We start from the raw sequence: 144179 nt of genomic DNA on the forward strand, positions 1-144179 counted from the left end.
CACTTAAAGGGAAGGGAGAATGTGAAGGCAGACTTTCTGAGCAGGCATTGTGTTCGGCAGGGGGAATGGTCCCTAGATCAACAGGTCTTCAGCGACATCGTGGCTCTCTGGGGTCTCCCGGTGGTGGATCTCTTTGCCACAAGGGGAAACAGAAAAGTGAAAAGGTTCTTCTCTCTATCCCCACTAGAACGGCCCACGGCAGTGGACGCTTTGGCCCAGTCATGGAGAGTAGGCCTCCTGTACGCCTTCCCTCCTATAAAGCTACTCCCAAGAGTCCTGAAGAAGATTCGGGAGGAGAAGGCCCTAGTAATTACTATAGCCCCCTTTTGGCCCAGGAGGGTCTGGTTTTCCTGGCTAAGGAGGATGTCGGTAGCAGACTCCTGGGTACTTCCCGTCTTCCCGGGGCTACTAGTTCAGGGGCCATTACTTCATCCACAGTTGGAGAGCCTGCACTTGACAGCCTGGCTGTTGAGAGGCAGATCCTAGAGATGAAGGGTCTTTCCGGGGAGGTGATAGACACCCTTTTATCCAGCAGAAAACCTGTTACCTCTAAAATCTATTTGAGGGTTTGGAGGGCCTTCCTTCGATTTGCAAACAAGCCAGTTAATGTCTTGGAACCCCCGGAGTTGCCTCTAGTCCTGAGCTTCCTCCAGGAAGGCTGGAATAAAAAGCTGAGGCCCAGTACTTTAAAGGTCCATATCTCTGCCTTAAGTGCTCTCTTTGAGTATAAGTTAGCAGACCACCCCTGGATTAAGAGATTTGTAGTTGCAATTTCTAGACTCGCTCCCGTCCAGAAATCCAAAGTTCCCCCCTGGGATTTGAACCTAGTCCTGTCTGCCTTAACCGGAGATCCCTTTGAGCCCATTGAGGACATCTCTATTAAAATCTTGACCTTTAAATTAGTTTTCTTGCTAGCCATTACTTCCGCTAGAAGAGTGAGTGAGATTTCGGCCCTCTCTATCGAAAAACCGTATCTCAATATCTTAGAAGATAGGGTTATTTTATCTCCTGACCCTGCCTTCCTTCCAAAGGTTTCATCATCCTTTCATCGGTCTCAGGATATAGTTTTACCTTCCTTCTGTTCCTCACCCAAGAATCAGAAGGAAAGGGAATTTCATTGCCTCGATGTTAGAAGGTTTCTAATCCAATACCTTTTGGCCATTCAGGACTGGAGGTTGTCCTCTAAGCTGGTGGTTTCCTTTCAGGGACAGAAGAAGGGCTCCCCTGCTTCCTCTCAGTCCATAGCCAGGTATATAAAACAAGCCATCTATCTGGCATATTCCTCTAAGGGGGTTCCTCCTCCTGCCGGGTTTGGAGCACACTCAACAAGAGCAGTGTCTACATCCTGGGCAGAAAGAGCTTCCGCTTCTATTGACCAGATTTGCAGAGCAGCTACTTGGAGTTCTGCTCATACCTTCATTAAGCACTATAGGCTGCAGCTTCCTTCACAGGAGGGTTTGGGATTTGGGCGTAAAGTCCTCCAAGCAGTTGTCCCACCCTAGGTTGATCTCGCCTAGATATCCATGGGTGCTGTCATAGGCGAGGGGGGAAATATGGGATTACACTTACCGGTAATCGTTTTCCTTGAGCCTATGACAGCACCCGCCTAATTCCCTCCCCTACAATAAAAGAAAAAAAAAGAAAAAAAAGATATAATATAAAAAAAAAAGAAAAAAATGAGAATTTTAGAATATATAGAGAGATATATACGTGTGTTTGCACACAGAGATGAGCATTTGTTCTGTTGTGGATTTGTGGTGTAGTGTTTTTGTCTCCTTAGTTCTTGGAATAGGACTGGCATGATGGGGGTTGTACCTCCCTTTTGAAGAGGCTGTGCTTCCTGTTTCCTGTCCTGAGGAAGGGGGCGGATGCTATCCATGGGTGCTGTCATAGGCTCAAGGAAAAACGATTACCGGTAAGTGTAATCCCATATTTTTCGATACTTCACTATAGGGTGCTATACTGCATACTGTAGGGTGCTGGGGTGAGCCGAGCCCCAGTCTCCTTCCTGAACTGCAGAGCGGTGCCCACTTCTAGCCTGAGCCCAGCTGCCCAGAGCACTGATCCTGAGCCGCTGGAGTCTTCGGAACTGGAAGTATTTACAGTCATTTACTGTACTCTACCAGGTGTGTGGATTTTTTGTGTGTGTGTGTGTTGTGGTGGAGGGCGTGATTGCATGCTAGGGTGTGGGAAGGCGGGATCCAGGGGGCCCAAGTAAATTTTTGCCCAGGGTCCAATCAATGAGATTGTTTTTTCGTCACATATTGTACTTCATGACACTGGTAAAATTAAGTCAAAAAAATTAATTTACCAAAAATTTAGAAAAATTTTCAAATTTCAAAGTTTCAGTTTCTCTACTTCTGTAATACATAGTAATACCCCCAAAAATTGTGATGACTTTACATTCCCCATATGTCTACTTCATGTTTGAATTATTTTGGGAATTATATTTTATTTTTTGGGGATGTTACAAGGCTTAGAAGTTTAGAAGCAAATCTACAAAAACCCAATTTTTAGGGACCACTACAGGTCTGAAGTCACTTTGTGAGGCTTACATAATAGAAACCGCCCAAAAATGACCCCATTCTATAAACTACACCCCTCAAGGTATTCAAAACTGATTTTACAAACTTTGTTAACCCTTTAGGTGTTGCACAAGAGTTATTGGCAAATGGGGATGAAATTAGCGAATTTCATTTTTTTGCCTAATTTTCCATTTGAACCCATTTTTTCCACTAACAAGGCAAGGGTTAACAGCCAAACAAGACTGTATATTTATTGCCCTGACTCTGCCGTTTACAGAAACACCCCGTAAACTACTGTACGGGCACATAGTAGGGCGTAGAGGGAAAGGTGCGCCGTATGGTTTTTGGAAGCCGAATTTTGCTGGACTGGTTTTTTGACACAATGTCCCACTTGAAGCCTCCCTGATGCACCCCTAGAGTAGAAACTCCCAAAAAGTGACCCCATCTAAGAAACTACACCCCTCAAGGTATTCAAAACAGATTTTACAAACTTTGTTAACCCTTTAGGTGTTGCACAAGATTTAATGGAAAATAGAGATACAATTTCAAAATTTCACTTTTTTGGCAGATTTTAATATTTTTTTTCCCAGTTACAAAGCAAGGGTTAACAGCCAAACAAAACTCATTATTTATGGCCCTAATTCTGAAGTTTACAGAAACACCCCATGTGTGGTCATAAACTGCTGTACGGGCACACGGCAGGGCGTAGAAGGAAAGGAATGCCATACGGTTTTTGGAAGGCAGATTTTGCTGGACTGTTTTTTTTTACACCATGTCCCATTTGAAGCCCCCCTGATGCACCCCTAGAGTAGAAAGTCCAAAAAAGCGACCCCATTTTAGAAAATACTGGATAGGGTGGCAGTTTTGTTGGTACTAGTTTAGGGTACATATGATTTTCGGTTGCTCTATATTACACTTTTTGTGCTGCAAGGTAACAAGAAATAGCTTTTTTGGCACTTTTTTTTGTTATTTACAACATTCATCTGACAGGTTAGATCATGTGGTAATTTTATAGAGCAGGTTGTCACGGACGCGGTGATACCTAATATGTATACAATTTTTATTTATTTATGTAAGTTTTATACAATGACTTCATTTTTAAAACCAAAAAAATGTTTTAGTGTCTCCAGCGATTATCTTAAGTAGGGTCTCATTTTTTGCGGGATGAGATGACAGTTTGATTGGCACTATTTTGGGGTGCATATGACTTTTTAATTGCTTGCTATTACACTTTTTTTTACGTAAGATGATAAAAAATAGCTTTTTTTACACCGTTTTTATTTTAATTTTTTTACGGTAGTCACCTGAGGGGTTAGGTCATGTGATATTTTTATAGAGCCAGTCGATACGGATGCGGCGATACCTAATATGTATACTTTATTTCTATTTATGTAAGTTTTACACAATGATTTCATTTTTGAAACAAAAAAAATCATGTTTTAGTGTTTCCATAGTCTAAGAGCCATAGTTTTTTCAGTTTTTTGGTGATTATCTTGGGTAGGGTATGATTTTTGCGGGATGAGATGACGGTTTGATTGGTACTATTTTGGCGTACATGCGACTTTTTTGATAACTTTTATTACCTTTTTTGGGAAGTAAGGTGGGCAAAATTTCAATTTTCTCATAGTTTTTATTTTTTTATTTTTATTGCGTTCACCGTGCGGGGAAAGTAACATGACCATTTTATAAATCAGGTCGTTACGGACGCGGCGATAACCAATATGTGTAGTGTATTTTTTTATTTATTTTTATTCAGTGATAGATGTGTTTTTTTATCTTAACTTTTTTCACTTTTTTTTTCATTTTTCTGACCCAGACCAACTTGGTTCTTGAATATCCAGTGGGTCTGATGTCTGTATAATACAGAACAGTACTCTATATAGGGTACTGTACTGTATTTTACGTTACACTTTGTCTGAACAGATCTATGCCTTTAGCATAGATCTGTTCAGCACCATGGACAGCAGGACGCCTGAGAAGGCATCCTGTTGCCATGGGAACCTTCTCCGTCTGCCACAACTTCGCAGACGGGGAAGGGTGAGGACGGGGCTGGTGAGGGACTGTCGGGGGGCTCTCTCCCTCTCCATCGGGGGGCTGCAAAGGCACAGCAGCCCCCCGATGGGAGAGGGAGGGAGCTCCCTGACCCTGACAGTTAACATTTTCAATGTGCTGACACCCTGGTATAACCACTAGACGCCAACGAATTAGACGCCTGGAATAACCACTAGACACCACCTCCACCGCCCACAACCCCCCCCCCTGCACCACCCGCCAGCATTAAATTATGCAGGGGTGCAGGGGGGGCTGCAAAATCAACATTTTGGTCATTTTAAAGTTTCTGATCCCCGCGGTCAGGGACTGCGGGGATCAGAAACTGCAGAAAGTGCAGCAAACCGCAGGTCTGAATTGACATATGGGGGGTCATATGACCCCCCCTGGCGTTGTGACAGGATGCCGGCTGAATGATTTCAGCCGGCATCCCGTTGCGATTAACCCGCGTGGCGCCGGAATCTTTATTTAAAGTTAGGATGTACCGGTACGCCCTGAGTCCTTAAGGACTCGGGAAATAGGGCGTACCGGTACGCCCTACGTCCTTAAGGGGTTAAAGATGGCCCTGGTTAAAGCAGTTCTACTTTCCAGAGTGTGAGAAGACGCGGTATTGTCTGGTGCAGTATCTGTAAAAGTTTGAGGAATATTTAAGATGGTTGAACGTTCTGTGGTGGGCTGATTCACTTTCCCCTGCCTTAACAGAGAAACATTCCTGAGATAAGAGAAGCAGGCAAAGAAAAAAAGGGGGAGGGAATCATGCAGAGTAAGTAATGTTATATCTGTAATAACATTATACAAGACAAAAAAGGGGAGGGGTCAGCACATCCCAATGTGCAGGTGCACGTTGCTTGTGGCTGCAGATATCTGACAAACATGGTGCAACAGCACTCTGCAAACCAAAAGCAAAATACAAAGGTATATTACATTGCAAGTGCTATGCTAATAACTTAGAGATGCTTGGCAAATACATTTTGTACAAAATCATTTGAGCCCTTCTGCCGGCGTCAAGGCGACCTCTATAAGAAGGGTCCTAACACTAAAACTCACCTGTTGGGTGCCATAACAGCGACCATGGATCCAGAAAGTGCAGGTCCCACATGCATGCTGGGCCACCTTGATTTTTGTCTATGTGGAGCCAAAATGGCCTTCATTGAATCCAGGGGCTACAAATACCAGCATGCATGCTGAGCAGACTATGTACTCAGTCTAATTAAAATCAGCCTGTGAGGCAGGGGAGGGGCAGGAGGGAGTGCATGACCATAGGAGTCAGCCACAACTCCTATACATAATACTAGAAACAAAAAAGGGGAGGGGTCAGCACATCCCAATGTGCAGGTGCACGTTGCTTGTGGCTGCAGATATCTGACAAACATGGTGCAACAGCACTCTGCAAACCAAAAGCAAAGTACAAAGGTATATTACATTGCAAGTGCTATGCTAAAAACTTAGAGATGCTTGGCAAATACATTTTGTACATGTTGCACCATGTTTGTCAGATATCTGCAGCCACAAGCAACGTGCACCTGCACATTGGGATGTGCTGACCCCTCCCCTTTTTTGTTTCTAGTATTATTATGTGATCAGTTTTGTACAAGCATTTGACTAAAGTACATTTTCGAGTTTTTGCTTCACTTCCAGGTTTTGATAAAGTACCAGGAACCCACCCACTTGTGTCTGGAGATTGGGTGGTAGTAAAAGACACGTTAGAAAAGTCCTGAAACTCTGGTTTTATGGTCCATTCCGAGTGTTGTTGACCACAAGCACAGTGAAGCTCAAAGAAGCTCAAAGAAAAGCATAATTGGATTCAATTCAAGGAAGTGTTGAGACTGGTTTTCCCTTGTGTGACTGTTGATCATGACTCAAAAGAATATGGAAAGATTGTATGAAAACTTTGATCCAGACAAATCAGAAGCACTGATGACCTCCAGTCTCCCCCATATAATGTCAACGCAAATTAGGGAAAGATCATCTGACTTCCCAGTGCTCAAATCTAGTGTCATGGGAGGCTGTTCACTAGGAATGGCTTGTCGTGGAAGCTGGTGAAGAGGGAGGCGGAGCATTGGGACAGATGTTTATGTTTAGGGAGAGAATTAAAATTCAAGGGGGGACTGTTAGAGATGTGAGAATTTTATTCTATATTTTTTGTATCTCTAGGAATGTAACTGGTTAATCTTAAGTTGTTAAAAACTTCTTCTTATCTGAGGAGCCTCCGCCCTCCCCTTTCTGCTGTTAGTCGAGCTCTGTCTATGCAACACTATGAGGAGAAGAAGGGGGGGGGGGGGGGCAGAGAACTGTGCTGTGGGCAGTGTTTGTCTTCTATCTCCCCACAGATGCTTTCAAGAAGATGTGTGCACTGTGAAAGGATGCTAAGCCAATCCCTTGGCTGGATGAATATGATACACACATATTACTCACTGCCTATAGAAGAACACCTCTTTGAAGTGTCATATATGACGTGTGCAGTATTTTTGTTAGAATAGACGCCATTACAACATGGCGGCTATAACCAGATGTTTACATTAGTTCACATTCCAAAGTAGTGCACAGTGAGCAGATGCTAGATCACTTCTTCTCTTATCTCTTCTTCCTTTTGAGCCAATGAAATAATGCCTGGGCCTCAGAAAGTACTACCCTTTTCTGAAGATGTATATACCGCTTACTTTCTGTAATAAAGTAGAGATTGCATTGACCATCTATGTGTCAGCGTCTAGTCTCTCAGCCACGCGTGGATAGTAACCCCTGGGGGGTACCTTGATTCGGAGCACCAGAGTGTATCTTAAAGGCTTTAATTAAAAGCCGCTTTGTCAATGATGACATCATCTAGGTATAACAAGACAGTTTCAAAGTTCTTGTGGCCTAAACAGCGTTCCACTAGTCTTTGGAAAGTTCCATGTGCATTGCAAAGTCCAAATGGCATATAGTTAAATTCAAATAGGCCCATAGGGTTAGTAAATGCTGTTTTTTCACGATCTTCAGGAGCCATGGGTACCTGCCAGTTCCCAACTGGTTAAATCCAGAGTAGAAAAGTAAGCTGATCCTAATGCTGTCAAGGACTCCTCTATTCTTGGTAAAGGATAGGCATCCTTGTGGGTAATTTGATTAATCTTCCTGTAGCCCACACAAAAACAAATGTTACCATCTTTCTTTCAGACAAGGACTAGAGGTGCAGCCCATGGACTATGGCTGTCTTTGATCATTTTTGAATCTTTTTCATCTCCTGGATAATTTTTTTCACAGATTGGTACATAGTTGGTGGTATAGGCCTGTACCTTTCTTTAATTGGAGGGTGTGAACCGGTAGGGATGGTGTGCTTGATTACACTCACCTCTCTATAATCCGAAGGATGTTTACTGAAGGCCATTTTAGGTTTAATGCAAAAGTCCATTCACTAACAGCAAGCAGTGATAGTAACACAGAAACATGCGAAACATGCCTATCTCCATGTTTCTGGGTTAGCACTGCTGTGCTGTGTCCCTGGAGTTCTGAACAAAACAGATTAAACGGTTGATCATAGTTAGTTTGGGATTCATAATGCCGGTGCAGACAATATTGCCAATTTCAGAGTGAAAAAGGACTCGATTGCATTTTCCGTCAGACAAAAAGGTTCTGATGACAGGCAATCATACAAAGGCTGCATAAGCATGGATGCATGCCTTATCCAAGGTCTGCAGTACAAGACCAGACCTAAAAACATCCTAAGGGGTTTTGGCTCCTGAGGGAGTTTTATATCCTTCACCGCTTGTTTTCTCTCCTCAGTAAGATGCCTTGCACCCTCTGAGAGACAATGTCACAGAAATGTGACCCTTGATTGGCAATATTGCAGCTTGTCTCGGGAAACTTTGCAACCACTTTCTGCAAGAAATATCAACAATGACAGCGTGGCTTCCCTACAGCTTTTCCAGTGTTCTGCACACAGGAGTAGATCATCAACATATTGAAGTAACACCATCATCAGGAATTGACCAACCAGATTAAACTGACTGAGGGGCCTGCGTATACATAGTAGGCGAATTCTGTGTTCCCTGGGGTAAAACTGTCCAAACATATTGATTACCTTTTAAATTTGAACGCAAACAGGTATTGACAATGTAGGGGAACACTGAAAAATGCATTTGCTAGGTCTATCACAGTGAAACAGTTGGTGGCACCTGGAACAACAAAGTGTGCGGGTTTGGCACAATGGGAGTCTGCAGCACCATGACCTTATTGACCTCCCTAAGATCATGAACCATCCTGTATGTTACTGGTTGTCCAGGGGTGTGTTTGCTGGTGAACCGGTCCTTACTAAGACCCCCATTCTCTCATACTGCTTCACCTGTAAGGCCACTGCTTGTTCTTGGGAATGACTCAAGGGGTGCTGTTTATCAGGGTGATTGGCAACCTGGTTTGAGATGAACCATGTAAAGGGTAACATTAAGTTTCCCAATGTCCAACTTTGTGGATGCCCACAACTTGTTCGGGACCACTTGTAACTCCTCACAATCCTTGTAAAGAGCATACTCTTGGCTATACGCCTATAATGTCTCCTTATTCTTAACCATGGGTGCTAGCCACATACTAGTACTCCTAGTGCTTGTTAAGATTCCTTTCTAACAAGGGTTGGTGGGGGCTAGGAGTGACCTTGTAGTTATAGTAACTTTCCACAAGAAACTCACAGCACAAACATGGAGGCTGAGGACACAACATGGAGTCTTAACCCTCACATTATCCATGCACTGTGACATCACTGTGTGTAAAAATATGACATCAGTGTTAGAAAAGCAAAGACTCCAGCACATTAATGTAGTGAGATGGTTATGTTATTGTTTTTAGGTTACTGCGGCTTTCAGTAACGTTTTGGCCTTGTGGCCTTTTTCAGACTAATGCCGCTAGTGAAAAGGAGTAGAATCAAGCGCAGTATGGAATGCGGGTATACCCCTGTAGAGATGAGCGCGGACTTCATGAAAGGAGCCCGGGAGTTTAAATGGTAGCGCGCGTCACTGGAGTGGAGTGACACACGCTACCATTTAAACTCCCAAGCTCCTTTCCGTTCTGCACTTAATTCTACTCCTTTTCACTAGCGGCATTATTCTGAAGAAGGCCACAAGGTCAAAATGTTACTGAAAGCCGCAGTAACCTAAAAACAATAAAATAATCATCTTACTACATTATATGCTGGAGTCTTTGCTTCACTGATAATTGGGGAGGGAATCCTACTCCAAGCAAGAACAACAGAGTGCGACAAGGTTCAAACAGGATTAGTCAGTTTTAGGTCTCATGCACACAACAGTTGTTTTTCTCGGCCTCCGTTCCGTTTTTTTTTTGCGGATAGGATGGGGACCCATTTATTTCAATGGGTCAGAAAAAAATGTTGATAGTTCATCCGTTTGTGTTCTGCGTCCGTGCATGTCCTACTTTTTTCACATTTGCGTACAAGGATAGGCATTTATTACAAGGGATCTGTGGAAAAAAACGGATCCTCCCAAAAAAACTGATACCGCATCAGTTTTTTGGGGCGGACACAAAAATCAACTGTCGTGTGTATGTAGCCTTATTCATATACTGTGACATCACTGTTTGTAATAATATGACATCACTGTTTATTATCTATGCACTGTAACATCACTGTGTGTAAAAATATGACATCAGTCAGTGTTATTTATGTACTATGACATCACAGTGTGTTATAATATGACATCACTGTTTATTATCCATGTACTGTGACATCACTGTGTGTAATAATATGACATCACCGTTTATTATCCATGCACTGTGACATCACTGTGTGTAAAAATATGACATCAGTCAGTGTTATTCATTGACTGTGACATCACTGTGTGTAAAAAAAATATGACATCAGTCAGTTATTCATGTACTATGACATCACTATGGGTAAAAATATGACCCCAGCGTTTATTATTCCTGTATTGTTACATCAGTGTATAAAAATATGACATCAGTGTTTATTATCCATGTACTGTGACATCACTGTGTGTAAAAATATGACATCAGTCAGTGTTATTCATATACTATGACATCACTGTGTTTAACAATGAGATAATAAGACATCAGTGTGTATTATTCGTGTACAGTGACATCACTATGGGTAATAATATGACATCAGCGTTCATTCCCTTACGTCCTAACCAGCAGCACAGATGGGGTATTCCACCCCCCTTGAACTGGTAGGACCGATGGAATTTTATTGAATAATAAATTGAATAAATGTGAAAACCACACCCACATAACCCCTATAAAGGAGGGGTTCACTCTCAGCCCCTTGTGTGTGACAGTAGGACTGATGGAGAGTCCCTTCTGGGAATCCCTGCAGATGCGGTTCCTGCGCCCTCACGCTGTGCTGAGTCGCTGAGTTCAGTTCGGGGCGCGGGTCTCTACTTCTCTGAGCTTCAGCGTCCCTTAACTCTATCGGCTCTGCGGTGCTGGTATTGCTGGCGGAAGTGGCGTCGCCAGTGTGACGTTAATTCAGCCGGTGTCCTCCGGTCTGAGAATTCTGTTAGCAGCTGTACCAAGAGGGGATTAGGTCTCTTAACTTGCTTTGTAGGGAAATTTTAAGATCTTGGGAGGCTGCTTTTTGGCCCCTCCCCTTTTGGGCAGAGCTTATTTCTGGCGCCAAGGCAGTCTATTTTAAACTCCCTTGGCTGTTTCTGGGCCATTGCGTGCAGCAGGTGAATTTTTCCTCCCTTGCTGTTTCTTGAAATTCCTAGCTTTCTAGTACTTGCTATTTTTGCTAGATTATTATTATTATTATGGCTTTAGCCTCCAGTGTTTCCCGTTAGAGTGTACTTTCGTCTATCTCAGGTATAATTGGATCTGGATTAATCTCAATTTTATATTAGAAATTTCTTTTTTCTAATTTCTTTTTTCTCCCCCTAGTATGTCTACTGGCAATGGGTCTGCCGAACGTGAAGTGGCCTCTAGAAAGACCTCGGCCAAAAGAAAGCACTTAACGTGCTATGATTGTGGCCCTCCCTTGGAAGATTCATATGAGTTTTCAAGATGCCTAAGCTGTAGGGCAAAACTGCAGCCTCCAAACCAGGAGCCTACTGCACAGGATATGTACATTTGGGTGAGGGATTATGTAGCCTAAAGTATGTCAGCTATGAATGCTACTGTGGAGGATCTCAAGCTGTCCCTTACCCACAAGAGAGCTAGACCCGCGTCCCCTCCAAGGGCTATGGACACGTCAAGGGATCCTGACGTCATCAGAGAGGAATCTACATCCTCTTCATCAGAAGAAGAAGACGCGTTTTCCTACTTTTTTCCGCTGGAAAAAAACTCAGGGGACCAGGATCTGGACAGGGGGGAAACCTCAACTTCTGCCTCTAGGGGGCCTAGGGCCTTCAAAGCAGATGATACCCTTCTCTCCATGATGAAAACTGAATGGAAGAAGCCTGAGAAGGGTCTGATTTTAACCAAAAGGTTCAAGACAATGTTTCCTATCTGTGAGGACCAATTATCCTTGTGGGGGCCTGTCCCGAAGGTCGACATGGCTATAGCCAAGATGTCTAAAAGAACCGTAGTTCCTTGCAGGACGTTGCTATTCAGCAGCTTTGGCCGCGGCTTCCATGGGGATATTCTCCTTGGAAGTGGCTAGTTTCCTTAAATCCCATCTAAGCCAAATCCAGACGGACATAGACCGGGGGTCTCTAGGTCTGATATATTGGCCTCTTTTAAGACTGCCAATTTGGCTATGGATTTTTTTGTCTGATGCTGCCCCCCAGCAGCTCAGACTGGCCTCCAAATCCATGGCATTAGCCTCTGCTGGCCGCCGACCTCAAATAGCCTGTGCGCGCTTCCGTTTGAACCCAGCAAAATATTTGGCACAGAGCTTGACCGTATTATGGAGGGACAGTCGGACAAGAAAGGCAAGTCCCTTCCCCAGCAGTCCTTTCGTGGTCGGGGCAGGCGCTTTGGGAGCAGTTTCGCTCCCCAGTCGATACCTCAAAGAGTTTGGGGTAATCAGTGCCGTGGCGCAAAACGCTCCAGAGGCTCCAAGGACAAAATGTCACTCTGACTTTGGGCCTCTATGAGGCTCTGGGATTCCAGCCGATGTGACCCTGCCTTTTGCTCATCCTGCCCCCCTCTTGCCCATAGGCAGCAGCCTACACCACTTTCTAGACGCCTGGTCTCAACATATCCAGGATCCCTGGGTTTTGAGAATAATCCAGTGATGTCACCTTTGTTGTAGACGTTCTCTTTCCTCATCTTCTCCATTCAGACCAGACCACCATGATGATTTTTCAGCCATCTCCCGTCTCTGAAGAGATTGACAAACAGACATTAGTTTCCCACATTTCCATCATCTTTACATCTTCTGAACACCCTTTCCTGCCACCCCAATACTATACTGCAGAGACAGTCCCATTGGAAATACTACTACCACACAGATATTGCCCTCTTCAACACAATTATTGGCACACAGTGCTCTAAAAAATAACTGCGCCCAGACACTAATAGTATAAAGATAATGTCCCCCAAAAATAATTGTGCTAAGCTGATACTGTGCCAGGGTGCCCCCCAAAGTAACAGTCCTCCCCAAAATCCTACTAATAGAAAAAATTATCTGCCAGAGCACATCTAGTAGTAATAATGCCCCTATAGTGCCCATACTAGTAATCATGTTCCTCATAGCCCCCCAGTAGTAGTAAAGCTCCCCATAATACCCCCTATTATTAGTTCTCCTTATAATATGACAGTACATGACCTGTGTGAAGTTGACACCCCCTGTTCTTAAATTTCAAAAAGAAATACACCATTCGTTTGTGCTGCGTTTGTGCCGCAAAAATGAACGTTTGTGCCAGTTCGGTTCCTGAGATAATGCGCGTTAGATTTTTATGAAGCCCCGCCCACTTTCAACCCCATGTTCATAAATGTCAAAAAGAAATACACCATTCGTTTGTGCTGCGTTTGTGCCACAAAAATAAACGTTTGCCTGCTTTGGTTTCCGAGATATTGCACGCTTGATTTGCTGAAACCCCGTCCACGTTCCACCCCATGTTTTTAACCCTGACCCTAGACTCCCCAGGTGTGCTGCAGCTTGCCCCCTCCCCCCCCCCCCAACTTTTTTTGGGGCACAAGCATTTTATTTTATTTTTTTCTGTATACACTGACTGTGGCCAGCACTCTTAGCATCTGGCCAGTGTTAGCGCATCGCACACCCCACCGCTGATCAACTTCGGACGGTTGATCAGCAAGTTTGAATAAAAAAAAAGGTTTTCACATTTTTGGGTCTTTTTTTATTTAGTTATTATTATATTTTTTTTGTCTGTTAGGTTTATGGTAAGTTCGCGAACACCCATGCCCCCACACACACGCACACCAAATAAAGTTTATCACGCACAAGCACACTCCCCTATGGCCCGCCCGATATTCTCGGCTGAGGAGGCATACGCCCAGCTTGCCTCAGTCCGAGAGTCCCAGTGAGGACGAGGATGACCCCACTTTCCTTTTGTCATCCACGTCCTCCTCATCATCTAACGATGATGATGAGCCCCCAAGGCAGAGCAAGGGGACCGCCATGCTAGGGACCCTGTGGCCCACACTAGTACGAGCAGCTCTGGGGCACCGGGTGGTCTAAATGAACGACTCACTTATACAGGTCCTTCTTAAAAAATTAGCATATTGTGATAAAGTTCATTATTTTCTGTAATGTACTGATAAACATTATACTTTCATATATTTTAGATTCATTACACACAACTGAAGTAGTTCAAGCCTTTTATTGTTTTAATATTGATGATTTTGGCATACACCTCATGAAAACCCCAAATTCCTATCTAAAAAAATTAGCATATTTCATCCGACCAATAAAAGAAAAGTGTGTTTAATACAAAAAAGTCAACCTTCAAATAATTATGTTCAGTTATGCACTCAATACTTGGTCGGGAATCCTTTTGCAGAAATGACTGCTTCAATGCGGCGTGGCATGGAGGCAATCAGCCTGTGGCACTGCTAAGGTGTTATGGAGATCCAGGATGCTTCGATAGCGGCCTTAAGCTCATCCAGAGTGTTGGGTCTTGCGTCTCTCAACTTTCTCTTCCCAATATCCCACAGATTCTCTATGGGGTTCAGGTCAGGAGAGTTGGCAGGCCAATTGAGCACAGAAATACCATGGTCAGTAAACCATTTACCAGTGGTTTTGGCAGGTCGTGCTGAAAAATGAAATCTTCATCTCCATAAAGCTTTTCAGCAGATGGAAGCATGAAGTGCTCCAAAATCTCCTGATAGCTAGCTGCATTGACCCTGCCCTTGATAAAACACAGTGGACCAACACCAGCAGCTGACATGGCACCCCAGACCATCACTGACTGTGGGTACTTGACACTGGACTTCAGGCATTTTGACATTTCCCTCTCCCCAGTCTTCCTCCAGACTCTGGCACCTTGATTTCCGAATGACATGCAAAATTTGCTTTCATCCGAAAAAAGTACTTTGGACCACTGAGCAACAGTTCAGTGCTGCTTCTCTGTAGCCCAGGTCAGGCGCTTCTGCTGCTGTTTCTGGTTCAAAAGTGGCTTGACCTGGGGAATGCGGCACCTGTAGCCCATTTCCTGCACACGCCTGTACACGGTGGCTCTGGATGTTTCTACTCCAGACTCAGTCCACTGCTTCCGCAGGTCCCCCAAGGTCTGGAATCGGTCCTTCTCCACAATCTTCCTCAGGGTCCGGTCACCTCTTCTCGTTGTGCAGCGTTTTCTGCCACACTTTTTCCTTCCCACAGACTTCCCACTGAGGTGCCTTGATACAGCACTCTGGGAACAGCCTATTCATTCAGAAATTTCTTTCTGTGTCTTACCCTCTTGCTTGAGGGTGTCAATGATGGCCTTCTGGACAGCAGTCAGGTCGGCAGTCTTACCCATGATTGCGGTTTTGATTAATGAACCAGGCTGGGAGTTTTTAAAAGCCTCAGGAATCTTTTGCAGGTGTTTAGAGTTAATTAGTTGATTCAGATGATTAGGTTAATGGCTCGTTTAGAGAACCTTTTCATGATATGCAATTTTTTTTAGATAGGAATTTGGGGTTTTCATGAGCTGTATGCCAAAATCATCAATATTAAAACAATAAAAGGCTTGAACTACTTCAGTTGTGTGTAATGAATCTAAAATATATGAAAGTCTAATGTTTATCAGTACATTACATAAAACAATGAACTTTATCACAATATGCAAATTTTTTTAGAAGGACCTGTAACAATAACTTTTATAGGGGATGCTTGCTATCCCCTAGGTATTTAGTGGGGGCCAAGACTTTGTTATCCGCTTTTTAACACCTTTATCTATACCTATGTTTAGCTAATGTTGTCCAGACTACCTCTCAGCGCTTCTGGCTGCACTTCCTGGATCATGCGTTCCAATATGCGGTCCAAATACCGGAAGTGACGTATCGCATCTTCCCGATGCGTTCCACCGGAAGCTCACTAGTTCGGCATCCAGAAGTATTATCAGACACCGGCGCTTTAAATACTGGACACTGGTAGACCCATTTGAGCCCTCCAGCCTCCTATATACCTGCAGCATATGCCAAAAGGGCCCCCTCTGATCGGTGAGTGCTCCTTACACCTTGAGACAGACTGACTCATCTTGTAGTAAGTAACTTACACCTGCCTTGTCTTGTCTTTATTCTCAGGTCTGAAGTATCTGTTTGACAGAGGTTTTTCCTTCATCATTGTTTATCATGAAATCCAACCCAGCAGGTCATTCATATAGGAGCTAAGTTTCATCATTATTTATATATATTTTATTCCCTATGTCTATGTAATTAACATCACCTCCTGATGAGCTGCTACATGCAGCCGAAACGCGTTGGGGTTACTTTTTTTGTTTATACATATTTTCCATCTGTAAGTTTTTTTCTGTTTGTTTTCCCTGGATTTATTTATTACCAATCCAGGTTCATGAGTAGGGCTTTTTTAGGGCAATAGTGAGACTTAGGTACGGGGGCAGGGTGTCTCCACCATTAGGGGACATCCCTGTGCACAGGTTCGTAGATCTTGAGGGTTATCTAGGGAAAGACTCTTTCCCACCCGTTTCTACTTATTAACCCTATAGTTCCTAATCAGTATACTATTGACCACATTTTTTAAAATCACATCCTATCTATAGTAAGAGATTTTGTTTAATATATCCATCATACTCAGGATATCACTTGAGCAAACCTCTATAAACCTCTCTTTTTTTGCTCTATAAACCCAATTTATTAATAAAGGTATCGTTTTTATTAAGCACGTTAAGTTCTATTTTTCTTCTCAAATTAATTTCGGAACGTGTAGTTTATCTAAAATAATTTTCTCTAGTCTGTATGCAGATTTTGCTGGACTGGTTTATTTATACCATGTCCCATTTGAAGCCCCCTTGATGCACCTCTAGAGTAGAAACTCCATAAAAGTGATCCCATTTTGGAAACTACGGGATAAGGAGGCAGTTTTGTTGGGACTATTTTTAGGGTACATATGATTTTTGGTTGCTCTATATTACATTTTTGTGAGGCAAGGTTACCAAAAATAGAAATTCTGACATTTCATCTCCATTTGCCATAAACTGTTGAGGAACACCTAAAGGGTTAATAAAGTTAGTAAAATCAGTTTTAAATACCATGAGGGGTGTAGTTTCTTAGATGGGGTCGCTTTTATGGCGTTTCTACTCTACGGGTGCATCAGGGGGGCTTCAAATGGGACATGGTGCCAAAAAAAAAGAAACCTTCCAGAAACCATACGGCGCACCTTTTCTTCTGCGCCCTGCCATTTGGTCATACAGCAGTTTACAACCACATATGGGGTGTTTCTGTAAACTGCAGAATCAGGGTAATGAATATTAAGTTTTGTTTGGCTGTTAACCCTTGCTTTGTTACTGGAAAAAAATGGATTAAAATGGAAAATTTGCCAAAATATTGCTGTTATTTTATTTTTTTGACCGTGTTCATCTGAGGGGTTAGTTCATAGGGTATTTTTATAGAGCAGATTCTTACGGACGCGGCGATACCTAATGTCTACTTTTTATTTATTTATTTATGTTTTACATTATATTATCTTTTTATAAACAAAAAAAAAAAACATTTTAGTATCTCCATAGTCTAAGAGTCATTTTTTTTTAGTTCTTAGCCAATTATCTTAGGTAGGGGCTCATTTTTTGCGGGATGAGAGGACAGTTTTATTGGCACTATTTTGGGGGGCATATGACTTTTTGATCACTTGCTATTATACTTTTTGTGATGTTAGGTGACAAAAAAAACTATTGTTTGCACCGTTTTTATTTTATTTTTTGACCGCGTTCATCTAAAGGGGTTAGTTCATGGGGTATTTTTATAGGGCAGATTCTTACGGATGCAGCGATACCTAATATGTCTACTTTTTTCATTTACTTTAGTTTTACTAAATATTTTTGAATTCTTTTTTTGTTTTAGTGTCTCAAGTCTGAGAACCATAGTTTTTTATCCAATTGTCAGTGGCTAAATTGGGGAAGGGGAACATAAATGTAGTACTACGTTGAAGTGTGGTACTCCCTGAAGCAACCAATAATGCAGAGGCCCGGATGATCGGGGAACGTGTCACACTGAGTAGTGGTGTTTTTCCGTATCCCACTCCTGTGACACACTCTGCACCTTTTTGGGGTATGTCCCTTCTTTCCAGTATGGGGGACCACACCTGGAAAGTGTTGGCCAAGGACGATCCGGTCGCCCCCAGTTCCCGAGGTACTCCGGCCTTCTCTTTCCCGGTCAGAAAAGATCAGGGTCTTGAGGACTGCCACATAGAACTTAAGGAATGTCCCTGTGTCTGCACGGTCCCACAAGCGGACGTGGATCTGTCGGGGAGAGGGACCAGAAAAAGGGGATACTAGTATAAAAGTTATCCACGTACAGGTGGTAACCCTTATCTAGCAGTGGTTGCATAAGGTCCCACACAAGTTTCCCGCTAACACCCAGAGAAGGGGGACATTCTGGCGGTTGAATACAGGAATCTCGCCCCTCGTACACACGAAACTTGTAAGTGTACCCTGAGGTACTCTCACAAAGTTTGTACAGCTTCACGCCATACCTCTCCCGCTTAGAGGGAACATACTGGCGGAAAATGAGTCTCCCCTTGAAAGCAATGAGAGCCTTATCAACCGCGACCTCCCTTACATAGGCCTGCACAAATTTGGCCCCAAAGTGATCGATGACTGGCCAGATTTTGTACAGGCGGTCATAGGCAGGATCAACTTGGGGGGGGGGGGGGGACATGCTGCATTATCTGAATAATGCAGGCATTTTCGTATGGCCTCAAACCGGGAGCGTGTCATTGACAGTAGAGTGGGGTCTGGTAGAGGATGTCCCCACTCCAGTAATGCCTGACACTAGGTTTCTTGACTAGGCCCATGTGTAGCACAAGGCCCCAAAATGTCCTCATCTCGGCTGCACTGACCGGAGTCCAGCCACCGGCCCTAGCCAAAAAGGAGCCCGGGTGTTAAGCAATGAACTGTTGGGCAAACACGTTAGAATTACAAAGTGGTAACTGAATAAAGACTAAAATAGTTGTATTCAGTGAAGCCCACTGTGGAAATCTGGATTCCTGGTTGGCCTACAAAAATCAGGAATCACGAGCTCAAAACGCTCTGGGGTACACCATGCAAGTTCACCAATAGGGGGCTCAGGTGGACTTATCTGGTGGGCCGAAAAACTAGTATGAGCCCCAGAGCTGCTCGTACTAGTGTGGGCCACAGGGTCCCTAGCATGGCGGTCCCCTTGCTCCGCCTGGCGGCGTCTCCGCCACCTTGGGGGCTCATCATCATTGCTAGATGATGAGGACGCGGATGACAAAAGGAAAGTGAGGTCACCCTCGTCCTCACTGGGGCTCTCGGACTCTGAGGCAAGCTGGGCGTATAGGGGAGTGTGTGTCTGCATGCATGTAAATCTTAATTTGGTGTGCGTGGGGGAACGGGTGTTCACAAACTTACCCTAAAACTAACAGAAAAAAAACCCATTTTTTTTTAAAAAAGGCCCAAAAATTTTAAAATTTTGGCTGGGGTGGTGCAATGCACTAACAGTGGCCGGACGCTAAGAGTGTCGGCCACAGTCAGCGTACGCAGAAAATAATAATAATAATATGCTTGCGCCCCAAAAAAAGTTCTGGGGGGGAGGGGGGGCAAGCTGCAGCACACCTGGGAGGTCTAGGGTCAGGGTTAAAAACATGGGGTGGAAAGTGGGCGAAGTTTTGCGCAAACGTTCATTTTTGCAGCACAAACGAATGGTGTATTTCTTTTTGAAATTTAAGAACATGGGGTGGAAAGTGGGCGGGGTTTCATCAAATCAAGCACACAATATCTCGGAAACCAAAGCGGAGCAAACGTTCATTTTTGCGGCACAAACCAGCACAAACGAACGGTGTATTTATTTTTGAAATGTAAGAACATGGGGTGGAAAGTGGGCGGGGTTTCATCAATTCAAGCGCGCAATATCTCAAAAACCAAAGCGCCGCAAACGTTCATTTTTGCGGCACAAACCAGCACAAACGCAGCACAAACGAATGGTGTATTTATTTTTGAAATGTAAGAACATGGGGTGGAAAGTGGGTGGGGTTTCATAAAATCAAGCGCGCAATATCTCGGAAACCAAAGCGGCACAAACATAAATTTTTGCAGCGCGAACGCAGCACAAACAAATGGTGTATTTATTTTTGAAATTTAAGAACATGGGGCGCAAAGTGGGCGTGGCTTCATAAAAATCTAACGAGCAATAGCTCAGGAACCGAACCTGCACAAACGTTCATTTTTGCGACACAAACCAGCACAAACTAATGGTGTATTTTTTTTGAAATTTAAGAACATGGGGTGGAAAGTGGGCAGGGTTACAGCAAATCAAGCGCGCAATATCTCGGAAACCAAAGTGGCGCAAATGTTCATTTTTGCGGCACAAACCAGCACAAACGAATGGTGTATTTATTTTTGACATTTTAGAACATGGGGTGGAAAGTGGGCGGGGCTTCATAAAAATCTAACGCACAATATCTCTTGAACTGAACCGGCACAAACGTTCATTTTTGCGGCACAAAACAGCACAAACGCAGCTCAAACTAATGGTGTATTTCTTTTTCAAATTTAAGAACATGGGGTGCCAACTTCACACAGGTCAGTACATGAAATATCCCTGCTTAGTGATTCGCAGTTGAGCTAATGTCCCCATAATGTATGCCTGTATAAAATACCCCTATATAGTGCCCCAGTAAATGCCCTCATAGTGCTTCTCTCCCCCTTCCCCATAGTGTCCCCCATAATAACAGTAAAAAATTGCCCCTTCTTAGTGCCCCCAGCAGATGCCCCTATAGTGCTCCTCTCCCCCATAATGTGCCGGTAAAAAATGCCCCTTCTTAGTGCCACCAGATGCCCTAATAGTGCTCCACTCACCCATAGTGCCCCCAAATAATGCCCTATAGTGCCGCTCTCCCATATAGTGCCTCCCATAATGTGCCAGTAAAAAATGCCCCTAGTGCCACTAGATAGTGCCATAGTGCCCCCCATTTAGTGCCAATAAGAAAAAAGGCCCCTTTAAAGCCCCCACTTCCCCATAGTGCCCTCAAATAATGCCCCTATAGTGCCACCAGATGCCCCATAGTGCCACTCTTCCCTATAGTGCCCCCCATAATGTGCCAATAAAAAAGCCCCTTTAGAGCCCCCAGATGATCCCATAGTGCTCCTCTCCCCTATAGTGAACCCCCCCAAAAAAATGAGCAAGAAATTAATGCTCCAGAGTGCCACCCCCCAAAAAATGGGGCTGTAAGAAATACCAGATGCCCCCACAGTGCCAGCTCCCCCCCAAAACCCCCCCACTAATGCTTGCCTTCATCAGCAGTGATGCGATGCAGGCCTCTTCTGGCCTGTGTCCCTGCTGTGTGCTGCCCGGCTCAGGCGGCACAATGATAATGACGTCCCGCTGGAACCCCCCTTTAGGTGCGCCACTGTGTTCACACAGTGGCGTAGTGTGGGGGGGGGCTGTTGCCCCGGGCGCCAGGCAGCTGAAATTTCAATGAGGCCCATGGGAGCCTATGGCTCCTGTCCCGTCAGTTATGCCTCAAAGGCAGTAGAGCGGCGCAGGACTCGGTCACGATTACCTCACTATGACCTCATGCGTCGGATCTCGCTAGATGACGCGGCGCGGGAAGGCACAGTGAGGCGTTCGTGACCGCCTGTGCAGGGACGCCACAAGCTGTGATGGAGAGAGGTAAGTATTAATATTTTTTTTTTATGTACCTACCCTAATTGTAGGGGCACTGGGGGCACTATGGGGGTGGGGTAGCAGCAGAAAGAGGAGGACCACTGACTGGACATCATAGTAATAAGAGTGGAGAGGGGACCATTATATTAATAATAAAGAGAAGAGGGGGCTATTATATTAATAATAATAATAAAGAGGGGGCCATTATAATATACAGGGTAAATAATATTATGGGGAACTATCTGTCTGACGCCAGGAAGGAGAGGATGATAGTAGTGAGGAACCCACATTTTTTTCTGTGAAACTCTGCAGAGACGAGAAGCGGCTGAAAGAAGGTATCATAGTAACATATACCACCTAAAAATGCTCAGAAAAGCTACCACACAAAAAATTATTATAATCAATAAATTCCTTTATTAGACATCCAAAGGTATATCATTAAAAACATACAAGAAAGCAGTAGTCATAGAGAGACTAATAGTGTTACAGACATTTGTTCAAAAACAGAGAGAGCTCCAGACCCACCAACAGGGACTAGTATCCCCCCCCCCCCCCCCACCCACAGTTATAGCAGTTTCAGTTGAGTGGGGCTCATATAATAAGGTGCACCCAGGGCATATATAGCAAAACACAATAGCCAGTACGGCTGTGTGAACCTGCATGTCACCCCACACAACAGAGACTGCAGGAGGAGAGAAAAAAATATTAAAGTGCATATAATTCAACAAAACACATTCCTTACTGACCCTGGTCTGGAGCAGCCACCTGCTGCCCTACCTACAGTGCTGCCCATAATTATTCATACCCCATTTCATACTTTGTCTTAAAGTTACTTTTATTTAACTAGCAAGTAATCTTTTGATGGGAAATGACATAGGTGTCTCCCAAAAGATAATAAGACGATGTACAAGAGGCATTATTGTGGGGGACAAAAAAAAAACATTTCTCAGCTTTTATTTACATTTGAGCAAAAAGTGTCCAAAATTATTCATACCCTTCACAAACGGTCACAGTCTGTGAGAAAATCAAAAGTTCTATACCATTCCAAATAGTCCAAGCTGTTCTAAAGCATCCCAATTACCATGATTAATTGGGAACAGCTGTTTAATCAACTCAACAGGTGAAAAACAGCAGCTCTCTGCAGTTGGTTTGTGGACAGTCAAAGGAGCTCAGTAAGGACCTGCGGCTGCGCATTGTGGCTGCTCACAAGTCAGGAAAGGTCTACAAGGCCATTTCTAAATGTTTTCAAGTTCCAGTGGCTACAGTGCAAAGTATTATTAAAAAATACAATATGTTCCGCACTGTGGAAAATCTCCGACGTGGTCGGAAGCCAAAAGTGACACCTGTGCTGGCCATGAGGATAGTTGGAGAGGTGAAAAAGAATCCAAGGATCTCCACCAAGGCCATCCTGGTGAATATGGGCTCTACTGGTGGCAATGTCTCACGGCAGACAATCCAACAGACACTGCACACTGCTGGGTTCCACGGATGCAGACCAAGGAGGATGCCACTTCTCCAGATAAGACACACAAAAGCTTGCTTAGCCTTTGCAAAAGCTCATCTGGACAAAGAAGAAGACTTCTGGTCTACTGTGTTATGGTCAGATGAAACAAAAATGTTATTGTTTGGTCACAATGATGTTTCCTTTATTTGGCGTAAAAAAGGAGATGCCTTCAACCCAAAAAACACCATGCCCACTGTCAAACGTGGTGGTGGGAACCTAATGCTTTGGAGGTGTTTTTCAGCCAATGGACCAGGGAACCTAATCACAGTAAGCTGCACCTTGGGTACCAGTGGACATTTCAACATGACAACGACCCAAAGCACACAGCAAAAGTGGTGAAGAAATAGTTAGCAGACAACCACATTTATGGTTTGGAGTGGCCCAGCCAGAGTCCAGACTTGAATGCAATTGAGAATCTGTGTAGGGAGCTAAAGATCAGGGTGATGACAAGAAGACCCTCCAACCTGAAAGATTTGGAGCTCATTGCTAAAGATAAATAGGCAAAAATACCTGTGGAGACATGCAAAAATCTGGTCTGCAATTATAGGAAGCGTTTGATTGCTGTTATAGCCAATTAAGGCTTTTCTATTGATTTATTGAGACGGGTATGAATAATTTTGGACTGGACACTTTTTGCTCAAATGTAAATAAAAGCTGAGAAATGTTTGTTTTTTTCCCACAATAATGCCTCTTGTACATCGTCTTATTATCTTTTGGGAGACACCTATGTAATTTCCCGTAAAAAATTTGTTGCTGGTTGAATAAAAGTAACTTTAAGTCAGAATTTGCCAGGGGTATGAATAATTATGGGCAGCACTGTATGCCCCGTGTGTCCAATCCGGGCACAGGTAGTTGCACTGAATACTGGTAGTCTTACTGAGTAGGGCGGCTAACGGTATTCAAACTGCAATTCTTATTTTGGCCACCAGATGGCAGGCCAGGATAAGAAATGAGAATAAGTGAGCAAAATAGGTTAATAATTCCTGATAAACCAAAATTAAAACAAAAATGTAATAAGCTCATATATGAGGCACATAATGATCACAAAAAAAATGTTAAAAAAAATATAAAAGTTTAAATCACCCCCTTTCCGTATAATTAAAAAATAAATAACTAAATAACAATAAATCTAAACATCATGGGTATCACAAAAAATAAGCCCTCATGTGACCAGAAAAATAAAAAAAAGTTATGGCTCACGGAAAATAGGGAGGAAAAATGAAACGCAAAAATGAAAAAACCTCCGGAAAGAGTTAAAGTCATGGATGGATTGTAACGGATTGCTTTGTAGGTGATCCGCTATGCAATCCGTTTTTCTGTTCCGTTTTTTTTCTGAGCATGCTCAAATTAAATTTGAAAAAAAAAATAATAATAATAAAACATAACGGAAAGTGAACTGTGTCAAAAAGACTGAAAATATGCTTTCCGTTAGTGTCTGTTGGCTTTCCGTTATTTATTTACTTTCCGTTATTTCGAATGGATTACAAATATAACGGAAAGCCTAGCGGTGACGTGAACGAAGCCTTACTGTCCGTTGTGCTTCCCTTTTTGCTCCTGCATATGTTCTGCATGGCAAGATTCAGTCATGTTGTTTCTGTTTGTCATCTCAAGGACAAGATTGTGTCCGATAATTAGGGAACCTGAACTTTACAGTAAGGTTGTCACGATACCAGAATTTTCATTTGATTTCTATACCATAAAAAAGTATTGTGATACTCGATACCATGTGAAAAAAATAAAACACCAAAAAAGCTGCGCGCATTCTGCATTTTAGGGAACGTCCGGCCCATAATGGAACAGTCCTATCCTATTTTTTGGGGGGACAAGGTGACAAAAAAATGGCCTATTGTGTGTTTTTTTTTTCAATTTATTTTTTTGCTATGGAGTTCACCCCATAGGAGATATTTTTAGATATTTTAATAGTTCTGACTTTTTCAGACGTGGGGATACCGAATATGTTTATTTTTTTGTCCCATATCCTATTCACCATAATAGAGCTCTATTAGGGTGAATAGGACTTCACACTCTCCCTGCTGCCCTGTGCATAGTGCACACAGCAGCAGGGAGCTTACTATGGCAGCCAGGGCTTCAGTAGCGGCCTGGTTGCCATGGTAACCGATCAAAGCCCCACAATTTCACTGCTGGGGCTCCGATCGGAAGCTGCCACTGCCACCATCGAATAGACTGAGGAGGGGGGCTGTTGGCCACTGCGCTACCAATTACGATAATACTGGGGGAGCCACTGCGCCACCAATGAAAATAATTAACTCCTAAATATAAATGTAGCTGTGTGATATAGCAGGCACCCGCCGCCTACATTTGTATTTAGGGGTTAAATGTTTTCATTGGTGGTGCAGTGCCCCCCCTCCCCAGTATTATCCTTCACAGCCCCCTCCTTCTCCTCTTTGCCTGCTGTGGGGATTCATTCTGGTAGGCAGTCTCTAACTTAAATAGTTCAGTGTTTATTCACACAGAAGGCAAAACAATATAACAGTTCGCAGTATTGGTGTATGTTCACACCATGGAAAGTCCACAGAACACAAACGTTCACATGGTTAGCAGTTTTTCATCAGCAATCCACAGCAGGCTTTAAGGGGCCTGTTTTCCAGCAATGTGTCTCTCAGTCCTTTAGCACTGCACACCTCATGCAGGTCCCACAGCTTCACTGTGAAATGGAGGTTAATCCGAATGGCGTAGTCGAGGACGACTAAGATGTGTTGGTGCCCTCTAGTGGACTTCGGTACTGGGCCTATGAGATCCATAGTGATCCGCTCAAATGGAACCTCAATAATCGGGAGAGGGACCAGGGGACTACGGAAATGTGGCTGGGGGCTGGTTATCTGGCAGGTTGGGCAAGACTTGCAATACTCTTTCACCTCTCTGAACACACTGGGCCAGTAGAACCACTGTAGAATCCGATCCTGCGTTTTCTGCTGGCCCAGGTGTCCCCCAAGAACATGTTGGTGGGCTAACTCCAACACGAGCTTGCGATACGCCTTGGGCACCAGCTGTTCAATATACTCACCCCGTAGTTGATTTACCCGGTACAGCATCTCCAGTTGAACCACAAAACAGGGGAACATAGACTTGGCCCCTGGTTGTTGCGGGTCACCCTCAACTACATTTTCCCAGGCTCGAGATAGTCGGGTCCTGGTGCTGTGCTGTACCAAAGTAATCTTTGCTGTACCAAAGTCGCCTACTTTTTTTTCGGCCAGTATACTCGGCGGGCCGCACCAGGGCAGCTCTTACCAGGGACACCAGGCTCCCTGAGTCCAGCAGCGCCACTGCTAGGGTATCTCTCACTTGTACCTGGCACAAGTGGCTATTGTCTCAGTGTTACCGGTTGCACACAGCCTCCTGGCATACATTGAGGGGCGGTAGCCAAAGTTAGTGTCCATGGGTTCACCCCGATGGGGACAGTCGGCCCTTATGTGTCCAGGCTCGTGACACCGCCAGCAGACCACCGGGCCTGGGTCCGCAGGGGGTACGTCCTGGGTGGGTTTGGCTGGCACCAGCCACCGGGCCTGTGGTGGAGATTTCCGGGGTTTGACTGGCCCCCTCCCAAAAGAACCCCCCTGCAGATTTCTGGTGGCCTCATAGCGCTCCACCAGGTCGACCATCTCTAGGGCATTACCAAGAGACACCTGGCCGATCCAGTGCTGGAGAGGGTACGGCAAAGCCCTCCAGAACGCTTTGCCGTCCAGAACAGGCGGTTAACCTCCATGAGGGCTTTCACAACCGCCTCCATTTTGTCAGGGAATACGGGTCGTAACCTTGCCGGCTTGATAAAGGACATACACCCGTGCCCGGGGAAAAAACTAAAACTTTTCGGCCTTCAGGCCAGCCTGCGTTTGCCCGCATCCTTCACCAAATGTGGGGATTCGCCCAGGTAGGCAGCTTAGTGGACGCAGTATAGAGGCAATCACAAAGTTTTTAAATTACATAGTTCAGTGTTTATTCACACAGAAGACAAAACAAAATAACAGTTTGCAGTGTTGGTGTATGTTCACACAATGGAAAGTCCACAGAACACAAACGTTTACCTTGTTAGCAGTTTTTCATCAGCCATCCACAGCAGGCTTTAGGGGGTCTGTTTTCCAGCAATGTGGCTCTCAGCCCTTTAGCACAGACACTTAATGCAGATCCCAAAACCACAGAGTCTCCACAGCTTCACTGTGAAATGGAGAATAATCAACACAGCTGAGACTGCTGGCTGGGTTTTTATATCCCTAACAAAAACCCGGCCTGGAGCGTGGGGAGCAGCCACCCACCCTGCACTTTGGCTGCTCCCAGTCAGAGCCGGCCCGGATCAGCTCTACAGCCATACTAAATAACAAATAGTGTCAGTCAGCACTAACTGCCGCTGACACTTAAAATTACCGGCTCTTACCTCACCGAGGCCAGGAATCTCGGTGACACATATCTTCCGTCAATGATGGACCCTTACGCCTTCCTACATTGCTCAGGAGAACGTGGTGCATGCTGAGGGCGACATGTGCAATGCTCTTTAAAAGAAAATAGCACATCCCGGGTATAAAAGTATCGATTGCATATTGTAAGTTCGATACCTGGTGCAATCTATGTTTCAGGTTCGATGTTCGGGCGGTTTAGAAAATCTGTTATGGATTCCATTATAGTGGAATATAACGGAATTCGTAGACGGAATGCAAAACGGAAGCCTTTAAGAGGCATTCCGTTTAATCTATCATAATACAAGTCTATAGCCAAGCATAATGGATCCATCTGGTTTCTGCTATGCAGGATTGAAAACAAAGTAAAACACATGCGTTTTGCATTCCTTCTATGAATTCCGTTGTCTGTGAAGGTTCTCATTTATCCAGGTCATGGTATATATCTGTAAAGAATAAATCAAGGCAACTGGGCTTACTGTAGATTTCTTGAAAACGTTTCACTCGTTCTTCCAACGAGCTTTCTCAATTCTGAGTGATTGTACAAAAATTCAGAATTCCGTTGTATTCCAATATAATGGAATCCATAACGGATTTCCTACACTCACCAAACCCGAACCTGTTAAGTTCGGGTTCGCTCTTCCCTACCAATAATATGACATGTTCTATAATAATCTGCAGAACAGACATACGGATAAGGATAGCACACAGATGACATCTGTACTTCGCTCGGCTTAAAAGTGGACACAGGTTGGCAGTGACTTATAATCATGTCTATAAGGCCTCATGCACACGACAGTATTTTTTTGCGGTCCGCAAAAAGGGGTTCCATTGTTCCGTGATCCGTGTCCGTTTTTGTTTCCGTGTGTCTTCCTTTATTTTTGGAGGATCTCCAGACATAAAGGAAAGTAATAAAAATCTAAGTCAAGTTTGCCATGCAAATGATAGGAAAAAAACGGACGCGGACGCGGATGACAATCTTGTGTGCCTCCATGTTTTTTCACGGACCCATTGACTTGAATGGATCCGCAAACTGTTGTCCGTGAAAAAAATAGGACAGGTCATATGGGTCCGCAGAAAATCACGGAAAACGGAACAACGGACACGGGACACAACAACGGTCGTGTGCATGAGGCCTAACTTTTCAACTGAGCATTTGCCTGGAGTTTAAACCTTAAAATGAACTTTCTAGTATTAAAATAAAGCAACCCAAATTTTGCTCTTATTGAAATGTTCAAGGGTTTTGACTCTACTGGTCTAAACAAATGCTGCAGAATTTGACTGAACTAACAAAAGCACATTGGAGGAGATTTTTTAAAACTGGTGTAAAGATAAACTGGCTTAGTTGCCCATAGCAACCAGATCAGAGTCCAACTTTCATTTTTCAGAGATCCTTTTGAAAATGAAAGGTGGAATCTGATTGATTGGTTGCTATGAGCAACTAAGCCAGTTTTGATAAATCTCCTCCAATGTATTCGACAACAAGCTACGAGATGGCAGTAATATGTTGGTTGGCTACCAGAGGCACAGGATTTCGCACATCATTTTCTATGGAGAGGACCAGTTGCTGTGACAGCCAAGTGAGACACAAACTCAGAGAACAGAAAAGTCCTTTTGACAAAAAAAAAAAAGCGCAATTTGGGATTTTAACTATGGCCTAAAGCGTATTTCACCCTTGAAAAAGTACCATTGTGAAGACAGTGCCTTCTCTAAAAACAGACCCCTGATGATCAGCTGACCATCTCCTGGAAATCTTTCACTGATATTTAATAGTATAGAAACTGGGTAAGTATTGAAAAGGTGTCACTAAATAATGTAATTACCCCTAAAACTTAACATTTATTAGTGATATCTTAAAATATATATAAATATATCCCCACAACAAAAATAAAAAATCTATTAAACAAAACATAGATAAATGGAGATCGTTATCAGCATATGGGACATGTGCATAAATTCAATAATATTCAACTGGTGCCAGAAGTGTGGTTACTCCCGATACTGTAGACCCCTAAGGTAAAGGGATTGCATTCACCATATCACTCAGTGGGGGTTACTTGGATACTTGCTGCAGAGACTTGTGGTCTGGAGTCCTCCAGATAATTAGGAAGGACCATGTAGGTTAATGAATAAAATCCGCTTTTAGGCATCAGGGAAGCTATTCCTAAATTTCTGTACTGTCCCTGCCTAAAAGCGGAGCAATCGCCCCGAAAGGGGCGGCCCCACTTATGATGGCTGTGCCCGTACTAAGAGTTCCTTCCTATCCAGTAATTCCCAGTCACAATGATGCCAGCTCTTTCAATCAGTTGTCCCATGCAGTATATAATCTCCAATTTTCAAGTCTCTCAACGCGTTTCCCATATTAGATGTATTGGTTCATCAGGAGACCAGTATAGCGAAAGCACGGTGGCATGTAGTGATGGAAGGCCACTGATAGTACTGACCTGCGGCGCAGATGACTTCCCACCGCGGGTTTAAATACCCTGCATATGGTGGCTATTGGCGTCCATCAAAGACAGATGAGCATGCACCGTATCTAATGCACACGCCTGCCACCCCGCCCCCAAGCATGCATCGATTACGTGTCTGAAGAAAGGGCAGAATCAGGCGCGAGTATCTCACTCAATGTAAAAGCACCAACAGCGCATGCGCCCGCTCTGTACTTCGAGCGTCAGCGATATTGGCAGGCGGCATCCATGCGCTGAACTGCGCATGCGTGAACACCAGTAGCCGAATATGTCAGACAAATATATGATAGAAGCATACTCAAGAGGATAAAATATGCTTTATATATCTTCAAAAAAACAACTATTTGTATTATAGAAGTCCAGAATTAGTAGAAAAAGATAAAGGGGGAGGGACTGTAAATCCTATTAAATACAAAATCAAAGAATAACTTATTTTAATGACAGGCTAATATATGTATGGGCATGAAACAATTCAAGCCCTATCCAGACATTGGCTGTGAGTGCTGCAAAATAGGAATAGGTGGATAGGAGATCAGGAGTCTCCAAATAAATAAAGCCCATTCCATCAGTCACAATAATTGATGTTAGAGCACTCTCTGATCAAATACATCCCTTTTGAACGGAATATAGATTATGTTATGATGGTGGCCATATTTGTAAAGCCTATTAAAAAAATAAAGATAAAAATAATAAAAATCGTATATAATCAATAATATAAATGGCAGGGACCTGGATACTTGATCACAAAAAGCTAATAAATAAAAGGGTCTCATTGAGTCCCAATCGGTTGAATATATAAATCCCCCCCTGTAACGGATCTCATGGCAGCCCTCTACCTCCGTCGATAGATGCTCCTAGTGCTTCCCGAGGACTCCAAGCACTCCACTTGACACCGTAAGCACCCCACGAACCGCCGAAGCTTGGTTGAGGTCTCACCGTCTCCTACCCACCCTGGAGCTACGACAAGGCTCCAGGCTTCAGTGGGTGAACCTCTCCTAAATCCAGAGAGCAGGAACAGCTCTTACAAGAGCTAATAGCATAGCCAGGGGAGTATAGCAAATCGTCAGCGTATAGCAATCCCCAGTGTCGATCAGTTACCCAAATACCAGCCTCAACATGATGAAGGGTACAACAGGAACTCTTTATTGAACACACAAGCATTGACCTATAAACATTTTCCAACAAGGTTACCACCCATAGGGTTTTGTAGAAACAACCAATAAACACGTACAATACACCCGAACCAATAAACACACAAAATCCTCCCCTCTGCCTGTGATACAATTACCTCACACAATGGGTTGATGTAATTATCACAGGCAGGGGACTACACAATGTCTTCTGTCCTGGAGACAACCGAGGCGTAATTCAATTATCTCTCAGAACAAAGGGAAATTGCCAATACACACGTGGAGACAATAGGACAGACATCACCACTCAAATATACAATGTCCCACCCTTTACAGTACACATAGACATTTAACCTATCCCAAAATGGCACGAATTAGACCAGGGGTTCAAACCCCCCTTGACCCAGATAATAAGAAAATTTCATCAGAAACAGAGATTTCATCATCAGAAGTGGAGACTTCTGATACTGAACATCCAACTGTTCATTTAAATCTAGAAGAGGTAGAGCGGGTGCCCTAGAGGTAGATCAGGAAGATGGGGGCCACAAAACAGAGACACTATAAAAAATCTGTGCTCTACACATTCTTCAAAATATTCTGGATCATCGTTTTTATTTTTTATTGAGTGGATCAACCCCATATCATCTCAGAGACCGCTCCCGCATAGAGAAAGACAAATAGGGAGAGAGGTACCCGGAATAAACGAGGGACAAATTATCAATCTATCAGACAGAATACTTACCGATGACAAGATAAGTGTTCTATCTAGGAGTGTGTCTCTTGTCCCTACTACTAAATATAATGTTTTTCACTGGGTCAAGGATATACACCTGTGCTAAAATGGCACAAATTCTTCATGAACAATGATGTCAAAGACAGTCTCCGTCTAGGTATTCCAGTGGAAGATATAGCTAATGTTAGACTCTTAGCTGAATTACTAGATGAGGGAGAAAGGGAGAGGGGCCTGGGTCCTTTTACTAATTTAAAACTCCAGAGCACAAAAAAAAATATTTCTGGGTATTGTTACTAAGAAACTTGAAAAACTGGAATAAAAGAATACAGACCAGGGACCAAACCTTTGAAGTCCGAAATGAGAGCAATGTTGACACTTGAATCCGGAAATAACATTATAATAAAACCCTCCGATAAAGGAGGAAATCTAGTGATCCTTTATCACTTGCAATATACTGAGATGTGCAATACAATCCTGAATAATAGATCCTCCTAGGCCCCATGTACACGTGTGGTGGATGCATAGCATGTCCATATATACATACTACAAAGAGTTTTTTGAGTGTGACCACAAAGAGGGAAAATAAAATATGTGATTTTGCTAACTGCAAGACCACGGGAGTGGTATATCTATGCAACTGTACTTGCCCACTCCAATATGTGGGCAAAACCGTGAGAGAATTACGGAGAAGAATAGGGGATCATCTAGGCGATATTAGGCATAAAAGAGATACCCCTATTTCTAGACATGTACATAAGATACACGATGGAGATCCCAGATCCATCAATTTCTGTGCAATAGAAAAAATGTGTCCATCCCCAAGGGGGGGAAAATTAGATATAATAATTCTCCAGAAAGAGACTGAGTGGATGTTTAGATTAACGTCTGTCAACCCATTGGGACTCAATGAGACCCTTTCATTTATTAGCTTTTTGTGATCAAGTATCCAGGCCCTGCCATTTATATTATTGATTATATACGATTTTTATTATTTTTATCTTTATTATTTTTGAATAGGCTTTACAAATATGGCCACCATCATAACATAATCTATATTCCGGTCAAAAGGGATGTATTTGATCAGAGAGTGCTCTAACATCAATTATTGTAACTGATGGAATGGGCTTTATTTATTTGGAGACTCCTGATCTCCTAGCCACCTATTCCTATTTTGTAGCGCTCACAGCCAATGTCTGGATAGGGATTGAATTTTTTCATGCCCATACATTACCCTGTCATTCTTTGATTTTGTATTTAAAAGGATTTACAGTCCCTCCCCCTTTATCTTTTTCTACTCATTCTGGACTTCTATAATACAAATATTTATTTATTTTTTAAGATATATAAAGCATATGTTATCCTCTTGAGTATGTGTACTTAGCTTCTATCATATATTTGTCCGACATATTCGGCTATTGGTGTTCACGCATGCGTAGTTCCGCGCATAGATGCCAGTATCGCTGATGCCCGGAGTACGGAGCGGGCGCATGCGCTGTTGGTGCTTTTACATTGAGTGACGTACTCGCGCCTGATTCTGCCCTTTCTTCAGACACGTAATGGACGCATGCTTGGGGGCGGGGCGGCAGGCGTGTGCATTAGATACGGCGCCTGCGCACCTGTCTCTGGCGGACGCGTCACGCCAATAGCCACCATATGCAGGGTATTTAAACCCGCGGCGAGAATCCATCTGCGCCTCAGGTCAGTACTATCATTGTGCCTGGGAATTACTGGATAGGTGGGGGCTCTTAGTACAGGTACAGCCATCATAAGTGGGGCCGCCCCTTTCCGCAGAGACAGTACAGAAATTTAGGGCTAGCTTCCCTGATGCCTAAAAGCGGATTTTATGCATTAACCTACATGTTCCTTCCTAATTATCTGCAGTCTCTGCAGCAAGTAACCCCCACTGAGTGATATGGTGAATGGGAGTAACCACACTTGTGGCACCAGTTGAATCTTATTGAATGTATGCTCATGTGCTGATAACGATCTCCATTTATCTATGTTTTAATAGATTTTAGTTGTGGGGATATATTTATATATATATTTTAAGATATCACTAATAAATGTTAAGTTTTAGGGGTAATTACATTATTCGGTGACATCATCTCCTGGAAATCCCAGAAATCGGTTGTACCTCTTTCAGCATGATCAACCCTAGTAAACTAGGCATACTGCCTGGTAAGGTTGATTATGCTGAGTGCAATGACATCTCTGTTGCAGCAATCATAAGTGTCGTTTTAGAGAAATGTGTGCTTTTATGTTAATGAGATGCTCTGAGCACCACATCACCTACTCTGTCGCCACTCCCCTTCCGCACTGTTAAGCGTATGGCCACATGATGCGGTCATGTTGCAGTTGCAACATGGCCAAGAGATCCACAGTGGGCTTTAATGAAATTAATTAGGAGAGAACTGTTTAGCAGGTCTGTATTGTTAATGGACGAGTGGTATAGTGGGTGCGGTGCCACATGGCCATTAACACTGCAGACTGACACGACCATGCCGTTTGGTGGAACCCTTAGACACTATTCGGATGCCCGTCCCTGAAATCTTGCGCATGTGCCGACAAGACTACAATTGGCACATGAGCAATTCAGATCTGAGTGGTTTGGTCCAGTGAGCGTATAATCTGCATGCTGTGATAGTACTGTCCCTGGATCTCAGGGCATAGACAACTTTGAAGAATGAGGATGCCTGGCCCTGCCAATCTGTGTGGGAGGGGAAGTGACAACCGGGGAGTGGTGGAGGTGAAGCAGTGTGCTAAGTGCTTATTAAAAAGGGGTATTCCGGTAGATCGGTATCAGATTGGTGGAGGTCCTACCGCTGGGACCGTCACTGAGAACAGGGGCCCTGTACCCCCTGCGGATCCCCTGAAATGACCGGAGTTGCCGGTAGCACGTGTGCACGGCCACTCCATTAATTTCTATGGGAGTTGCAGAGATAGCCGAGTAGAGTGGAAGCGGTAGGACCCCCATTGATCTGATAGTTATCCCCTATCCTGTGGATAGGGGATAACCTTTACATACCGGAATATCCCTTTAAGATAATGTACGCATTTCTTGGAAACTACACCCTGGATTGCTGCAACAGAGGTGTCATTGCATTCAGCACGATCATCCCTCCCAGGCAGTGTACCTGCTTTACTAGGGCTGATCATGCTGACAGAGGCCCCTAAGGCTGGGTTCACACCTGAGCGTTTTACAGCGCGTTCCTACGCGCTGTAAAACACTCAACAGGCAAGAACCAATGATTCCCTATGGGCATGGTTCTCACCTTAGCGTTTTACAGCGTGTACGAACGCGCTGTAAAACTCCCTACGCCCCAAGAAGTACAGGAGCTTCTTTGGGGCGTAATGCCGCGCGTTCCCGCCCATAGACTTCCGGGAACGCGCGACAATGGGCGTTTGCTTGTTTCCGGAGCCGCGTATGTAAACGCTGCATACAAAATCGCGCATACAGAGTACGCTCAGGTGTGAACCCAGCTTAAGAGGGCATCTGTCAGCAGATCTGTACCTACAACACTTGCTAACCTGTTTACACATTCACTTGGCAGCTGAAGGCATCTGTGTTGTTCCCTTGTTTATATGTGCCCACATTGCTGAGAAAAATGTAGTTTAAATATATGAAAATGAGCCTCTAGGAGCAACGGGGGCGTTGCCGTTACACCTAGAGCCTCAGCTCTCTGCAACTGCCACGCCCTCTGTACTTCGATTGACAGGGCCAGGCAGTGAAACGTCATTACAAAGTGGAGAGGGTGCGGCAGTTGCAGAGAGCAGAGTCTCTAGGTGTAACAGCAACGCCCCCGTTGCTCCTGAAGCTCATTTGGGTATATTAAAACTTCATTTTTCTCAGCAATGCGGGCATGAACATGGGACCAACACAGATGCCTTCAGCTGCCAAGTGCACATGTAACAGGTCAAGCAGTTTCATAGGTACACATGACTTTTAAAAGTGTTTTCTAAGATCAAACAAAATCTAGCCTGAGAGAGAAATTGCGTAAACTAATAACGGACACAATATTCACCTGTCTGGTTTTGCTAACTTCAGTGAGGAGGTACCCACCCACACATGTGACTGCTGCAGCCAGTCAACAGCATCACCCAGATTTCCACAGAATTTAAATGAGAAATCTGCTGTGTATGTATCACAGTAGTTCCTCATCCTATTCATGAAGTTGAAAATGTACTTTCCCCAAAGATACTGTAAATAGGGCATTTTCTAAATGACTTAGATGCATATAAATACTCAGGTGGCAGTGTTGTATTTTGTGCCTTTTACATTATTAATAGATATAAATGATATTATTTTTCCAGGCTAGATGACTCCAGAGAAGATCACACAACATCTATACAGTTATGTCTCTCATCGTAGACCTGCACTCTGCTGCTAAACAGCATCTTAAAGGATTTAAAAGGTCATTAACTTTGAGACTTGCTGCTGAAATCTTGGCTGTAGATTGTGGTTTAAAGCCATGCTTCCTTTATGACTTAGGTGCAGTAGATGTCCTGCAAATCCAGAGATATCTCAAGGAGCTTCATCAGATTGGTTTCATACAGGGGCCTTTGCACATTCTTAACATGGAAGGAACTACACTCATCATCAATGTGCCAAGGGCAGCTTCCTACTTGGCGATGCTTCTCAACAGTGGTGATCTACAGGTAATAGATGTTTCTGCCACACTCAAGCACCCTGAATTGTGTGCCTCAGATCGTCTTTGGATCATACAGTCCGAGCTTTCAGATCTCCTGACACACCTAACACCTTACCAGAGTGAACTGCCAGGAGCCATTTCAGCAGCGGAGATCCCTACTACTGGGTGGAATCTGTGCACCATCTTTGGTTGCCTCCTGAATTATCCTGCAGTCTACTGGTTTGAAACTACCAGGAACTTTGAGAACTGTTTGTCTTTTACCCCACTGAGGCATGTGACTGTAGACACCACCTGCCCCAAAATAGGACTCCGTAAACTGCAGGTGTATTCCTTCACTATTCCAGAGTCACTATACCATACCCTGCAGTTGCTCCTCCAGGTCTGGACAGACAGTTTAAAGCAAACATTTAATGGACAGTGTCACTTCACAAACCCTGAAATTACTACGAAAACTGTAACACTACCGACTGTTGCTCTCTGAAAGGATATCATTGTAAAGAGTTCTCTTCGTGCTTGGTCTTTCATGCTGGAGAGGCTCTGGTTTACTGCCCTTACCTGTACGAATTGGCAGCTTACTGATTAGATGTTAACTGGTTCCACAGCTTCTTTGAATTCCTGCCTGACCATGGCTCTAGTGTACTGGCATGACTACAGTACAATAGATTTGCTGTCAGGCAGGAATTGATGCTGGAAGTTTGGTCAGATGAGCAGTGTTTGGTCCAGGAAATGCAGCCATCACATGGAGCATATACCTTGGAGCCAACACGCTTGTGTGAAACTGGCCTAGAGGGTTACACCCATCTTGTGACGTGATGTCATATCACTAAGATATACCATGATCGGCGGGGGTCTGACTTCTGCAATCCTGAGCATAAGGGCTCAACGATTTTCACATCCTTGTGCCATCCAAGTGTAGAAGGGACAGCAAATGGACTGAACACTGACACATTAAAGAGCATCCATTAGCATGATCAACCCTATTAAACGATGCATGCTGAGTTAGACCATTTATTTCTTTTTTTTCTATAGGATGAATAGCTGTGGAAATATAAATGTTTTTATATTTATGACCTATTTGGAGCACCTATTTGGAGGCTGGTCATAGCATTAGCAGCACTGTTAGCCCCTGTGCTCCGTGTACTCCCCCCTTCCAATTGATAGACATCTCGTCTAGCCCTGTGTTCTTGAGCCAGCACAGACTTAACTTGGCACAGCATCTGATGAGCATTGCTCTCAGAGCAGTGGCAACTTGGCGCTTGCACAATGGATTTTCTGCTGCTTCCCAAGTTCAGAAAGCAGTGCTCATCTGATCCACTGTGCAGGCGCTGACTCTGCACTGGCACGAGAACACAAGGCTAGATGAGATGTCAGTCAAATGGGAAAGGGGGAGGGGGGCGGCTAACACAGATATAGGGGTGTAGAGCTAGCGGTGCCCCTAGCATTATGGCCAGCCCCTTGGTGCTCTTGATGCTCATTAGCACAAAAATAAAACGTCATATCTCCACAACTATTGACCCTAGAGAATAAAGAAATACATTGTTGTACTAAGCATGATCAATCTTACCAGACAATATGCCTGGTGTAATAGGGTTGATCATGCTGCCAGATGCTCTTAAGTCAGTGAGGGACATTTACTAAAGTGTTTACACCACTATTGTGTCGTTAGTCGCAAATTATGGCTTCTCCCACACTTCAGGGCAGAGATGTGCCTAATTTATTAAAAGGCTTCTGCCGCCTAATAAATTAGATGCATCTCATGCCAGCTAGGGGAGATCAAGACTGGCGTATGGATTCTCTAGTCTTGATAAATGTCCTTCGATGGATCCATGCACTTGCCCATATTTTGGGTCAGTGAAAAGAAATGGACATCACATGGACAGATTTGGAAAACAGATGACATATTGATGCAAAAACAGACTAACTGCTTCCACACAGATGGAAAATGATCTGTTTGTAGCTGAATAAGCCCCATGGGGGTAGCAGCGACCGAGTATCCCTCTACCTCCTTTACAATTTTTTCCTGCCCAGTGGTGCCCGTCCACCTGACTGTGCGCAGAACTGTGACTGGTGCTGGTTGAAGTTCCCTGCTCAACCAGGTGCTCTGGATGCTGTTGTGGAGGGACTGAGCACTACACTAACATAATTTTTTTTTTTTTTAAAGTTAATTTTTTTTTAAATACAAAAAGGGCTTGTATAAATGTCTTTGGTAGATCTCTTATTATCAAGGCAATGTTACTTCAGCAATAATCCTGCAAAGACCAGAGTCTTGCATAAGGCACTTTATTACTTGTGTTGTGCTACATCTCTGTTCACATTGCAAAAGGCAAATACTGTAATATACACATAAACACATAAAAAAAAATTGGGAACAAAACTAAAAACTGTTCATAAACATTAATTAACAAATGCAGTTCCTTAGTAAACCTGAGGTAGGTGAACATTTCAGTGCATATAATGTTCTATGTGACTGGAGAAAAAGAACGCCATCACTGCAGCCAATATCACCGTAAAGAGTGGCGTCCAGAAGCAGCAGCATCTCTGTGGAAGACAAGAGGTAGATGTGTCATTCAACAGTTAACGTGGATGTCCCATGTGGGTTATCCAGGAAGAAACATCTTTGACTTAGGAAAATGTGCAATAGGTTCCCTGATGTGTAAATGAGACGGATTATTGCTGCATTACCCTGACACCCATCCTCCAGCTAAGCTGTAGGAAGTGGATGTCACAATCTAGCTAGATTACAGACATCTGAAATTGTCTTAAAGGGGCTATCCGGGTTGCGCTGCGATCCTGTGTGGTAGCCACTTCATAGCCTGGGGTTAGAACCTACAGCGCAGGCGTGAGTCTGAATCTCTCCACACAGCGCTAGTGAAAATCGGCAAGAAATCCGTACAAAACAAGATAAAAAAAAAAAAACACAGAAATGGGCCCTATTTATCGTGGTTTTTGTTGCAGATTGTCTGGTTATGTTAACAACTCCATTGAAATCTATGTGGAAAACCATCCCACTGGTCTAATAGTTTCCCCCCTATCCTGTGGATGAACCCTAATGCCTGAAATGTGACCATGGCTGCTGTTTAAACCTACCACTGTTGCAAGACAATAAAAAAAAGGAAAGCCAAAAACTATGGGGAACACTTATTAATACTGGTATACTGTGGAAAGCATACATTACCCAGAAAATCTAAGTTATTACATTAAAGAGGTTATCCGATATCACAAACAGCCCCCCCGTGGGCCGGGTCCTTCAGAGGGAATATACTTACCCCGCGGCGCTCCTGGTCCCCGCACCGCCGCTGCTGCTTCTTCGTCCTGTACAGGGGGGAGCAGCCAATGGCAGGCGGGGACTAGCTTAATGACCGGATGAAAACCCTCATGCACATGACCATATTTTATACTTGTGTCCGATCCGTATTTATTTGTGGATTGCACACATGCCCAATCATTTCTATGGGTCAGCAAAGATGTTGTCCTTTTGCTGTCCTTTTGTGTGGCGCTTTCCGCAAATTATAGAGCATGTCCTATTCTCCTCCGTATTGCGGACAAGAATAGTAATTTCTACTAATGGGAGTGAGAAAAATGCATATTGCACATTGAAGGTATTTCTGTGGATCCATGGTTTGCATGAGGCCTAAAGGTAATGGGGGGAGAGACACTAAAAAACACCAGGGGCAGGGTATGGATACAGTGTGATTTAAAATGAAACAAACTACAAATAGCCCCTGGAACGGGAGGGTGTGAACCATCCATAAATTCTTATTCACACTATGGGGTTATTTCATGTGCTGCTTTATTTCACTGCAGCAGCCAGGTGTTGGCTAACAAATAGGAGAGAACAGGGGGTAAGTGTGCCTTTTTACTTTTTTGTGTATCCATCTCATCCAAGAGAGAAGATTGTGAAAGGCCAGTCCTCATCCTATGCACTTGCACACTGGTTATATTTTCTGTAAGGGATCATGCACACGACCGTGCTCGATCTGAGAAACGGGGCCTGAGTGTCAGTGGCATCTCCCGGATATGAGGATGTACGGTAAGTACACTACAATAGACCTGTGGTGCGATGGGAACTCACTGCATGGTAAATTACTACGATTCAGTGAGTTCGGGTCAGAAGACATTTATTGTCATTGATGGGATCTTATCGTTTGGAAAGGATTTCCTGACCTTGTAGGATAGGAGTAGAAGCTAAAATATTCCTAAGTGATTACTTTAATTTTACCTTTGGGTTTTTTCTGGACATTCCCTTTAGCTCCTCTCGACATTGCTTCAACTTTCTCTGGCAAGAGCGATAGTCATCAGTGATCAGGTCCAGCTCAACCTTCAGACCTGCACACTGGCAAACAAACAGGACTGCCATGAACAAATACATGCATTGGGAAGCTGGGGCTGTGGCACATCTGTTAGGACTTCACAAACTACTTATGCAAATAAAAACACCGGCATATTCAAGTCAATTGGCTTGTATGCTGACGCACCGATCCCCGTAAATGGTAACATGTCATATAACTTTACATATGTTCCTGGACTATGATGATTTCTTTTATTTTCCCTCTATTTGAGTTGGGCATCATCTTAGGCTACCATCACACTTGCCTTGTTGTTTTCTGGTATTGAGATCCGGCAGAGGATCTCAATACCGGAAAAAAACGTTTCCGTTTAGTCCTCACATGCATTCTGAATGGAAAGAGATCCGTTCAGGATGTTTTCCATTCCAGCAGCTTTCTGTTTTGTCACCTGCAAGCTGCGGTTTTGTGTCCAGTCTTAAATGGATCCAGTACTGAAAACAATGTAAGTCAATGGTGACAGATCATTTTTTTTTTTTGTGTTTTTTTAGAAGCCTATAAAGCCAGATCCATCACCCATTGACTTTTAATGTATTTAGTGATGGATCAGTTTTTTTTCGATTTGATCTCACAAAACCGCATCCTAACGGAACGGATGCATACTGGTGTGCCAAATCAAAGCTCTGCCGGATCTCAACACCAGAAATAACAACACAAGTGTGAAAGTAGCCTTAGCTACTTTGGATGGGCTTTTCTCTGGCCCCATGAACATGGCCTAATGTGATACCATAACCAAACATGGTGTCCGTGGAAAAAAATGTTAACATACTCCAATGAATCCCAAATTAGTATGTCTATGATTCTTTTTTGAGGTACTAGATGAAAGCATATGGAGAGTTCATGGGTCCATATTGTAAATCCTTAGCGCTGTCTGAGGAACACTATACAAGTCTGTGCACACTCCAGTTCTGTGTGCAGGAGCCTCTGCTCACTCAGTAGAATATAGATGTTTTCATTTTGCTTTCTCATGGCCATTTGTCATTATATAGCCCTTGGATCGTGCATCCCAGTGTTACAGCATGTCATTTTTCATAATGATATCATCAGTTTTTTTTTCTATACAGTACATCACCATTTAGTTTTCTGTTCATCTGATCCAGCAGAACAGAAAAATAAAACAAAATCCTTTGTTTTGAGCATCTGTTGTGCTAATTTTGCATATGTTTTTGTCAATTCCGTCAGATCCAGAGCACAATGGATGCTCAAAATAAAGGATCCCTTTTTGTTTATTTTTTTTAGTTCTGACGGATCAGAAGAACAGAAAACTAAACTGTGATGTGAACGAGGCCTAAGCCTCTGTTCACACTTAAGTCAGTCAGAATATCGTAGCATGGACTCATCATAAGTTAACGCTGAGGAACACTGACAAAAATACTGAAGTATCGTCACTGATCCTGTAAAAACTTAAAGGGGTTTTCCCATCTCAGACAATGCTAGGATATGCCCCGATTGCTGATATGTGCAGGTCTCGTACACTGAGCCGGCAAAGTGAAAGAGGGCGCACCACGCATGCGCGGCCGCTCTCCATTCATTTCTATGGGGCTGCTGAAAATAGGCTCAGTTTATGAGATAGATACCTCTGGGAGCCGCATCTATCAGACAATGGGGGCATATCCTAGCAATATGCCCCCATTGAGATGGGAATACCCTTTTAAGCCATGACTTCAGTGTGAATGAAGCTATATTGATTACCTGAACGTTTTTAGTTCACCTCTTTAAGGTTGCTTTCACACATTGGTTTTTGGTGTTTTATTGCACTTTTGTGTTTTTAGTGGTGGTTTTTGCAGTAAAAACACCAGCTCTAGAAGTTAGCTGAAGGTCTATAGAAAATATGAAATGCAGGATACACAAACATTTTTTTCCTGGTGGTGTTTTTGTTATTTAGGTGGCGGTTTTTGTATTTCTGCCTCTTTTTCAAAAACACAGGATGCTGTAGGGTTTTTTAAGGAGTTTTCACATCACCTTCTATAGTAGAAAAAGCTATGAAGAAAATGCTAGTGGGCCAATACTGTTTGCAAAAACACCCAAAAAACCTACTAATAGTGTGGCAAAAGGTGCAGTTGGCCAATGCCAAATGCTTTATCTGGTGTTTCCATTTCATCCACCATGATGGCCACAATGAGAGATGACCCTTGACCTCTGTAGGGGCAGGAACACACAAAGAGAGTTTAAATCTACACCCCACCCCTCACCCCCTCAGTGTTTTCCTGCCCCTATGGGGGTTAACACATGGAGAAAGTCCTCCCTGAGGGGAGGTGAAGAATAAGAAAGTTACTGGTATCTCCCGCTGTCCTCCCGCGGCATAGGCTAAGGATGGACAGTGGGAGCAACAAGGACCCTCATCCTGGCTCAAGCTGGGGCCTGTGGTCCTTCCCTTATGGCGGGCTTCTTTCCTCTGCTGGAAACAGTCAGCCGGGTGTCGGAACGTGACGCGCACGTGATGTTCGGCGTCTTACGTATTCTATGAACCCGGCTGGGGGGTTGGTGCGGCGCATGGAGCACTCGGTTATTCGGGGACCATGCGGCGCATTGAGCTTCTCTATCCCAGGGGTGCTGCTAGATGGCGTAAGATGCCGCGAGATTTAAAAAAACAGGGCGCTCATACAGAATCTCTGCATCTCCGCCGTGATGTCCGCATTGGAAGCACCTACTCCCTGACTGGAGGGCTCTGCTACCGCCAGTACCGTGAGTCCCCTATGGGGGTGGATGTATTTATATATATGATTTATGGGAAACTGTCTGATATTTGGTTGTCCTCTTTTGTCTTCAGGGCACAAGAGACTCTAAATCAAAAGTAAAGCCTCTAAAGTGCAATGCCTGTTCAAAAAGACTACCGGAAAACTATAAGAAAAAATTATGCAGATCCTGCATGTCCGAAATTCTGAAAGAGTAACAACCTAATATAATTTCAGATGTTTTTTCTGAGATGAAGTCTTTAATTCATGAAGAAATTAAATATTCCTTAGCCTCTATGTCTACTCCCAGCACTCCTAATCCTCCGGCTAAAATGCCAAGGCTTTCTGTTCAATCCTCCTCTGACCAAGAGGACATTGAGGAGGGCTCCGCTTCTTCTAGACAAGTTTTAGAGCAGGATCTCCTCTCAGAAGGGAGAGATCAGAGAAAATGATAAAAAATATTTTTTCTCTTCTGAGTGCATGGAAGATTTATTAAAAGCTATAAGATCCACAATGGGTATCTCATCGGCACCAACAATATTCACAAAGTTAGTAGGAAACATGGTCGCATCCTTACGCAAAGAAGGAATCATCATTATCCCCTATCTAGACGACTTAATAGTTGGCAGATCAGAAGAGGAAAGTTTGTGGACCACCCAAAAGGTTTTAGACACACTTTCAGATCTAGGATGGATTGTAAATCTAAAGAAATCTACCCTAACTCCATCTACAAGGATAAGATTCCTAGGTGTAGAGTTAGATTCCAGATCTCAGAGGACATATCTACCCCAGGACAAAGCAGAAGCCCTCCAAGAGAAGATATCGCACTTTCAAAAGGCTCACAGATGTTCCATCAGGGAGGCTATGAGTCTATTAGGAAATCTAACTTCCTGTTTGATCTCAGTTCCTTAGAGTCATGCTCATACAAGAGTGACACAGACCTGAATTCTAAAAGAATGGGATGAGAGACAATCAACTCTAGACAAAAAGATCCAGATACAACTAACAGTAAAGACAGATCTCACATGGTGGAAGTTAAAGAGAAATCTTCTTCAGGGTACAGACTGGCTCAGACATCCAGAGGTACAGATCATAACCGACGCCAGTGCCGCGGGCTTGGGGGGAAAGATAGGTGGTCAGTTTCTTCAGGGAATTTGGCGCAGCAGTATAAGAAGAAAATCCTCAAACTACAGAGAACTGTATGCATTTCTCAGGACTAGGGGAGAATCTTTTAAAAGACCAAATCTTTGGAAGGGGAGAATGTTTTAAAAGGCCAACACCTGAAACACCAGGGAGGAAGAAGATCCAACCTATTAGGGGAGGTGGCAAGACAGATTTTCTCCTGGGCAGAAGAAAATACTCTTTCATTAACAAAAGTCCACCTAAAGGGTTCCGAAAATATAGAGGCAGATTTTCTAAGCCGCAGAAGGATAGACAGGGGGGAGAATAGTCCCTAAATCGGTATATCTTCCAGAAGATAACATCCAGGTGGGGTTTGCCAGAAATAGATCTATTCTCATCTAGAGAAAATTCTCAGATGGATCTATTTTGTTCACTAAATCCAAGAGACAGACCATGGGTAGTAGATGCCCTATCAATAAGTTGGGATTGGACTCTAGTCTATGCATTCCCTCCGATTCCTCTAATTCCTCAGGTCATACAGAAGATAAAGGAGGAAACAACAGTAATCTTAGTGACCCCACTTTGGGCCGAAAGAAGTTGGTTTTCCACTCTAAAACAATTAGCATTGGAGGAACCTTGGGAGATTCCGTTCCAGAAAGACATGCTGATTCAGGGTCCCATACAACATCCAGACCCTCAAATATTCAGACTAGCTGTTTGGATCCTGAAGACGAGACACTCAGGAAAAAGGGTCTATCAGAAAAAGTTATTCTTACTTTTTTCCTGCTGGCTTTCAGGGTAACATCGGCCATATATCTCAAAGTCTGGAAGAGATTTTGTAGTTGGCTGGGAAAGGAAGATCCAGATACTTCCTCTCCTCCAATAAACAGGATCTTAGATTTTTTACAGAGTGGATTAGAGCTAGGTTTAAGGCCTAGTACACTTAGGGTACAGATAACAGCTTTAAGAACCTTTTACGACTCTTGTTTGGTGGAACATAGGTGGATAAGGAGATTCATAAGAGCTACCGTTAGGTTAAGACCAACGTTGAGGTCCAAAGTTCCTCAGTGGGACCTAAACATAGTACTAGAGGGGCTAACAAGACCACCTTTTGTTCCCTTATCCGAAATTTACATTAAACAACTTTCTTTCAAGACAGCCTTTTTAATAGCCATCACTTCTGCAAGACGTATAGGGGAAATCCAGGCAATTTCTTGTAGAGAACCTTACCTCCAAATTCTTGACGATCATATAAGACTTAGATTAGATCCAGGATTATTGCCTAAGGTAGTCTCAGACTTTCATCGTGATCAGGAGATCATCTTACCCTCGATCCCCAACTTTCAGGAAAAAGAGATTGATGATAAGATGAGACTCTTAGATGTAAAATGTTCTGTCTTGCAGTTCTTACAGGCCTGAAAAGACTTTAGGAAGGACGATAACCTATTGATCCAGTTTTCAGGGAAAAATAAAGGAAAGAAGCTTTCTAAATCCTCTATAGCCAGGTGGATCAGATCCACTATCATATTGTGCTACTCCCTTCAAAAGAAAACATGCCCAATGATTATTAAGGCACACTCCACTAGAGCCACGGCTTTCTCTTGGGCCGAGAAGGGAGGTGTTTCATTGGATCAAATTTGCAAAGCTGCAACTTGGTCCAGTCTTAATACCTTTGTCAGACACTACCGCCTTTGTCTGTCCGATTCTGCAGAATTACAGTTTGGTCAGAAAGTTCTACTGGCGGTATCCCACCCTAACTAATATTTGTTAGTTCTCATTGTGGCCGTCATGGTGGATGAAATGGAAAAAACTGAATTGAATTCACCATGACGGCCCATACAAATCCCTTCCCAAAAAATATATATATATATATATATTGTAGGAAGGTGCAGGGGCCCGTCATTGACAGAAGGTACATGTCACGAGGTTCCTGGCCTCCGAGAGATAGGAACCGTTAGTTTAGTGTGTCAGCAGCAGCTAGACACAGTGTTTTTACTTAGTGTGGCTGTAAAGCCGATCCGGGCCGGTTCTTATTGGAAGCAGACAAAGAGCAGGGTGGGTGGCTGTTCCCCATGTTCCAGGCCAGGTTTTGGGATGGGAATAAAAACCCAGCCAGCAGTCACAGCTGGGTGTGGATTACCCTGCATTTTCATAGTGGAGCTGTGAAGCACTGTGATCTTGGGTTCCAACCAGTTGGTAGCGTGCTGGAGAGCTGCACACTGAAAATCAGACGCCCTAAAGCCTGCTGTGGACGGCTGTGGATTGCCATGGACAAAACAGTCCGCCAGGTGACACATTTGTGCTGTGGACTTTATGTGGTGTGAATTAACACCAGGGCTCTGCAGTGTTGTTTTTGCTTTATTGATTTTTGAGTGAATAAACACTGAACTTTTGCTTTACTACCATGTTCTTGCCCCTGTACTGCGTCCGCTTACCCTGCCATATATATATGTATAGTTGTGTGTGTATTTATATAGGGAACTGGGGTATGAAGAAATAGCCTAAGAACTCCTATTACAGTTTACCTACCTTGGTAATTTGTTAAACACTGAAGGGTGGGGGGTAGATTTAAACTCTCTCTGTGTGTTACTCTCCTTACATAGGTCAAGGGTCATCTCTCATTGTGGCCGTCATGGTGAAATCAAGGAAACGGAATTACCGGTAAGACAAATTTCGGGTTTTTTAGTGGTTAAAAAAAGGCCAAAAACATTCATGTGTATAAGGATCCTAATGCAGATTTCATTTATTAGAAGATGGCCCAGGCAAGACTGAAGTGTCAGAGATGCTGTAAAAGGATTTGTGTTCTCTGGTAAAAGTTTTACCTCTTTCTCCTGTGACGCTAGTTTTTCCATCACAGCCTGGAGTTGGTCATTTTTCAGTTCTTCTTCTGGTGACTCACTTAGTTGTAATGTTGTCGTGTCTCTTTTAATGTCTGACACGTTTTTCTGCTCCAGCGTTACAAGGTCAACTGGCAAAGGAAAGAAGCTGTTTACAGCAATTTCTGGTACTTAGAAGGGATCAGCAACCTCCACCATGAAACTACAACTCACAGAATTCTCTTTTCACTTCTATGGAAGTTATAAGAAAATCTGAGTATGCATGCTGGGTGTTGTAGTTTTACAGAAGCTGGAGTGCAAAGGTTGCTGATCCCTGTTCTAGTCAAACCTTAATCAGGATCATCCCAGAAAACACGGTCTGTGTGTCGGCCGCATCTAGTGGCTCCACTGAGCCGAACTGACAGTATTATAGTAATTAATGATATAGTCAGTCTATATAATCGTGAGTCTATTGCATTGTACTCATATCAGCAACAGCCCAGTGATCAGATACAAACAGGCACATATGAACCTGGGACCAACACAGATACCTTTAGCTGCCAAACGCACATGCAACAGGCCAGACACTTTCAAAGGAACAAATCTGATGAAGATGCCCTTTAAGGGTTCCTCCATCCAACAAAACTATTGAGAAAGATGTATCACAAAACATGTATACACCTCTTCAGGGGCATACGAAGAAATCACTGGGCCCCATAGCAAGAATCTAAATTGGGCTCCCATGCCCCATTCATAGCCCTTCCCTCTACGCTTTCCTAGCCTGTATATAGAGCACTGTACTGATATGTGAGCTATGAGGTATAAATTACAGCTCGTACCTCACATATCAGTACACTGCTGTATATACTGTATACCTGTACACACTGCATCTATTATACTTCGTACCTCACATGTCAGTTCACTGCTGTGTATACTATATCTGCAGTGTGTACAGATATATGTGCTCAGTTATATATTATGGCTATTGTGTGAGGTACATGAGGTAATAGTGGTTGTAACTGTCTGCAGTACTAATATATATATATATATATATATATATAGGGAATGGGTACTCATTCTCTGGTTTCTTTTCTAAGAGTCCTTTACGCAGGCCGAGAATCCTCCAGATAATCGCTAACAAGCGTTCATAGGAACTCTTGTTAGCGATTATCTGACGATGCAAAGGTGCCGCCGATTACCCGATGAACAAGTCGCTCGTTCCTTGAGTAACTGAATCGTTTGTGCAGCCATCTAAATCATTGTTTGCTGGCAGCAGATCGAGCTGTGTAAACATGATCTGCTGCCGGCAAACAATGGTTCTGTATGGGGACAGGCCATAGCATTTGCGATCACTCTACCCTATACTCTGGAGGAGATCTCTGTGTGTAAATCCAGCAGTCTCCTTCACCGATAAGCAGGCACTTACTAGGAAGGAACACTTCCTTCTCGACAGTCGCCTACAAAATTGGCCCGTGTAAAGGGACCTTAAGTGTGGAAAGTGAAATGTTTTATAATTTTGCTGCCTCTACTAAAGCAAATACACTGCGCCTCACCCTCTAGAAGCATGCAGGAAGATAACATGCCTAAAAAAGTCACTACTATTGCCATGAATACCTGAATTCTACACAATGGTATGCAGTTCTGAAAGATCTCAAGGTAAATTCAAAATGTAATACCGTTTGACTTTTGTGCTCTCCAGCAGCTTTTTGCTCTCCAAAATGCCACCAAAAAACAGTTTAATGCTCATTCCAAATGCAAATTACCTTTCAAAGAGGTGGGCAAACTCATGACACAATTTAAGATGTCCCACCCACTGTTGTGTGATTGATATCCATGAGGAAAGGAAACATCACAATGATGGCCTGAAATCCTGTGCGTTCGCAGTTGTGATCTGCTTCCGGAGCACTACCTGACTGCATGTTCTAGAGCAGAGACTAGTACATCCCGCATCACTGTACATTTCTGGAAGTTGCACGCACAGAATTATGGCCAGTCTTGTAGTGATGTTTCTTGTATGGGGCGCTAGGGCATGGGCAGATGGACTAGTCTACTTAGTGTCTCCACCTCTTTGCTGTAAATAGTTAATTTGTATATAGTGTAAGCAGGCTTCTAGAAAACTAAAAGAGTGGAACAGTCAAGCACTGGTAGCAGTTGGGGGGCAAAAAGTTCTGACATGTTCCCTTTAACCAGTATTTGTCTACCTTGCAAGATATCTTCACACAAATCGGTGGACATAAGATACATTTACATCAGGCATGTCCAAACTGCGTCCCTGCAACAGTTGCAAAACTACAACTCCCAGCATGCCTGGATAGCTTACAGCTATTAGGGAATGCTGGGAGTTGTAGTTTTGCAACAGCTGGAGGGCCTCAGTTTGGACATGCCTGATTTACATTATGAGACAACCCCTTTAAGTTTCACAGGTAGGAAATGTTGTAATGCAGTGTTTAAAAATGGTGCATATACTTTGTGCAATGTGCATACGTCAAAAACATTTGCAAAAAGTGCACACAGACATGTTCCTGGACGTGTCTGAATCAGTAAACCATAAGTGTTGTTTTCTACCTTATCAAACTTTAGGGCAACTTACGTTGTAAACCCTTAATTTGTTTGTGCATCTCAAGTTTCTGCTCCTCCGAATTCCTCAGTCTAACTGAAAAAAAAAAGTAAAAAAATTCTGATCAGTCATTTGCAAAATAATTACAATAAACAAGCATCTTATTTAAACATGCAACAGGTTTTTGGGAATATCTAATGTGTTCATTATCAAGAGCATTTCTCAAGTCACTGTATGGCCAATGCAGTAGACGCAGCTACTACTGGCAGCTACTACAGGGTCACCACTGGGACCGACACACACGAGCGAGTTCAATGCAAGGAACTGACAGAATGCGTCAGTTCGAGGTCCCGTTCAGACCTAGGCTCCTCTGACATGATTACACAGCGTTACAATGATTTACAATGCTGTATGGCCCTGAGAGTCCTGGAATCTACTCAAGCTGCGGACAAGAATAGGACATGTTCTATCTTTTGCGGAGCTGCGGACCCGAAGATCGGGGACGCGCTCCGCAATTGCGGATGCAGACGGCACACTGTGTGCTGTCCGCATCCATTCCATCCCCATAGAGAATGAATGGGTCCGCACCCGTTCCGCAAAATTGCGGAACGGATGCGGACACATTCTGCGGACGTGTGAATGGAGCTTTAGGCCTCCTGCACACGACTGTATGGCTTTTTCAGTGTTTTGCAGTCCGTTTTTCATGGATCCGTTGTACCGTTTTTGTTTCCGTTGTGTTTCCGTTCTGTTTTTCCATAGGCATATACAGTAGATACATAGAAAAAATAGGGCTGGGCATAAAATTTTCAATAGATGGTTCCGCAAAAACGGAACAGATACGGAAGACATACGAATGCATTTCCGTATGTGTTCCGTTTCTTTTTGCGGACCCATTGACTTGAATGGAGACACGGAATGTGATTTGCGAGTTATAATAGGACATGTTCTATCTTTCAACGGAACGGAAAAACAGAAATATGGAAACGGAATGCATACGGAGTATATATATATATTTTTTTGCGGAACCATTGAAATGAATGGCTCCGTATACGGACCGCACACGTAACGCAAAAAACAGGCAGTAAACGGGAAAAAAACCGGTAGTGTGCAGGAGGCCTTAGGCTACATGAACACGACCTTGCCATTTTTTTGCGGTCCGCAAGAAGAATGGATTGGGCGGCCCATTGTAGAAATGCCTATTCTTGTCCGCAAAATGGACAAGAATAGGACATGCTATATTTTTTTTTTGCGGGGCCTCGGAACGGAGCAACAGATGCGGACAGCACACGGAGTGCTGTCCGCATCTATTGCGGCCCCATTGAAGTGAATGGGTCTGCCCCGAGTCGCAAAAACTGCGGCTCGGGTGAGGACCCGAAAAACGGTTGTGTGCATGAGGCCTTATACTTCCATAATGCTGTCTTCTGCACAACAAAACTGAAAACAGCAGGTTTACTCTGTTTTATTTGCTTTATATACAGACATTATGACCTTCATGCGAAATCTCCCCCAAAAAAAGAAAACTATTGGGGGAATTTATCATAAGGGGAATATTTGAAGTCTGTTTTGCTTGAGTCTGCGTTGGAGTACTTTATGCCACATTTATCAAATGTCTCATCTTGTTTGATACATACGCCATAGGCCTCATGCGCACGACAGTTGTTTTTTGCGTCTGCAAATTGTGCGTCCACAAAAAAAAACTGATGCGGCATCCGTTTTTTTCCACAGATCCCTTGTAATAAATGCCTATCCTTGTCCGCAAATGTGAAAAAAGTAGGACATGCACTATTTTTTTTCCTGAAGGGAAACACGGACAACGGACGCGGAACACAAACGGATGAACTATCAGCATTTTTTGGCTGACCCATTGAATTGAATGGGTCCCCATCCTATCCGCAAAAAAAAATAACGGAACATAGGCCGAGAAAAACAACTGTCGTGTGCATGAGGCCTTATCCTTTAAATCAATGAAATGCAGGTTATACTGAATCTTTCCCCATAAGGCTATATATCAATCTGCTCTATAACATGCCACCTGCAGATTGCATTGCATTTTCCTCATGACAAGTTGACACTTGAATAGAAATAAGTGAAATAAACCTTGTAGAGAGCTCAGCTGCTCCTTCTGCAGTTCATTGTCTTCCTGAAGGTGCTCATTCAAGGCTTGCAACTCAATCTGCTCTTTCTGTAGCTGTTGAATCCGACTGTAAAGCTGTTGACATTGTGACTCCTGAGATCCCACCCACTAAAAGCAAAGGAGAAATCAATACAAGAACATTGGGCAAAAAGACACACAAATAAAATGTGTGAGTGGAGTGTCTTTGGATTAGGTTATACTGTCTGACAAATGTCTTTAGAGTCCATGGGACAGATTTATCATGACTCTGACAGCTCACTCCACTTTAACCTATGGCTAAAGTCAGTTCTAGCCAAGTCAGATTTATGATCGGCCCTTTAAGACTGTAATAAATGTGGTTTGACGGTAGCAGTTTAGCCGTCAGTAAGCAGCTTTACAAGTCGCACATCTTTACGAAAAAGTCGCACGTTTTTATGAAAAAGTCGCATGTTCTATTAAAAAGTCTCATAAGATAAGCATGGTCCTCACTGGAGTGAAATTGCGACTTTTTAGCGACTTTTTAAATAGTCCCAATAGTAAATCTGTTTAGAGATTCATTTACATAAGAAAACACGCCCACTTTCAGAAAACTGGCGAGCATAGTGCAGAGCAGAAAAAAGTCGCAAATTTGTGCGCAGTTTTAGCATTTATTTACAAATGCCTAATTAGGCAATAGAAACCTATCTTGGCCCGGGTTACTTTAATACTTCACTTTTATTGAACACATTGTTAAAAAGTGTCACTAGACATAGTGAACCACATTTGTAGTAACACAGACAAAACACAAAATAACTACTAGGGTGTTAAAAACACAGTAGTGGCCCACCACAAAAATGCTGTATGTATCAATAGGAAGTGATATACTGGATTACTCACTCCAAAAAAGAGAGGAGAAGAACAGAAACAATTTCATATACCCACAGGGAGTGATATTGGATGCTGCCGGCAAAGTTTATTTAATAATGGCAAATGTCAATTGTGGGAGACTGATGTCATCATGCCACTTATATACTGATAGACTATTTGCCAGTTTACTATTTGCCAGCATAAAACACTACCCTGAAAGGGTGTATGGACCTGCTAGTACCAAGAAATTTGCCCGTAAACCAGACACAGCCACTATTATTTATTGACAAAGTGGCTAACCGCGTGTCTGTGTGCTGTTAACAACACCAAATTTTTGGCAGCAGTAGGCGACAAATCGCACTGATTAATGGCCCTTGAATGTATGGAGGGATTTTTTGACATCCACCCACCATACACTAGACATACTCAAGGGACACTAGCATATGAATGATGGCATTGGCTATGGTAAATGGAACATGTACACTGCTGGTAAGTGCCGAATCTGTCCAAACCAGCACTATAAATGCTCACTGTCGATACAGAGAGGTTGTCACTGGACGGGCCAAACCACTACTAGTTTCTGGCTAGATGCGTGCCAACATATCAAAATGCTATTGTCAGCAGAATTGCCTAATAGCACCTGAATTGGCAAGTGACACAAAGTGCTACCCTTTGTTGAGGAGGATTTATGATATCCACCCTCACTGTAACCAAAACGCCATCACTGTGCAGTTTGTCCCTAAATGCAAACGACCGCTATACTGTTTGGGCATTCAACTGATGTATGCAGGACTAGCAGGATTGCTGTTCTCCTAATATGCAACTAATCGTATAAAGAAACTAAGTCACTAGTAGTGATTAGCAGATGGGGGCCACTTGTCTGCTAATTAAAACCTAGAACTGCCCCCCAACATGTTTCACCAGTCTCGCTGGCTTCATCAGGGGTAACGGGCAGCAATGAATGAAAAAAGTGTACCGGAAGGCTAAATGGTGTCCTCGTGATTGACAGAATTGATTAGCCAATCAACAACGGAGGCGGAACATTTCGGTGACCAATCAACATGTGAGGAGCCGGCTGACGTCATCACCCTGTGCCAGGCCTCTCCATTAACGTCATCACAGGCGTCACAATATCGCAGAGGGCATGCGCCAGAACTCCGAAGTGAGATCTACACTGGAGCGGCATAATGCGCATGCGCTGCGCGGCGAAAACATGCGCGCGAACTCTGAATGAAAACGGAACTTTCTGCAGGGTCCAACTTAATAATATCTACTGACACAGAGGTGAGACATAACTGTACTTATAATTGTGAGAAAGATGGACATAATTCTCTATTAAATGTAGGACTAAAAATATGTTATTAATTAATATCCATCATTCGGTATCCTAGTAAGGCGGAATCCTTCAATATATGTCTTGATAAAACGGAATAAGTGGGCAGAGGGGAGAGGAACCAAAGCCCACATGCCAGTAATTGACTCCTCACAGATCAAATCGTACATAATGATAATCACCAACATGACAGCAGAGACTCAAAATGAGGCCCAGAAAACATCTTGCCACTCCTGGAAGTAATGTGATTGGTCACTTAACAGCATGAAAAGAAGCTAATAGTTCTCATAATTATATATAGTTTTGTATAGTTATTTTCCTCTTAAAACTTAAAAACGGTACAAAAGATTCCAAACTTGTTAATTTGATATTGTGTCTGTGCCTAGCTATAGGTTCTACTGATAATCAGAACCCTTGATGGTAGTTGAAATAATTGAGAAACTGATCACTTTATTAATATTTTCCAGTATTTATAGAAAGGCAGTGAATGCGAATCCTTCGTTTAGACCCTTTGGATTCAAACTGTCAAGGCGATAGATCCACCTGGTTTCCTCCTGTAAAAGGATGGCGTCAAGGTCACCTTTCCTTGCTCCTAAAGTTTTTTTGCAGATGCCCCAAAACTTCAGGACCTTGTGATCTCCCCCATGATGACTTCTTACATGTTTCGAGATGGATGTGTCTGCAAGTGTGTTGATACTACTAATATGCTGACACATCCTTCTCCTAAATTCTTGGGATGTCTTACCAACATAAATTTTAAGACAAGGGCATTGGATGGCATAGACAATGCCTTTGGTTTTACAATTGATGTATTGTCTAATCTGATATTCTTTTTTGTCAACAGGATTTACGAAGGACCGACATTTTTTCACAAGCGGACAATAGACACAGTTCCCACAAGGGTAAGTGCCAGTAACATTTGATTTCAACCAAGTTGTCTTTAATGGTTCTGGACGGAAGAAACTGTGGACTAATGCGTCCTTTAGGTTTCTTCCACGACGGTAGGTAACACTGGGATTGGCTGTAATGACTGTCCTCAAGTCATTATCAGCCCATAGAACATGCCAATGCTTCCTAAGGATCCCAAACACTTTTTTATTTTGTGCATCAAAAGTACCAATGCATCTAACAATAGGCATCTTTGAAGCCTTAGATGGATTGGTCAGAAGCTCCGTTCTGTTGGTCCTGCTTGCCCGGGCATAGGCATGATGCAGGACTTTTTTTGGATAGCCTCTGGCTCGGAAACGATCGTATAAGATCTTGCTTTCTTTTTCAAAGCTAGCTTCATCGGAACAATTCCTACGGGCCCTGATGTATTGCCCTATAGGTATTCCCTTCCTAAGCGGTCCCGGATGGAAACTATTCCATTCCAGTAGGCTATTCGTTGATGTAGGTTTACGGTAAACCTCTGATCGGATGTGGCCATCAGGGTCCAGGGACAATTTGAGATCCAGGAAAGTGATAGTGTTATCACTAATTTCTGAAGTAAATGCCATACCAATGGCATTAGTGTTAAGTGCAGTAACAAAATGGTGAAAATTATCGGTGGTGCCATCCCAAAGGATTAGCACATCATCGATATACCTCCCCCAAAATAAAATGTGCTGAGTGAATTCAGAAAAATCAGATGTAAAAACAATAGTGTCCTCCCACCACCCTAAAAATAAATTAGCATAATTTGGTGCACATTTACTCCCCATTGCGGTCCCAACTAGTTGTAAATAATACTGACCGTCAAACAGGAAGTAATTGTGAGTGAGTAAATAACTGAGGAGAGTTAAAAGAAACTCATTATGTGCATGAAAGTGAATGCTTTTTGTGAAAAGAAAAGTGGAGACCGCCTTTATCCCTAAGTTGTGCCTTATATTGGTATATAAGGCCTCAACATCAAGGCTGGCCAATTTAGTTGTTGAAGTGACCTGGATGTCCTGGAGCCTGATGACCACATCCTTGGTATCCTTGATAAAAGATGGCAAACTGGGCACAAAAGGTGCTATAAACTCATTGATATACTGACTAATGTTTTCAGTCAGACTATTGTTACCGGACACAATTGGTCTGCCCGGTACCGGTCGCCTCTGTTTATGCACTTTTGGGATCGCATAAATGGTAGCAATTGTAGGATGCATATTCAAGAGATATTTGAATTCCTCTTTTGATATTAATTTATCTGCCTTAGCGGTAGTTAAGATTACTTTCAGTTCTGCCAGGAACCTATCCGTCGGATTACAATCCAGCTTCTGATAGGTGTCACTTTGTTTGACCAAATCCTCCACCATTTTTTTATAGTCCTGTTTGTCCATAAGGACTACATTGCCCCCCTTATCAGAAGATTTTATTACCAAATCATCATTCAGGCTGAGTTCCTCAAGGGCCCGTTGTTCCTCTAACGGTAGATTGAGTTGAGCAGCTGGTATTTTAGTACTGACGGTTTTTAAATCTCTAGTTACTAATTGTACAAAGGTGTCAATATTACCATACTGCGAGAATGGAGGGGTATATTTTGATTGTGGTTTTAATCCTGAAAAAGGTGCCTCAACTATATCTTCAGCATTTTCATCTAAAGTATCCAGTGATTCCAAAATGGCCAAAGCTTGTCTTTCATTGGCCTGTGACCGCTGGAACTCTCTAGCCTGCTGATTAAAGGTTTTATGGAGGGCAAGCTTCCTGGCGAATAGATTTATGTCTTTAACCCAATTAAAACATTGGAAGGAGGGGGTTGGTGTAAAGGACAAACCTTTATTCAGTACTTTAATATGTTCTGGTCCCAAGGTAAAGCTAGACAAATTGATCACCCTAAGAGAATCATTTGGGTCTTGGCGTTGTATGCCCATTTCTCCCTGTCCCTCAAGGATGGGCCTTGACCTAAAAAAGAGGGCAGATTCGTGGATGATGTTGATAAAGGCATCGGTGTTGGTGCAGCACAAAATACCCCAGATGATACAGAGGGTGCATATTGTATTTGTTGTTGAGAGCTGGCCATAGAGGCCGCAGTTGGTATTGTCATAGTCGCACTGGTCAATGGAGTGGGCCACTGTGCTCCTTGCCATGATTGGCCAGACGTAATGTTCCCACCTGTTTGGGGAGTAGGTGCCCTGTTTTGATATGACTGTCCACGTCCTCTATATTTTCGTCGGGGTGCCCCAAGTGGCCTAGGGGGGCGACTCTCTGATCCTGACCAATCAGATTCTGAAATATCAGAATGGGACCCGCTTGGTCTATTCGCGTTAGCCCTCTTAACTTGGGTATTGCCAATGTTAGGTCTGTAAATCTGACCTGTATCGAAATCCCTTTTATCCCTGATATATTTGTTATGTTTCCTTTCTTTTATTTCAGATTGGAAAGACTCAATATGCTTTTGTAATCTCAATTCCTGTGAGATAAAATCAGGGTTAGATCTAAGATGTTGGATCTGAGAGATCTCTTGTTCTAATTGTCTAGCTGTACTAGTTAATGACAATCTTTCAAAATCAAGCAGGTATTGCTGCATGCGCAGTGAATTCTCCGTTAATAATTGCTGCCAACCGTTAATAAAGGTGGCATCATCCTGGTGTGAATGGGGTACGATGTTGATTCTCATTCCCCTAAACACCAGACCTTGCTGTTGGTATGTGTCTAAACTGGCTACTTCCCATTGGGCTCTCACATACTGTTTATACGTTTTTTGTATGTCTTTAAACGCCACTTGTAGATCAGTAGTATTGATAGGAAGACAACCAGTGGAGAAAACCTGTGCTGCCTCTGTGCTGTTGAAATCCGCTGAAGGTGCATTCGCAAGAAAACCCGCCATATATACACAAGCACTAAATCAAATGCTAGAGAACTTTATACTGGAAAAAATTATATTGATGAGAAATTCTTATATGAAGTAGGTCCCCCCATACATGAAGGCTGATGAGCCTATAACAATTTAATCCATAGATACAGGACCAACCAGGGCAAGGTTAATTCAACATATACAGGTCCTTCTCCAAAAATTAGCATATTGTGATAAAGTTCATTATTTTCTGTAATGTACTGATAAACATTAGACTTTCATATATTTTAGATTCATTACACACCAACTGAAGTAGTTCAAGCCTTTTATTGTTTTAATATTGATGATTTTGGCATACAGCTCATGAAAACCCAAAATTCCTATCTCAAAAAATTAGCATATCATGAAAAGGTTCTCTAAACGAGCTATTAACCTAATCATCTGAATCAACTAATTAACTCTAAACACCTGCAAAAAATTCCTGAGGCTTTTAAAAACTCCCAGCCTGGTTCATTACTCAAAACCGCAATCATGGGTAAGACTGCCGACCTGACTGCTGTCCAGAAGGCCATCATTGACACCCTCAAGCAAGAGGGTAAGACACAGAAATAAATTTCTGAACGAACAGGCTGTTCCCAGAGTGCTGTATCAAGGCACCTCAGTGGGAAGTCTGTGGGAAGGAAAAAGTGTGGCAGAAAACGCTGCACAACGAGAAGAGGTGACCGGACCCTGAGGAAGATTGTGGAGAAGGACCGATTCCAGACCTTGGGGGACCTGCGGAAGCAGTGGACTGAGTCTGGAGTAGAAACATCCAGAGTCACCGTGTACAGGCTTGTGCAGGAAATGGGCTACAGGTGGCGCATTCCCCAGAAACAGCGGCAGAAGTGCCTGACCTGGGCTACAGAGAAGCAGCACTGGACTGTTGCGCAGTGGTCCAAAGTACTTTTTTCGGATGAAAGCAAATTTTGCATGTCATTCGGAAATCAAGGTGCCAGAGTCTGGAGGAAGACTGGGGAGAGGGAAATGCCAAAATGCCTGAAGTCCAGTGTCAAGTACCCACAGTCAGTGATGGTCTGGGGTGCCATGTCAGCTGCTGGTGTTGGTCCACTGTGTTTTATCAAGGGCAGGGTCAATGCAGCTAGCTATCAGGAGATTTTGGAGCACTTCATGCTTCCATCTGCTGAAAAGCTTTATGGAGATGAAGATTTCATTTTTCAGCACGACCTGGCACCTGCTCACAGTGCCAAAACCACTGGTAAATGGTTTACTGACCATGGTATTACTGTGCTCAATTGGCCTGCCAACTCTCCTGACCTGAACCCCATAGAGAATCTGTGGGATATTGGGAAGAGAAAGTTGAGAGACGCAAGACCCAACACTCTGGATGAGCTTAAGGCCGCTATGGAAGCATCCTGGGCCTCCATAACACCTCAGCAGTGCCACAGGCTGATTGCCTCCATGCCACGCCGCATTGAAGCAGTCATTTCTGCAAAAAGATTCCCGACCAAGTATTGAGTGCATAACTGAACATCATTATTTGAAGGTTGACTTTTTTTGTATTAAAAACACTTTTCTTTTATTGGTCGGATGAAATATGCTAATTTTTTTAGATAGGAAATTTGGGTTTTCATGAGCTGTATGCCAAAATCATCAATATTAAAACAATAAAAGGCTTGAACTACTTCAGTTGGTGTGTAATGAATCTTAAATATATGAAAGTCTAATGTTTATCACTACATTACAGAAAATAATGAGCTTTATCACAATATGCTAATTTTTTGAGAAGGACCTGTATTTACAAATGCCTAATTAGGCAATAGAAACCTATCTTGGCCCGGGTTACTTTAATACTTCACTTTTATTGAACACATTGTTAAAAAGTGTCACTAGACATAGTGAACCACATTTTTTTTCAGTTTTAGCATTTGGGACTTTTTGGGGGACTTTTTCACTCCATTATTCTGACCTGAGCTAATGATAAATCTGGCCCCATGCGTTTTCCAATGGGAGCTATTACTTTGCAGCATTCTTGCAAGGAAGAGCTGTTTTAGTTGATCCTGCAAAACTGACATGGAGCAAGAACAATGTGATCACTGATATCTTTTATTCCCCAAGTAACAAAAAGAGCCTCTCTGTCATTACAAAAAAATGTAGTTTGGGAGGTTTTAACCCTGCAAAACTACTACTGTGTTACTCTAGTGAAGACATTTGTCAGTGATCAACTTGTTCCATGTTACATGCAGAGACAGCTACAGAGACCCTTCAGTGTGAAGACCCCAAAGAACATCCCAGACCTAAGCTACCGGATGCCTGTCTTTAGCTTTGTGAAAGATTGTGCTTGAAAGAGTTTTACGGGATATGTCATCAATGTTAGAACAGAACTAGCATTCAACCTTACTGTATTATATAAGTCAGATGATGCAGTTCTGACATTTTGACTCCTCCAGTGTAACTGCGACCTGTGCCCTGTGTTAACATCCCTGCACAAGACTCATGGGGAGTGTCTGTAGCATCAGGTTTCTGCCTCTTCCTCCCCTCCCAGCTCAAACATCACAGATCCAAGTCTGCCTGAAGCTCTGCTGGGAAAACTGTTCCCTAAGACACAGCATCATTGCTGACATCACATCTCCTGGGCAAGGTCACTGATGACGTTGTGTCTACAGTAAAGTTACGGCCACAGGGTGAGAGAGGCGCTCATAGGGTAAATAGGTCAAGATACAACAGCTTCCTTCAAAAACGGGTGACTATAATAAACTCACCTGTTTTTGGTTGCACCGAAATCAGGTGCAACTGTATTGAAGGTAGGCTGTGAGATTTGTAGGTAACAGGTTGGTGCTGCCAGATGCGTCAGGAAACCCTTGGGGCGAAGGCCAGGTCGCCACTCGGGTAAATATTGGAAAACATATCTCAGCTTGTCACTGTGGAGTGATCCAGCCAATAGACGATTGTAAGGCGCATAACCACAACCCGATGCAGGATACAAGTTTATTACGAGACAACGCGCTTCGGGGTCTCGACGACCCCTTTATCAAGTCGGTGTCACCTCAGTTTAAGTGCAGCTGGGTGTATACTGCCTGGTTCCTTCTAAAAATGGCACGTGTCGGTGCCTTGTTTCAATTGTAGATAGAGTTTGTGTACCAGTTTGTTGAAACGTTCTCACTACAGTCATGCACGTGGCACATGTGGAAGGGACGCGTAGGCAGAAAAGGTACACAAACTCTATCTACAATTGAAACAAGGCACCGACACGCGCCATTTTTAGAAGGAACCAGGCAGTATACACCCAGCTGCACTTAAACTGAGGTGACACAGACTTGATAAAGGGGTCGTCAAGACACCGAAACGCGCTGTCTTGTAATAAACTTTGTTGTATCCTGCATCGGGTTGTGGTTATGCGCCTTACAATCGTCTATTGGCTGGATCACTGCACTGTGACAAGCTGAGATATGTTGTGTCTACAGGGCAGAGCCTTACAAGCCTTGCCATGCCTCAGATGTAGATGTGATGTCAATGAGACAGGGGACCAACACAGTGAAAAATATCATGTGACCACGATGGAGAGTAGAAAAACGGAGCATTACAGGTAAACAGTCACTATTGGTCAGTGATAACGTGTTTCCTGTTAATTGATGCTGAAAATTGCAAAACTGGAATGCTCCTTTAAATTGAACTGCACAAAGGCCAAGTGACCAATGGACATTATATCAGTGGCCAAGGAAGAGGCTGCTGCGCTTGGGCAAGTGAATAGGACTAAGCCATACAATGTTCAGTGCTTGAACCCCGAACGCTCATAAATTGATATCTTGTGGATACAATATTACATTCCCAAACTGCCACTTTAACTGCACTTTAAACTTTCAAAGCGACCCCCGGTCCAAGAAAAAAAAAATCTAATTAACTGGTGAACGAACAGAACATTTATATGGTGACCTTTTCATCTTTTTAGCTGCAGATCCGCTAATTCTCGGGTTCCTTTCCTGCCATCCAAGATGGTCGCACCACTTCCCAGACTATTTGATGCATATTTGGTCCAGAATTGCTCTTTTATTGGCCAGAACTGTTCATGTGACCAGGGCTGGCCAATGCAAGTTCAACAGGAAGTGTCTCGGGCTACCAAATTCACAGTATGCATTATATAGTCTGAGAAGAGGTTAGCCATCTTGAATGGCAGAAGAGGAGCCAGAGAATCAACAGATCTGCAACTGAAAAGATGAAAAGGAGGTCACCATGTAAGTGTTCTGTTCGCTCTCCAGTTAATGTGATTCATTTTTTTAACTAAAGGGAGATTTAAGGCTGTAGGGGGTCATTTATTAACCTGATATACGCATATATTAGGCATATTTCAGGAGCAGATTGCGATGCAACATATGTACTTCTCCTGTGTATATGTGCCTCATTACCTGCTAGAGAAATGTATATAGATAATAATCTAGAGGCAATAAACCAGTAAAGATATGGCCACACGGTCAGGTTTCCTGATGCAATTTAGGAAGCTAAAATCAGGAGTGGATCATAAAAGTATAAAGGACAAATACGACTTCTCCTCTTTTTTGAATATTATCCTGATTCTGGCTTCCAAAACTGCACCAGGAAAGCTGACCTTGTGGCCATACCCTAGTAATAAGTATATAAGCATATAATATTAGTTTGTGGTAGAACACTATGGTAGTTGTACTGTGGGTTTTGTGAGCCCAAACCCTTGGGTAACGCTCAAGTACCTGCAGTTTGCTATGAAGGATGTTCATCTCATTCTTTAGCTCACAATGCTTATTGCTCAGTTCAATCCAGTCTGCTTTCAGTTTTTCGTATTCTTCTTTCCACAACTCGCATTCCTCTGAAGACATTGATAATGACATCTGCAATTTGGGATGCATCACAAATACTATCAGGTTACGGTGGCATGGTAACTTTTGGTTTGTGATGGGGTGGATTACAACATCATATACACAAATTGGTGCTCATAGCCAACATAATCGCTCTGGCCCATAGTCAAAGTAATAACGTTTTCAGGCAATCAGTTATGTGGCAGCGTAGCTTCTTGGACATTACAAAAATATATATATATATATATGAGTAGAACTTCATAAAGAAATGTGATTGTCTGTGGAAGAAATTTGTTGTAAGACAATTAGCTTTTCCAATAAGGGCCCATGCACACGACCGTATGTATTTTGCGCTCCACAAAACATGGATCCGCAAAAAATACGGATGATGTCCATGTGCATTCCATACTTTGCAGAATGCAACAGCTGGTCCCTAATAGAACAGTCCTATTCCTTGTCTGTTATGCAGACAATAATGTTTGGACCCATGAAAGGTCCTCTTTAAAACTAAACAGTCCATTGCCAACTGTATTTTATAGCCTGTACAATATATGCTTCACACAGCCATGTAACAGATCTCATCATGTAGTAGTAAGAAGCCTTTCCCACTTCTTGCATTGCCCTGACATGTTCAATCTCCTTTTTGGCAGAAAAATAATAATAATACAGTATGCACACAGATCTGTACGTGTGAAAACATGGTTTTATTTCAGTACAAACCTCCACATTCTGGAGTTGTCTTTGTGTGGCTATTTTCTCCTCTGATAACTTCTGAAGTGATTCTTTGGCTTTCTCCTCATATTTCATCTTGTGATCTTCCATCTCCAAGAGAAGCTTTTTCACATTTGTTTTTGAAAAACTCTATCAAAGGAGATGTAAATTAGGAATTTTAGCTTCATATTACATATAACAACATCATGCACATGGTCCTATTATTAATAGGGCTTCCAAAAGGTGCACGAGCACCTCTACTGTACCTCTGCATGCCTCACATTTCATGCAGACAGTACGTTTCTGTCTGATTTGAATGGAAGACAGATGGAGTTCAACTCAAAGGTGAGTAGCTTGAGAGCTACCATGGGGTATCTTAGCCCAAGGCCCCACCAATGCAATCTTCCTGGCATGTGTCAATGAAAACTTAGAAGCTTGTTGCAGAAGTACAGTGTATTGCTGAATGAGCTTAAAAATGCTGTATAACCCCAAATGTAAGACTAGGTTTACACATTATGATTCTGGGAAGATCAGACATTTTAAGGGTACGGCCCCAGGGTCAGCTTTCTGCATGCAGTTTTTGGATGAGGGTCTGCAAATTAGGTCTTAGCAAGCTCTAATTCTACAAGATGTAAGGTAGCTATCCTATAAGTCAATGTTCAACCTTTTAAGCAGGTCTGAGACATCACTTGGATAATAATTAAAGGCTATGTACACCTTTGGAGACCATTTTTGTTTATGATTCCATTTTACTCATTTTTGGCTAAAAAATCATATTTTCAATTGGCCTTTATTAAAATATTGAGCCGTTCTGTCACAAGGGGTTAACTGTTTTTCTAACTGTGTGACTGGTACTTTCACTTTCACTTTATGCTGGTCATCTAATAAACCTTATCTCTAAACTACTAAGAAGTCATAAACACTTATTTAAGCCACATTCTTATCAGTAAGATAAAAACTGATCTATAATGAGTGTTTATAATGTCAGAGAGCAGAGATAAGGAGCCTGTCAACTCCCTGACTGACGGAAAAGAGAGAAAATCCACTGGCTGCTACTAGAGCATCTAAGCTATGTACATATTGTTTTGTAAAGACCAACTGAAAAAATTATTACATAATAAAAATTGACCCCAAAGGTGTACATAGCCTTTAGGTCAGCCCCTCATCTGTAGACAGATGTTTCGTGGTGATTGCCCCTCATTAGTGCAGAACAGAGAGTAATGACTTAGCCGAGTCAGAGGCCTAAGTCAGGATAGTATCCTCTGCATGCAGTTTTGGAAGCCAAAGCCAGGAGTGAATTAAAATAAAGAGGACACCTTTATACTTCCTCTCCTTTTATGACCCATTCCTTATTTTGGCTTCAAAAAACTCCATCACAAAACTTTACCATGTGTCCATAATACCCTTAAAGTGATAAGATACGGAGATTGCCTGCAGTCTGACATTAGGCGGCCGGTCCTTCCTATGGCGATGACTCACAAAGACTCCTGTTCACACGCAGCTATCACCACAGTCTGACTTGCCGGACTACATCTTGCATGTTCGTCACAGTTTCCCATTACAGTGCAATTTTTGTGAACTGAATGATTCATCAGTGTAAGGGTCCATTCACACGTCCGGAATTTCGTTCCGCATTTTGCGGAATGGAATTGTGGACCCATTCATTTTAATGGGGCCGCACGATGTGCGGCCCGGCTCTGGAAATGCGGACACGCACTTCCGGGTCCGCATTTCCGTTCCCGAAAAAAATAGAACATGTCCTGTTCTTGTCCACAGTTGCAGACAAGAATAGGCATATTCTATTAGTGCGGGCGATGTGCGGTCCGCAAAATTCAGAATGCACATTGCCGTGTCCGTGTTTTGCGGATCCGCAAAACACATTACGGACGTGTGGATGGAGCCTAATGCTAATGAAACGATAAGGCCAAACTGACGGCCAGCAAGCGCAGCGTACCAGACACGCTCTGGACACCCTTAAGGGCCGGGGTACTCTTCACCCGCCTCCAGCAGGAAGGGCAGAGCTCTTCCCAGGTGTCAAATAGCAGGGCGGCTGGGCAAAAACCCCTAAGTAAGCGCTGGAAATGACAGCGTCCCGTCTCCCAGCAGTACCAAGATCCGGAGTGGATCTCAGAGTGACACGTGCGTAAAGCGAAAATATTTACTAGCACCGCCCTTTGGGGCGAAACCCCACCCCTCATTGCCAGGGATGGGTGAGAGATGTCCCGCCGGAGGGCCGGAGACCACCTGGGAGAATGAGAGACACACGTCTTCGCTTGGTGACATGCTCCTAGGAAGACTGCGTCTGTCTCTCTGGCTGCCTGACAATCGGGCAGAATGTGCCTGGTCTGTTGTATAGCAACAAGCTAGGAATGCACTGATTGACAACTGCCTTGTGTACCTTGCTGTGCTCACTGAATCTCCTGCTGGCGGCCTCCTGTAGATGCTGTAAGGCTATTGCCTGGCATACAGTATACCTTTTCCTCCCAGTGGGCTAGAGGTGATCTGACCACAATTCATTATGTTAGGTCTGGAAAAGGAGTCCTAGGACATTTGGTTACCAGGGATGCTAGCTGCAGGCAGTGATTTCTATGCTATGTTCACAGAGAAAAAAGTACTGAAAAGCTGTTTTGGGCAGCTTAACCACTACAGGACCGCCGTACGCAGGATTGCGTCCTGGCGGCGGCCCTGTTATTCTGGGTGGACGCGCTGGCGCGTCCTCTCGCAAGAGGCGAGATTTCCTGTGAACGCGCGCACACAGGCACGCGCGTTCACAGGATCGGAAGGTAAGCGAGTGGATCTACAGCCTGCCAGCGGCGATCGTTCGCTGACAGGCTGTAGATGCGATTTTTTTTAACCCCTAACAGGTATATTAGACGCTGTTTTGATAACAGCGTCTAATATACCTGCTCCCTGGTCCTCTGGTGGTCCCTTTTGCTTGGATAGACCACCAGAAGACACAGGCAGCTCAGTAATAAGTAGCACCACACTACACTACACACCCCCCGGTCACTTATTAACCCCTTATCAACCCCTGGTCACCCCATATAGACTCCCTGATACCCCCCTGTCATTGATCACCCCCTGTAAGGCTCCATTCAGACGTCCGTATGTGTTTTGCGGATCCGATCTATGGATGCGTGGATCCGCAAAACACATACGGACGTCTGAATGGAGCCTTACAGGGGGGTGATCAATGACAGGGTGGTGATCACCCCATATAGACTCCTTGATCACCCCCCTGTCATTGATCACCCCCCTGTAAGGCTCCATTCAGACATTTTTTTGGCACAAGTTAGCGGAAATTGAATTTATTTATTTTTGTTGTTTTTTTCTTACAAAGTCTTATATTCCACTAACTTGTGTCAAAAAATAAAATCTCACATGAACTCACCATACCCCTCACGGAATCCAAAAGCATAACATTTTTTAGACATTTATATTCCAGACTTCTTCTCACGCTTTAGGGCCCCTAAAATGCCAGGGCAGTATAAATACCCCACATGTGACCCCATTTCGGAAAGAAGACACCCCAAGGTATTCCGTGAGGGGCATATTGAGTCCATGAAAGATTGAAATTTTTGTTCCATGTTAGCGGAAAGGGAGACTTTGTGAGGAAAAAATAAATAAATCAATTTCCGCTAACTTGTGCCCAAAAAAAAAATTCCTATGAACTCGCCATGCCCCTCATTGAATACTTTGGGGTGTCTTCTTTCCAAAATGGGGTCACATGTAGGGTATTTATACTGCCCTGGCATTTTAGGGGCCCTAAAGCGTGAGAAGAAGTCTGGGATCCAAATGTCAAAAAATGCCCTCCTAAAAGGAATTTGGGCCCCTTTGCGCATCTAGGCTGCAAAAAAGTGTCAAACATGTGGTATCGCCGTACTCAGGAGAAGTTGGGCAATGTGTTTTGGGGTGTCATTTTACAAATACCCATGCTGGGTGAGATAAATATCTTGGCAAAAGACAACTTTTCCCATTTTTTTTATACAAAGTTGGTATTTGACCGAGATATTTATCTCACCCAGCATGGGTATATGTAAAATGACACCCCAAAACACATTCCCCAACTTCTCCTGAGTACGGCGATACCACATGTGTGACACTTTTTTGCAGCCTAGGTGGGCAAAGGGGCCCACATTCCAAAGAGCACCTTTAGGATTTCACAGGCCATTTTTTACAGATTTTGATTTCAAACTACATTGCACGCATTTGGGCCCCTAAAATGTCAGGGCAGTATAACTACCCCACAAGTGACCCCAGTTTGGAAAGAAGACACCCCAAGGTATTTCATGATGGGCATAGTGAGTTCATGGAAGTTTTTATTTTTTGTCACAAGTTAGTGGAATATAAGACTTTGTAAGGAAAAAAAAGAAAAACATTTCACCATTTTCCGCTAACTTGTGACAAAAAATAAAAAGTTCTATGAACTCACTATGCCCATCAGTGAATACCTTAGGGTATCTACTTTCCGAAATGGGGTCATTTGTGGGGTGTTTCTACTGTCTGGGCATTGTAGAACCTCAGGAAACATGACAGGTGCTCAGAAAGTCAGAGCTGCTTCAAAAAGCGGAAATTCACATTTTTGTACTATAGTTTGTAAACGCTATAACTTTTACCCAAACCATTTTTCTTTTTTACCGAAACATTTTTTTTTTAATCAAAGACATGTAGAACAATAAATTTAGAGAAAAATTTATATATAGATGTTGTTTTTTTAAAAAAAATTTACAACTGAAAGTGAAAAATTCAATTTTTTGGCAAAAATTTAGTTAAATTTCGATTAATAACAAAAAAAGTAAAAATGTCAGCAGCAATGAAATACCACCAAATGAAAGCTCTATTAGTGAGAAGAAAAGGAGGTAAAATTCATTTGGGTGGTAAGTTGCATGACCGAGCAATAAAGGGTGAAAGTAGTGTAGTGCAGAATTGTAAAAAGTGGTCTGGTCATTAAGGGTGTTTAAGCTAGGGGGGCTGAGGTGGTTAAACAGTGCTAAATATGAAACCAAATACAAATCAATGTATTTTACCTCTTTCTTACCGAATTCATTGGGGAATGCAAAGAAAAATATTGTACTTAGTGACATGCCACCTCTCAAGCCATTTTTAAAACAGCGGTATAAAAATATGCGCCCATTTTACACGGTGGAATACACAACTTTTTTGCCATGTTAACATAGCCTTACAACTAACATGGCGGAGAGAGGCTGGAATATTCTCTTCTAATATTCCAGTTAAAGGTTGCAAGGTGGAAATAGAAGAATATGGGCTAGGGTATGGGGTGTACGGGCAAAGGATTTTTAAAAGGTGGTGTCCAAGCGTATTGGTGCCTGCAGTGCCGACAGCAAAATACCCCCTCTTCTCAGGATTCACAGTTTTTCTGATACAGAGCTTGAAATCCTCTGCTATCCACAACCATACAGTTACACAATAAACTTCTTCCATAAAGAAGAACTATGTGGCACTTATTTATCACTGTTGTATAGAGCGTTAATTTAGAAACACATAAAATCACATTGGGCAGAGACAAGAGAAACTTAGACAATGTGGCTATTTTGTGGATCTCCTAAGGTGACCTCTTGGGGTGATTATAATCATTTAAACTGGAGTCTTCATATTAAAGCTTGGATCTACTTATGAATACCCACACCCTTGCAGATTCCACATGGTTTTTCCACACATGATTTTTGTGCAGAAAAAAAAAAACACATAATAAAGTACTAGCAAAGTGGATGAGATTTCACAAATCTCATGTACACTTTGCCTATACTTTCCAGGCAGTAATTGACCCACTGTGCGGATTTTAAAATCCGTCTGCGTTGTTTGTGCAGTCTTTTAGTACGGATTTTACCATTTGCAATGCAAAGAGTGAGAAAGGGGCAAAACCGTTTCCTGATGCAGTTTTGGAAGCCAGAATCAGGAGTGCATCATAAAAGGGGAGAAAGTATAAAGGACAGATACAACTTCTCTTTCTTGATTTCACTCCCGGTTTTGGTTTCCAAAACTGCATCAGGAAGCCTGGTTGTGTGGCTGTACCCTTGGGTCTGATCAGGTGTTGAGCCTGCAGTGATGTTCAGACATATATTTGTAATTTATGTACACAGGAAATAGATGTATAGAAAAGTAATTTGAAAAAACATAGAAAAAGTGTAAGGGGGGCCTTCATGTGCAGTACATTTTTTGCAGTCATTTCTGCAACTAAAAAAAGTGGTTCCATTCATCTGAATAGGACTTCAAGAAATTCATGTGCTTGCCATAAAACAACCCCAGACAGATGAATGGAACTGATTTTCAGAAATTTCTCCAACTAAATCTGCCACGTGTGCAGGCATCCTAAGAGAGTAATAAATCAGATACTCCTATCTAAATGTACCTGAGTGTAGAAGAAGAGCTGGTTTTCAAGATTTACCACTTTGCACTTTAAATGGTCGTCATTAAGCTGGGTCTGTAAGACATGCATACACAAGACTTAATACAGGTGTTAATAAAAGGCACTCAGGCATGTGCAATATTGTCAGGAAATATAACCATGTGTATGAAATAAATGGGCAGTGACAATGATACATGAAAACATTTGAGCTGCACCCGCTTACCTAGCTTCAGCTCATCTAGTTTCTTCAGCCATGCTTCCTGTCAACAGTTTCTACCTCCTTCCTGTCGTGGGCCTTAGAAACCCATCACAGAGGAAACGCTGAACAACCACCACTGTTAGAATGTCATATTCTCCCCAGCAAACAGATCCATCACAAGATTACTTGTTTTTCTTCTATTTATCACGACTAAGACTTTCAGATCCTATTTCTAGACACATTAATTCTGCCTTCATGTTATAGCGGTCCATAAAACCGTATGGAAAGAGATACTTAATATATCATACATTTCTCTGGGTCTTCTTTCAAACACAGTGTGTGGGCCAATAAAGGGGGAGGCAGAAAGTTGTTCAAGATGGAGTTTAATTATATAAAAAAAATTGACCTCTGACCAAACTGTAAGGCTCCATTCACACGTCCGCAACGTGTTTTGCGGATCCACGGATCTGCAAAACACGGACAGCGGCAATGTGCGTTCCGCATTTTGCGGACCGCACATTGCCAGCAATATAGAATGTGCCTATTCTTGTCCGCAATTGCGGACAAGAATAGGATATGTTCTATTTTTTTCGGGAACGGAATTGCGGACCCGGAAGTGCGGGTCCGGAATTCCATGTCCGGGTAGAACATCGTGCTGCACCATAGAAATGAATGGGTCCGTTACGCAAATTGTGGAACGAAATTGCGGATGTGTGAATGGACCCTTAAAAGTAAATTATACCGAGAAGTCTTCCTTGTGAAAGTGAAGAACAACTTGAAACATAACAGATAAAGACACTGACATCAATTTCAGTCTGCATAATAACCAATGGGCATATCTTCCATCTTTGGATAATAGTACTATATACAGTTACAAGAAAAAGTATGTTAACCCTTTGGAATGATATGGATTTCTGCACAAATTTGTCATAAAATGTGATCTGATCTTCATCTAAGTCAAAACAATAGACAATCACAGTCTGCTTAAACTAATAACACACAAAGAATTCAATGTTACCATGTTTTTATTGAACACACCATGTAAACATTTACAGTGTAGGTGAAAAAAGTATGTGAACCCTTGGATTTAATAACTGGTTGAACCTCCTTTGGCAGCAATAACTTCAACCAAACGTTTCCTGTAGTTGCAGATCAGACGTGCACAACGGTCAGGAGTAATTCTTCACCATTCCTCTTTACAGAACTGTTTCAGTTCAGCAATATTCTTGGCATGCCTGGTGTGAATCGCTTTCTTGAGGTCATGCCACAGCATCTCAATCGGGTTGAGGTCAGGACATGATGCCCCCACCACCATACTTCACAGTTGGGATGAGGTTTTGATGTTGGTGTGCTGTGATCTTTTTCTCCACACATAGTGTTGTGTGTTTCTTCCAAACAACTCAACTTTGGTTTCATCTGTCCACAGAATATTTTGCCAGTACTGCTGTGGAACATCCAGGTGCTCTTGTGCAAACTGTAAACGTGCAGCAATGTTTTTTTTTTTTTTTTACAGCAGTGGCTTCCTCTGTGGTATCCTCTCATGAAATCCATTCTTGTTTAGTGTTTTACGTATCGTAGATTCGCTAACAGGGATGTTAGCATATGCCAGAGAATTTTGTAAGTCTTTAGCTGACACTCTAGGATTCTTCTTCACCTCATTGAGCAGTCTGCGCTGTGCTCTTGCAGTCATCTTTACAGAATGGCCACTCTTAGAGAGAGTAGCAGCTGTGCTGAACTTTCTCCATTTATAGACAATTTGTCCAACCATGAACAGCAAGGCTTTGGAGATACTTTTATAACCCTTTCCAGCTTTATGCAAGTCTGTTGATTCTTAATCGTAGGTCTTCTGAGAGCTCTTTTGTGCGAGGCATCATTCAAATCAGGCAATGCTTCTTGTGAAAAGCAAACCCAGAACTGGTGTGTGTTTTTTATAGGGCAGGGCAGCTGTAACTAACACCTTCAATCTCATCTCATTGACTGGACTCCAGTTGGCTGACACCTCACTCCAATTAGCTCTTGGAGATGTCATTATTCTAGGGGTTCACATACTTTTTCCGCCTGCACTGTGAATGTTTACATGGTGTGTTCAATAAAAACATGGTAACATTTAATTCTTTGTGTGTTATTAGTTTAAGCAGACTGTGATTGTCTATTGTTGTGACTTAGATGAAGATCAGATCACATTTTATGACCAATTTGTGCAGAAATCCATATCATTCCAAAGGGTTCACATACTTTTTCTTGCAACTGTATAGGACGGGCTCCAGTATACACGGGTCACTGAAGCATAATCAGATGACCCATCTTGAAAATTTAAAGGGGTTGATCGAGCAATGTAAAAAAACAAAAACGGACAGTAAATCTGATGGTCAGTAATATATATATATATATATATATATATATATATATATATATGTGTAATCTAAGCACGTTTTAGGCAAAAACAAAAAAATTATATTTACTCATGTACCTAGATCTGTTCTGGCCCTTTGTTGACATGCAGTTGCAGAGCTGTGGGGGTGTGTAACAACAATCTCTGAGGTTTTCCTTGTGAATATTTGTGGGTGTTAACAAAGACTGCCTTTCCCCTCCCCCTGCTCTGAAAAGGAAGTAAATAAAAGTGCTGCCCTGTCTGCAGTCTGACTGCTGGGATACTTATGTTGTATTTGTGGGGCTACAAGTTACAGCTGTACAGTACAATGGTACAGCTAATGTACACAGGAACTTCCCCCTACCTGTTCTTGTGCAATGCTCTGCAGACACTTCTTCACAGCCAGCAGAAGAGTACACAGGAGAGAACTCCTCCAGGCAGCTCTGTGCACTGTATTTGTCTCTACTGCCTAGAGAAGAGGAAATCCTGCAGCTGCTCAGTACCTGAGGCAGAGCCTCCAAACCTAAGCCTGTTCTGCTGACAGTAGAAGGGGTTAAAATTGCTGAAGAATCCAGTGTGAGGGGAGACACAGGGCAGACAACAGATTGGGCAGTGCAGGGGGTGTGGCCAGCAGATGAGATAATGCTGGGGGTGTGGCTTATCACTCCAACCAGCATAGCCTTCACAGTGACTTTCTGTGCACAGAGGCAGACCTGTTCCCTCCTGCTCCATTAGGCTTGTGCACGGAAGGTCATCAGAGCAGGGAAGGAAGCTGATATCACAGGTCATGTGACACTCAGCTAACTAGGAGAACAGGGCCACTATACATGAAGTAAGTGAATTGAAAACCCCTTACATTTGCTTAGTTAGAAATATACAAAGAACACAAAAATAACTTGGACAAACCCTTTAAACCTCATTTGTGCACGTGCAAGGTATGTTCCTGACAAATATATTTTGAGCCCTAGGCTTCTATGGGCCAATGGGCCTTTTAGCATATGTTTGGGTAGCATGTGTTGACAGTCCTTTTTATCTAGTTGTACTAAAAATTGTAGCCAAGTGGCACTGTATGCCACTATATGAAACACAGTAACATTGTAAGGCTACTTTCCCACTAGCGTTTCTATTTTCCGGTATTGAAATCCATCATAGGGTCTCAATACTGGAATAAAAACGCTTCCATTTTGTCCCCATTCATTGTCAATGGGGACAAAATGTAACTGAACAGAACGGAATGCTCCAAAATGCATTCCAATCCATTTGGTTGCGTTCTCATACCGGAGAGCAAACCGCAGCATGTTGTGGTTTTCTTTCCGTCATGGGATAGGGAGCAAAATGGATCCGTCATGACCCCCAATGCAAGTCAATGGGGACGGACCTGTTTAACTCTGACACTATCTGACACAATAGAAGACGGATTTCAATGGAGTTCATGACGGATCCGTCATTGCTATGTTAAAGATAATACAACCGGATCTGTTCATAACGGACTCAGATGGTTGTATTATCAGTAACGGAAGCGTTTTTGCTAAGCCCTGACGGATCCAGTAAAAATGCTAGTGTGAAAGTAGCCTAAGATTTCTAGTAAAAAGTTGTGTAAAATCGAGGTCTGATCAGATCACAAGACTGATGCTAATATATCCTGAAAATGTTTATTTAACCTCTTCAGGACACAGGGCGTACAGGTACACCCTTATTTCCTGGTACTTAAGGACACAGGGCGTACCTGTACGCCCTGTGTATTTCCGATCACCGCCGGAAATCATTGAGCAGGCACCTCGGCACAAACCGCAGGTCAATTCAGACCTGCGGTTTGCGGTTTTTACCTATTGCGGCGGCGGGCGGTGCCATCGGGTCCCCATGGGGCTGTGGGGGGGACCCGATGGCATGGAAGGCAGCACGATGCCTTCCTGAGGCATCTGCGCTGCCTTCCGGTGAAGAGCCTGTGAGATCCAGTCCCCGGGATCTCACAGGTCCCGGAAGCTGTATGAGTAATACACAGTATTACTCATACAGCAAATGCATTCCAATACAGAAGTATTGGAATGTATTGTAAAGGATTAGACCCCTAAAAGTTCAAGTCCCAAAGTGGAACAAAAAATTAAGTGAAAAAAAAGTTTTCCCCCCCAAAAAATGTAAAGTTTTAAGTAAAAATAAACAAAAACATAATTTTCCCCAAATAAAGTTAAAAAAAATTGGTAAAAAATAGGGGAGAAAAAAAAAGTATACATATTAGGTATCGCCACGTTTGTATCGACCGGCTCTATAAACATATCACATGACCTAACCCCTCAGATGAACACCGTAAAAAAAAAAAAAAAAACTGTGCTAAATAAGCCATTTTTTGGTCACCTTACATCACAAAAAGTCCAACAGCAAGCAATCAAAAAGGCCCACCAAAATAGTACCAATCTAACCGTCACCTCATCCCGCAAAAAATGAGCCCCTACCTGAGACAATTGCCCCCCCCCAAAAAAAACTATGGCTCAGAATATGGAGACACTAAAACATCATTTTTTTTGTTTTAAAAGAGCTGTTATTGTGTAAAACTTACATAAATAAAAAAAATGTATACATATTAGGTATCGCCGCGTCCATATCAACCGGCTGTGTGTATAAAAATATCACATGACCTAACCCCTCAGATGAACACTGTAAAAATAAAAACTGTGCTAAATAAACCATTTTTTGTCACCTTACATCACAAAAAGTGTAATAGCAAGCGATCAAAAAGTCATATGCACCCCAAAATAGTGCCAATCAAACCGTCATCTCATCTCGCAAAAATCATACCCTACCCAAGGTAATCGCCCAAAAACTATGGCTCTCAGACTATGGAAACACTAAAACATGATTTGTTTTGCTTCAAAAATGAAAATATTGTGCAAAACTTACACAAATAAAAAAGTATACATATTAGGTATCGCCACGTCCGTGACAACCTGGTCTATAAAAATACCACATGATCTATGAATGTTGTAAATAACAAAAAATTAAAACGGTGCCAAAACAGTTATTTATTGTTATCTTGCCTCACAAAAAGTGTAATATAGAGCAACCAAAAATCATATGTACCCTAAACTAGTACCAAAAAAACTTCCACCCTATCCCATAGTTTCTAAAATAGGGTAACTTTTTTGGAGCTTCTTCTCTAGGGGTGCATCAGGGGGGCTTCAAATGGGACATGCTGTCAAAAAAACTAGTCCAGCAAAACCTGCCTTCTAAAAAACGTATAGCATTCCTTTCCTTCTGCGCCCTGCCCTGTTCCCCGTACAGCGGTTTACGACCACATATGGGGTGTTTCTCTAAACAACAGAATCAGAGCCATAAATATTGAGTTTTGTTTGACTGTTAACCCTTGCTTTGTAACTGGAAAAAAAATATTAAAATGCTAAATCTGCCAAAAAAGTGACATTTTGAAATTGTATCTCTATTTTCCATGAATTCTTGTGGAACACCTAAAGGGTTAACAAAGTTTGTAAAATCAGTTTTGAATACCTTGAGGGGTATAGTTGCTAGAATGGGGTCATTTTGGGTGGTTTCTATTATGTAAGCCTCGCAAAGTGACTTTAGACCTGAACTGGTCCCTAAAAATTGGGTTTTCGAAAAGTTCAGAAAAAGTTCAAGATTTGCTTCTAAACTTCTAAGCCTTGTAACATCCCCAAAAAATAAAATTCATTCCCAAAATTATCCAAACATGAAGTAGACATATGGGTAATGTAAAGTAATAACTATTTTTTTAGGTATTACTATGTATTATAGAAGTAGAGAAATTGAAACTTGGAAATTTGCCATTTTTAAAAAAATTTTGGAAAATTTGGTATTTTTTTTATAAATAAAAATGTTTTTTTTTTTACTTCATTCTACCAGTGTCATGAAGTACAATATGTGATGAAATACCAATCTCAGAATGGCCTGGATAAGTCAGAGCGTTTTAAAGTTATCACCACTTAAAGTGACACTGGTCAGATTTGTAAACAATGGCCTGGTCCTTAAGATGAAATAACGCTGTCTCCCAAAGGGGTTAAAGAGATACATATCATATGTCTGAATTGCATTATACTTGCTCTCAGCTCTTAGGCTGGTTATTTATATTAGATTAATGTCAGCCATCTAATGTGTATGGGAGCCTTCTGACTCTTCCACAATGAGAGATATAAGGAGAAAAAGGCTCTGCCACGTTGGATTTCAACATGCCTGATCCTTTTGTTCTCAAGAATAAGCAGCTGTCAAAGGTGTCTGGCAGCCATTTAGGGTACTATCCATCGGCCCATACTCATTGCAATGATTCCTAAACATTGACCATTTCCTATGTATGGGGATGAACAATCCCTACTGTTTTAGACGCCGGTCTTAATATATGTGACCCACAGTTTTTTAAAACCTATTCTAAATGTCCTAATATGATTTTATCTAATACGTTTATTTATATTTGTGAAATAGGCACCGGACATTTGGGTACCTATCAAGCTCTGAGGTCCGTACACTCGTACACTGCTGACATGTCAGATTCCACTGCGCGGCCCAGTGAACGATGTACAGGCAGGAGCTAAGCACACAAGATATTGCTGCTCCTGCCTGTGTTGGCTCCACTAAAGCATGGCATAGCACATTTATCCTAGGCTTTAGCAGATCGGAGCTGGTACAGGCAGAAGCAGAAATGTCTTCTGTGCTTAGCTCCTGCCTGTACATCGCTCACTGGGCCCCGCAGTGGAATCCATATACCAGCACACCACTGACATGTCAGCATTGTACGGACTTCAAAGTGTGATAGGCATCCGAACGTCAAGTGCCTTTCTGCACATAATGATTGGCCGATTGGTTAATAGTTACCCTTATTGGGCACAAACTCCTCTTCTTTGGTTTTATTGTGATTAGATAATTTATTCAATATATTTTTTAATATTATATTCTAGCTGTTGCTGTTATTATTGGCTCACTACTGCACAGTACAACAACAGTCAGAAATTACCATCCACGACTTCTCGGAGGCCTGTACAAGCACACTGAGGAGCTCCTGTAAGGCACAAAGCTTTTTCTTCAGTTTCTGCTCCCTGTGTAGGGCCTCCTGCAAACAGATAACAGATCTTATTAATTACAAATTACTAATTTATCAATCTCTGATAATGACAAATTCAATGCTAACTGATTCATATCTCTAAAGTAAAAAACACTTAGTACATAAATACCTTCACTAATGCCTCACTAAACGCAGCATGTTCTATATTCTGCGTTTTTCAAGCAGCTCTGACCCCATAGAAGTGAATGGGGTTTCAGTGATGGTTGCTAGGAGATGTTGTTTGTAAACCTTCAGTTTTTTATCACATGCATAATAAAAAACGCATCAAAACGCATTGCACTCGCGCAGAAAAAACTGAACAATTGAACGCAATTGCAGACAAAACTGAATGAACTTGCTTGCAAAATGGTGAACGCACCCTGAACGCATCCGGACCTAATCCGTCCCGCTTGTGTGAAAGAGGCCTTAGTCAAAATAATTTTTGCAACTTTTTTTAAGTGACACCTAGGCTTCTACCACCAGATTTTTACCTATTTAGCTGCTGACACTAGCAAATCGATAGTGCACGGCGCAGGCGCGGGAATTGGTACAAAATACTTAGAAGTTTCACGTCAATCAACAGGAGCAGGGCGGGCCAGAGAGACGCGATGGGCGGCAGAAATGGTTAGTGGAAGGAGCATCTAGGTGCTGAAAAGACGCCCACATAGCACCTAGAGGCTCATTTGCATATCAATAAAAGTTCTTTTTAAGGTTAACGGCAGCAGATAAAGTTGATAAAAGAACACGGTTAGGTACTGACTGACACTAGCGATTTTCTAGTGTCAGCAGCTAAATAGGTCAAAATCTGGTGGTAGAAGCCCTTTAATATGTGTTTTAGAATATTTTTTTGTGTTATTTTTTGGGGGGGGGAATAAATAAACAAAAAATAAAACATTTTTGGGGACATTTAGCAATGTCTTTATTCCCACAAAAGTGGTTTAAAAAGTTGCAAATTATGTTGCATGCCATATCTTTAAAGATTTCTATCTTCATTCAGGAGGACCTGCGCTGACGTCACTGAACTCACCACGTGGTGAGCGCGTTTACGTCATCAAAGGTCCTTTGGCATGTCCTGAAAGAAGAAGAAAGAAGATGATGCTGGCTGCGTGAACAACAGGATGAGGTGAGTTAATTTATTTTATTTTTTTAACCCCTAAAGCCACATTTTAGTAAGCATTCTGTATTAAGAATGCTATTATTTTCCCTTATAACCATATTATAATGGAAAATAATAAAATCTACAGAGCACCTAACCCAAACCCGAACTTCAGTGAAGAAGTCTGGGTACGGGTCTGGGTACCACAGTCAGTTTTTTATCACGCACGTGCAAAACGCATTGCACCCGCGCGATAAAAACTGAACATCGGAACGCAATCGCAGTCAAAACTGACTGCAATTGCGTACCCAATCGCATGATTTTCCCTGGTCACAGATGCAACGCATCCGGACCAAATTCAGACACGCTCATCTGCAAGGGGCCTAAGGCAAATTTATTAAACAACATGTGACATTTGATGAAGGTGGCATAAAGTGCACCAACTCAAGCCCGACTGAGACCACCTTGGCGTGGGTAGGCGGGCACAGATGTGGTTTGATCAAAATATATTGACTGAGTGTCTCAGATTTTATTATATCAGAGTGAGGGCTTAGTCCACATGTTGTGTTTGCATAGTGCATTATTTTCCGTGATTTTATAAACGTAACCAAGCACATCCGCATATTCATTATCATATTGTGCAGGATGTTTTGTATTTTTTCTGTGATTTTCTGACTTCAAATATTTCCCTCATGATAAATTCCCCCCCATCATTTTTACTTACCATCAGGTATTCAGAAAGCTGAAGTAACTCCTGGAAGAATAAGCAACAGGTATGCACATTATAAAATGTAAAGTATATGGTCGACTTTCCTGTATTAGAATTCAGTAATGTCTTTAAGATAAATTGAAATCCTTGAAAACATTCATATTACAGTACAGACATTTGCCAACATCACCTTGTTAACTAAATGGAAAAGGAACAGTCAGTGTTATTTTATACACACGGACAACATATAGAGATCTAAAGTACCGTAATTACTATGTAAAAGCTAGTAATACTCATAAATTGCAATCTCAGCCAACCATGCATATCTTGCCAATGAGGGGGGTAACCTGCTGCCAGGGACTTTTTATAGCAGCTTGCATCCCAAGAGAACAAATGATTTTATTCTCATTTCCCAAAACATTAGGGGACTGACAGGAAACCCATGTCAACAGCATATGCTACAATTTTCCCAGTTTCCATAAAAATCCTATAATTTTATCTGTAGAGCATTATATATATTTATTATATATTTATTTTGCACATAAATGCGTGTAAAACAATAAAGGCATATCACAGTAGTAACGTTTCTCAAGTAATTTTTAGACCCATAATTCTTTGCTGATCAATTTCCTAAAATATAATTATGGTTCGAGGGGAGAGAAGAGCTCAGTTAGCACACTCTCTCTCCTCGCTGTACGAGACAGGCCAGTAGACTTTCTATTGAGCTTCATGTCCTGCATTATAGAGATCGGTGGGGTCTCAGCGCTCAGACCCCCACCAATCTAAATTTTTGATATGTCACTGTAACATATTAAAAGTTACAGTGCCACTTTCAGTTCACAGTTCCAAATCCTTTGCAGACATAAGGTTAGAGACAACATGCTGACTTGCTGTAGCTGACACTAGAGGGAACTTCTGAGCTCTCTGTATACTGTGTTATGAATTAAATGTACCCCCAGTATGCAGGAAGCTTTTACGATCTCCCATAACATACCGTATATATTAAGAAATGAATCAGCAAAGATTAAGGATGGACATTCATTATAATGATCATTTACAGAAGTGATTATTCTGAAATGTAGCCTATTATTCAGTGCTTCTAATGATGGGGACTCATGTAAATGTATTAAAGGGGTTGTCCAACCTCAACACAAATTTTAATGAGGGGTGGGACGTGTTTAAATGAAAGAGATAAGAAAACTCACCTACACCGCTCCATTCCAATGGTGAGGTTCCCTTCTCCACTCCCTGATGGAGCATAACTGGTACGTCCCATCTGTGATCTCTGCAGCTATTCACTGCCTATCACGTCTGAGATGGCAGGTAATAGACATGCGGCGCAGAGAGGAGGGAAGAGGAGTACCTTTCCACTAGGGAGAGGGAGGAGTGGTGACCTCTAGCTTGCCTGGCACTGGCACCTGGCTACCCTGACATCCCTAGACGGGCTTGAAGTGAATGGGTCCGGATTCAGTCCGGGTGCAATGCGCTCACCTCACAAATTGCACCCGCGCGGAATTCTCGCCCGTGTGAAAGCGGCCTAACATCTTCCATAATTCGTACTTCTCACTCCCGTCTTCAAGACTTTTCTCAAGCTGCACTTACTCTCTGGAATGCTCTGTCCAAGAATATCAGGTTAATTCCCAACTTCCCTACTTTCAAATGTGCCGTAAAAACACATCTTTTCAGGCTTTTGTTTTGTACATGAACCCTCTGAATTGTAAAGAGCTGCGGAATATGGTGGCGCTATATAAATAAAGATTATTATTATTTTAGTAAAACAATTTAAAAGCGACAGATTATATTATACCATTAAACATCTTAAAAAATAAAACAAGAATCATGTATATCCTTACCCCATTCAAAACAGCTATGGCACAACTGTAAAAATAAGAAATAGATTACATAAAGTTACAATATAAATCTATAAACACAAACACGAGTCACCATCATATGTCCCAGGATCTTCCAGGATCATGTAACATACTATGGCCATGAATTATTTCACCTGTTTGGCAGCTTCTTCTATACAGTGACATGCAGCCATTTTGTTATTTTCTACTGGGGGTAAATACCTATAGTGTACACAGCACTTTGTAAACTTGTATTTAAAGAGGACCTTTCATGTTTTTTTTTTTTAGTTTAGATAAATACCTTTCCTTGCGGGGTAAAACATGAAAGGTCCCCCCGCTGATGCTGCCACCCTGCCTGTTTTTTTTAAATATCGCTCCTGCGCCCCGCTGTGCCCCTCTGCTGTTTTCCCGCTCAGTATGTTAATACTGAGCATCCGTACAGGGAGGAGGAGACTCCTTCTCCCTGGCTGTGCTGTGATCCAATCACATCGGAGAGCGGCACAGCCAGGGAGAAGGAGACGCCCATTGAGAAACCCTGGAGTCTCCTTCTCTCTGTACCAATGCTCGGTATTAACATACTGAGCGGGAAACCTGCAGGGGGGCACAGCAGGGCACAGCAGAGATATTTGAAGAAAAAAACAGGCAGGGTGGCAGCATCTGCAAGGAAAGGTATTTATCTAAACTAAAAACATGAAAGGTGCTTTTTGAGGGACCAGAGATAATAGATTTGGTGCATTTTAAGGTTGCAGTTCAGTCTACTAGATTTTTCTGGTGTGGCCATAAATATTTCTTCTTTGTTCTGCAGAATGGTCCTTTACTTCCAGTCAGGACGCTACAGGGGCTGATAGCAGGACACACAGTAATAAATCCTTTCTTCTCATCCATGCTTCTTCATTCCTTCACAGCACAATGCTGGATGCCTCACACCTTGGAAAATAGACACTTGTACTGACCAGAATAAAAGAAATATTTACTGCCACAGAAAAAAAATGCAACTTTAAAGGGTTTGTCCACTTCTTTACTACTGATGGCCTATCTGATCAGTGGAGGTCTGATACCCCACAACCTCGCAGATTAGCTGTTCTGTAGTAGCTCTGAAGGTGTACAAGATGAAGCTTCTGGTGCTGGAGCTACTCTGAAATGACTGATCAGCGAGGTGGCAGTGTGTCTGACCCCGTGTTGCCAGAGTTGCCAGCAATTACAATAGTATTACAGTCGGCAGTTATATATTCCTGCGGGTCATCATGTGGTCACAGTGGCAGTACGATCAAGAACCCATGTCCGTATACCCTATTAGGGCATGTGGACTTTAAACACGCATACATTGGCATTGTGGCAGTGGCAAAAGCCATATTAATTGGAGCTCATGGAAACTTTATAATAGACAGAACATGCTGAGCAAATGACAGCTGATGGTTAGCTTCTGAGTAACGAATATCATTACTATAGTCATTTTATACAATTAGAGCTGTCAGTTTCCATCTAATAACCAGCTACAGCACTGCCTCTGCACTTCTTACACATAGGGAGTCATTTATGAACAGATATACGCCACTTTCGTGGTGTATATCTGGCGCAGATTCTGCCGCACGCCATGTTGCAGCAGAATCTGCAACTTCTTCCCCGCTCACACCAGGTCTAAAAAAGCGGGCGTGGCGTGGCCGTGGACAGGCCGCCAGGCCCGTCTCACTCATCATTTTCTAAGACTAGTTGAGGCGTAGAAAATGGTCTAAATGTAAGACAGCGAGGAAGCTGTCTTACATTTAGAATCGTCAATGGATATGCCAACGTTATAGAGAGGCCGATGCCTCTACATATCTCCACTGCCAGCAGAGGAGCTTATTAAGACTGGCCTCCAAAACAAGACCCCTTAATAAATGTGACCCATAGTGTCTGTGGTGATGAGTCCAGATATACAGTGCTTTTACCACAACAGTCAGACAGTACACCAGTATACAACTGCCTAATCATTTTCTACGGCAAACTGCTTACTCGGTTTGCTGGCTGGAGTCCTTCTTTAAACTGATTTTTGGTGTTTCCTGGATTGTCTGAACTCCTGTGAAGGAATAGATAGATAATGGTAATGCTCTGCCTGTAAATCTAGTAGTTATTGTTTTTAAGTTATTTTAAGACAAAACATTATATTAGTTAGTGTATGATATAGTAATCCGGCATGTACAATGCAGCGGCTGTATTTTATAATTGATATTTTGCTGCATTCCTCTGAACTCCTAACATTGCAAATCATAACGAGGTGGTTATTATGGGGGACTTCAACTACCCAGATATACACTGGGAAACTGAAAGCTGTACATCTCATTAAGGAAACAGGTTCTTGGCAATAACCAAAGACAATTACCTTTCCCAACTGGTTCAGGACCCGACTAGAAGGACGGCCATACTGGACTTAGTATTAACCAATAGGCCTGACAGAACAACAGACTTGGAGGTTGGGGGACACCTGGGAAATAGTTACCATCCTAAACTCTAATTGTGAGAGGTACATACATTATGGGAATAAAAGGGTAAGGAACAAGAAAAAACCAATGTGGATAAAAAGAAATGTAAAGAAAGCAATACATAACAAAAGGAAAAAAGTAGAATATGTAGACAGAATAATTACCAAAGAGAGTAAAACTAACCCTAAAAAGTTCTTGAATTATATAAATGATAAAAAGTATAAATCTGAAGGTGTTGGCCCTTTACAGAGCAATGAGAGGGGACAGGGGGGATTTTTTTTTTTTTTGGTGGCAAATAAGCAAAAAACAGCAACTGTGTTTTTGGGGTTTTTTACAGCATTCATAACGCAGGATAAATTGTGTAATCTGTGTTGCGCAGATTGTTGCAGATATGGCAATACCAAATATGTGGAGGGGATTTTTTTTTTGCAGCTTTATCTATTGAAAAGCATTTTTTCAATGGAAAAAGGTATATTTTCTTAACTTGGACATTTTTTTATTTAACCATTTACTGACTTTGAAAGGCGATCTTCTGACCGCTTCCATAATACACCATCAGTACTGTGCCTGACTCAGGGAGCCCCTTCTTCTAAACTACTTAGATGCCGCGGTCACTATTGACTGAGGCTTCTAAGGGGTTAAATGACCCAGATCTGCACTTCCAGCACCTGCCAATCCTGGACTTTAGATGAGGAGCCCGGCTGTCAGATGAAAGCCAAGCTCCTGCTCTTCACTGCACTAGAGACCCGTGCAGTGCTTAGACTATGCTGCTGTAAAAAGTCTGTGGCCTATCCTAAGGCCCATTAGTGAAAAAGGCATATTGGTTATAAATACATCATATACTGACCTCTTACTCCAGCGCTGTTCTCTGCAGCGCTCGCCTGGTACACCTTCTGCTGTTTGCTTTTTTCCTGCCTACAGCACATGACTAAGGACAGTGATTGACTGCAATGGTGAGGTGACGAAAACAGGCATGTCACTGTGCACATCACCGACTACTGTGACGTGTACAGTGACGTGCCTGGATTTGTCACGTCACTGTTGCAGCCAATCACTGTCCTCAACTGTGGTCCGCTGAGGACAGTGATTGGCTGCATTGGTCACCACAGAGGTGCATCGCACAGAACAGTGCCAAAGTAAGGGCTGAGTATATGATTTTTTTTATTTTATTTTTCATTTTAAAACAATAGTAGTAGATAATTAAAACTCTTGAACAACCCCTTTTGCTAAAAGTCTCTCCATCCCAGCTTTGCTGTCTGATGCCCAGACCTTCCGGTCCCTGTCAGACCAGAAGTGATTATGTCAAATCCATTGTTCAAAAGACTCCTCAGGCCATCACTGGCCTCAGCAGTCATGTGTGCATGAATGGCATGTGAAATTTTTCAACAAAGTCCATTTACCAAAATGAGCTTGAAGATGGCAGCTTGCTGAAAGTCCAGAAGGCAAACAGAAAATATCTTGGACCAGATCCCTCTAGAGATCTACAGCAAATATGTTGACTTACTAGGTCCCAAGCTGCTTCATATATGAACTCGCTGATTGCCAAACTCTTTGTATAAGACCACCATTGTTGTTCTTTTGAAACCGGACAAAATCCCCAAAGAATACGATTCCAATAAGCATATATCTCATTGATTATACCGTGCTCACAAAGAGTCTGGTAAACCAATTAAACAGGGTAATCCCCTGTAGACTGACCTCTGAAAATATTCAAAAGGAACAGGCAGTTTCCCAAGTTAGGGTTTGCAGAAAAATGGAGTGGGCCTTAACCTTGTAGTTGCACCCAAGGACTTAGATCCAATTGAGTGGGTATAACTATAGATGGTGCTTCAGCTTCGGTCCCACCTTTACATGGATATCACTGTTGTACACCTGTCCTAAGGCAGGTATCTTGGTTAGTGGTTTGGTCTCTCCAAAATTTGATCAGGGCAATATGTACCATATAAAAAAAATTGGCACAGGGGATAGGATGGATAGAGTTGGCCTATGTGCCGACGATCTAAAAGGGATTTTTTGAGAATCTTTTATTGATGACCTATCCTCTCTGCTAACCAAGCACAGCGCCATACACTGTACAGTGGCTGTGCTTGGTATTGCAGCTCAGCCCAATTAAAGGGGTTTTGCCATCTCAGACAATGGGGGCATATCACTAGGATATGCCCCATTGTCTGATAGGTGCAGGTCCCACCTCTGGGACCCGGAACTACAATAAGAATGGAGCAGGGAAATTAAGGGAGGGCGCATTGTGCATGTGCATCCGCCATCCATTAATTTATATGGGGCCGCTGAAAATATCCGAGCGCTGGCTCGGCTATTTCCATCTGCCCCATAGAAATGAATGGGAGCAAGGGCTGCGCGTTCACGTGCGCTTCAATTCACTTCTATGGGAGAAGCGCTTGGTGGTGGACAGACCGAGGAAATCTGGGGTCCTCCAGTCACAGCTTTCCCCGCTCTGTTCTCGTTGTAGGTGCGGGTCCCTATCAGACAATGCGGCATATCCTAGCGATATTCCCCCTATTGACTGAGATGGGAATACCCCTTTAACTTCAATGGGGCTGAGCTGTGCCTAGTTCATGTGCCTGATAAACATGATGTCACATGGCCTAGGAAAAGCAGGAGAAGGCCACGGCACTACTGCATTCTCTGCTGCCTTCTCAAACAGCTGATCGGCGGGGGTCCCGGGCGTTGGACCCCCACCAATCAGATACTGATGACCTATCCATAGGATAGGTCATCAGTAAGAAAAACTCTCAAAAAACCAAATTGAGTTATTTATGTCAGAGGTTGAAGCTACCATACCCCATGCAAATGAGCTGATAGATCATTTTGGCTCCTTTTTGGGTTGAAAATTACTTGGTTCAAGCCTGTCTTGATGCCACTGTAGTAGGTTAATTAGCTAGAGGTCTACTACAATCTGCCAGTGATGGATCATTTCAAATATCTAAGCATTCTTACCAGAGACCCTGCACTGTCTCTGGACTTTTCAGAAAAGTTTAGCTGATTTCTTGGAAAACTTTGGCAACATTTGTTCGGGGTTCCTCTTGACATAAACTGCCCCTTCCTGTCCTTTAGTGTCCTAAACTGCTGAGTGGAGAGGCTTTACTGGATTTTATCAGTATTTTCTGGTGGGCTAGATTATATATATTTCCTCTTGGACTGTACCCATATATGTACCTAACTCAGAATATCTACTGGGCCAGCACTTGAGCCTAAGCACCCTATGGCCAGTCCTAGAGCGAATGTCCTTATTCGCAAGTAAACTTTTCCCCTTACAGAGGTTGGCTACTCAGGTTTGGAGGGTGGTGAGGAACATGTGTAGCGATTTGCCATTCTAATGCAAGATAACCCAATGTTCCCACATTTGAAGGATTTGGAAGTGCCGTGACACTGTTGGGCCCAGGGAGGGATTTCTTTGAAAGATGTGTATGTAAATTGTGTGAGGCGAGCCTGGCAAGCTGAGCCGCTGCAACTGCCAGGTCAGGTTCCGGAGCGTGGAGGAGGAGCTTAGGAGCCCAGGTGCAGCGTCCAAGTGCTGCGCCTTCGCAGAGAGCCGCAGAAGGATCCACTCAATGTGTGAGGGCGGCGGCCAGTGCTCTGCAGACATGGAGGGAGCAGAAGACTTGAAATAGTGAGTACCTATTCTTATTGTTGTTTTTACCAAATATCTTTCATTAAATGGGGGCAGGGTCTAATTAAGGGGGGCAGGGGACTAGATAAAGGTGACAGACACTGGGTATGATTAATGGGGCCGGGGACTGGATAAGGGTGACACTGGGTATGATTAAGGAGCAGGGGACTGGCTTTGGTTGACACTGAGTATGATTAAGCGGGGCAGGGGACTGGATAAAGGTGACAGGGTATGATTAAGGGGGGCTGGAGACTGGCTATGGGTGACACTGGGTATGATTAAGACCCTTAATCATACCCAGTGTCACCCATAGCCAGTCTCCTGCCCCCCTTAATCATACTCTGTCACCTTTGCCCAGTCCCCTGCCCCCCTTAATCATACCCAGTGTCACCCAGAGCCAGTCCCCTGCCCCCCTTAATCATACCCTGTCACCTTTGCCCAGTCCCCTGCCCCCCTTAATCATACCCAGTGTCACCCATAGCCAGTCCCCTGCCCCCCTTAATCATACCCTGTCACCTTTACCCAGTCCCCTGCCCCCTCAATTAGACCCTATCCCCCTTAATCATACCCAGTATCACCCATAGCTAGTCCCCTGCCCCCCTTAATCATACCCTGTCACCTTTACCGAGTCCCCTACCCCCCTTAATCATACCCAGTGTCAACCAAAGCCAGTCCCCTGCCCCTCAATCATACCCAGTGTCACCCTTATCCAGTCCCCTGTCCCCTTAATCATACCCAGTTTCTGTCACCCTTAATTTAAGGGGGGCAGGGTCTAATTGAGGGGGTAGGGGACCGGTTAAGGGTGACACTGGGTATGATTAAGAAGGGCAGGGGACTGGGTAAAGGTGACAGGGTATGATTAAGGGGGCAGGAGACTGGCTATGGGTGACACTGGGTATGATTGTACTTGTTTGCACTTGCACTTAAATTATCTGTAATTAAAAAAATAACTGTTTGTTACAAAGATTGTTTTCCTCTTTGTGTATGTTCAGGTCAACCGGGGGGGCGCCTGAACACCTAAGGCCAGCCCTGCCCGCTATGGATCTTCATCAGTACTGTATCTTCTATCGGCCTGGATCTGTAACTTTGTGTGCTTTACCACTAATAAGACCATGCCATCTTTAAATTGTTGTACATACAATTAAATATGTAATGCTCTGAGGTCAATAAAGCAAGTTAAAAATATTAGAAACAGTTGGATGTTATAAATGTAATGTATTATTAATAATCTGAACTAAACTCACTAATTAAAAAAGGTTGCAGATGGTCTAAAGACAAGGGGGGATTTGATGTTATCCATAACTGACATGTCATTTGATAAAAACATAAATGTGCTTTTCAAACATATTACCAGTATATCCACTTCAAACTATTCCTGCACTTTTGAGATAGACAGATATTAATACCATGAATAATGCTTATAAGGAATTTTTATGGGGCAAAAAAGGTAGTTAAGGGTGTCCACTGAGAGACTGATGTTACTCAAGGAGGAAGTTGGTGTTAATTTTCACGTTTGTACTATGCGCTAATCAAACAATTTCTATATTCTCCTTGACTGGTCAAACCAGTATTTAATCCTAACAAAATTACCTACTTGCAAGACGGATATTTGAATAACCGTTTAAGTTCAAAGTTATATCAGCTGATAAAAGCAAAAGCGCTGCAAAAATGTATATCTGAAGGTAGTGGAGGAAAACGTTGGATGATGAAGACATAGACAGACTTTTGTGTGGTTGAAATACCAAAATCATGGTTAATGAGAAATGGAGAAGAATTAAGTATAAAATGACACATAAAATATTAACTTATTCCATCATCTTCCCTGTGCAGAGTAATCACCCGGAGCATTGTTCATACTAGTAACAAAACTGCTGAAAATCCGGCACCGATAATGATGAATAAAAATCACTGTTTTATTTCATCTAAAATGTAAAATACAACATGTCTTTGTTTTAGGGGGTTTGCATGGGTTAATGGACTATGAATAGGGCAACTAGCTGAAACAAGTAGGAAAACTATGCAAAGCACCATGTTGGATTTTATATTTTGGATTCAAGAAAACCATCATTTTTATTCATCACATTCTGTGCCATATCTTGAATATGTAGTTACTGTATATACAGATGTAGCAAGCACTATCTGAATAGCCCCCAGTGGGTTGAAATAGATGGCAAACTAGAGATGTAACAATTGGTGGGCGCCTCACAGCTCCAGAAGAACTGCTCTATCACACTCTGTAAGTACAGAGGTATTCTCTCCTAGACGTATTGCTTCTTTACCAAAAGCCCAACATTTTTATAAAACAAATGGATAATGTAGAGTGGTCATTTTCTCACCTCTTTCTCTCGTTGTTACATCATTTTTTTTGGTTTTACTGTGAACAGGTTCTAAACAGAATTCTGATATTGCAATTCTAGAGTCAAAAGGGTATGTCTTGGAGCGATTATGATGCCAGGATATCTGCATAGATGAAAAGAAAGGAAAAAGTAAAAAGAGCATCACTATTCAGATACAACACAGATAACATAAAGCGAATAGGCTGACAGCACCAAATAATCAGAAACGTTGAGGTTCAGGAAAATATCATGTCGTTTTAGTAGTGTTACTTTTTTTAAAGGGGCATCCATCTTATAAACCATTTTCCTTTGCAATTGGTATTACTGATGTAATTTACATGTAACATGTTACATGTAACTTGGGATACTGCTTCACCTTCCCCTCCCCACCCCCATTGCCACTCGCCCTCCCAGTGTGATTGGAGGGGCCGGGCATCCTCACTGCTCCGATGCCTGGCCCTGAACTCTTGTGCATGCACAGGTGGCAGTATCATCGGCACACATGCAATGAAGATCTCAGAATGGGGATGACCTCAAGTGATCTTCACTGCACCGATGGATGGATAAGATTTCAAGGCCAATCTCACTAGGAGGGGGGTTAGCAATGGAGAGAGGTGGAGGTGAAGCAGTGCTCCAAGGGGCTAGTAACAGAGTTATGTTCACAGTTCCAGGTACGCTTTGAGGTAACCTGATGTTTTTAATAATTTCTGTATGCCCTGTAGAGTTGTGTTTTTTCCCCCATAGTCTTCAGATGATAAAAACCACATTTAGAAACCATTACAAGCCATGTTCCTGTACTACATTTAGGAACATGTCCTATAACTAAAATATACACTATAACCAGGGGCGCATTGGCCATAGACCTTACAGGGAAATATCCCAGTGGGCCAATGCCCAGGGGGCCGCCTGGGCCCTACTCACAGCTGGTCAGTGGAAGTTTTTGGGGATGTACTTTGTGCTGCTGGCAGTATTTTGTGATGTGACAATGATATTTGGCTCTGTTGGGGCGTTATAATGTGCCACATTATGGTATTTCTGGCCCTGCCTTCCATCAATTTGGACCCGACGACAAAATGTGGCCACTCTTAGTATTTTTGCCAGGGCCACTTTAAGTTCCCAGTCCGCCCCTGACTATAACGATAACAGCGATCATGTATGTATGCTTTTTGGCGCATGATTTGTACTCCCAAGCTATATGACCTTACCTGACAACTTGTGGACACATCTTTATCTTTGTTGTCCACTTTAATTAAATTTTCTCTGATAGAAGAGTGTTTAATATATTTGTTTGACTTAGGAGGAGACCTTACTCCTTTGTCTCCTAACTCATCAGTCCAAAGATGTCGTCTCCTGAAAAACTCTTGCTCTCTTGGGGAATGTCTCTCCTGTTCCTTGTTCCAGCAAGGATTGTCCTGTCGACAAGAGGTTGTATTGTGGCGGTTCCTCAAGGTTTCATGAAATTCAAGTCTTCTATCATACTTGTCTTCGAAATTCTCAGTATCTAGTTTCTGCCGAACTGGGGACTTTCCATTTTTAATAACCATGGTTATCTCCAGTCGAGACGATCAGTATGTTCCTATCTCATTAAATCAATAAAGACGTCAACCCTAAACAAGAAAAAACTATTATCAACATACACTGATAATGATAAATGGCAGCCATGTGGAAATCCATACTTTCTAGCACTAGTTTATTAAGATAAATCCATTCTGAGACTGGACATTATTTTTTCTGAAATTAATATTGCCAAATATTGTTTAGTTTTAGCCTTTGTTCATAATAAAGTCATCACTGCTATGATGAATCAGTTTTCAAGCATATCTACACAAATCCTGATGGATTCACTTATTATGTTGACTATCAGGTTTTCTGTATATCTGATGACAAGAATATTGTTTTCCCTTAAAGAAGATAGATAACACAAATGTGAACAGCCCTAAAGACGATGGACGCCTTCGACATTGAAAAACATATTTTAGATATGCTAGTGGTTACCCTGACTGAATAGAAGAAGCAGTAAGGGCTGTTTCACACGAGCGAGTCCATTGCGGGAATCACGCTCCGTCTGTGAGTGTGATCCTCCGCTCTGGACTTGCAGGAGTGCACGGCATTATCATGATTTATAATGCTATGTGCCTCTGCATGGCCTTTTTTCCACAGAATCATACTGACATAAAGCTGTCACAGCTGTGACAATGATATTTGGCTCTGTTGGGGCGTTATAATGTGCCACACTATGGTATTTCTGGCCCTGCCTTCCATCAATTTGGACCCGACGACAAAATGTGGCCACTCTTAGTAAATACCGGAATTAAACTGATCCATTTTGATTTTGCACATCAGTATGCATCCGTTCCATTAGGATGTTGTTGTGTAAAATCAAAACGGAAAAATACTGATCTGTCACTAAATATATTGAATGTCAATGGTTGACAGATCTGTTTTTTTATGCTCCTTACATTGTCTTACATTGTTTTCAGTGACGGATCCATTTTCTTCCATTTTTATGACCGGACGCAAAACCGCAACTTGCAGCAGTTTTGTGTCCGATCACAAAGCGGAATGCTGACGGAGAGGAAGACATCCTGATGCATCCTGAACTGATCTCTTTCCATTCAGAATGCATATGGACTAAACGGAAACATTTTTTTCTGGTATTGAGATCCTCTGCTGGAAAACAACAACGCAAGTGAGAAAGTAGCCTAAGTTTCAGGATACAATATCCATTGCTCTATTCATACATTGTTCAGAACCCCTGATATTTTGTCTGCAACTTGCTTCTAGTTTCAGATTTTTGTCATGTGGTCCTCCCAGTAAGATATGCTGGATGTGACGTCTGTGTGTCCAGGATGCTGTTGCCTTCACTAGCTTTCATGTATACTTGTACAGCTTTATTCCTGGACTACTTTCTCCTTCTACAGCTCATGAGGAATCTTCTCTCACCTTTAATGACAGTCATTGATGCTGATGAGTGAGAATGTATGAAGCCCTGTTTACAAGATTTCTGACAGAAAAAATACTAAAATGTATTATTTTTGAAAGTCCATAGTTTAGTGCCACAGAAGACTATCTGGGATATTTATCAAAACTGGTGTAAATGAAAACTGGCTTAGTTGCCCATACCAACCATTCAGATTCCACCTTACATTTTCCAAAGGTTCTCTGAAAAATTCCAGGTGGAATCTGATTGGTTGCTATGGGCAACTAAGGCCGCTTTCTCACGAGCAAGTTCCATGCATTGGACTTGCAGCGTATGTCAGCGAGAGCACCCGTCCTAACCTCCCAGCACTGTATTGTATAACACTGACAGCATTATGTCAGTGTTATACAATACATTCCGACCTCTAAGGGTTACATAGCATAATAAATCAATATAATGCTATTCTACCCCGTCAGTGCTGGGAGGTCAGGACGGGTGATCTAGCTGACACATGCTGCAAGTCCAATGCATGGAAATTGCTTGTGTGAAAGGGGCCTAAGGCAGTTTTCCTTCATAACAGTTTTGATCAATCTCCCTCAATGAGCCTATATCGTAGTTCAAAATGCCTCCAATTACACACAGAAGCATGCAGATTGTTTTTCACATCATGTTAGTCCTATGTTCAGCATATATAAATGCTCCTGGTGTATACGTCAAATGCATCCATAGGACTCCATTCACCAGACGGAAGCCAAAAGACCGTCGTTTTCTCCTCCATCGTGCTGACATATCACCTTTTCTTTATTTTATAGAAATGCATAGTCAACTGTGCTGCCTACAATAAAGCATATAGCACGCTATATATATATATATATATATATATATATATATTAGTGTGGGAGTCAATGGCTGACGTCTGGCACTGAATGCCTATACAGTGGTTTATATCTGAGTCTTCCATCAGAGGTATACGTCAGCAATACTCCCAACATAGAAGTCTTATGAAAGGCTGTAACATGATGTGAACAGGACTCTGAGTAACCAAAATATGGCCCACTGAACTTGACACCCCTGTAGTACAGAATCATAGAAACTCTGTAAAAGCAGTCCTCTCATTCATGACTGCTGGGTTCACCCATCTCTCCTGTCTCTGACTGACAGCTATATCCCTCTAGTGTCAATCACTGAATTGAGTGCGGGGATCAGGGTTATCCTGCAGCTGAAAAATACTAGGACTGCATGGATAGCATGGGGACTCCTTCCTTACAAGCGCAACAGCTAATAAAGTGTATATTCCTCGAAAACTACAGGACGTATGCACTTAAGAGACTGCTGAAATCAGATGATGACAGATTCCCTTTAAGGCCAGGTTCTCCTGAGCGTGTCATGGACGCATTTCGCATCTATATTACAGATGTGTGACCCAGCCTTACTGAGAGTTTATGGACCTGAATTCCCAGCATCATCGGGATCTATGATGCTGTACTCAACAGCATTATGTCAGTGTTTTATACAGGTCAGTTAAATGGAATTTTCCCTTGTTAAGAATTGTGGCATATCGCTAATGTCAGATAGATGCAGGTCCCACCTCTGGGACTCATAAGCAGTGAATGGAGAGGATGCCGCACATGCATGAAGTGCTCTCCTTGACTTTAGTGGCCCGGTTCTGGAGACAGGAGGTGGTCCTGAAGTGATATGCCACAAATCCTGAGGTGGTAAAACCCCTTTAAAGCTGTGGTAGGTCAGGTCACACATCCGAAATATGGCCAAAAAATGCATCTGTATCTGGCTTAAGGATGACTTGTAGGTATTAGTCCTAGAGCTGTTTCTATGGGAGAATGCAATTGCATGTACCTAGTGTTAGATTTCTCATGGCTGTTTTGTTTATTGTATAGGTATAAAATACCAATAAGGGTACATTCACACGACCATGTGTAATCCTTTCCGTTTTGCGGTCTGCAAATAACGGAACCGTGTGTCAGCATTTTGCGGACAAATGACTTCCATATGTCCGCCAAAAACAGAAGGAAAAAAAAGAGAGAGAGAAAAAAGAATTATTAAGGCCTTCAAAAATAAGGAAACGGATCTGCAAAAAACAGATGACCTACGGAAACCATTCCGTATGTCATCCGCAATTTGCGGATCCATTGACTTGAATAGTGCTGCGGACCGATCTGTACGGACAATAGTAGGACATGCCTCATATTTTTGCGGAATAGAAATGCGGACACGCGGTTGAGGACAACATACCGAATGTTGTCCGCATATTTTATTCACCCATAGGAATGAATGGGTCCGCTTCTATTCCGTAAAATGCGGAACAGATGCAATCGGACGTGGAAAAAAATAATACGGTTGTGTGAATGTACCCTAAAATGGCTTTATTTCAATACAATAGAGGAAAAGGTAACAAAACGTATGTCAAAAGCACGCTCTACTGCCATAGGATTGGATAAAGCTACGTGAGATATTTTGAGCTTCTAACCTGGAACATTCAGCGCACACCTAGCCCTTGCATCCACTGACATACAGCACCTACCTGAAAACTGACCTGAGGTAACCTACGACCCTGTTCATTGCAAGATATGGATGTGTACAGCCTCCTTCATTGTACTGAGAGGGAACAGTAAGGAAACCAGTCCTTACCTTCTCACTTCTGTCACGCTGAGGACGGTTTGAATGAAATCGTGAGTGAAGCACATGCTCCGTCTTCCAAGTAGCAGCAAGTCACTTGAGGTCTCTGTCAGAAAAGGTCTCCTTGTGTTGTGTCTGCATCCCTGAGACCATGAAGTGTTTTGGGGCAGGTCATGTGCTACGTGTGTGTTTTGTGATTGGAGGCTGACATGTAGGTGTAACACATACATGTCTCCTCTTGTCATAGGTTCAGGAGCCTGAGCCTGTCTTCTTTATATCATGCATGCTTCTGTCCATGTTTACTAAGCAGTGTTCTGTCATATAATGCCTCAGGGACGAATGAAGTTGACGCCTGGTCAGTAGAAACCACTGACGCAAGCAGGAGGCAGAAATATGAAAAACTGTTTTAAATTCATATGTTGTATTCAAAAATCAGCAAGTAAATCTATGAACATTGAGTGGGTCATTTATCAAACTAATGCAAAGTAGAACTGGCTTTGTTGCCAATAGCAACCAATCAGATTCCACCTTTCATTTTTGATAGCGACTTTGGAAAATTAAAGGTGGAATCTGATTGGTTGCTATGGGCAACTAAGCCAGTTCTACTTTACACCAGTTTGATCAATCTCCCTCTAAATGCCTATATTCACTCTGACATACTGAATGTTCAAACGGTGCATGTTATTTTAGTAGAAATTACAAGATTAAAGGGACAGGTTGTCAATATCCCGACCTCTCCGCTTACCGGCTGCTGGAAGGGGCCATGGCACTCAGGTGGGTGTCCATCAGTCACATTGCCTTTCAGGTAAATGGGACTGAGCTGCAATATCACACACACGGCTGCTATAATACGTACAGCACTGTACTGGGTATGCTATTAATAGACCGAAACGCTCTGAGTTCCGCAGCTACGAGTCGGACCCTCACCAATCAGATAATCATAACCTATCCTAAGGAGAGGTCATCAATATTAGAAAACCTCTATAAAAGGGTCTGTTTCCCTCAATAACCCTTTTTCAAACAGCAGCCATTGTCACAGAAGATGCATACATGTAGCACTACTGCAAGACTGGAAGACACATCAAACCGCAAACAGTTATGGCAGACTGGTATGGTTCTTACAGACAATATCATTGCTTATACCTACACCTATAGCACTCTTTTAAAGGCTTTTCCAGGACTTGACTATACTATAGTACAGGCATCCTCAAACTGCGGCTCTCCAGCTGTTGCAAAACTACAACTCCCAGCATGCCCGAACAGCCTACAGGTATCAGCCTACAGCAGGGCATTGTGGGAGTTGTAGTTTTACAACAGCTGGAGGGCCGCAGTTTGAGGATGCCTGATCTAATAGGTCATCAATATCACAAAGTCAGATCCCCGATGAGCAGTTGTTTTCAGGCGCCGTACACTGTGAGGTGGCCGTGCTTGGTTATTGCAACCCTAATAAGGATGCCGATTTCCCACGGAAAACAATACATGATGAAATCCACACTGAAGAAAAGACTGTGTGAAAATACCCTTAGCATTTCATGATGAGCCCTATATAACAGGTTTGATAATCTGATATGTAGCAGATCTCAATTATCTCAGATTAATGAGACTCTTACTGTCTCACTTCCGCAAATGGCATTTAACATGCAGAGGAAGTTAATACAAGCCACTTACTAATGAATTGTTATTATCAATATTGCTTCCTTTGCTGGCTTGATTCCTTTTTCCATCACATTATACACTGCTTACATCCAGGGTTATGACCACCCTGCAATCCAGCAGTAGTGGCATGCTTGCACACTATAGGAAAATGCAGTGTCCTCTCTGGTGGCTGGGACAATAGGAGTCTGAGTTGGCCAGCGTTTTTTTCAATAGTGTACAAGTATGGCCACCACTGCAGGATTGCAGGGTGGTCATAAACCCTGTATAACAGGCATGCTAAACCTGCGGCGCTCCAGCTGTTGTAAAACTACAACTCCCACAATGCCCTGCTGTAGGCTGATAGCTGTAGACTGTTCGGGCATGCTGGGAGTTGTAGTTTTGCAACAGCTGGAGGGCCGCAGGTTGAGCATGCCTGCTGTATAATGTGATGGAAGAATAAATCAAGCCAGCGAAGGAAGCAATATGGACAATCACATCTGTATCAGCATTAACTTTCTTTGAATGCTAATTAATGGGAAATACTGTATCTGCGTATCCAGAACCTAGTAGGTCCCACTGATGCCAACTGAAAGGAATTTACCTGTACAGAGCACATATAGCCTACTTTACAGATATTCATGTAAGGGTACTTTCACACTTGCGTCGCTGGAACTGCCTGCTGGATCGTCAAAACGCATGCAAACTGATGGCATTTGTAAGACTGATCAGAATCCTGATCCATATAACAAATGCATTGAAATGCCAGGATCCGTCTCTCCAGGGTCATCCAGAAAAAAAAACGGATCCGGCATTTATTTTTTTCACATTTTTTGCGGTCTGAGCATGCGCAGACCGCAATGCCAGATCCGTTTTGCCAGAACACTCGGGGCCCGATCCAGCATTAATGCATTTCAATGGGAAAAAATGCTGGAACCGTCATTCTGGCAAGTGTTCCGGAATTTTGGATGGAGATAAAACCTCAGCATGCGGTCAAAAAGACTGAACTTAAGACATCTGATGCATCCTGAACGGATTGCTCTTCATTCAGAATGCATTAGGATAAAACTGATCAGTTCTTTTCCGGTATTGAGCCCCTAGGACGGAACTCTATGCCGCAAGTGTGAAAGTACCCGAAACCGTTGACTTGCTTTTTCCAATGAATCGTTTCATTGTGAGAATTATTGTAGTGTATTATTGACATATTATATATGTGTTAAAATGGTTACATTTACATTTTCAATTCATCTAGATGATGCGAAATACAGATTGTATCTGCTGCACAATGTTAACAAACTGGTTTTCGTTACAAGCTCTTATCTACTATTTCCTGAGCCACAATTCAGTAGGTTTACAGCAATAGAAGAAAAAGCTGTGACCCACTTTATGTTCTCCAGAAGATGATGTACACACACGTCACTTTCCTGTCCTCGTGTTTACTGCTGGTCAATCTGCTAAACATATTACTATCGTAATTACCGAGAATGAAGACAAAATGAACCACATACCATAGTCTGAATTTACCTTTACAATTCAAAGGTCGTTATAAGAATGAAGATGAACTACATGATGTAAAAATACATACCACCATAGTGAGAGCCTGTACGAGAGTGACAACTATAGTGACACTGACCCCCAGCAAGTTTCTGACACTTATCTCTGCACAACAGACTGCTATGGGAATGTGTTTTGCTAACATTATCTGAAACGTTCTCAGGCACTGCTATTACTGATAGTCTTCAATGTAATAGAAGGGGGAAATACTAGTGGCTTCTTACCAGCAAAAGTGGACGGACCATAACAATGCATGATACATAAAAACCATGGATACACCTGGCAATAATATCTAACTAAACCAGTAACTAGTATAGATCACTTCTGAATGCATGCTGAATGTCTCTCATATCATAATAATATAGCACCAACGCTATGAAAAATTTGGAATATACAGAAAATTTACCACTGACATTGCATCTTTCTAGTACCATGCAATGCCATGATTCCTAGGAGACTGTTTAAAAGAAGAGTAATGTGAGTGGCAAATGATCTGCCACTCGCTGCTGGATCTGCAGAGCAATGCAAGAGTATGAAGAAAGATCACATCTGGGGGGACTGTGGCTGTAAACAGGGCTGGGAAATGCCAGATGGGCCAGTGCCGGAGTGGGGCCACTCGGGTGTCACTAGGCCAAGACCCCATAAGTACTGTCCTACTGCAAATACAACTGCATTGCTGTCCTCAGAACAGCAATACACTTGAATAGTGCTTTGGAACAGGGAAACCAGGTCTTTGGTGGTTGTGATGATGCCATTGTGCTGGGACGTGAGGCCTGCTGCACAGACTGAAGCAAAAAGTGGGACTTAGATAATTTTTTTCTGCCATTTTTGGGGCAACACAGGAGGTGGACAATACAACTACTGGTGGCATGACAGTACATTATAACTACCTAGAGCAATACAGGAGGCATGACATTCAGACATTAGAACTACCTGGGGCAATACAGAGCGCAGTATAACTACTTGGGGCATGACAGGCGGACATTATAACTACCAAAGGTAATACAGGGGGCATTATAACTACTGAGGGCAATACAAAGGGACATTACCGCGGCAATACAGGAAACATTATAACTATGTGGGCACTATAAAGGAAATTATAACTACTGGGGGCACTGTAGGGGGCCTTATTTCTAAAAGGTTCATACATGGGGCACTTTAGGGGGCCTTATTACAACTGGGGGCATTTTGGGGAGCTTTATCAGTACCAAGGGCACTGTGGGGCATTATTACTACTGGGGGTTCTGTGGGGGAATGATTATTATTATTATTGGACACAATATGGAGGGCACTACTACTAACAGGCACTCTCAGGGAGCATTGTCACTGTAGGGGACTAATATTAATGAGGGCACTCTGGGCAAGAATTTTATTTGGTGGGATTTTTGGGAGCACTATTAGTATGGTGGCGACTATCTGTATTGTAATGTTAATTCTTCAGTGCAGTGTTTGTGGGCATTGGGGAGCACAGCAGTCACACAATTTGGGACAGCAATGCCAAATCCGCCCGTCCCAACATACATATCAAAAGCATGACCACAACATGTGTAAATGTTAAGACATTTTGTTTCATATATCCCCTTCAAATCGTATTGTAGAAAATAAAGTAAAAATTGGTATTTTAAAAAGTAAAGTGTGCTTGTAGAAACACCATTAAAAAAATGCAACATGCATTGACACATGGCAGAAAATAATAAATAAAAAAATACAGAGCATACTGTGATTTCTAAAAAAAAATCCAAAACACGCAAAACGCAAGTGAAGACAGATAGGAGAAAACAAAAAACGCATGTTTGTAATGCATATCATAATTTCCCATAAACTTGCAGCAAACATCTGGAGGCTGCATTTTTTGACTAAAGAAAAGATGCAAAACCACCTGGAAAAAAGAAAAAGACACGTTGCAAAAAAACAAACCAAAAAAACCAACTATGTGAAAATAGCCTTCAATTATGCCTGTTGTTATGCTCCAAAAATGGTGTACATTTACAAGAGGCTTTGTCAGATGGCTTGTTTTCCGTTAGTTAGTAAACCTTGTTTGTGAGATCGTGTAACCTTTGAATATTTGGGCAGAATTGGCAAAAAACTGGTGTGGAATAAATGACAGTATAAGTCTAGAATGCATTGTCTTCCTGCAGTAGCTGTGCATTCATCAGCTTCCTCTGCTGTCATAACAGAAAATGAAAATACAGAAGTAAAAAAGTTACAGTCCAACTCATTCAAAAAAATCAGCATGCAGCCCGCCTTGCTGGATCCACCATATAAACCCAGTTACCTGTGCAGCTCAGAGTACTGACTGTCCAGCCTCTGCATACAGATGCGCTTCTCTCACCGCTTCCAGGGATGTCTACATAAAAGACACTTTTACATTTCACACCTCGCTCTTTTGTCACATTGTAGTGTGCATTTGTTTAAACAGGAAATTAAGAAAGCCACAAGATTCAGACTTTCCGCCTCTTCTACCCTACTCTGAGATGACACTTCCATCTTCTATTAGATTAACTCCTTATTTGCTAAGCGTGTCAGGGAACATTCTTTGACCTTGCCGTTAGAAATGTATTACACTGAAGTTACAATTATATTTTTTTTTCTTGGGAGAAAACATTCTTATGGCTATTTACAGGAAATATTACACATGAGGCGCTGCCCTTTTTCTATTTACATGAAATAACCACATTAAATTTATTAAAGGTAATTTATCAAAACAAATCGTATATATGGCTAGCCTTAAAGGGGTTGCCTCACTTCAACAAATGGCATTTATCCTGTAGGGAAAGTTAACACTTACTAATGTATTGTTACTGTCCATATTGTCTCCTTTACTGGCTTGATTCATTTTTCCATCGTATTATACACTGATTATCACTGAGTGATAAGATCCTCTGTACAAAAAGTTAGGCTAATTTCACACTAGAATGTGTGGGATGGCTACATTTTACGGACCAGTGTTCCATGGACCTGGACTCACAGCATCATAATGATCTGTTCCTGCCTGACCGTGGATCTGCTGTGCTGTACTCAAGGTATTATGTGAGTACAGTTAAGTAAACCCGTGGTCATGCAGGACCTCATAGAATCTTAAGTCATTAGGATGCTGTGAGCTTGTGTCAGAGGTGCAGTGTCTGGTCTAAGAAATGCAGCCATCACACGGAACGTGTCTCCCATACCAAACACGCTCGTGTGAAATTTGCCAAAGCAATATTTTCTACACCTAAGGCCTCATGCACACGACCGTTGTGTGCATCCGTGGCCGTTGTGCCGTTTTCCGTTTTTTTTCGCTGACCCATTGACTTTCAATGGGTCCGTGGAAAAATCGGACAAAATGCACCGTTTTGCAGCCGAGGCCGTGATCCGTGTATCCTGTCCGTCAAAAAAATATGACCTGTCCTATTTTTTTGACGGACAACGGTTCACGGACCCATTCAAGTCAATGGGTCCGTGAAAGAACACGGATGCACACAAGATTGGCATCCGTGTCCGTGATCCGTGGCCGTAGGTTGCTTTCATACAGACGGATCCGAAGATCCGTCTGCATAAAAGCTTTTTCAGATCTAAGTTTTCACTTCGTGGAAACTCATATCCGACAGTATATTCTAACACAGAGGCGTTCCCATGGTGATGGGGACGCTTCTAGTTAGAATATACTGAAAAACTGTGTACAAGACTGCCCCCTGCTGCCTGGCAGCACCCGATCTCTTACAGGGGGCCGTGATGAGCACAATTAACCCCTTCAGGTGCTGTAAGAGATCAGGGCTGCCAGGCAGCAGGGGGCAGACCCCCCCCCCCCCAGTTTGAATATCATTGGTGGCCAGTGCGGCCCCCCCCCCTCCCTCTATTGTAATAATAGCTTGGTGGCCAGTGTGCGGCCCCCCGGCCCCCCCCCCCTTCCTCCCTCTATTGTAATAAATCGTTGGTGGCACAGTGTGCACCCCCCATCGGCCCCCCCTCCCTATATAGCAGTAACAACATTGGTGGCCAGTGTGCGGCCTCCCATCTCCCCCCCCCCCCGATCATTGGTGGCAGCGGAGTTCCGATCGGAGTCCCAGTTTAATCGCTGGGGCTCCGATCGGTAACCATGGCAACCAGGACGCTACTGCAGCCCTGGTTGCCATGGTTACTTAGCAATAGTACAATAGTAGAAGATTCATAGTTACCTGCTGGCTGCTGCGATGTTCGTGTCTGGCCGGGAGCTCCACCTACTGGTAAGTGACAGGTCTGTGCGGCGCATTGCTAAATGAACTGTCACTTACCAGTAGGAGGAGCTCCCGGCCGGTCACAGACATCGCAGCAGCCAGCAGGTAAGTATGAATCTTCTACTATTGTACTATTGCTAAGAAACCATGGCAACCAGGGCTGCAGTAGCTTCCTGGTTGCCATGGTTACCGATCGGAGCCCCAGCGATTAAACTGGGACTCCGATCGGAACTACGCTGCCACCAATGATCGGGGGGGGGGGGGGGAGGGGAGGCCGCACACTGGCCACCAATGTTGTTACTGCTATAGAGGGAGGGGGGGGGGCGATGGGGGGCGCACACTGTGCCACCAACGATTTATTACAATAGAGGGAGGGAGGGGGGGGGCCCGATGGGGGGCCACACTGTGCTACCAACGATTTATTACAATAGAGGGAGGGGGGGGTGGCCCGCACTGGCCACCAATGATATTCAAACTGGGGAGGGGGGGGGGAGTCTGCCCCCTGCTGCCTGGCAGCCCTGATCTCTTACAGGGGGATATGATAGTACAATTAACCCCTTCAGGTGCGGCACCTGAGGAGTTAATTGTGCTGATCACGGCCCCCTGTAAGAGATCGGGTGCTGCCAGGCAGCAGGGGGCAGTCATGTACACAGTTTGTAGTATATTCTAACTAGAAGCGTCCCCCTCACCATGGGAACGCCTCTGTGTTAGAATATACTGTCGGAAATGAGTTTTCACGATGTAACTCATATCCGACAGTATATTCTAACATAGAGGCGTTCCCATGGTGATGGGGACGCTTCAAGTTAAAATATACCATTGGATTGGAGAAAACTCCGATCCGATGGTATAAAAGGGACTCCAGACTTTACATTGAAAGTCAATGGGGACGGATCCGTTTGAAATGGCACCATATTGTGTCAACGTCAAACGGATCCGTCCCCATTGACTTGCATTGTAATTCAGGACGGATCCGTTTGGCTCCGCACGGCCAGGCGGACACCAAAACAACTTTTTTTTCATGTCCGTGGATCCTCCAAAAATCAAGGAAGACCCACGGACGAAAAAACGGTCACGGATCACGGACCTACGGGCCCAGTTTTTGCGGACCGTGAAAAAAAACTGTCGTGTGCATGAGGCCTAAAGCTGTCCACCATCAATTGATAGCTCTGATGTTTTTTACCCTGTACAATGCATCAGAGCTATCATTCCATTGGGTGTAATAGCATCTTAAGATGCATAGGCCCACATTTATTAAGACGGACACACACCTATATAAATTATTTAGTTAGCATCAATATATGTGTGCCGGCCATGCAGCAAATTGTATACCCCTGGACAGGACTGCATAGGAAATGAAATATTTTAAACACTGTATGTGGCTTATGTGTTGTGATCACATTTTCTACTATTTAGTGCCTTTACTAGAGATGAGTGAAGTTTTCAAAAATTCGATTCGGTCCCTTTGCCGAATTTTCTCAAAACATTTGCTTCGATATGAATTCATTTGTTACGAAGCACATTAAATAAGGTCTATCCCCGTCTGCAGTTAAACTTTAGAGAGAATGTATCCTGGTGTACATAACTGTGCAGTGCAGCAAAATGTATAGCTAGTCCTTTCTAGTAGCGAAACAGTTAGGCCTCTTTCACACTACAGTATGTCCATTTCAGTGTTTTGCGGTCCGTTTTTCACGGATCCGTTGTTCAGTTTTTTTGCTTCCGTTTCTGTTTCGTTTCCGTTCCGTTGTTCGGTTCCGTTTTTCCGTATGGCATATACAGTATACAGTAATTACATAGAAAAAATTGGGCTGGGCATAACATTTTCAATAGATGGTTCAGAAAAAACGGAACGGAAACGGAAGACATACGGATGCATTTCCGTATGTGTTCCGTTTTTTTTGCGGACCCATTGACTTGAATGGAGCCACGGACCGTGATTTGCGGCCAAATATAGGACATGTTCTATCTTTCAACGGAACGGAAAAACGGAAATGGAATGCATACGGAACACATTCCGTTTTTTTGCGGAACCATTGAAATGAATGGTTCCGTATACGGAACGCAAAAAACGGACCGCAAAACGGAAAAAAAAAACGGTAGTGTGAAAGAGGCCTTACTGTGTGTCCGAATGACAGGCAGGTCACATATAAGGATGCACGCATGGTGAGGCCACCAACATTCCTAGCTAACCCCTAGCTAAATCAAAATAAAAGCATACAGCAGTCTTCAGTAAAGCAAAAAAAAAAAAAAACACTGGGCGCCCCCTGCAGGTGTCCCAATGACTATTTGGTGAAACAAAATAAGGACATGGAGGCAGCGCCAATAAAGTAGTGGAGAAAAAAAAAAGGTTCTTTAAAACCATGTTGTGGCAGTGCAAACACATGCTTTTTAATCCCTTCTATTAGATGCAGAATGACTGTGCATCACTATTAGGCTTAGTTCACACTTCACTTATTTGGACAGTTAGATCAGCAGGTCAGCAGATCTATTCATAATACTGTAGGAGGGCGCAAGGGTCCGTCATTGACGGAAGGTACGTGTCGCCGAGATTCCTGTCTCGGTGAGATAAGAATCGGTAATTTCGTGTGTCAGCAGCAGCTAGTGCTGGCTGACACTGTTGTTTTACTTAGTATGGCTGTAAAGCCGATCCGAGCCGGTTCTTATTGGGAGCAGCCAAAGAGCAGGGTGGGTGGCTGTTTGCCACGTTGACAGGCCGGGTTTAGGACTGGGCTATAAAAACCCAGCCAACAGTCTCAGCTGGGTGAAATTGATCCTCCATCTGACAGTCGAGCTCTGTCAGGCTCTGCTTTGGGACCTTAACGTTTGGTACCGTGCTGGAGAACCACAGGCTGGGAATCAGGCGCCCTAAAGCCTGCTGTGGACTGCCGTGGATAAATCAGCCTGCCAGGTGACATCTTTGTTCTGTGGACTTTGTGCTGTGTGAATTAACACCAGGACTCTGCAAAGTGTTTGTTTTACTTTTTCCTTTTGTGTGAATAAACACTGAACTTTTGCTTTTCTACCGTGTTTTTGCCTCTATGCTGCGTCCGCTTACCCTGCCTACCAGAGAAAATCCTTACAATACCTAATCTGAGAGCAGGCTTGGCTCCTGAAATTGCCTCACAATAGGTGATCGAAATAACTGACCAAATAACTGAAGTGTGAACTGCTTACAGGTCAATGTTAGCATCAGGTCTAATTTATCGAGGTGGACTAAACCGTGCAGTGGCCCAAAATTTAAGTAGTGGGCCCATGGCAGTGGGGAGGATGTCAGCAGTAAGGCCTCATGCACACGACAGTTTTTTTTCACGGTCCGCAAAAACGGGGTCCATGGGTCCGTGATCCGTGACCGTTTTTTTTCGTCCGTGGGTCTTCCTTGATTTTTGGAGGATCCACGGACATGAAAAAAAAGTCGTTTTGGTGTCCGCCTGGCCGTGCAGAGCCAAACGGATCCGTCCTGAATTACAATGCAAGTCAATGGGGACGGATCCGTTTGATGTTGACACAATATGGTGCCATTTCAAACGGATCCGTCCCCATTGACTTTCAATGTAAAGTCTGGAGTTCTTTTATACCATCGGATTGGAGTTTTCTCCAATCCGATGGTATATTTTAACTTGAAGCGTCCCCATCACCATGGGAACGCCTCTATGTTAGAATATACTGTCGGATATGAGCTACTTCGTGAACCTCAGATCCGACAGTATATTCTAACACAGAGGCGTTCCCATGGTGATGGGGACGCTTCAGGTTAGAATACACTACAAACTTTGTACAAGACTGCCCCCTGCTGCCTGGCAGCACCCGATCTCTTACAGGGGGATATGATAGCACAATTAACCCCTTCAGGTGCGGCACCTAAAGGGGTTAATTGTACTATCATATTCCCCTGTAAGAGATCAGGGCTGCCAGGCAGCAGGGGGCAGCCCCCCCCCCCTCCCCAGTTTGAATATCGTTGGTGGCACAGTGTGCACCCACCATCGCCCCCCCTCCCTCCCTCTATTGTATTAAATCGTTGGTGGCACAGTGTGCCAACCACCATCGCTCCCCCCCTCTCCCTCTGTAGCAATAACATTGGTGGCAGTGTGCGGTCTCCCATTCCCCCCCCCCCCATCATTGGTGGCAGCGGAGTTCCGATCGGAGTCCCAGTTTAATCGCTGGGGCTCCGATCGGTAACCATGGCAACCAGGACGCTACTGCAGCCCTGGTTGCCATGGTTACTTAGCAATAGTACAATTGTAGAAGATTCATACTTACCTGCTTGCTGCTGCGATGTCTGTGTCCGGCCGGGAGCTCCTCCTACTGGTAAGTGAAAGGTCTGTGCGGCGCATTGCTAAAGAACTGTCACTTACCAGTAGGAGGAGCTCCCGGCCGTTCACAGACATCGCAGCAGCAAGCAGGTAAGTATGAATCTTCTACTGTTGTACTATTGCTAAGTAACCATGGCAACCAGGGCTGCAGTAGCTTCCTGGTTGCCATGGTTACCGATCGGAGCCCCAGCGATTAAACTGGGACTCCGATCGGAACTCCGCTGCCACCAATGATGGGGGGGGGGAATGGGAGGCCGCACACTGCCACCAATGTTACTGCTATAGAGGGAGAGGGGGGGGGGCGATGGTGGTTGGCACACTGTGCCACCAACGATTTAATACAATAGAGGGAGGGAGGGGGGGCGATGGTGGGGGCACACTGTGCCACCAACGATTTAATACAATAGAGAGAGGGGGGGCGATGGTGGGCGCACACTGTGCCACCAACGATATTCAAACTAGGAAGGGGGGGGGGGTCTGCCCCCTGCTGCCTGGCAGCCCTGATCTCTTACAGGGGAATATGATAGTACAATTAACCCCTTTAGGTGCCACACCTGAAGGGGTTAATTGTGCTATCATATCCCCCTGTAAGAGATCGGGTGGTGCCAGGCAGCAGGGGGCAGTCTTGTACAAAGTTTGCAGTGTATTCTAACTAGAAGCGTCCCCATCACCATGGGAACGCTTCTGTGTTAGAATATACTGTCGGAAATGAGTTTTCACGAAGTGAAAACTTAGATCAGAAAAAGCTTTTATGCAGACGGATCTTCGGATCCGTCTGTATGAAAGCAACCTACGGCCACGGATCACGGACACGGATGCCAATCTTGTGTGCATCCGTGTTCTTTCACGGACCCATTGACTTGAATGGGTCCGTGAACCGTTGTCCGTCAAAAAAATAGGACAGGTCATATTTTTTTGACGGACAGGATACACGGATCACGGCCTCGGCTGCAAAATGGTGCATTTTCCGATTTTTCCACGGACCCATTGAAAGTCAATGGGTTCGCGAAAAAAAACGGAAAACGGCACAACGGCCACGGATGCACACAACGGTCGTGTGCATGAGGCCTAAGGCTGTATTCATATCACTGTTTATTTTTCTGTTCATCTAATCCGGCAGAAGAATAGCCCACCAAAACCAGATCCTGTAGTTTAAGCATCTGTGCCTTCACACCGTCAGTATTTGGTCAGCATTTGATCAGTATTGGTAAGGCAAAAACAGGAGTGGGCCCAAAACAGAGCTAAGGGTACTTTCACACTAGCGTTTTTCTTTTCCGGCATAGAGTTCCGCCACAGGGGCTCTATACCGGAAAAGAACTGATCAGGCATATCCCCATGCATTCTGAATGGAGAGTAATCCGTTCAGTTTGCATCAGGATGTCTTCAGTTCAGTCGTTTTGACTGATCAGGCAAAAGAGAAAACCGCAGCATGCTACGGTTTTCTCTCCGGCCAAAAAAACTGAAGACATGCCTGAACGCCGGATCCGGCATTTTTTCCCATAGGAATGTATTAGCGCCGCATCCGGCATTCAGAATACCGGAATGCCGGATCCGTCGTTCCGGCATGCGCATGTGCAGATCGGTAAAAATGAGAAAAATGTACAAGACGGATCCGTCGGTCCGCATGACAAGCGGAGAGACGGATCCGTCCTTGCAATGCATTTGTGAGACGGATCCGTCTCACAAATGCTTTCAGGCAGCAGCAGATCGGCGGATCCGGCGGCCAGTTCCGACGACGGAACTGCCCGCCGAATCACACTGCCGCAAGTGTGAAAGTAGCCTAAAACGTGATGGAAATATTTGCATGTCTTCTGTGTTTTGGACCCACTTCTGCTTTTGGCTTCTAAATCATGATTAAATCCTGATGCAAAATACTGATCATGTGATAGAGGCCTCATGCTCAATTTGCATGCATTTTGGCCATTTGCTTCTTAAATCAGGTTTATTCAGATGTAAAAGAAATCCTGCATGCAGGACTTAATGGCCTCTATCACACGGTCAGTTTTTTGCATAAGTATTTGATCAGTATTGATAAGGCAAAAACAGTAGTGGGTCCAAAACAGAGATAAGATGTGATTGAAATAATTGCATGTCTTCTGTGTTTTGGACCCACTCCTGCTTTCGGCTTCTAAATCATGATCAAATCCTGAAGCAAAATACTGACCGTGTAATAAAGGCCTTTTGTTATTTTTCTGTTCTACTGACAGATCAGAAGAATGGAGAAATAGACGGCGATGTCAACACGGCCAAACAAGGACACTAGTGGCCCAGTAACAGAGTGGTGAGTGTGACAACTGCATGAAGAGTCACAAAAGTGGTCCCGGAACAAAGTGGGGAGGGTGGCAACAGCAGTGGCAGTAACAGCACAAGATGGTGGCAGATCACACTAGGGGCAGATGGCAGCAGGCGTATGGCATCAGGTGGGAGACAGCATCAGAACAGTGGCAACATCACGTGGGCAGATGTAGCTCACTACATTCAGATCATTACTGCCAGAATGATCTGGTCTGTTCTATCAGGCACGGTTGACCATATCTATAAAGGTTAGTCTCTCAACACTTTGTGTTGAAAAGCGAGTTTTCTTTGGGGTAACTATGCCACAAGCTGCAGTAAACACCTGCCCTGATGCCACGTTATTGGCCGGGCAGAAAGGTTGCCCAGAAGCCACAATTCAAGTTCGGCTGCCCAGTAGTCCAAGGGATCTTGGATCTGGGGTGACAGGGTCCAATCCAATTATGCCACCACCTGCTGGTTCAGGTTCTATTCCATATCCTGCTGCTGCTGGGTGGTTTCTTCAGTAGGCGGGTGAAGAAATTTGCTCATCAGAGACTCAAGACTTAAGTTGCTGCTAATGCAGCTGATGCTGCTCCTGCCCCCCCCCCCACCCCCCTCCAGCAGTCATGGCAGTGGAGCATGAGCTCAGATAGCGCCCCTGGTTAGACCTTCATGAGTATGGGCAATGGGGCACATAGGCAGCTTACTACAACTGACTACAAAGGATGTCTCAATAGTAGTTGTTTTTACTCCCTCTCAGAAGGTGTAAAAAAAGCCCTCATTTGTGACCGCTAGCAAGGGTCTAACATTGTAGAGAGCCAGGGGTCATATATGGTGATAATGTGTCTGTTACTAGCACCTCAGAATGAATCTGGCAATTTGTGCAAGGGACTCAGATGGACTCCTTCCATCTCCACTGCATACTGCCACGGTCTGTCGGGGTCATCTGCGTTGTCTTCCTCATCTCCCTCTAGCTCCTCATGCTCCTCTCCTGTCGCTTGGGCAGATAAACCACCTAGCTCTATAAAAAATTCCGGGGCATTTATGTCCTCCTCCTGTGCCAGTTCAGCCTCCATAGTGCTCATGTGGCCATGAGATGTATGTGCAACGTCTTCTGTCCCTTTGCCAGTCAGATTTATCTGCATCCCCTCCAGGATGTGAAAGAGTGGAATGACATCATTCATCCTGTAGTCCTGGCGAATGACAAATAAAATAGCCTCCTCAAAGCCTGAGCAAATGGCAGGTGTCACACATGAGCTGCCCCTGTCTAACGTCAAAGTTACAACGGGGAGTAGTTCTATCTGTCTACATCATCAAGAAACAGGTCATGGATTTCCTCTCCTCATACAGTCGGTCCAGCAAGTGGAGCATGGAGTTCCAAAGTGTGGAAACATTGGTGTTCCCCTACATCATCTCATATGCATTCTGGCTTTGCAGCTCAAGGAGGGTGTGTTTTCCACTGTGAAATCGGTCATGGATTTCCTCTCCTCATATAGTCGGTCCAACATGTGGAGCATGAAGTTCCAAAGTGTGGAAACATTGCATATGAAATGATATAGGGGAACACCATTCTGGCTTTGCAGCTCAAGCAGGGTGTGTTTTCCACGGTAAGAGTAGCTGAATTACATGCACCATTTCCTTGACATTTTCATGAACTGTACCAGACACTGACAAGTTCAAGGACTGGCCCACTGTCTGCTCAACATATGAGTGCAGGGCTGGTACAGCTTTCTTAGAGAAGTAATGATGGCTTGGGACTCATCACCTTGGGTGGGCACAAGCCATCAGTTCTCTGAAATGTTCAGAGTCCACGCTATGAAAAGTGAGGGACTGTAGTACCAGCAACTTGGCATAATGCAAGTTCAGCTTCTGCGCCATTGGATGAGTGAACATATACTGTTGTCTCTTGGCCATCACCTCGGTCATGGATTGCTGGCGAAACAAGTTCCAAGGAGGAGGAGGAGCATTAGGATCAATAGACAAAGGGAAGCAACAACAGCTTCCTTCTGCTGAGGTTGAGGAACCCTGACTGCTGGCCATGCAGGCCGCTGGGAGATACAGGGATTGCTGTGTCAGGCTCTACCACTACATTAGTGCCCTGGTGTTCCCAGACTACTTTATGGCGATGCTCCATGTGTTGACGCAGGGCCATTGAGCCATTAGCACCCTGACCGCGCTTCACATTCTGCCCACATATCGTGCATACTGCCACGCTAATGTCATACAGGGACTTGATAAAACATTTCCACACTGACAAGTATGGCAATTTACTCCCAACACTCTATGCTGACTGCCTGCAGCTGCTTTTATGAACCCGTGCACCACTAGTTGTTTCCTGACAGCTAGGCTCCTGAGTAACAGAGGGTCTACCCTGTGTGTGTTTGGCTTCAGATCTCCCACTGATTTCACTAGGGGTGCACCGAAATGAAAATTCTGGTCCGAAACCGAAACCGAAAATTCAGGATACCCCTTGACCGAAACTGCCTTTTTGCCCAAATACTTTTAAAAGACCCCCCACCCCATAACAGTGCCATCCACAGACCCCCCCACCTCATAACAGTGCCATCCACAGACCCCCCCACCTCATAACAGTGCCATCCACAGACCCCCACCCACCCCATAACAGTGTCATCCACAGACCCCCACCCACCCCATAACAGTGCCATCCACAGACCCCCCCCACCTCATAACAGTGCCATCCACAGACCCCCACCCACCCCATAACAGTGCCATCCACAGACCCCCACCCACCCCATAACAGTGCCATCCACAGACCCCCCCACCTCATAACAGTGCCATCCACAGACCCCCACCCACCCCATAACAGTGCCATCCACAGACCCCCACCCCATAACAGTGCCATCCACAGCCCCCCCCCCCCATTGTACAATTAATAGAAAATAGCGGGGAGGGACTGGGAGGAGGAGCTGGGGGCCGGTGCGTTCACTGTGCTCCGGCCCCCAGCTCCAGTAGTTATAAAATGTTGTACAATTAATAAGCATTCTATTCATGAGGCCCCCTCTGCAGTATTACATTCAATACAGCCACATCATACTCACAGGGCTGTTATCTTAATGCTGGCCGGCCGGGCAGACGAGCGGCAGCGTCACAACTGACGTCATGTGCCCGGCCTACTTTCTGAATGAAGGAGGCGGCGCAGGCATGTGACGTCAGTCGTGACGCTGCCGCTCGTCTGCCCGGCCGGCCAGCACAGCCCTGTGAGTAGGATGTGCGTAGAGGGGGCCTCATGAATAGAATCCGTATTAATTGCACACTTTTTATAACTACTGGAGCTGGGGGCCGGAGCACAGTGAACGCACCGGCCCCCAGCTCCTCCTCCCAGTCCCTCCCGGCTATTTCCGGCCGATATGTAAAAATATCGGCAGAAACAGATTAGGTGCATTTTCGGCCGCCGAAATTTCGGTGCACCCCTAGATTTCACCCTGCTGGCTCATCCGCACACTGCCATCCTGCAGCTGTCTCACAGGCCTGCTGCCTTGATGATGATGCCCCCTCTTCACCCAGCTCCCATGTGCGATCGGCTACATCATCATCCACTAAAGTCTGTTCGTCAATTATGTCACCCTCACCAGTCCCATGGCCACATCCCAGAACACTCGCAACATGTGCTCCCACCCGACTATCATTATCACTAGTTGCATGCCTCCAAGTCTGTGCTGGCCTGTAGCTGCTGACTGTCCTCAATAAATTTGTTCTTGCTGAAAAGCGGAGCAGAGCTGGCACCATGCATTACTTCCCGAGCAGAAGGAGCAATAAAAGAAAAAGGCAGTTGCAGGACAGGTGAGGGCACAGAGGTTGTTCCTGGGCCATGCCAACTAAGTGTGGCGTCAGAGGAACCCACCGATTCCTGACTGTGTGTATCTGTTGTCACCTGAGATGAAGTTGAAGAGCGAGTCAATTATTCCAGTACAGCTAGACTGTTGGTCAAAACACGACCGCTGGATGACAGTGGCAGCTCTGGCCTGTTGCTGTGGCTGCTGCTACTATCACCTCTTCTTCTGCTGCTACTTCTGCCGGCTACAGCAACATTTTTGCTACAGCCCGTTGCTTTTGAGGGCCCCAGGCAAATATTGGCCATAGTGTACAGTAAATGAATCAGTAATGTAACAGATGAAGTATATAAACATGCCTATATATTAGACATCCTCTTGACAATGAGTCTGATGCACTGTACGTCTATGTATAACTGAACAGATTCATTATTAATGGCGCAGCATATTAACTAGGTACACTCGTCTATATATTAGACAGGCTGTTGAGACTAAGGGGGTCATTTATCATGCTGAAATACACCAATATTAGGTGTATTTCAGGCGCAGATAGTGGTAAAATGGTTATCCGCTATCTGTGAATTCGCCCCGCTCACGTAGGTCTAAAATTGTGGGCATGGCGTGGGCGGGGAAGGGAACGGGCTGGCAGGCCCATCTCATTTACTACTTTCTACGCATCTTTCAGGCGTAGCAAAAGGTCTAAATCTAAGACAGCTAGGAAACTGTCTTACATTTAGAACTGGTGCTGGATGCGACAAAGTTATGGAGAGGCCTGCTCCTCTTCATAACTTCAGCGGCTCCACCACCAGTTTAGGACTTTATTAAGAGTGCCGTCTAAAATGACGGTCTTAATAAATGTTCCCCTAAGGCTACTTTCACACTAGCATTTTTTTTGTGGATCCGTCATGGATCTGCAAAAACGCTTTAGTTACAATAATACAACCGCATGCATCCATCATGAATGGATTATGTCAGACGGATCCGTCTCGCTCCGCATCCCAGGACGGACAGAAAAACGCTGCAGGCAGCATTTTGGTGTCTGCCTCTAGAGCGGAATGGTGACTGAACGGAGGCAAACTGATGCATTCTGAATGGATCCTTTTCCATTCAGGATGAATTAGGGCAAAACTGATCCATTTTGGACTGCTTGTGAGAGCCCTGAACGGATCTCGCTAACGGAAAGCCAAAACGCCAGTGAAAGTAGCCTAAGTCTGATGCACAGTCAGTCTATGAATAACAGAACAGATTAATCACTTCACATCCAGGCCATTTGCCCCCTTCCTGACCAGGAATAATTTTGCAAATCTGACATATCTCACTTTATGTGGTAATAACTTTGGAACACTTTTACTTATACAAGCCATTCAGAGATTGGTTTCTCGTAACATATTGTACTTCATGACAGTCATAAATTTTAGTCAATATATTTTACCTTTATTTATCAAAAAATCCCAAATTTACCCAAAAATTTAAAAATTCGCAATTTTCTAAATTTCTATTTCTCCGCTTTTAAAACAGAAAGTGATACCTCATAAAATATTTATTACTTAACATTCCCCATATGTCTACTTTATGTTGGCATCATTTTGGAAATGTCATTTTATTTTTTTAGGACATTAGAAGGCTTAGAATTTTAGAAGCAATTCTTAAATTATTTAAGAAAATTGCCTAAACCCACTTTTTAAGGGCCAATTCAGGTCGGAAGTCACTTTGTGGGGCTTACATAGTGGATAAAAACACAGAAATATAGTGGCAAATCTGGGGGAGTGGATACCCCCATAAATTACCCCATTAAACTATAAACTACAACCCTCAAGTTATTAAAACTGATTTTACAAACTTTGTTAACCCTTTTACAAGAATTAAAGGAAAATGGAGATCAAACTTTTTAATTTCACTTTTTTGGCAGATTTTCCATTTTAATCCATTTTTTTCTTCAACACATCGAGGGTTGACAGCCAAACAAAACTCAATATTTATTACCCTGATTCTGCGGTTTACAGAAACACCCCACATGTGGTCATAAACTGCTGTATGGGCACACAGCCGGGGGCAGAAGAAAAGGAGCGCCACATGGTTTTTGGAAGGCAGATTTTGCTGAACTGGTTTTTAGATGCCATATCCCATATGAAGCCCCCCTGATGCACCCTTACAGTAGAAACTCCCAAAAAGTGACCCCATATTTAAGGTTTTACACAATAATAGCATTTTTGAAACAAAAATGATGTTTTAATGTGTTCATGTTCTGAGCGCTATAGTTTTTTTATTTTTAAAATTATTTTCTTATGTAGGGGCTCATTTATTCGGGATGAGGTGACAGTTTTATTGGTACCATTTAGTGGGACATACGCCTTTTTGATCACTTGGTGTTGTACTTTTTGTGATGTAAGGTGACAAAAATAGCTTTTTTGTTTTACACAGTTTTCATTTTTTTTTTTATGGTGTTCACCCGATGGGTTAGGTCATGTGATATTTTTATAGAGCTGGTGGTTACGGACACGGCAATACCTAATATGTATACTTTTTAATATTTATTTCTCTTTAACACAATAATAGCATTTCTGAGAGCTATAGTTTTTGACACAGTTTTCTTTATTTTTTTAGGGTCGGACTGGGTAGATCATGTGATATATTTATAGAGCTTACCATCATGGATGCGGCAATACCAAATATGTCTACTTTATATATTTTTTTCTATTTTTAACATATTTTTTTTCTTCTTTACTTTTTTTTTTTACATGTGAAACCTTTTTTTTATTTTAACACTTTATTTATTTATTTATTTATTTTTTACACTTTTCACCCCCCATAAAGTCATACAAGACCTCTGGGGGATATTTACCTTCACTTTTTTTTTTCACTATTGATTTCTCCTGTAACTGGGGCTGACATAGTAGCCCCAGTTACAGGGGAAATACCCCCCCCCCCCCCCCCCAGAGAGGCTGTACAGCAGTATACTGTGAAAGACCTGACAGCTCCTGCACTCTCCCGGCCCCGCATAGCGCTTCCTGCACTGTATACACAGCACTTAGTGAGCGCTGTATATATAGCAATCTAGAAGGCAGGGAACTGTCCCTGCCTTCTCTAAGGGTTGCCCTGCTGTCACTGACAGCGGGCAACATGATCTGTAGCTGCACGATTAGCGTGCAGCTGCGATCTCTGAACCTAACCCCTTCCCTCCAGCCAGAGGTGTAAATTGACCAGCATGCACTTTCTATAATGCCAGTGTCTTATGTGGCACAAGGGTCTTTGGGCCCCCTCAGGCTCCTGGGCCCGGTAGCGACTGGTACCTCTGCACCCCCTATAGCTACGCCCCTGATGACAACTCAACATCCTAATCATATGATAATATATAGAATTTGCCCCAAATGTGCAACTATGTATGTAGCTTTTTGTCACTGTGGTGCATGTCTGATAAAATCTTCATCATCTTCAAGAGATGGGTAGTAAAGTACCGTAATCATCGGCTTCCTGTCTATCTCCTCTACTTGTCTCAACCAGTATTTCAAAAACAGATAATTGTTCTTGATCTGTACTAAAGCAACACATTGACATCCACATCTGTGATCACTGTTCAAAGGGTTTAGTCTTGTGCTACTGTTCCTCAGTTGTCCTGACAAGATGAATTCAGCCAAGCATTTCTCATGAAATCAAAAACACACACATCACAGCGAATACAAGCTTATGGAAACCAGCATGTGCATTTCAATGAAATGTTAAAAAATGTAAAATAAAATGCTGACAAATAGTAAATTGAGTTTAAAGGGACACCTGTCATCTGGATTTTACTTACTGAGCTAATAACATCACCACATTAGTCTCCACGATTTACATTAAAATATACTAGTATTACTGCCCTGTGTCTTTTATTTGGTCTATAAAATCGGTTTTATTAATATGAAAAGTACCTCAATAAGGAGCCCAGGGGGAAATTCCTCTGGCAGTTAGATCCCAGCCGATCCCATTACTTTCAGAGCTCAGCACCGCCCCACTGCTAATTTATTCACTGCTCAGCGCCTCAGTCTTAAAAATGCCTGATCAGTCAGAAAAATGCATTGAAATGCCGGTCCGTCTTTCCGGTGTCATGCGCAGACCAGAAGGACGGATTCGGCATTCTGAATGCCGGATCCGGCACTAATACATTCTTATGGAAAAAAATGCCGGATCCGCCATTCAGGCAAGTCTTCAGTTTTTTGGGCCGGAGATAAAACCGTAGCATGCTGCGGTTTTATGTTTTGCCTGATCAGTCAAACGACTGAACTGAAGACATCCTGAACGGATTGCTGTCCATTCAGAATGCATGGGGATATGCCTGATCAGTTATTTTCCGGTATAGAACCCCTGTGACGGAACTCAGCGCGGGAAAAGAAAAACTGTAGTGTGAAAGTACCCTTAGGCCTCTTTCACACGGGCGTCACAGATTGGGGCCGGAAAACGATGCGGGTGCGTGGCGGGGAAATCGTACGAGTGAGCACACAATTTCAGTCAGTTTTGACTGCGATTGGTTTGCGTAGTTCAGTTTTTTCCGCGCGAGTGCAATGCATTTTGCACACACGTGAGAAAAAACTGAATGTGGTACCCAGTGTAGTGTAGATTTGATTATTTTCCCTTATAACATGGTTATAAGGGAAAATAATAGCATTCTTTAATACAGAATGCTTAGTAGAAGGTCAATTGAGGGTTAAAAAATAAAAAATAAATCAACTTACCTCTTCCATAGCTGCTGGTCTCTGCTCTTTCTTCAGGACCTGTGGTGAGCTGAGCTCATCACATGGTCCAATCACATGGTCCATCACCACGGTGATGGACCATGTGATGCGACGTCACCACAGGTCCTTTAGCCGGCAGCTCATGATTAAAGAAGTAAGAAGAGATCGGCAGCTACGCAATCAAGAGGATGAGGTGAGTCAATTTTTTTTTTTTTTTAACCCCTCCAGCCCTATTTTATTACGCATTGTGTAAGAATGCTATTATTTTCCCTTATAATCATGTTATAAGGGAAAATAATAAAGATCAGGTTCCCATCCTGATCGTCTCCTAGCAACCGTGCGTAAAAATCGCACCACATCTGCACTTGCTTGCGATCTTCACGCAGCCCCATTCACTTCCATGGAGCCTGCGTTGCGTGAAAAACGCACAAAATAGAGCATGCTGCGATTTTCATGCAACGCACAAGTGATGCGTGAAAATCACCTCTCATGTGCACAGCCCCATAGAAATGAATGGGTCCGGATTCAGTGCGGGTGCAATGCGTTCACCTCATGCATTGCACCCGCGCGGAAATCTCACCCGTGTGCAAGGGGCCTTAGGCTACTTTCACACTAGCGGCAGGACGGTTTAGGTGGATCAAAATAGGGACAGGGCGGAGCCATGCAGCGCCGGAGCTCCGCCCCCGTCCCCATTATAGTCAATGGGGATGGAGCAGCAGTCCGGCGGCACGGCGAAATAGCAGCAGGACGGATCCGACAGGGTGAACAGCCTGTCGGGTCCGTCCTGCCGCTAGTGTGAAAGTACCCTTACTCTGCCTTCTGTCAATTTGGATCCACCTAAACACGGGGCCACTTTTGGTTTTTTTCCAGGGCCACTTTAAGTTCCCAGTCCGCCCCTGGCAGCGGTGGTGTGCATGTGTGACCATCACTCTATTCACTTCTATGGGACTGACGGAAACTGTTCTAAATTCTGTGTCCTGTGGATAGGAGATAAGTTTTCCTTGTGGGAATATTCCTGTAAGAGGATACTGACTTTCAAAAAAAGGCTGTCTATGATAGGGTACACTCATTTTTACATGTATTCCACCCGGTCAGACTTCTTTTTTTGCCAGAGATCCAATGTTAGGCTACTTTCACACTCACGTTTTGTGCGGATCTGTCAAGGACCGATCCGTTCAGATAATACAGCCGTCTGCATCCATTCAGAACGGATCCGTTTGTTTTATCTTTAACATAGCCAAGACGGATCTGTCTTGAACACCATTGAAAGTCAAAGGAGGACGGATCTGTTTTCTATTGTGCCAGATTGTGTCAGTGAAAACGGATCCGTACCTATTAACTTACATTGTGTGTCAGGACGGATCCATTTGGATCAGTTTCATCAGACGGTGTTCAAAGCGGAATGGAGACTGAACTGATACAAACTGATGCATTCTATACGCATGTACCTGATAGATTGTGATGAACAGTGACGTTTTTCTTAGAGGATGTCATTTGGAAAATAATGTGCTTGTTATTATTTGGTATGTACGACTATACGATTATTCGTTTATGATGTATGCTCAGGGTATGTGTATACTTTCAGGGATTTGAGATAGTGATGACCTTTATGTTGTTGCTTTATTTCATGTTTGAAAACAATAAAAACAATTTTAAAACAAACTGATGCATTCTGAGCGGATCCTTTTCCATTCAGAATGCAAAATGATCCGTTTTGGACCGCTTGTGAGAGCCCTGAACGGATCTCACAAATGGAAAGCCAAAATGCGAGTGTGAAAGTAGACTTAAATACATGTTGGATTTTTGCAAACTGCATTTTTGAATTATCTTTATACCCTTAGGCCCCCTTCACACGGGTGTCGCGGGTGAGGGCCGGATGCGATGCAGGTGCGTTCAGGGAAAATCGCGCGAGTAGGCACGCAATTTCAGTCAGTTTTGACTGCAATTGCGTTCCGTTGTTCAGTTTTCCACGCGAGTGCAATGTGTTTTGCACTCGCATGAGAAAAAACCTGAATGTGGTACCCAGACCCGAACCCGGACTTCTTCACTGAAGTTCGGGTTTGGTGTTCTGTAGATTTTATTATTTTCCATTATAACATGGTTATAATGGAAAATAATAGCATTCTTTAATACAGAATGCTTAGTATAATGTCAATTGAGGGTTAAAAAATAATAAAAACATAACTCACCTCATCCACTTAATCGCGCAGTCGGCATCGTCTTCTTTCAGGAACTGCAAGAGGACCGTGGATGACGTAATCCTGATCAGTCCTAAAAATGCCTTGCAATGCCGGATCCGTCTTTCCGGTTTCATCCGGCAAAACGGATCCGGCATTTATTTTTCTCACCTTTTGCGTAGACCGGAAGGATGGATCCGGCATTCCGGTATTTGTTATAATTGAAAATAATAAAATCTACAGAACACCTAACCCAAACCCAAACTTCAGTGAAGAAGTCCAGGTTTGGGTCTGGGTACCACATTCAGTTTTTTCTCACGAGCGTGCAAAACGCATTGAACCCGCGCGGAAAAAACTGAACAACGGAACGCAATCGCAGTAAAAACTGACTGAAATCGGGTGCCTACTCACACGATTTTCCCTGAACGCACCTGAATCGCATCGGGCCCTCACCCGCCACGCCCGTGTGAAGGGGGCCTTAGTGTCATTTGTAATCCCGCAAAATCTTCTGAGTTTGGAGAGTTGGACTCTCTTGCAAGGCATTCTGTATTTGTGTCCAAATTCCAGTGTAATCCAATAAATCTAGATGCTGTCTAAAAATAAGTGCAACAAGGCAAGTGACCAAATTAACAAAGAAAATATGTAATTGGAGTTTGTTTAATAATGGTTAAAGCGCCACCTAGTGGACTAATATAAGCAAATGTGTAAAACTACCATCTCAAAAACGATGCCGCTTTTTTGCAAATAAAAAAAATTATAAGAATATTTACAATGGGGATCACTATATACAGAAGAAGAAGAAGAAGAAGAGGAAGACATTAGCTTTTGATTAATGTTGGCTAGTTCTAAAAGGGGTTTTCTAGTGTGAATAATGCTTAATGTCTATATACAAGCAGTGATGGCCAGTTCGCAGTGTTCGCCGCCGAACACATGCGATCTGCCATCTTTATTCCTAAGCCCGGCGATGCAGAGGTAAGTCCTTACCTGTGCCTGCGCCGTTCTGAAACACATGGGATCACTGGGAGCAGGCAGTTCCGAGAACAGTCCGATGAAAGCTGTTCTCGGAACTGCCTACTCCCGGTGACCGCATGTGATTCAGAGCGGCTCAGGCACAGGTAAGGACTTACCTCTGCATCGCCGGGCTTAGGAATAAAGATGGCAGATCACACGTGTTCGTCGGCGAACATTGCGAACTGGCCATCACTATATACAAGTCCTTTAAGAAATGTTGCCTAGTGTTTGCTCAAGTAGCCAGTCCGAAAAAACTGCAGTATTTCAAAATTTAAAAAAATATATGGATAGTCATATAAATAATAATAATCATGGGACCCCATCAAACTCCTCTAGATCCAAATCCCACACTTCTCCATTATGTCTCCCCCAGGATGTGGCCAACCACCTCACCAGAAGTAAAAGTGGTAAGGGGACTCCCATTCTCTCGATATTTTGGGGTCCCACCACACCTAACAGAATATATAACATATCTTTAAAGGGTTCTCCAGCTTTTAAACACAGTTTGCATTTCTTGCACTCCAGTCCCTGCTTGAGAAGATGGAGAATCCCTTTAACCGTTTTATTTTAACTTTTGGAAACCCCCATTTTAAAGGTTTTTTTCTGTTTCTCAGCCTACCCTGAAATGTTTTTTTTGTGGGACACATGGGGCTTTCTTATTATACAAAACTGGAGTGGATATAAATACATTGTGTAGGTTTTGCCTTACAGAGGCATTGCCTAAGTCTTGCAAGATCCTGGGACCCTAGCATTAGTTGTTCCAAACATCTTGGAGAACTAATCAGAGATCTTCTGTGGTCTTAGACTTGCTCAGATCCTTCAGTTTCTTCATGTAATCCCTGATAGACTTGACATTGAGATCAGGGCTCTGTGGGGGTAGTTGTCCTGCTGCAGAATAAATGAGATGCCTCCCTGATGGTACTGCATGGAGGATAGGTATCTGTATTTCTCAGCATTCAGCACACCATTAAGTCTGACCAAATCTCTTAATTTGCTGAAATGCAGACCAAAACTTGCAAGGAACCTCCACCATGTGCAGGGACCCAGTGGATCAATGCTAAATGGGTTAAATTGTCTAGTATGTACTTTGTGTCCCACAGGCTATGCTTATAGAGGAGATAAGGATCATTAGCTGACCTTAGATACAGGTGCTTCTGAGGGTGTGTAGTATGTGTGTAGTAGCAGCCAGAGGGAGTAGAGAAGCAGCTGACAGAGATACACCAGCCCTCCGAGCCAAGAGCATCCAGAAATGTAACTGTAATAAGTGCCAGTCTCTTAGAGAGAGAAGTATTGACCCTAGCATAAGGTTTTGACTGTAAACTTCACTGCATTTTGGTTGGGAATATAAGTTTCAGGAACCCTACCATAGTAAAGAGACAGATTTGCCATCTGTTAAAGGACTACACCCACAGCTGGGTACTGTACAATTATAGACTGAGGGAAAGACTATATGTACACAGAGAGAATTTGCACCCCTTTGGCCAGATTGGAAAGGCTGCACATTTTAACTGGAAAAGGATTCAGAGGGAACCACTGTACTGCCTGTCTCCTATATACAGTCTTTGGAAAACTATTCCATGCAATATAGAAAGACTGTACCCATTCTTGCAAGGATGTTTGTGTACCAACTGCTAAATTTCTTTAGCAAAGTTCTGTTTACTGGTTTGCGGAAAACTTGCCTTATTATATCTGTGAACCATCACCTGTATTGTCATAGTATTGCATTGTCCTGTGCACCAAATTAACTCCTGCCTTGCACCCTAAAATCCACTAATACCAAGAGCACCCCACCAGGCAAACGTCAAAACGGGGTGTGCCCAGAGGGGAAGAAAGGGTGCGCCCTTCCCTTAACTGTGTGCATGCATGGCGCAGGGAGTTGCTGGAACAGGATCACCACCATGAGTATGACCATCCTTATCATCACATAAGTACCACCACTCTTATCCTCTACACCTCACTCCACAGAAGATTTGTGGATAGTTCTCCATGTTAAGTTCCTTCAAAACTGTGTGCAAGTGTACTTTTAAGAATTGACAGCTATTTTGAAGGCAAAAGGTGGTAGGTTGGTCACATCACATGTTGAGTTGATTTAGACTATTTTATTCATTCACTTTGCATTTTATTAATTGATAAAAACAATTTTTTAACACTTCTACTTTTGAAAGCATTCTTACTGTGCATTTTTTCCACACCTGCCTAAAACCTTTGCACAGTACTGTATGTAAGTAGATAGACAAGTGGATAGATGATATATGGTAAAAAGTGAGTGGACACCTGATTATCACAACTATGAGTTTGTTGGACACATGATAGGCATTATTGTGGCATTGAGCCCCTTCTATAACATTAACAGCCTTCACTCTTCTGTCAAGGTTTTTCACTTGAGAATGTCTGTTGAAATCTGGGACCAAAACAATGTTTGTGAGTTCAGGCACTGATGTTGGATGATAAGATATGGTTTGTGATTCATCCCAAAAGTATTTGATGAAGATGAGGTCAGTGCACCATGCAGAAGACTCAAGTTCCTTCACATCAAACTTCTCATACTTTTTACATCCTTTAGTGCTTAGTAGGACCATTCCCCAACTGCTCCCACAAAGTTTAAAGAGCCAATGGTCAAAATGCCTTTCCACTTTAACCCCCCTAGCTGAAACCCCCTTAATGACCAGGCCACTTTTTACACTTCTGCACTACACAACTTTCACCGTTTATCGCTCGGTCATGCAACTTACCACCCAAATGAATTTTACCTCCTTTTCTTCTCACTAATAGAGCTTTCATTTGGTGGTATTTCATTGCATTTTAACTTTTTTTGTTATTAATCAAAATTTAACGAAATTTTTGCCAAAAAAATGACATTTTTCACTTTCAGTTGTAATATTTTTTTTTTAAATGACATCTATATATAATTTTTTCCCTAAATTTATAGTTCTACATGTCTTTGATAAAAAAATTGAATGTTTGGGTAAAAAAAAAATGGTTTGGGTAAAAGTTATAGCATTTACAAACTATGGTACAAAAATGTGAATTTTCGCTTTTTGAAGCAGCTCTGACTTTCTGAGCACCTTTCATGTTTCCTGAGGTTCTACAATGCCAAGACAGTAGAAAAACCCCACAAATGACCCCATTTCGGAAAGTAGACACCCTAAGGTATTCGCTGATGGGCATAGTGAGTTCATCGAACTTTTTATTTTTTGTCACAAGTTAGCGGAAAATGATGAATTTTTTATTTTTTTTATTTCCTTACAAAGTCTCATATTCCACTAACTTGTGACAAAAAATATAAACTTCCATGAACTCACTATGCCCATCATGAAATACCTTGGGGTGTCTTCTTTCCAAAATGGGGTCACTTGCGGGGTAGTTATACTGCCCTGGCATTTTAGGGGCCCAAATGCGTGCAAAGTAGTTTAAAATCAAAATCTGTTAAAAATGGCCAGTAAAATCCGAAAGGTGCTCTTTGGAATGTGGGCCACTTTGCCAACCAAGGCTGCAAAAAAGTGAAAGAAGACACCCCAAGGTATTTCGTAATGGGCATAGTGAGTTCATGGAAGTTTTTATTTTTTGTCACAAGTTAGTGGAATATGAGACTTTGTAAGAAAAAAAAAAAATCATCATTTTCCGCTAACTTGTGACAAAAAATAAAAAATACTAGGAACTCGCCATGCCCCTCACGGAATACCTTGGGGTGTCTTCTTTCCAAAATTGGGTCACTTGTGGGGTAGTTATACTGCCCTGGCATTTTAGGGGCCCAAATGCGTGAGAAGTAGTTTGAAATCAAAATCTGCAAAAAATGCCCTGTGAAATCCGAAAGGTACTCTTTGGAATGTGGGCCCATTTGCCCACCTAGGCTGCAAAAAAGTGTCACACACGTGGTATCGCCGTACTCAGGGGAAGTTGGGCAATGTGTTTTGGGGTGTATTTTTACATATACCCATGCTGGGTGAGAGAAATATCTTGGCAAAAGACAACTTTTCCAATTTTTTTTATACAAAGTTGGCATTTGACCAAGATATTTATCTCACCCAGCATGGGTATATGTAAAATGACACCCCAAAACACATTCCCCAACTTCTCCTGAGTACGGCGATACCACATGTGTGACATTTTTTTGCAGCCTACATGCGCAAAGGGGCCCAAATTCCTTTTAGGAGGGCATTTTTAGACATTTGGATCCCAGACTTCTTCTCACGCTTTAGGGCCCCTAAAAAGCCAGGGCAGTATAAATACCCCACATGTGTCCCGATTTTGGAAAGAAAACACCCCAAGGTATTCAATGAGGGGCATGGCGAGTTCATAGAATTTTTTTATTTTTTTTTGCACAAGTTAGCGGAAATTGATTATTTTTTTTCTCACAAAGTCTCCCTTTCTGCTAACTTGGGACAAAAATGTAAATCTTTCATGGACTCAATATGCCCCTCACGGAATACCTTGGGGTGTCTTCTTTCCAAAATGGGGTCACATGTGGGGTATTTATACTGCCCTGGCATTTTAGGGGCCCTAAAGCGTGAGAAGTCTGGAATATAAATGTCAAAAAAAATTTAAGCATTTGCATTCCGTGAGGGGTATGATGAAATTTTATTTTTTGACACAAGTTAGTGGAATATGAGACTTTGTAAGGAAAAACAAACAAAAAAATAAATAAATCAATTTCCGCTAACTTGTGCCAAAAAAATGTCTGAATGGAGCCTTACAGGGGGGTGATCAATGACAGGGGGGTGATCAGGGAGTCTATATGGGGTGATCACCACCCTGTCATTGATCACCCCCCTGTAAGGCTCCATTCAGACGTCCGTATGTGTTTTGCGGATCCGATCCATGGATCCTGTGTCCTCTGGTGGTCGATCCCAGCAAAAGGGACCACCAGCGGACCAGGTAGCAGGTATATTAGACGCTGTTATCAAAACAGCGTCTAATATACCTGTTAGGGGTTAAAAAAATCGCATCTACAGCCTGCCAGCGAACGATCGCCGCTGGCAGGCTGTAGATCCTGTCTCTTACCTTCCGATCCTGTGAACGCGCCTATGTGCGCGAGTTCACAGGAAGTCTCGCCTCTCGCGAGATGACGCACGGATGCGTCCAGGAGGAATGAATCGACCGCCTCCAGGACGCATCCGTGCGTTAGGCGGTATGGAGGCGGTTAAACAGGTTCTGCACTTTGTTTAAACTGACAAGCTATCCTCTGGATAGATCATCAGCATCTGATCGGCGGGGGTCCAACATCAGCTGTTTGAAAAGGCAGTTTACCGCTGGCCGAGTGACGTCACGACTTGTATCAACTGGCCTGGCCCAAGTCAGTGATACTAGTCGTGATGTCACTGGGCCGGCGGTAAACAGTGAGAAGGCCGCGGCGCTGCTGGAGGATAGATCATCAGTTTAAACAAAGTGCAGAACCCCTTTAATGTTACATTTCACTTGAAATAAGAAACCTATTCCAAACCCAGAAAAACAGCTTCACAGCATTGTTCCTGATCCACCAAATTTTATAGTAGGTACAGTACTGTACATTCGGGTAGGTAGCATGCTAAGGGTACAGAAGTCTTTGGTGTTGATCCTGTCCCTATTTCAGTGCCTGTCTGTGCTCATTACTTACCCTTCCTGTCAGTTTCATTACAAAGCCGTCTATTATTATTATTATCTTATGCACTTATAAGTTCTTTTGTAGGGGGCCCACTAGAAATGTGGCTCTTCAGAGGATCCCCTGGACCCTGGTAAGTCAGTCTGACATTGGGCATGTTCCTTTAATCATATCATACACATACATCTTTGTACTCTACTCATTCTAGAGTATGAGACTAGGATCAGGGATTATAGTCTGTAACCTTGGTGCTGGAGACGCAATACAGTAGAATATATTTTATTCAAATTATTTGTAAAGTTGCTTTATTGTCAATACCAGATATATTGGAGCAATAAAAAATGGCTGCAAAGGTATATATAACCTTAAAGCACATGCAAGACATAAATCTATTCCCTCAAAGTGAAGGGTTCAGCTGGAGGGCTAAGAGTGTTTTTGCACTGCAATTCACCATGTTTTTATACAGATCTTGGCTGGAGAGTTCGTACGCCAAAACCACACTGAAAAATCACAGTAATTCAAGTAAACTGCAGGTAGTTTTAGGCCCCTTTCAGACGAGTGTGAGCGGATTAGGTCCAGATGCGTTGCGGATGAGTTCAGTGAAAAATGTGCGATTTTGCAAACAAGTTAATTCAGTTTTGTCTGAGATCGGGTTCATTTGTTCAGTTTTTATCGCGCGGGTGCAATGCATATTAAAGCCTTTTTCACACGCGTGATAAAAAACTGAAGGTTTACAAACAACATCTCTTAGCAACCATCCGTGAAAAACGCATCGCGTCCGCACTTGCTTGCGGATGCGATTTTCACGCAGCCCCATTCACTTCTATAGGGCCAGCTTTAGGTGAAAAACGCAGAATATAGAACATGCTGTGATTTTAACGCAATGCAGTGATGCATGAAAACCAACGCTCATGTACACAGACCCATTGAAATGAATGGGTCCGAATTCAGTGCGGGCGCAATTCATTTGCATCACGCATTGCACCCGCGCTGAATACTTGCTTGTGTGAAAGGGGCCTTACTGTACGTTTTTTGTACAGCTGACAAAGACCAACATCATCTATTAGGCAGGAGAGGAGACTAGTCATTTGCACTAATGCTGGATATTACCAGTGAGCCTGTGTTTGTAAAGGAATTGAGTCTAAAAATGACATTATGGGTGGTGTCACACACAGCTTTTTGTGCCATGTTTTTCGTTTTGAGCCAAAGCCAGAAATGAACTGAAATGAAATGAAGGGAATGAGAAATATAAAAGAAGGCCTTGCACTTTTTATTAGTACTGGATTCAGTTTGGGTACAAAAATGCATAAACTCCCACAAAAAGCTTTGTGTGACAAAACCATATACAGTTGCAAGAAAAAGTATGTGAACCCTTTGGAATGATATGGATTTCTGCACAAATTGGTCATAAAATGTGATCTGATCTTCATCTGAGTCACAACAATAGACAATCACAGTGTTCTTAAACTAATAACACACAAAGAATTAAATGTTACCATGTTTTTATTGAACACACTATGTAAACATTCACAGTGCAGGTGGAAAAAGTATGTGAACCCTTGGATTTATTTAACTGGTTGAACCTCCTTTGGCAGCAATAACTTCAACCAAACGTTTCCTGTAGTTGCAGATCAGACGTGCACAACGGTCAGGTGTAATTCTTGACCATTCCACTTTACAGAACTGTTTCAGTTCAGCAATATTCTTGGGATGTCTGGTGTGAATCACTTTCTTGAGGTCATGCCACAGCATCTCAATTGGGTTGAGGTCAGGATTCTGACTGGGTCACTCCAGAAGGCGTATTTTCTTCTGTTTAAGCCATTCTGTTGTTGATTTACTTCTATGCTTTGGGTCGTTGTCCTGTTGCAACACCCATCTTCTGTTGAGCTTCAGCTGGTGGACAGATGGTCTTAAGTTCTCCTGCAAAATGTCTTGATAAACTTGGGAATTCATTTTTCCTTTGACGATAGCAATCCGTCCAGACCCTGACTCAGCAAAGCAGCCCCAAACCATGAAGCCCCCACCACCATACTTCACAGTTGGAATGAGGTTTTGATGTTGGTGTGCTGTGCCTCTTTTTCTCCACACATAGTGTTGTGTGTTTCTTCAAAAACAACTCAACTTTGGTTTCATCTGTCCACAGGATATTTTGCCAGTACTGCTGTGGAACATCCAGTTGTGCAAACTGTAAACTTGCAGCAGTGTTTTTTTGGACAGCAGTGGCTTCCTCTGTGGTATCCTCCCATGAAATCCATTCTTGTTTAGGGTTTTATTTATCGTAGGTTCGCTAACAGGGATGTTAGCGTATGCCAGAGACTTTTGTAAGTCTATAGCTGACACTCTAGCATTCTTCTTCACCTCATTAAGCAGTCTGCGCTGTGCTCTTGCAGTCATCTTTACAGGACGGCCACTCCTAGGGAGAGTTTTTCCATTTATAGACAATTTGTCTTACCGTGGACTGATGAATAGCAAGGCTTTTGGAGATACTTTTATAACCCTTTCCAGCTTTATGCAAGTCAACAATTCTTAATCGTAGGTCTTCTGGATGCTCTTTTGTGCGAGGCATCATTCACATCAGGCAATGCTTCTTGTGAAAAGCAAACCCAGAACTGGTGTGTTTTTTTTATAGGGCAGGGCAGTTGTAACCAACACCCCCAATCTCATCTCATTGATTGCACTGCAGTTGGCTTACACCTCACTCCAACTGGCTCTTCGAGATGTCATTAGTCTAGGGGTTCACATACTTTTTCCACCTGCACTGTGAATGTTTACATGGTGTGTTCAATAAAAACATGGTAACATTTAATTCTTTGTGTGTTATTAGTTTAAGCAGACTGTTATTGTCTATTGTTGTGACTTAGATGAAGGTCAGATCACATTTTATGACCAATTTGTGCAGAAATCCATATCATTCCCAAGGGTTCACATACTTTTTCTTGCAACTGTACTATAGAACTTATATCTATGCAGTTGCTCTGAAGAGACACACTCTACTGTCATAAGGAATGATAACACCAGTGGTGTATCATCAATAAAGGTAGACCACACGATTGCTAAGGGCCCGGGGAAAGGAGGGCCAGCACCAAACTCCTCTCTTTGTTTCTGAGATAAAGAATATTGCAATACTCCTGCCACTAGGGGGGCTCAGTGCAAAGACATTATTAGAGCTTCTATTGCACTCTATTAACTCCTATGCACGAAGCTCCCCCTAGTGGTAGCTGCAGGCAGACAGCTTTGTAATACGTGGTGAAGATGGAGACAGTTGTCTGGTGTAAATACATTAAGAAATTTGCTGTTCAGGATGACTGTTTATATTTGTTCTACTTCTCCCGACAAAGAAGTCGGATAAAGTGAGTGAGGCTGAGGGTGACTTTTGCTTATGACAATTTTTTTTTAATTAGAATTTCTCCTGCTTAATAAAAAAAAAAAAAAAATCATATATTCATCAGAAATCTGGGGCATTGTGAATTTCACATTGGCTTGGAGTGTTTGAAACATGCATACTGGGAAATTTTTGGTGTAATGGGGTTCATACAAAATGTTGTGAGATTTGTGTATGCTCCTGGGTAAAACCTGTTGTCAATTCATTAATACATTCCTAGGGCAAACAACTGAGGAACAGCATGCTTTAGCATTGTTCTGTCTTTATACACGTTCACACAGTGTGCAGTCCAGAGACCTCTGTAATGCAGGGGAAAAGGGGCAGCTGCCCCGGGCCCAGATGCTCCTGGGGGGCAACTTCACATTTTAACAGGTCTGACTACATATTAGTGATTGGTGCACTAAGTATTGTTGTGAACTTGTGACATCACAGCACTATGTATGTATGTATGTATGGACAGCAGAACCTATCAGCTACACTTTATGACTATCTAACCTACACTGACTGTCACCCACTAACTATTTGTATTAGGGCTCTTTCACACTTGCGTTGTTCTGTTCCGGCATAGAGTTCCGTCGTCGGTGCTCTATGCTGGAAGAATCCTGATCAGGATTATCCCCATGCATTCTGAATGGAGAGAAATCCGTTCAGGATGCATCAGGATGTCTTCAGTTCCGGACCGGAACGTTTTTTGCCCGGAGAAAATACCGCAGCATGCTGCGCTTTTTGCACCGGCCAAAAATCCTGAACACTTGCCGCAAGGCCGGATCCGGAATTAATGCCCATTGAAAGGCATTAATCCGGATCCGGCCTTAAGCTAAACGTCGTTTCCGCGCATTACCGGATCCGACGTTTAGCTTTTTCTGAATGGTTACCATGGCTGCCAGGACGCTAAAGTCCTGTTTGCCATGGTAAAGTGTAGTGGGGAGCGGGGGAGCAGTATACTTACTGTCCGTACGGCTCCCGGGGCGCTTTAGAGTGACGTCAGGGCGCCCCACGCGCATGGATGACGTGATCGCATGGACACGTCATCCATGCGCATGGGGCGCTCTGACGTCATTCTGGAGCGCCCCGAGAGCCGCACGGACGGTAAGTATAATGCTCCCCCGCTCCCCACTACTACTATGGCAACCAGGACATTAATAGCGTCCTGGCTGCCATAGTAACACTGAACGCATTTTGAAGACTGATCCGTCTTCAAATGCTTTCAGTTCACTTGCGTTTTTCCGGATCCGGCGTGTAATTCCGGCAAATGGAGTACACGATGGATCCAGACAACGCAAGTGTGAAAGAGCTCTTTTATATATATATATATATATATATATAAGCTAACTATCTAATGTAATTAAACAGTAAAGCACAGAGCACAGCAATGACACTGCTGTCTCTCTCAGATCTGCAAAATACTTCATACAAGGGCTGCTGGGGAGGTTCTTATATAGTAAGGGGTAGGCAGCTTTCCTATTGGTTGCTAGGGATGTTGCTAAGCTCAGACAAAGACATTGCAGCCTTCTCATTGGCCCACAAGCAAGAAGGGAGGTTACTGATAAAAAAAATCTAGAATATTCGAAATTACGAATATATATCACTATATTCTAAATATTCTCGAAGTGCCGATATTCGAATACTCACGCCCTACACTATACAGTACTATCTGCACATTGTAAAAAAAACTGTAATCTGAAAAATACTATATATTTGTGTCAGAAGTTGTGCTTTTAAAATTTTTTGAATAATGATACAGCCATTTTATTTGATACTTTTGGGCTGATTCTTTTTTTTCCTTTACAGTGGGATGCGAAAGTTTGGGCAACCTTGTTAATCGTCATGATTTTCCTGTATAAATCGTTGGTTGTTACAATAAAAAAAGTCAGTTAAATATATCATGTAGGAGACACACACAGTGATATTTGAGAAGTGAAATGAAGTTTATTGGATTTACAGATAGTGTGCTACAATTGTTTAAACAAAATTAGGCAGGTGCGTAAATTTGGGCACTGTTGTCATTTTATTGATTCCAAAACCTTTAGAACTAATTATTGGAACTCAAATTGGCTTGGTAAGCTCAGTGACCCCTGACCTACATACACAGGTGAATCCAATTATGAGAAAGAGTATTTAAGGGGGTCAATTGTAAGTTTCCCTCCTCTTTTAATTTTCTCTGAAGAGTAGCAACATGGGGGTCTCAAAACAACTCTCAAATGACCTGAAGACAAAGATTGTTCACCATCATGGTTTAGGGGAAGGATACAGAAAGCTGTCTCAGAGATTTCAGCTGTCTGTTTCCACAGTTAGGAACATATTGAGGAAATGGAAGACCACAGGCTCAGTTCAAGTCAAGGCTCGAAGGGGCAGACCAAGAAAAATCTCAGATAGACAGAAGCGACGAATGGTGAAAACAGTCAGAGTCAACCCACAGACCAGCACCAAAGACCTACAACATCATCTTGCTGCAGATGGAGTAACTGTTCATCGTTCAACCATTCGGCGCACTTTACACAAGGAGATGCTGTATGCGAGAGTGATGCAGAGGAAGCCTTTTTTTTCCGCCCACAGCACAAAAAGTGCCACTTGAGGTGGGCTAAAGCACATTTGGACAAGCCAGCTTCATTTTGGAATAAGGTGCTGTGGACTGTTGAAACTAAAATTGAGTTATTTGGCCATAACAAGGGGCGTTATGCATGGAGGAAAAAGAACACAGCATTCCAAGAAAAACACCTGCTACCTACAAAAAAATATGGTGGTGGTCCCATCATGCTGTGGGGCTGTGTGGCCAGTGCAGGGACTGGAAATCTTGTCAAAGTTGAGGGACACATGGATTCCACTCAGTATCAGCAGATTCTGGAGACCAATGTCCAGGAATCAGTGACAAAGCTGAAGCAGCGCCGGGGCTGGATATTTCAACAAGACAACGACCCTAAACACTGCTCAAAATCCACTAAGGCATTTATGCAGAGGAACAAGTACAACGTTCTGGAATGGCCATCTCAGTCCCCAGACCTGAATATAATTGAAAATCTGTGGTGTGACTTAAAGAGAGCTGTCCATGCTCGGAAGCCATCAAACCTGAATGAACTAAAGATGTTTTGTAAAGAGGAATGGTCCAAAATACCTTCAACCAGAATCCAGACTCTCATTGGAACCTACAGGAAGCGTTTAGAGGCTGTAATTTCTGCAAAAGGAGGATCTACTAAATATTGATTTAATTTCTTTTTTTGTGGTGCCCAAATTTATGCACCTGCCTAATTTTGTTTAAACAATTATAGCACACTTTCTGTAAATCCAATAAACGTCATTTCACTTCTCAAATATCACTGTGTGTGTCTCCTATATGATATATTTAACTGACATTTTTTATTGTAACAACCAACGATTTATACAGGAAAATCATGACGATTAACAAGGTTGCCCAAACTTTCGCATCCCACTGTATATTAAGGGACACTATAGTCACCAGAACCACAACAGCTAAACATAGTAGTTTTGGTGTCTATAGCATATCTCTGCAAGCTTTTTAATGTAAACGATGCCTTTTCAGAAAAAAAGGCAGTATTTACATTACTGCCAAGGAACACCTCTAGTGGCCACTTATCAGACGGCCACTAGAGGTGCTTGTTAGTCCAGTGTTGCACAACATGCAACACTGGCATTCACGCTAACACTCATCATAGAAATGCATTGATTCAAAGCATCTCTATGAAGCCATGCATGAGCAATAGCCTCCCAATGCTTCCCTGTGGGAAAGCAGTGGGTTGGCTATGATATACTCATACACTGCACTAGGGTTGTTTCGGGTATCAAACTTTCGATACCCAATCGATAGCTTTAGCCGGTATCGATACGATAACGGGATTTGTCTTTTATTGATACTAGGCTGTGCTACTGCACAGCCCAGGATCAAAGAATATGGATCGCGCTGCGCTCAGCAGCACAGGGAAGAAGGAAGCAGTCTCTCCCTCCCCCTGTGCTGCTGCCTCCATAGAGAGCGCAAAGGGGAGGAGGAGGGGAGGGGCTGTGGCCACTGCGCCACCAATGATAACTAACATTTAATACATTACAAATGCAGGCAGCAGAAACACATTGCCGGCACCCTGCCTCTGATAGGGCGCTGCGATCCGCGGCAGTTAACCCCTCAGGTGCCGCACCGGAGGGATTAATTGACGCTGATTGCAGTCCCCTGTCAGAAGTCGGGTGCCGGCAATGTGCTTCTGCCGCCGACTGTATTTGTATATTAAATGTTAATTATCATTGGTGGTGCAGTGTGCCCTCCCCCCAACCGCCCCTCTCCCCAGTATTAAAAACATTGGTGGCGCAGTGTGCCTCCCTCCTCCACAGTATTAAAAACATTGGTGGCACAGTGCGCCCTCCCCGGTATTAAAATCATTGGTGGCAGTGGCCACAGAGTCCCCTCACCTCCTCTCATTGGTGGCAGTGGCAGCCTCTGATCGGAGCCCCAGCAGTGTAATGGTGGGGCTCCAATCGGTTATTATGGCAGCCAGGACGCTACTGAAGCCCTGGCTGCCATGGTCAGCTCCCTGCTGCTGTGCGCACAGGGCAGCAGGGAGAGTGTGAAGTCCTATTCACCCTAATAGAGCTCTATTAGGGTGAATAGACAAGGGATTAAAAGATCCCAGGTTCTAGCACCTAAGGGGGAAATAGTTATTAAATAAACTGTAAAAGAAAAAATATAAAAAATTAAAAAGACACACCAACACCAAAATATTAAGTATAAATCACCCTTTCCCAATTTTACATATAAAATATATAAACAATAAAGAAATAAAATATTACATATTGCCACATCCGAAAAGTCTAAACTATTAAAATATTTAAAAAAAATTCTCCTATGCAGTGAACTCTGTAAAAGAAAAAAAAGAAAAGAAAAATTGCACTATTCGCCATTTTTTTTGTGTCACCTTGTCCCCCCAAAAAATAGGATAGGACTGTTCGATTGTGGGCCAGACGTTCCATAAAATGCGGAATTCACGCTGCTTTTTCTTGCATTTTTTTTTTTTTTTTCACGTGGTCGAGTATCGCAATACTTTTTTATGGTATTGAAACAACCCTACACTGCACATACCTATGCATTTTATTGATGAGGTGATCTGTAATACACTCACAAACTGCACATTCCGTGACTTATATTGCTTTAGAGCTTGCGATACTCACACACTGCACTTTTCTATGCATTTTATTGCTGAGGTGATCTGTAATGTATGAAGGCGGGATCCAGGGGGCCCAAGTAAATTCTTGCCCAGGATCCAATGAATATTAAAGACGGCCCTGGTGCAGTCTGACATTCAGTATAAACCAGGCATGTCCAAACTGCGGCCCTCCAGCTGTTCCAAAACTACAACTCCCAGCATGCCTGGATAGCTTACAGCTATTAGAGCATGCTGGGAGTTGTAGTTTTGCAACAGCTGGAGGGCCGCAGTTTGGACATGCCTGGTATAAACCATTTCTATCTTCCAAATAAGAGGACTGTTTTCTGTAGTCTAACTTGTTTATTGGTCAACAGCAGGGGTGTCCAACCTTACAGACACAAAGAGCCCAAAAAAAAAAATATACGTATGACTGCCAGGAGCCACAAGCTATACATTTACACAAATATATGCGTGCACACGACAGTATTACTGCAATTGAGTTTCAAAAATTTAAAAGTGTATTTAAACCACCTTTCCTACCTGCAGTGTAGACAGCTTTAGTGAGACTTCTGGCAATCTTTGTTTTTCACAATGTGTTTTAATATTTCTCAAATGACCACCCTATGCTCAGATGACCGCCCCATGCTCAGATGACCTCCCCATGCTCAGATGACCTCCCCATGCTCAGATGACCTCCCCATGCTCAGATGACCGCCCCATGCTCAGATGACCGCCTTATGCTCAAATGACCGCCCATGCTCAGATGACATGGCGTGTATGAGTTAACTATTAATGGTATGATGCTTATTGCTTATACAACAGTGCCACCTAGATATGAGCAGTTAATACTACACCAGTAGCAAAAGTGCATTCTGGGTAGTATTATGACGAAGGCACGCCGAAACGCGCGTTGGGGTAACGTCATCCTTGCTGGTTGACATACGGCACTTGTCCTGGTAGGTTCTCTTTTATACAGTATTTCTTCTATGCTGTTAGGCTGTGTGGGTGGAAGTGGGTGGTTATTTCTGGATCCTCCTTCTGGACCGGCAGTTATTATTCTGTTCACCTGCGGTTCCCCACATATATATTGTGTTATTATATATGACCTACCTTCGTAATATCTATTGATTTATTATTTTTTTACACTAACATAACAATATTGCCTGTAGCCTATGTCCCATCCGGATGGTGTTTTTCTCTGTCCACTTGGTTTTTAATGATCATGTCCTTGATATATATCATGTTTTATAATTAATAAAGTATTTATGATATTTGATAATAGTACGTAGTCAGCTTCGTTTCTTCTATAGATTTTGTAGTTGTCACGGCTGAGGATGGGGAAAACCCTCAGCCGTGCGGTATCAGAAGATGGATGGTGAGAGCATGGCCAGGACAGGGATCAGGGAGCAGGTCACCTCCTAAACAATCCCTAATTCTGACCCTGTCTCCTAGCCTGTATGAGCCGACCCTGATGGTAGGAGGGCTCATACTCCGGAACCTGATATTCCTGCGAGCCCTCAAGATGGCCCTGGACTAGGAGCAGACAAGGTATTATTTATGACCAGAAGGGTGGGCCCCACTGGCAGTTGGTATTAGAGACCAGGAGGGCGCCTCCAGCTTACTACAAGGCTGGAGTACCCCTCAGACATCAGGTCTCAACTGAGGCTTTAAAGTCCATGTAGCCACACCCACACTCAGACACACCCAGTGCACACACACTAGGAAGGAATTAACCCTTCTCACACCAGGGAAGGGAAGACAACCACTTAAAGGGGAAAGTGCACACAAAACACGTAACACCCTGTGCACACCGAAAAAGGCACACCTATAAAGAGAGGTTGCCAGGTGCAACCGCATGCACATTGCAGCAAGCTGCCTAGCACAGCTCAGGCTGCTTTGCTGCCACATAAACAATGTTGCCAGCGGCAACCACAGGTGAGGCAACATACTTCAGCCCTTACCTGTGATTGACAAGAAAACCAAGACCGCAGGCAACTGCATGCGGCTCAGGAGTCACGACCATGACCATGGTTGTGACACTCCCACCCCTCAAAGCCCCCCCACCCAAAAAAAAAGGGAAATTGGTGAGGGACCCAACAAGAGGATATGAGAAGGGGAATCAGTGTCATAACATGCACGTCTCCCCAGGACTGCTGCCGGCCCCTGGAGCAACACACAGGGACCAGGAGCCGACTGCCAGGCTCCGGAACAACACACAGGAACCGGAGACCAGCAAAGAAACGGCCCGGGGAGAGCGCACTGACACTGCGTCCACTCCCCACTCACGTCCCCGCTCCAGTCGCTGCCAGCAGACACTCCTAACCAGCACACAGCCGGACCACTAACGGAATGCTGCCAGCAGACGACCAGAGATAGGAACATGGAGAAGGACGAGGGATCACCAACACGGACACGGAAGGTAAGGTGGCGGGGAATAAGCCACCAACCGCGCCGTTAACAGTGATCTCCAAAACGCATGCAGGCCAAAAGCAGATGGCGCTGCATGCTGCACCCTCTTTCGAAGGTGTGCAACCGCACACCAAACAAACAACAGTGCAAAAATAAAAGTAAGGGGACGCCAAGACAGAACTCGGTGAAGGGATGGCGGGGAAAAGCCAGTCACCGCGCCGACAACGGCGAAAACCCCAAAATGCTCTCCATCCGGAGAACGCGCATGCACCCCACAAGCATATGGCGATGCATGCTACCCCCTCTTTCGAGGGAAACCAGGTGAGGAGCCTTTCTGGTCATACTGTAAATAATACCTTGTCTGATGTTATGTAGATGTGTATGTGGTTGCTTGTTTATTGCACCTTATGGTTTCCTGGTTTCCCGTGTGATGTGTGGTGTGTGCTGTGTCCTTTCTGTTGTAGTGGACAACAGCACTTGTACATGGGTTCCAGGCTGTGTGTCTGTGGCAGGTAGGTGAGGTTTTAGTTTCCACGTACCTGCCATTGCCATAAGTTGTATTGGTTTCCCCTTATTTACAGCTTGGCCATTTTAGGCTCTTCTTCCTCCGTGTCTAGGAGGAACAGGTCGTCTTGCCCTGCTCCTAGTCCAGGGCCACCCTGAGGGCTAGCAGGAATATCAGGTTCCGGAGTATGAGCCCTCCTACCATCAGGGTCGGCTCATACAGGCTAGGAGACAGGGTCAGAATTAGGGATTGTTTAGGAGGTGACCTGCTCCCTGATCCCTGTCCTGGCCATGCTCTCACCATCCATCTTCTGATACTGTCACGGCTGAGGATGGGGAAAACCCTCAGCCGTGCGGTATCAGAAGATGGATGGTCAGAGCATGGCCAGGACAGGGATCAGGGAGCAGGTCACCTATATCTATATTTTCGCTGATTTCAGTTACGATGCATATAACTGAATAAAGGGGATAATATTGGAGAAATTCTCTGTTGGGAATCTTTATATTCCCTAGTTTGATATCAAGACAATAATTTATACGTTTTGTTGCAATACTACCCCATATCTGAGATTGGTCATCAGTTTGGGCAGTGCAAAGGCTCGTATCTGTCATTTCCTTGATTGAGTTTTTGCGCATAATCCATTGATTTTATATCTCTCACAATTTTAAAGCCATATTGCATCATATTCTTGTGTTGGTTGAGTAGTGTTTTGTTGGCACCATATAGTGGCGAATTCTGGGTACTGCATATCATTGTATATTATTGAAATTTGTATTGATTAATCTTTAATTGTATAATAAACCATTTATATTTTTGCATAAACGCTTGTACCCTGTATTACTGATTGCACAAAATAATTAGGTTCTCGATTGAACTCTTTTTGAGAGGTTTAAGTCCATCTCGCGGATCAATATCATTTGCATCATTTTTCTTTTGATCCCTTAATTTTATTTTTATATATTTATAAAGCATTTGCTTTATATACCCGACACCATGCTTAAATGACCGCTCTATGCTCAGATGACCACCTTATGCTCAGATGACCGCCCATGCTTAGACGACCGCCCATATGCTCAAACACACTTGGTGTGCTGGGCAGTGGCACCTGTGAAAAAAAAAGCAGAGCAGCAGTGGCAGAGAGACTGAGGCCAGCAGCAGCCATTTCAGTCAGATTAGAGCCAAAGCTGCAGAGTGGCTGTAATCGGACTAAAATGGCTGCTGCTGGCCTCAGTGAGTCTCGCTGCCACTGCTGCTCTGATTGAGTGCCCACTGCCCTGCCCTGCTGTCCACCATTAACATTCATTAAAATTTACTATGGAGCTGGAAGCAGGTCCTCCTTGCTTGCTGCGCCACTTCTTGCCACCCCCACAGACCCAGCCTGCGGTCTGATGAATCTGACTACTGGGCTGGCACTGAAAAGACTGGGGGCAGGCATTAAGTCACACACAAACACACTCACAGATAGGCGTGTGGGGCCGTGGGCGGGCACATCGGCGGCTGGTGGCGGGGTAAAGCACTGCAGCTTCACCTTCTCTGCCGGAGGCGGAGCTGCAGTGAGTGACTGAGCCCGCTCTCGGCGCTCTGAGTCCTCTCCACTCTTCCACCTCGTTCCACCACTTCACTTACGCGCTGCTGCTGTAGCTGCAGAGAGGCGAGTAAGAGCTGACCGCACCGCTCCCCTGTGAGCCGCAAATGAAGGCGCAAGGAGCCGCATGCGGCTCGCGAGCCACGGGTTGGCCACCCCTGGTCAACAGGATTGTGAATTGGTAAAACTACAAGAATACAAATGGCTTGTGTAAGTAAAAGATATAGAATAGCATGTACAGTAATACATTGACAGAGAAAGCATATGTCCAAAATGGCTGCCTATACATAGATTGCATGGCTAGCTAACAGAAATAACTTGTTGAGTGACACTTATACGTAGTGTGGGGATTCGCTCTGGTAGGCAGGTTAGCGGACGCAGAAAAAAAGCAACAACAAAGTCTTTGAATTAAACAGTTCAGTGTTTATTCACACATTAAAGGGCTTCTGTCACCCCCAAAACACAATTTTTTTTGGGGGGGCTTGTTAAAATCTTATTTAACGACTATTCCGTATATAGGGCTCTTACCTTTGTCTGTGGCTTCGTTTCCTTAAAAATTGATCTTTTAAAATATGCAAATCACTTCACTACCAGCAAGTAGGGCGTCTACTTGCTGGTAGCCTTCGCAAAAAACCATCCCCTCCTCCTGCTGATTGACAGGGCCAGCGAACGCTCTCCTCCTCCGGCTGGCCCTGTCAGCATTTCAAATCCCGCGCCTGTCTTCATTCGGCGCAGGTGCTCTGAGAGAAGGAGGCTCGCCTCCTCAGCACTCCCTCAGTGCGCCTGCGCCGATGACGTTTTATCTTTCGGTGACGTCATCGGCGCAGGCGCACTGAGGGAGTGCTGAGGAGGCGAGCCTCCTTCTCTCAGAGCGCCTGCGCCGAATGAAGACAGGCGCAGGATTTGAAATGCTGACAGAGCCAGCCAGAGGAGGAGAGCGTTCGCTGGCCCTGTCAATCAACAGGAGGAGGAGGCGTTTTTTTGTGGTGGCTACCAGCAAGTAGACCCCCTACTTGCTGGTAGTGAAGTGATTTGCATATTTTAAAAGATCGATTTTTAAGGAAACGAAGCCACAAAGGTAAGAGCCCTATATAGGGAATAGTCATTAAATAAGGATTTTAACAAGGGGGTGACAGAAGCCCTTTAAGTAAATGACAAAACAAAAAGTCTGTTTCAAAGAAAACAGACCTTGTGATTATGGTGTTCGTTCACACCATGCAGCAAAGAAGAAGTCCTTGGAGAAAGCAGAATCCACCTGCTTTCACACCAACAAGGTAGCAGGCCTTAATCCAGGCCCAAACTCCCAGGTCCCAAAACAGAAACTGACAGAGCTCTATTGTCAGAGAGGAGTACTCCACACCACCTGACAGTGCTGCCTGTGTTTTATAGTCCAAAAACCAAGACCCGGCCTGGAACGTGGGGAGTAGTCACCCACCCAGCACATTGACTACTCCCAGTAAGAGCCGTCCCGGATCAGCTATTACAGCCATACTAAACAGCAATGTGTCAAACAAAAACTGATGCTAACACATGAAACCGGCTCTTAATTCAGCCACCTCGGTGACACATATCTATCATCCACGATCATTCCTTGAACCCTCCTACACTAGCTTAAACAGCTCTGCATAACATACTGTCCCTGAAACAAGGTAGATCTCACTCACCAGATATACTTGCACAAAGATGGTAGCGTTTAAGAAGGAGAACTGCATGGAACAGCTCTGCGGATGTCCTGTAAAATGGAGACTGGGATTCTCCTTCCCAGAATGCCTTGCACTACCCACAATGCCTAGCACCTCCCAACAATTCAATAATATTTATTAACAGACAAACAAGGTGCTATACATTTTTACCACTGCTAGATGGTGCTGTTACCTAACTAATATAACTACAGGAATACAGAAATTGCAGCAGAATGAATTAGAAATGGAAATAGACGTGAACTAAAATGGATCTCCCTCTGTTGGAGGCAGAACACTCCCCGTCTGGCATCAACAGACGCCAACACTGAATCCTTCTTCTTAGCTAGCTATTTTGCTCAATGGTGGAACCAAGCTTTTCCAAAGTGTTGTCTGTGGAGACTGTTAGGCTTTTGCTGAGGTAGTCTATTTCCTTAGCATGACATTCACATTGTATTGTCAGAATTATTATGTTATTGGACATTTTCAGATTAGGAGTGGTAAAAGCATGTTTGCAGTGATGCCAAACTTTGTAGGGCTTCTGGCTCACAGTTAATGTCTGAGCTGTATGAACTACACAGGCTATGGCACAAAAGAGCAACATCCAGATGGAGAAACTGTTGAAACGATAGGATTTGCGTTGGTGGTTCAAAGTCACTGTGCATAGAGTAGATACTGCAGGTCGGATTTCTTCATCCACATCTGGATCTACCAATTCGAATGTGTCAGATCCGATGTTGAAAGACGTTGAACGGTACAAGAACACTGGACCCATAAACCATGTTGTGTCCTTAAGGTGGCTTGGTGCGACGGATCTAGTCGCGTGGTACGCAGGATTATGCTGTGTGGGCACATATTGCCACTGTTTAGGACAAGTGGATCTCCGGATCCTTAGCACCAGATTGCAGACGTAGACGTAAAAACTTCTGATTTTGTTGCAGATATATCCTAGGACTAGCAGCACATAACAAGAAGTACTGAGGGCACTGTCCTCCCACCTGGGAATTGAAGGAACACAATCCTGGCCTGATCCGACCGTCCAAGAAATCGGGGTGCAGAGCTTGAACTGAATAAAATGGAGAACAAGATACAGAGATAAGCCGCACTCACCATTCGTGTTCATGCTTCTTTATTGTAGGGCATGTTGCGGGGGCAGACTCACATGGAGTATCAATCCACAGCGACGGCCGTTTCGCGGTATGACCGCTTCCTCCGGCTGTTTGATCCACTCTGGGAATCAAGTGTGTGCTTGTTTATAGCATCATATGGGGGAGGGTCAGCTGACCCATCACTCAAACACCCTTGATGCTACACCAGTTTTTAAGACTTAGACGCATCAACAGTCAGGATGCAATATTCCTGAAACAGGCGGATGAACTGAGGAACAGATTGATCCAGCGCGGATATCCACCAGAGCAGTTAGATACAGCCCTAGTGAGGGCTAAAACCCACACACAACAATCACTAATGAAACTAGGACTACCTTGCTGTCTGTATAAAACTCACCCTCTTCAATGTCTAGGTTCATTCCAGAAGTTATAAGTTCAGCCAACTGCAGTGCAGAATTCCAATCTGGGTATCGTGTGTTCACGGAGTGGCGCCAGTTTGGTCCGGCTCATGACAAATCCTATATGGCATTGTTCTTTGACATTAATGGTCTGTAGGTATGCTACAGCAGCAATCGCCTTGACTGAAGCATCGCAGAAGATATACAGTCTTTGCATCTTGACTTCAGTAGATAGCACGGAAGCATATGGTTGTGCCACATGACAAACATGCCAAAGGTAAAGGCTCCACCTCCAAACAGCTTGATGTTCTTGTTATAACAGTTGCACATATTATTCAGAAGTTTAAGGTCTAACGGACAGAAGCCAACCTCCCTGGACATGGCTGCAAGAGGAAAATGTATGAAAAATTGAAGAGATGAAAAATACGAATGGTAACCAAGGCGCCCAGAACAACTTCCAAAGAGATCAGAGGTGAACTCCAAGGTCAAGGTACATCAGTGTCAGATCTGTCGCTGTCTTAGTCAAAGTGGACTTAACGGAAGACGACCAAGGAGGAAACCACTGTTGAAAGCAAATCATAAAAAAGGGAGACTGGAACTTGCCACAATGCATATTGACAAGTCAAAAAGTTCCTGCTAGATTGATCTTTGGACAGATTAGACAAAACTGGAGTTTTTGGCAGGTCACATCAGCTCTATGTTCACAGACGCAAAATGAAGCCTAGAAAGAAAAGAACATTATAACTATTGTGAAATATGTAGGAGGCTCCGTTATGTTTTGGGGCTGCTTTGCTGCATCTGGCACAGGGTGTCCAGCCTTAGGTCCTGGGTTGCCATGACTTAGTATGCAGTATGCATCGGAAATGCATAGGTTTATGCACTTTGAGGAATACAGTTAATTTTATCTCTGCACCTGGTGCTAGATTTACCCTCTCCTGTATTATGCCTATGCAACTGACACGGTGACTTCTGCAAGAGTTGGTGAGCTGAGACCACAAAAATTACCTTTTTTTCTATATCTGAATGGATCTGTTTTTATCGCTCATTTGCTATCTAAATGCAGAATTAAACAACTTTAATGGTCTTCATTAAAATTCTCCTAGCGTTTCGATGTTGTAGTCTATGCAGTTTCCTCTTTATAGCTTACTGTACTGCAGCTTCTGACATAGCCCTGATATCACAAATCCCCCGGCAGTGTCAGCTCTTACTCCTTTCCACATTCCTTCTCTTAGTGTTAGAAATAACAGATAAGGGGCGGAGCATCCATGACTTCAGGAAGGGACATGAGCAAATGACAAAAAAAAGTTTGAAACTAGATGCAGTTTGCAAACTGAGAGTCTGAAAATGAATAAAAGCGACTGCATCCA

The 144179-nt window shown here is 43.3% G+C and overlaps 2 protein-coding genes across 6 annotated transcripts; one reads left to right on the forward strand and one right to left on the reverse strand.

Annotated features, from left to right (window-relative positions):
* Positions 1–33565: 33565 nt before the first annotated feature.
* On the forward strand, positions 33566–38735 carry C3H1orf74 (chromosome 3 C1orf74 homolog). Its single transcript, XM_044288403.1, has 2 exons — positions 33566–33697; positions 36311–38735. Exon 2 carries the CDS (start codon positions 36353–36355, stop codon positions 37127–37129), a length of 777 nt encoding a protein of 258 aa, XP_044144338.1. The 5' UTR covers positions 33566–33697; positions 36311–36352; the 3' UTR covers positions 37130–38735.
* A 177-nt stretch (positions 38736–38912) lies between these two features.
* TRAF3IP3 (TRAF3 interacting protein 3) lies at positions 38913–100968 on the reverse strand. 5 transcript variants are annotated; one of them, XM_044288398.1, is made up of 16 exons: positions 100834–100968; positions 98325–98458; positions 91024–91425; positions 89819–89942; positions 83388–83451; positions 81399–81423; positions 79561–79590; positions 77654–77749; positions 70115–70186; positions 63754–63894; positions 62929–63066; positions 52259–52403; positions 50195–50257; positions 47611–47756; positions 40868–40981; positions 38913–39186 (listed from the first exon to the last, which is right to left on the reverse strand). In XM_044288398.1, the coding sequence occupies exons 3-16, from the start codon at positions 91360–91362 to the stop codon at positions 39091–39093; spliced, it is 1593 nt and encodes a 530-aa protein (XP_044144333.1). In that variant the 5' UTR covers positions 91363–91425; positions 98325–98458; positions 100834–100968; the 3' UTR covers positions 38913–39090. The 5 variants fall into 5 exon arrangements, with proteins under 5 accessions (XP_044144333.1, XP_044144334.1, XP_044144332.1 ...); XM_044288399.1 differs by having other exon boundaries at positions 98325–98455; positions 100834–100940; XM_044288397.1 differs by lacking the exon at positions 98325–98458 and having other exon boundaries at positions 100834–100963.
* Positions 100969–144179: the final 43211 nt, after the last annotated feature.

The sequence above is a fragment of the Bufo gargarizans genome, chromosome 3 (assembly GCF_014858855.1).
Source record: "Bufo gargarizans isolate SCDJY-AF-19 chromosome 3, ASM1485885v1, whole genome shotgun sequence".
NCBI lineage: Eukaryota > Metazoa > Chordata > Amphibia > Anura > Bufonidae > Bufo > Bufo gargarizans.

What these genes read in the sequence shown, in the direction of transcription:
- C3H1orf74 (XM_044288403.1), top strand. Translation starts at nt 36,353, where the DNA reads ATGTCTCTCATCGTAGACCTGCACTCTGCTGCTAAACAGCATCTTAAA.
- TRAF3IP3 (XM_044288398.1), bottom strand. Translation starts at nt 91,362, where the DNA reads ATGGTTATTAAAAATGGAAAGTCCCCAGTTCGGCAGAAACTAGATACT. An exon ending in CCATAGCTGTTTTGAATGGG is followed by an intron (nt 79,591 to 81,398) that starts GTAAGGATATAC and finishes TTATTCTTCCAG; the next exon opens with GAGTTACTTCAGCTTTCTGA. An exon ending in CCTCCGAGAAGTCGTGGATG is followed by an intron (nt 70,187 to 77,653) that starts GTAATTTCTGAC and finishes CATGTCTTACAG; the next exon opens with ACCCAGCTTAATGACGACCA.